This window comes from Chenopodium quinoa, unplaced genomic scaffold, assembly GCF_001683475.1.
Source record: "Chenopodium quinoa cultivar QQ74 unplaced genomic scaffold, ASM168347v1, whole genome shotgun sequence".
NCBI classification, from domain to species: Eukaryota; Viridiplantae; Streptophyta; class Magnoliopsida; order Caryophyllales; family Amaranthaceae; genus Chenopodium; species Chenopodium quinoa.
In genome coordinates, this window is record NW_018744693.1 from 4,123,990 (window position 1) to 4,268,168 (window position 144,179).

Sequence of the window (144,179 nt, forward strand, 5' to 3'; positions counted from 1 at the left end):
ATCCTAAATCATTCTTGTAACGCCGATACCTGCAAAACTAGCGTTAGTTAAACAGATAGAGTTAAGAAACGCGTATCTTGCACCGTCGAGCACACGTCTCTGAAAGTAACCGATTTACCGCCGCTTTACTGTTTTAATGACTTCCTGCTAGCTAGAGAATGACATCCCGCTTAAAAACTGCTACGCTCGTAACTGCTTCCAAATTAGAAGATTGCTTCACCTGAAACAATCCTCCTCCGCTATGATAATATTCCACGTCCAAGGGAATATCATCGAAGATTATTTCTCTCGAAACAATCCTCATCCGCATTGATAATACTCCACGTCCAAGGGAATACTATCGAAGACAACTTCGCCTGAAATTACCTTCAGCTGTTTGTGACAACTCTCCGCAAGCTAGGGAATGCCGTCGAAGATATCCTCGCTTGAAGTCATCCTCATTTGATGCGATAATTTTCCTAAGGAAATTACCGAAGACCTCTATTTGTTGATCTTTAAAAGTTCGCCTGAACTTTTCTTCCGCTATGCCTGTATGTTGGTGCTTCTGCTGCTTTGAACCTATATGTCGGTGCTTTTTGTGAATGAACCATTATGTCGGTGCCTTTTTTGCTTTTGAACCTATATGTTGGTGCTTTTGTTAATGAGCCAATGCTTAGGCGCTTTAAGCTAAGTTAGACGATCTTTCATCAGGTCGATAACTTTACGTAATCAAGCCGATTACTAAAATCATGTCAAATTGCTTAGAGGGGCTAACTGGCGTACCAAGGAACCCAAAAATATGTTGCAGAAAGGTAGAACAACCTCACCAAGCAGCTGGACGTTCTGGTGCCGCTGAAAAGCCATATGCGCCACAAAATTGGCCTTAGCGCCAGGCGTTGAGATTGGCGCCAGGCGCCAAGCCTAATTTTTGACGCCAATGCTTAGGGCTTGGCGCCAGCACGGGGATTTCCTTAAATACCCCTTTCCTCTTCATTTTGCTGCTTGCTCGTCGCGAAACTGCTCGAAAAAACCGCAGAACTTCAATTACTCGCTTCTTGCTCGTTTCTCAACCGAATTCACTCAAATTTGTTGCAAATCAAAGCTCTTTTCATCTACTTTCCCGATCTATGTAAGTTTTCTTCTAACTCACATCAGTTTTTATGAATTTTTGGCATGTTCATTCACGAATTTCATGTAAATTTGAAATTAAAAATGCTGAATTTGCTTTGTTTGTCAAGTTTTATGCCATGAAATTGCTTGATTATATTTATATATTGCCTTAGGAGTAATTTGAGACTTGTTTGGCTCAATTTGGTGAAGAAATGAGCAATTTGCCATTATTGGACCTCCTAAGGTCGTGAAGAACAATGTGACTTGTTCTTGATGTTTTTGCTAGCAATTCTTGTCCAATTTGTCACAATAATCACTATAGTGTTGCAAGAAATTGTGTGATTGCTTGAAAAATGTTGTTATGCTCAATTCGATTTTGTGCTTTGTTTTAGTACTACGTACTCTGTTTTTTTGCAAACATAGTATCATGCGGCTAGGAGAACCTTAGATACTATAGAACCTTAATTTATGATGATTTTTCACAATGTAGTATGGCTAGACAACGAGGTTCGAGTTCACGGTCCCGAAACACCCGACGGGAGCATGAGCCCGTAGAGGATGACGTCACACCTTCTACTTCGCTTGGTCGACTTCTCGAGTGGGATGAGCGGACCCTGTTCTTCGCCCCGTCCACTACATTTCCGAGAGGGTGAAACGGGGCATCACGGTCGGGAGGAGGCGCTATCACGGTTCCAGCTGTGATGGTTTGGGCGATTTGTACAAGATTTACATCGCCAGGGATCGGGAGACGAGACTCCTATGGGAGTCTTGCGGACTGGCTACCCTGTTCGAGACTTCCGAGGCTATGGTCGCCTCCAATGGGGTTCACCATATAGTGCGCGCTTTGGTAGAGTTCTTCTGGGACACCACCAACACTTTCCACTTTCCCTAGGGTGAGATGATGGTCACCCCTACGGACTTCAGTCTCATTACAGGACTAGAGTTCAATTCTGTGCCACTGCAGTTCGACAGTGGGATCGACGTCTTTTCTGCGGAGGTCGAGGAGCTGTTGGGGCCGATCGCTATTCGGGCGCGAGCTGAGGTCGAGACGAATTAGTTTAGTGCTAGGGGAATCGCCACTCAACGCTGGCAACGGCTTTTGATGATGATGCGACCACCCAAGAGCAGCGGGTGCGCATTTTTGCACTGATGTTGTTATCAGGGACATTCTCCCCTGACAAAGGTAGTAAGGCGTTGCTTTATTACCTTCCTACTGTCCGCGATCTTCACCGGATCGGGACTTATGACTGGGCCAGCTTGGCCTACGCTGACTTCGTTCGTGCACTGAGGGACGCGTGTCGGCACTGGTCCTTTAGGACGAATGTTACTTTGTCTGCCTTTTGGAAGGTCGTAGAGGTAAACATTATTCCCTAAAAGTTTAGCTCTACATGTTAGCTAGCATTTACTCACACTTTTTACTCCTTGTAGATCTGGTTCTACGAGCACTTCCCCTCTGCTGCGCCGGCGAGACCATCGCCGCGCAGATTTCCAGTGAGCGCTTCTTGGGGCGGCCGCCATGTGGATATGTCTACTACACATGTCCGGAGCTGGATCATCGCGGTACGGCTTTTTATTATTTATTTGCTTTTTCACGATGCTTTGAGTGCACTCTCGCCTGATTGATGTTCTTTGTAGAGGCCTGAGGTGGTGTACCGGCCGTGGGGCGGCTAGACAGTCCCTGGGTTAGCCGCACAGTATTCTGCTGAGCATCGCTATTTTCTGGGGACTTATGGGGCGATTGTGTACTTAGGAGAGAGGGTTGCTAGACAGCATTCCTCTGATGTCTTCGTTGTTCCTGCTGCTCCACCACGTCACATGTTCGACGATGCGCAATTATTGAGCATGTCCGAGGGAGCTGGCATCCCTTGGCAATCCTACGCGATCCCTGGGACGTGCTGTGCTGAGGAGCTACTGCCATTGTTAGCTCCAGCCCCCGTACCGGCTGAGGATGTGAGGGTAAGATTTTTCAGCTTTTACTTTCCATTAAGTGGCCTCCAAGTAATGTTTTACTGACTTTTTGCTTTATTAGGATGGTGCTGCTGAGTTCGTGCCACCCCGTATGTCTATCCATTACCAGGGGACATATGGGCTGACTGAGGAGATGATTTCTCCGGCTCCCGAGGGCGAGCGCTTCGTGGAGCGGTCGATTCCTCGCCACCAGACTCGAGTAAGCTTGGTTGTTCACAATTTCTTTTATCCATATATCATGCATATTTACTGACTTATTTCTCTGACAGTTTTCGCGCGAGGTGGTTTCGGCGATGGCACGATGTATAGATGCCTTCTGGAGCCAGCTCGTCCAGATGAGGAATGCAGCCACCTGCCATCGGGATGACGTCATTCGAGAGGTAGTCTTTCTTTACATATTTTTTGCATTACCGCTTTGATTTTGCCTTATTTCTGATTTCATTCTTTTTGCAGGGCCAGCCTATTGCTTCTCACACCCGCACGAGACTTAAGGTGCGGAGGGATTCGGCGAGGTCTAGCTCGAGACGTCGTCGTACTACGCCAGGGGGTAGAGGCGGTCGCTCTGAGGCTGCTGTGCTGACGTTACCGAGGGATCGGGATCTTCTTCCGAGGGTGCTCACGCTGCACCGGTAGGAGAGGCTACCTCGGCTTTCAGAGGTGGTGGGATGTACGAGGTAGGCTCATTATCGTAGCAGCCTCCGCGGCCTCAGCCTCGGGTCGATCCTGGGTGGAGTGGACCTACATTGAGTTTTCCTCCTCCTGCGGAGACTGGAGCTGGAGCTGGAGCTGGTGGAGAGGTGACCCCTCGTACGGCGCAATTTAATGATATGATGGGTATACGTCCTCCGGCGCCGTAGTTTGTTCCTGTGTATATTTTATTTTGAATTTGTATAGAACTTAGCCTTAGATTCACTATCTTTAGACATATTTTGTAAATTTATGCTATTATGAGTTTATTTTATTTGCTATTATGATGTGCATGTTTGTGTGTGCAAGAGAAGTGTGACAAACAATTTTGCGCAAAAATTCCGTCATTTTTATTATTGATGGAGGGTATCCGACTCTCTCCCCCAAAAAGAAAAAATAAAAAGGAAAAAAAGTCAACTAAATGCTTGTGTGTATAAAAATTTGGAAAATAAATACAAAAAGAGAATAATAAAACTAACATAATAGCTATATTAATTAACTTAAAAAAGTATAAAAAGGATGTTTAGAAAAAGATAAACGGAGTCGTAAAGTCATTAGCCGACTCGAGTTTAAGATAAAAACGCGATTTAAGCGAGCGCGCCTGATGTGGCAACTTGGCGCCAGCTGGCGCCACGCAATGGCGCGTACCGCCAGGCGCTACACTTGGCGTGTGGCGCCAAAAGCTGGCGGTTGGCGCCAATTACGGAGTCCGATGCTGATTGGCGCTGATTCTGTATTTCACTCTGATTAAAACTTCTCGCAATTTGTGTATAAATAGCCCCCTGCCCAGCCGATTCTTCTCATAATTCCAGCAAGTAAAATAATTCTTTGCCTTAGAAAAAATAATACCATGTCTTTAGTCACCAAAACTTTCACCCAATACACTCATGAATGGTGTCGATCTCTTAATGCTAGAGAAAGAAAAGAATTAGATTTGTTCCACTTAGGGGGAATTTATGGCATCAAAGGGGTAGATCTTGACTTAGATTTCATACATACCACTCTAGAATTTTGGAATGTTGATACTCATTACTTTAGAATAGGGTATGATGAGATTATCCCTTTGCCAGAAGAATTTGGTGCTATTTTACGCTTCCCTGCAATAGACCTCATAGTAATCCCTAGAGTAGATGTATATTATTATAAGGATTTTGAGTGCTTCTTTAATTTAAAAGAAAGGGATTTATCAAAAATAGTAGATGGCAACACAGTTAATTTAAAAGAATTTGCACGCCATTATTTTGATAAACCTCTTTCTGAATCATTTCATATATATAGAAGAAGGGCGTTCTTATTTTGCATGCTTAACCAATTTTTTCTTAGTAGTGGTAAAGATAATGAAGGCCAATCAATTATACCACCGTACTAGAACAAATAAAATCACGGAGGAATCCAATGCCATTGATAGTTGGAGAGACTATGATTGGTCTTGATGAACTGAAAAGGGACCCAAAAGCACCTTTTCGCGGCTCTCCAATTTTATTACAGGTAGAAAAATAATATTTTTAATTACAGAAATCAAAAAATATATTTTTGTATTGTAATAATAATTTATTTGCATTGCAATTTTTTTTTTACAGATGTGGCTAATGGAAAGGCTAGAATTAATTAGCCCTCCGGACAATATTGAGAACTATACTCCCAATTGCTTCGTGAGGAGGAAGAAACGCTTCCCTAAGATTGGGCGCCATGGGTGGAGAAAGGTCTTCGAATCTCGCAATTTTACTATCAAGTGGGTCGTCCCATGGTGGAAAATAGAAAGGATGGTTGGTGTCAACAAGCAACCTTTCTGTCGTCTTCCAAGCTTGTCTCGTGTGACTTATTATTATCCCTGCAGGGTAAAAAGACAATACGGCTTGCTTCAGAATATTCCTTCCGGGGATCTTCGTCCTCCCAATGAGTACCCTGTTTCTCAAGAAGTAGACAGATTTGATGCTTACTGGAGTGCTAGACCTTTATGGGAAGTGATTACCCAAAAGGTTCCTCCTTCTTTGCCAAATGATGTGAAGAAGTGGTTGCTGAAGAAACCTTCGAAGAATTCGAAGAAAGATCAGGGCAAAACTGATGTGAAGAGTCGTCTAGGTGACAGGGTGATTCCTGCCAAGGAAACGCTTAGGTGCAAGAGTTGAATTCAAAACACCTGCAATGCCTAGGAAGAAAGGTGTCACCAAAGATAAAGGGAAAAGGAAAGCTGACACCACAGAGTAAAAGGCTTGGGTGGAAAAGAAACATGGAGTACTAGTTGAAGGAGAGACTATTTATTCTAAGATTGAATGTAGGTCCTCTAAAGGATGCCTACTAGCTAAAGTTATGGTTGAGGAGGAGGAAGCAGACAAAAATTGGAAAAGGGCTAGAAAAGAAAATTAAGATTAGGAGCATTGCTTAACTTTCAAATTATTAGACTTAGTTTATTTTTCATTTAAAGTTAATTTATTTCAGCTTTATTTAAATTCCGCCAATAATGTAATTTTATTTTATTAATGAAATTTCAGCTTTTAATTAAATTATTTACTTTAAATTTATTTTATTAAAGCAATGAAAAACGAAAAAATTAATTTTCTAGAAATTCTTCGAGTACGGAAGTCGAAAATCCTCCCAAAAACATCGAAATTCGCCCAGAATTTATTTTGAAATTGGCGCCACTTATTTGCGATTGGCGCCAGCCATTGAAGTCTGGCGCCAGGCACCAATTTCATCGGCTGGCGCTGATGGTTGTTTGCTGGTGCCAGGTTCTACTCTGCGACGCTGGTCTTTCACCGATCTTCTGTTGAATTTTTAATTAATTCTGGGACACGGGGATGTCGAAAAATAAGGTGGCCGCACCCGTAAAGGGTTGCCTACGTATCCTTTCTTAAGGAATCAGGTCAAACGTAGCTCTCTTGAGTATCCTACTCAAGTAATTATGGGTAGTATTTCTTAAGTTGGTCAAGATTTATCATGTTCGAGAATTCATTGCCATCCATATCAGTTAGTTTTGCTGCACCTCCTGACAGGATTGTTTTAACAATGTAGGGTCCAGACCAATTAGGTACTCATGGCGTATTTCCTGTTGATGTACGGATTGACGTGCGGTAACCCCACAATGCGAAGTGAAGTTTGTCAGGCCAATCCTTATAATTTTCCGTCATTTTCTCGATGATAGTCATTAAATTTTTATTAGCTTCCTCCACTAGTCCATTCTCTTGAGGTCTATAAGGGGAAGAGTGATGATGTTGAATGCCATATTTTTTGTAGCAATTCATCACATTCGGCTTGAAAGTGAGTTCCATTGTAATCAAGGTCTCATTCACCCTCATTATATAAGGTATGCCTTTTCTCCATACTACAATAGCAATTATTGATGTTAAAAATGGTAAACTAACAATAGGGAATATTTCAAGCGTTAATCCCACTAGCTTAAACCCCACTGTGATCACACACTAAAGTACAGTGGCGTCCAAAAGGGAAAAAGATAGAGCAAAAGAGTCGCCAACAAGTTTTAAGAACTTGTAAACCGTTCATAGGATGAAGGTTACACCCCTTAACGATCCAAGAGATCGTCAACTCCATAAGGTCTAGAACCAAATAAGGGTTCGGGGATGAAAGTACAAATCCAACCTAAAAGAGATTGAACCGGCACTAATAATATGCCTCTACTTTATTCTGATCGTATTCATGTGCGCTTTTTGATTAACATGCAATCAATAGGATTAACCCTAAACCTGTTTATCTATGTTGGTTGAATATTAATGCACAAACAAATCTATTATTAGCGATCACTTAAATTATAATCAAATTAACCCTAACAAGATTATTAATTATCTTATTAAGCGTGATTACAAGTATCAATTCCCTTTAAATATGCACTAAAAGGCGTGATCAAGCAATAACAAATGAATATATCAAGCAACATAATAAATAATCAATATCAATCATTAAAATAGTCATAATAATAATCATAAATAAAATAATCATCATCAAAATAATAATAATATTATTCACAATCATAATAAATTATAACAATTATAATCATAATCATGTTCATGTTAATATTAAAGCATAAAAATAGCAAGATCCTAGACATGATACTAACAAGGTTAATAATAAACCCTAGCACGTCACTAAGCAATAAAAATCAAATCTTCAACCCTAACATGATACTAACATGAATAAATATTAAGAAGAACATAGGAGGCATCGCAGGAATCATATTTAATATTAAAGTTACCCTAGACATGATACTAGGAATATCATAATAACAATATAAACATGATGTCTACATCATAATATCAATTTAACCAATTAAAGTACTTACTTTGATGCCTCGTACCTCTTTCTAATAACAAAATACACACGTTAATAACTTCAAGGAAAATAATAAACAACAATTAACTTAAATAATTGAAAGAGAGATTTGGGACCAAACCCTTATAAATTAAACCTTTCACGTCTAGGGCGAAGACAACTTCGAATATGGTTAGCTGTTTCTAAATCTTGTGAATGCAGAATTTTGTATGAAAAAACAAGGTTTGAGAAGAGAGAGATAAGGAGATGAATGAATTAAGAGAGAATTAGAGAATTAAAGATTGCGAATGAAAACTGATTGTTGTTGAGAATTCGTGAGAATTGGTGAATGAAAACGGAGTTTTTAATATGTTATTTATAGAGAAAATCAGCCAAAAAGATAAAATAAACAAAACAGAGTCTGACGCATAAAAAAACAGAGCTGGCGCAAATCCTGGCTAACTGGCGCCAGCCACCAACACCAGCGCCAGGCGCCAATGGCTAGCGCCAAGCCTGGTTCCAAGCGCCAATGCCTGGAGTCAGACGCCAAGCCTGGTTTTAACGCGCTTTCGAAAATCAGACAAGTTTGTCGTACTGGAGGATAAAATGTTATAATTTCCTCGAAAATGCTATTTCATTTTAATTAAAACTCTGAAAAGTCAACAAAAGTCAATTTTTCAATGCTAATTGAATTAGGAATGAAAAGAATCTTCTAGAAGAATCTAGAAGACTAAAACCATTCCTAATTGCATTAGGAATGATAAATCATATTAGGCCCTCCCCTAGATCATTAGGCCGTACATAAAGCATAAATCGGGCCCAATTTAGTAAATTGGCCATAACTTCCTCAATATTCATCGGAATTGGGCTTATAATATATCGTTGGAAAGCTCTTGGCAAGCCCCATCCAACTACACTACTATTGAACCCATATCATGAACCAACCAAACTGGATTGACTGTTTTCTTTAAAATAAGTTTTCAAAAACAGAGAGAAGAAAAAAGAAATTAAAACTATCCGCAACACTAGACTTTCCAATCTTTCGCTTCATTCGATTATGATTCGACGCGAAAGGTACTCATCACCAGGTTTGGTTTTGGGGAGACACAAATGGGTGTCTACAGAAGCCCCCACTTTGACTGAGTTTGGAGAAACGCGAGTTTCGAAAATAAAAGTCAAAGTATCGATAGAGACAGAGAATGATTCAGAACGTTCCTCGATCCTAAATCATTCTTGTAACGCCGATACCTGCAAAACTAGCGTTAGTTAAACAGATAGAGTTAATAACGCGTATCTTGCACCGTCGAGCACACGTCTCTGAAAGTAACCGATTTACCGCCGCTTTACTGTTTTAATGACTTCCTGCTAGCTAGAGAATGACATCCCGCTTAAAAACTGCTACGCCCGTAACTGCTTCCAAATTAGAAGATTGCTTCACCTGAAACGATCCTCCTCCGCTATGATAATATTCCACGTCCAAGGGAATATCATCGAAGATTATTTCTCTCGAAACAATCCTCATCCGCATTGATAATACTCCACGTCCAAGGGAATACTATCGAAGACAACTTTGCCTGAAATTACCTTCAGCTGTTTGTGACAACTCTCCGCAAGCTAGGGAATGCCGTCGAAGATATCCTCGCTTGAAGTCATCCTCATTTGATGCGATAATTTTCCTAAGGAAATTACCGAAGACCTCCATTTGTTGATCCTTAAAAGTTCGCCTGAACTTTGCTTCCGCTATGCCTGTACGTTGGTGCTTCTGCTGCTTTGAACCTATATGTCGGTGCTTTTTGTGAATGAACCATTATGTCGGTGCCTTTTTTGCTTTTGAACCTATATGTTGGTGCTTTTGTTAATGAGCCAATGCTTAAGCGCTTTAAGCTAAGTTAGACGATCTTTCATCAGGTCGATCACTTTACGTAATCAAGCCGATTACTAAAATCATGTCAAATTGCTTAGAGGGGCTAACTGGCATACCAAGGAACCCAAAAATATGTTGCAAAAAGGTAGAACAACCTCACCAAGCAACTGGGCGTTCTAGTGCCGCTGAAAAGCCATCAGCGCCACAAAATTGGCCTTAGCGCCAGGCGTTGAGATTGGCGCTAGGCGCCAAGACTAATTTTTGACGCCAATGCTTAGGGCTTGGCGCCAGCGCGGGGATTTCCTTAAATACCCCTTTCCTCTTCATTTTGCTGCTTGCTCGTCGCGAAACTGCTCAAAAAAACCGCAGAACTTCCATTGCTCGCTTCTTGCTCGTTTCTCAACCAAATTCACTCAAATTCGTTGCAAATAAAAGCTCTTTTCATCTACTTTCCTGATCTATGTAAGTTTTCTTCTAAATCACATCAGTTTTTATGAATTTTTGGCATGTTCATTCACGAATTTCATGTAAATTTGAAATTAAAAATGCTGAATTTGCTTTGTTTGTCAAGTTTTATGCCATGAAATTGCTTGATTATATTTATATATTGCCTTGGGAGTAATTTGAGACTTGTTTGGCTCAATTTGGTGAAGAAATAAGCAATTTGCAATTATTGGACCTCCTAAGGTCGTGAAGAACAATGTGACTTGTTCTGGATGTTTTTGCTAGCAATTCTTGTCCAATTCGTCACAATAATCACTATAGTGTTGCAAGAAATTTTGTGATTGCTTGAAAAATGTTGTTATGCTCAATTCGATTTTATGCTCTGTTTTAGTACTACGTACTCTGTTTTTTTTGCGAACATAGTATCATGCGGCTAAGAGAACCTTAGATACTATAGAACCTTAATTTATGATGATTTTCCACAATGTAGTATGGCTAGACAACGAGGTTCGGGTTCACGGTCCCGAAACACCCGACGGGAGCATGAGCCCGTAGAGGATGACGTCACACCTTCTACTTCGCTTGGTCGACTTCCCGAGTGGGATGAGCGGACCCTGTTCTTCGCCCCGTGCACCACATTTTCGAGAGGGTGAGACGGGGCATCACGGTCGGGAGGAGGCGCTATCACGGTTCCAGCTGTGATGGTTTGGGCGATTTGTACAAGATGTACATCGCCAGGGATCGGGAGACGAGACTCCTATGGGAGTCTTGCGGACTGGCTATCCTGTTCGAGACTTCCGAGGCTATGGTCGCCTCCAATGGGGTTCACCATATAGTGCGCGCTTTGGTAGAGTTCTTCTGGGACACCACCAACACTTTCCACTTTCCCTAGGGTGAGATGATGGTCACCCCTACGGACTTCAGTCTCATTACAGGACTAGAGTTCAATTCTGTGCCACTGCAGTTCGACAGTGGGATCGACGTCTTTTCTGCGGAGGTCGAGGAGCTGTTGGGGCTGATCGCTATTCGGGCGCGAGCTGAGGTCGAGACGAATCAGTTTAGTGCTAGGGGAATTCGCCACTCGACGCTGGCAACGGCTTTTGATGATGATGCGACCACCCGAGAGCAACGGGTGCGCATTTTTGCACTGATGTTGTTATCAGGGACATTCTCCCCTGACAAAGGTAGTAAGGCGTTGCTTTATTACCTTCCTACTGTCCGCGATCTTCACCGGATCGGGACTTATGACTGGGCCAGCATGGCCTACGCTGACTTCGTTCGTGCACTGAGGGACGCGTGTCGGCACCGGTCCTTTGGGACGAATGTTACTTTGTCTGCCTTTTGGAAGGTCGTAGAGGTAAACATTATTCCCTATAAAGTTTAGCTCTACATGTTAGCTAGCATTTACTCACACTTTTTACTCCTTGTAGATCTGGTTCTACGAGCACTTCCCCTCTGCTGCGCCGGCGAGACCATCGCCGCGCAGATTTCCAGTGAGCGCTTCTTGGGGCGGCCGCCATGTGGATATGTCTACTACACATGTCCGGAGCTGGATCATCGCGGTACGGCTTTTTATTATTTATTTGCTTTTTCACGATGCTTTAAGTGCACTCTCGCCTGATTGATGTTCTTTGTAGAGGCCTGAGGTGGTGTACCGGCCGTGGGGCGGCTAGACAGTCCCTGGGTTAGCCGCACAGTATTCTGCTGAGCATCACTATTTTCTGGGGACTTATGGGGCGATTGTGTACTTAGGAGAGAGGGTTGCTAGACAGCATTCCTCTGATGTCTTCGTTGTTCCTGCTGCTCCACCACGTCACATGTTCGACGATGCGCAATTATTGAGCATGTCCGAGGGAGCTGGCATCCCTTGGCAATCCTACGCGATCCTTGGGACGTGCTGTGCTGAGGAGCTACTGCCATTGTTAGCTCCAGCCCCCGTACCAGCTGAGGATGTGAGGGTAAGATTTTTCAGCTTTTACTTTCCATTAAGTGGCCTCCAAGTAATGTTTTACTGACTTTTTGCTTTATTAGGATGGTGCTGCTTAGTTCGTGCCACCCCGTATGTCCATCCATTACCAGGGGACATATGGGCCGACTGAGGAGCTGATTTCTCCGGCTCCCGAGGGCGAGCGCTTCGTGGAGCGGTCGATTCCTCGCCACCAGACTCGAGTAAGCTTGGTTGTTCACAATTTCTTTTGTCCATATATCATGCATATTTACTGACTTATTTCTCTGACAGTTTTCGCGCGAGGTGGTTTCGGCGATGGCACGATGTATAGATGCCTTCCGGAGCCAGCTCGTCCGGATGAGGAATGCAGCCACCTGCCATCGAGACGACGTCATTCGAGAGGTAGTCTTTCTTTACATATTTTTTGCATTACCGCTTTGATTTTGCCTTATTTTTTATTTCATTCTTTTTGCAGGGCCAGCCTATTGCTTCTCACACCCGCACGAGACCTAAGGTGCGGAGGGATCCGGCGAGGTCTAGCTCGAGACGTCGTCGTACTACGTCAGGGGGTAGAGGCGGTCGCTCTGAGGCTGCTCGTGCTGACGTTGCCGAGGGATCGGGATCTTCTTCCGAGGGTGCTCACCCTGCACCGGTATGAGAGGCTACCTCGTCTTTTAGAGGTGGTGGGATGTACAAGGTAGGCTCGTTATCGTAGCAGCCTCCGCGGCCTCAGCCTCGGGTCGATCCTGGGTGGAGTGGACCTACATTGAGTTTTCCTCCTCCTGCGGAGACTGGAGCTGGAGCTGGAGCTGGTGGAGAGGTGACCCCTCGTACGGCGCAATTTAATGATATGATGGGTATACGTCCTCCGGCGCCGTAGTTTGTTCCTGTGTATATTTTATTTTGACTTTGTATAGAACTTTGCCTTAGATTCACTATCTTTAGACATATTTTGTAAATTTATGCTATTATGAGTTTATTTTATTTGCTATTATGATGTGCATGTTTGTGTGTGCAAGAGAAGTGTGACAAACAATTTTGCGCAAAAATTCCGTCATTTTTATTATTGATGGAGGGTATCCGACTCTCTCCCCCAAAAAGAAAAAATAAAAAGGAAAAAAAGTCAACTAAATGCTTGTGTGTATAAAAATTTGGAAAATAAATACAAAAAGAGAATAATAAAATTAACATAATAGCTATATTAATTAACTTAAAAAAGGATAAAAAGGATGTTTAGAAAAAGATAAACGGGGTCGTAAAGTCATTAGCCGACTCGAGTTTAAGATAAAAACGCGATTTAAGCGAGCGCGCCTGATGTGGCAACTTGGCGCCAGCTGGCGCCACGCAATGGCGCGTACCGCCAGGCGCTACACTTGGCGTGTGGCGCCAAAACCTGGCGGCTGGAGCCAATTACGGAGTCCGATGCTGATTGGCGCTGATTCTGTATTTCACTCTGATTAAAACTTCTCGCAATTTGTGTATAAATAGCCCCCTGCCCAGCCGATTCTTCTCATAATTCCAGCAAGTAAAATAATTTTTTGCCTTAGAAAAAATAATACCATGTCTTTAGTCACCAAAACTTTCACCCAATACACTCATGAATGGTGTCGATCTCTTAATGCTAGAGAAAGAAAAGAATTATATTTGTTCCACTTAAGGGGAATTTATGGCATCAAAGGGGTAGATCTTGACTTAGATTTCATACATACCACTCTAGAATTTTGGAATGTTGATACTCATTGCTTTAGAATAGGGTATGATGAGATTAGCCCTTTGCCAGAAGAATTTGGTGCTATTTTAGGCTTCCCTGCAATAGACCTCATAGTAATCCCTACAGTAGATGTATATTATTATAAGGATTTTGAGCGCTTCTTTAATTTAAAAGAAAGGGATTTATCAAAAATAGTAGATGGCAACACAGTTAATTTAAAAGAATTTGCACGCCATTATTTTGATAAACCTCTTTCTGAATCATTTCATATATATAGAAGAAGGGCGTTCTTATTTTGCATGCTTAACCAATTTTTTTCTTAGTAGTGGTAAAGATAATGAAGGCCAATCAATTATACCACCGTACTAGAACAAATAGAATCAGGGAGGAATCCAATGCCATTGATAGTTGGAGAGACTATGATTGGTCTTGATGAACTGAAAAGGGACCCAAAAGCACCTTTTCGCGGCTCTCCAATTTTATTACAGGTATAAAAATAATATTTTTAATTACAGAAATCAAAAAATATATTTTTGTACTGTAATAATAATTTATTTGCATTGCAATTTTTTTTTACAGATGTGGCTAATGGAAAGGCTAGAATTATTTAGCCCTCCAGACGATATTGAGAAGTATACTCCCAATTGCTTCGTGGGGAGGAAGAAACGCTTCCCTAAGATTGGGCGCCATGGGTGGAGAAAGGTCTTCGAATCTCGCAATGTTACTATCAAGTGGGTCGTCCCATGGTGGAAAATAGAAAGGATGGTTGGTGTCAACAAGCAACCTTTCTGTCGTCTTCCAAGCTTGTCTCGTGTGACTTATTATTATCCCTGCAGGGTAAAAAGACAATACGGCTTGCTTCAGAATATTCCTTCCGGGGATCTTCGTCCTCCCAATGAGTACCCTGTTTCTCAAGAAGTAGACAGATTTGATGCTTACTGGAGTGCTAGACCTTTATGGGAAGTGATTACCCAAAAGGTTCCTCCTTCTTTGCCAAATGATGTGAAGAAGTGGTTGCTGAAGAAACCTTCGAAGAATTCGAAGAAAGATCAGGGCAAAACTGATGTGAAGAGTCGTCTAGGTGACAGGGTGATTCCTGCCAAGGAAACGCTTAGGTGCAAGAGTTGAATTCAAAACACCTGCAATGCCTAGGAAGAAAGGTGTCACCAAAGATAAAGGGAAAAGGAAAGCTGACACCACAGAGTAAAAGGCTTGGGTGGAAAAGAAACATGGAGTACTAGTTGAAGGAGAGACTATTTATTCTAAGATTGAATGTAGGTCCTCTAAAGGATGCCTACTAGCTAAAGTTATGGTTGAGGAGGAGGAAGCAGACAAAAATTGGAAAAGGGCTAGAAAAGAAAATTAAGATTAGGAGCATTGCTTAACTTTCAAATTATTAGACTTAGTTTATTTTTCATTTAAAGTTAATTTATTTCAGCTTTATTTAAATTCCGCCAATAATGTAATTTTATTTTATTAATGAAATTTCAGCTTTTAATTAAATTATTTACTTTAAATTTATTTTATTAAAGCAATGAAAAACGAAAAAATTAATTTTCTAGAAATTCTTCGAGTACGGAAGTCGAAAATCCTCCCAAAAACATCGAAATTCGCCCAGAATTTATTTTGAAATTGGCGCCACTTATTTGCGATTGGCGCCAGCCATTGAAGTCTGGCGCCAGGCACCAATTTCATCGGCTGGCGCTGATGGTTGTTTGCTGGTGCCAGGTTCTACTCTGCGACGCTGGTCTTTCACCGATCTTCTATTGAATTTTTAATTAATTCTGGGACACGGGGATGTCGAAAAATAAGGTGGCCGCACCCGTAAAGGGTTGCCTACGTATCCTTTCTTAAGGAATCAGGTCAAACGTAGCTCTCTTGAGTATCCTACTCAAGTAATTATGGGTAGTATTTCTTAAGTTGGTCAAGATTTATCATGTTCGAGAATTCATTGCCATCCATATCAGTTAGTTTTGCTGCACCTCCTGACAGGATTGTTTTAACAATGTAGGGTCCAGACCAATTAGGTACTCATGGCGTATTTCCTGTTGATGTACGGATTGACGTGCGGTAACCCCACAATGTGAAGTGAAGTTTGTCAGGCCAATCCTTATAATTTTCCGTCATTTTCTCGATGATAGTCTTTAAATTTTTATTAGCTTCCTCGACTGCTCCATTCTCTTGAGGTCTATAAGGGGAAGAATGATGATGTTGAATGCCATATTTTTGTAGCAATTCATCACATTCGGCTTGAAAGTGAGTTCCATTGTCACTTACCATTTCATGTGGGACTCTGTATCGACAAATAATATTTCTCTCGATAAAGAGTGCTACATGTTTTGCAGTGAGTTTAGAGTATGATTGCGCTTCGACCCACTTTGTGAAGTAATCAATTGCTACTAGGATATATTCGTGGCCTCCTGTTCCTGGAGGAGTGATTTTGCCTATGATGTCAATTCCCCATGTAGAGGATGGTCATGGCGATGTGTAGGTGTAGAGCAGAGATGGAGGAACATGTTGTAAATTGGCATAAATATGGCACTTAGGGCATCTTTTTACGTATTGATGGCAATCCCTATTCATCGTAGTCCAATAATATCCTTCTCGCATTATCTTTTGGACTAACATTTTGCCATTTATATGTGTTCCACAGATTCCTTCGTGGACTATCCTCATTGCTCTTTGTGCATCCTTCTTTCCTACACATAAGAGAGCTCGACCCTTAGGTATCCTTTTATGTAGCTCGTTGTCTATGAGTACGTATTGGGAAGCCAAAAGCCTTAATGCTCGTTTTGCTCTTTTATCAGTATGAGGAGGGTATTCTCCTTTGGTGACATAATTGAGTATGTCCGTGTACCATGGTTCTTCTTCTTCTTCTTCTTCGCCTTGGACTACTTCGTCGTCTTCTATAACCTGGATGTATGCTGGTTTGTGTCTTTTTTCTATAAATAGAGGCATTTGCTCGATTTCCGTGGGAATCCTAACCATGGAGGCTAATCTTGCCAGGTCATCGGCAAATTGGTTTTCTTCCCTAGGTAGATATGTGTATTTTACCTTCTCTAACTGATCGGTAAGAGTTTCCAAATAGGTTTGGTAAGGGGCTAGGCTTTCGCTCCTTACTTTCCACCTTTTAGATATCTGATGGATGATCAAAGAAGAGTCTCTGAATATCCTTAACTTTTTTACTCCCAATGCCAAAGCTGTTTCAAGGCCTACCACGCATGCTTCATATTCAGCAGCATTGTTGGTAACGTCGAAATCAGGATTTATGGAGATTGGAACATGTTCTTCTTTAGGTGATACTAGTAGTACTCCAACGCCACATCCCTTTTGGTTTGAGGCTCCGTCGAAGTATAAGGTCCAAGTATCATCTTCATTGACCATTAAGTCTTCATCTGGAAATTCATTATCTTGTATTGGCGTCGAGTCTTCTATTGGAAAATCTGCTAGAAAGTCTGACACCACGGATCCTTTGATAGCTTTTTGTGGCATGAACCTTACATTAAACTGGGCTAGATTGACTATCCATCTCGATATGCGTCCATTGAGTGTAGATTTCTCAAATAGATACTTGAGTGGATCTAATCGGGAGACTACAAAGACGGTATGCACCAGCATGTAATGTCTTAACTTGGTTGTGGCCCACACCAAGGCGAGGCACAACTTCTCGAGCGGTGTATAGCGTGCTTCGTATTCGAGCATCTTCTTGCTTAGGTAGTAGATTGCATTTTCTTTGCCTTCTACTTCTTGTGCTAGCATAGCTCCCATTGTCTCTTTGGTAACCGTCAAATATAACCTAAGGGGTATTCCGGGGAGTGCTGGTGCTAATACGAGAGGATTTGCGAGATAGGCTTTGATCTTTTCAAAGGCTTTTTGACACTCGCCATCCCATATTACTGGTACATTCTTCTTGAGTTTTTTGAAAATTGGTTCACATATTGTCGTCAATTTTGATATGAACCTACTTATATATTGCAACCGGCCAATAAATCCTCGAATCTGTTTCTCAATCTTGGGCGGTGGCATTGACATAATTGCTTTGATCTTGGTTGGGTCTACCTCTATTCCTCTAGAGCTTATGACGTAACCCAAAAGCTTGCCTGAGGTGACTCCGAAAGCGCACTTAGATGGATTCAACCTCATATTGTATTTTCTTAGCCTTTCGAAAAATTTCCTTAAGGCTACTTGATGGCCTGTACGGTCTTTTGACTTTACAATCATGTCGTCGACATATACTTCGACTTCTTTATGCATCATGTCATGGAGTAAGGCAGTTGCTGCACGTTGGTAAGTAGCACCCGCGTTTTTCAACCCGAATGGCATTACCGTGTAGCAGTAAGTGCCCCATGGTGTTATAAAAGTTGTTTTCTCCATGTCTTCTTGTGCCATGAGAATCTGGTTGCAACCTGCGTATCCATCCATGAACGAGAGGAGCGCGTGATTTGCCTTGTTATCTACCAGAATATCGATGTGTGGAAAAGGGAAGTCGTACTTTGGACTTGCCTTATTTAGATCTCGATAGTCGACACACATTCTTACCCTTCTGTCTTTCTTCGGAACTGAGACGACGTTGGTGACCCATTCGGGGTATTTGTTTTTGAACTTCTTCTTTTATTTTAAGAGCTACGTCAGGTTTCATTCGACGTAACTTTTGTTTTACGGGTTTCATTCCTGGAATTAGTGGTATAGTGTGTTGAGCTATTTCTCTATTAATGCCTGGCATATCTTCATATGACCAAGCAAATACATCGATAAATTCTTTAAGTAAGTAAACTAAATCGGTTCTTTCTTGTTTATTCAGTGTTAATCCGATTTTAACTTCTCTTTTATGAGTTGAATCATTTGAGATATCAACTGTTTCAGTTTCTTCAATTACCGGTGTTTTCTTTTCGAGTGTTTCCATTGCTTTAATAATTTCTTTGTCTTTTTCATTGTTAGTTAAGCAATGCTCGTCATCTTGGGTTAGAGAAGAACACGAGAAGTAAGGAGAATGAGAAATATTATTATACTCTGAGATCATTACATCAAAGAGTGATATATCCTCAGGGACTGGATCACTAACTATCCTAGGAGAAGAAATAGGAGGGGGAGGTGTTACTACTAAAGACATAGAAGACTTTAGGTGGGAAGACTCTGACTCAGACTCTGACTCAGACGACTCTTCAAACACCGGTCCTTGCCCTGTCGTGATGGATATCTTCCTTCTGCTTGGAGTAGTCACCTTGATAGTCTTGCGCCGCCCTTGTAGTGATCCTACAGCTGGAGTGATTAGCTTCGAGGGATCGAAGCTTTCACTTTGTAGGACTGTTTGAATGAGCGAGGAGTTATCCTCTTTACAAGTTGGCTCATTCTTTTCTTGCCCAAACAGTAATCCCATGACGTTAAAGTCAAAGCATGGGGGTGCTTTCTCCTTGTAGACGGGAGTTGGGATTTCATCAGTGAAGTAGCAATCCAAGAAAATCTCGAATCCCGGTTGTCTTATGCCGTTTACAACAAATGGCTCGAGAAATTCATGGCATGGATAGTCCTCTCCTTCTTTTATAAATTGACCATTAAGCGTAAGAGGGTACTGATCCATTGGGATTGTTTTCTTTTGAATGCGAGCATCTCTACGTGCTTTTAACTTTTCCTGGGCTCGCTTGAGATCTTTTTGAGTCGGTTCGAAACCAAGTCCGAAAGTGTCTAACTTAAGGAGGCCAGGTGACTCCAGCGGTTTTGCCATTCCTTTCTTCTTTCCTAGGGTCATCCCAGGAAAATGTCCTTGTTTCTTCAGCATGGCATTGACAATCATGTTGGAATGGGGGTCATGGCAAAGAGGGGTCCTTTCATCCTCCTGGATTAAGGAGATTTCTTCGTTAAAGCCCCATAAATCTTCATCATCCTCGTCGTGCTCCACATTAATGATTGGATTATCTATGGATTTGATCCTCATAGGCGAAGCATCGATGGTGATTGGAATTCCCCCAACTATAGCTTTTACTTGTTGGTGGAGAGATGAAGGGACGGCCTTTAGATCATGAAGTCAAGGGCGTCCCAACAGCAAATTGAATGAAGCTTTAATGTCTACTACTTGGAAAGTAGTAGCATGTTCTATTGCTCCTGCTGTTACATTTAGGGTAATCTTGTCAAGAGCTTGACGACGAGTGTTGTCGTAGGCCCTTATTCCTTGTGTAGACGGAGTTAAATCTTCGTCCCTTATGCCGAGCATCCTTGCACTTCTAAGTGGACAGACGTTGATGGCCGATCCATTGTCTACAAGAGTCATAGGAACATTCATCCTCTTGCAAACTACTGTGAGTTTTAATGCCTTGTAATGTTTGTCACCTTCTGGGGGTAAATCTTTTTCAGAAAAAGTGATCAAATTAATCGGACTGGGAAGGTCACTTGTGAGGAAGTTGGCTAATCCCTCAGGAGTACTGTCAGAATCTATACCTATTTTGTCCAAGGCATTCATTACAGCCAACCTATGTTCTCGAGATGTTGCCAGAAGTTTCCATACATTCATCTCAACCTTTGTCTTCTTAAACTGCTTAACAATATCGTTGTCTTCAATGATAGGTATGGGAGCTTGTTGTGTGGTTGGCATAGGTTGTGTTGAAACGGGAGGTTGCATTCTCCAGATCTTGTGAGGACGTCTATCGATGAGTCTTCTTCAGCCCAGATGTCATCTGTGGTATATGACACAGAAGGTGGAGGTCCTACTATGTCCTTTAGATAGACATCTTCTTCATCACTGTCCCAAACTCCATTAATGGTCGCATCCTCTTCTTGTTGAACTTGGACTAGTCTCTTTTCATCAATCATTTTCTGAACCAAATCCTTGAATTTGAAACAGTTTTCTATAGTGTGACCCCCTGATTGATGATACTGACAGTAATATCTATCCTTCCTTTTCAACGATTCAAATGGTCTCGGTTCGAGAGGTTTGATCTCGCCACTCTCGAAGAGCATTTCGAACATTTGTACATATGGGATCCCAATTGGAGTGTAGATTCTATTGCTCTTTTTGGGTTTTTCAGTGACTTGTAAGGGAAAATGCTTTGCCTCATAAGTCGTTCTCACTGATGTGAATTCCCTTTTAGGTTCATCTTTCGGAAGTGGTACCTCATCACATTTCTTTTGGGATTCCTTTATAGCCTTGAGAGTTTCACGTAGTAGATGCGATACCTCCATCATAGACAGTGTGAGCAATTGTATATCTTCCTTACTTGCCAGTTCTGGAAGGTTATCCTTGACATCGATTAAGTCTTGGATAGCTTCCTTAAGCTTCCAACAGTTTTCGGTGAGATGGCCCCTACCTTGGTGATACTTGCAGTGTGCATTGGGGTTCCAATTAGCTTACATCTTCTCAACTGGTGGGTCCCCAAATGGTCCAATAGGAGTTATAAGACCTTTTGCATTTAACCGATCAAATGCGGTGTCGTAACTCATGCCAATAGGAGTAAAGTTCCTCCTAAATGGTTCTTCTGTCCTTGATTGTTCATAGCAAGGACTTCTCCTAAATTAAAAGTGTTAACGTTGTTTGAGTGGGCGGTTTTGGAAGAAGAAGAATTGTCGTTTTTCTTTCCTTTCCAACCACTGTTGGAGTTATTGTTGGCAGCTTTTATCTTAGCCAAGTCGTCTTCAATATTGATCCCAATGTTATAAACGGCCTTGAAGGTATGGAGATTATTTTGATTCTTGATATGCTTGGAATATTTTTCTTGAAGATTTTTGATGAACAGCCTCACAGATTCTTTTTCACTTGGCACCTCGATCATCTTAGCTGAGGTTTCTCTCCATTTGTTAAAGAAAGAGGTGAAACCTTCATTCTCTTTCTGCTTGAGGATTTCAAGTTCCCTATGGTCAGTCTCGACTTGAATGTTGCACTTGTATCTATCAACGAAAGCGTTTGCTATGGACTCCCAGGTAGAGGTCTTTTCTTTCTCGAGAGAAAAGAACCATTGTTGGCAAACGGTCTCGAGAGATAGTGAGAACAGAGAAGGGAAAACCTTCTTATCAATACCCTTAATACTCATTATTGTTTCGAGTGCTCTTAAACGAAAGTAAGGGTTGTCAGTTGCTCTGAATTTTGGGATGTCGTTGGCATTGAACTTATGCGGAAGAAGTTCTTTGTCCACCGAGACCCCTTGTGATATAAGCTCTTGAAACTTGTAGTCGCTAGACAACTTGCTTAAACTCTCTTGCATGAGGTCCATCCGTTGTTGCTTCACGGGATCATCGATCTTGAGTGCGAGAAGCTTCAGTGTCTCAGTCACGGTAGCCAGTTGGTTCTTAAGATCATTGACTTCTTCTTGTGTTGCCATTATAGTCTTAGCTTTCCTCTTACGAGCTATGGGTTTTTCGAAAAGTTGGACTTGTACGAAAAGGTTGTCTTTGATTAACCGTCCTTCCTTTCTTGACCAAGCGTTGTAAATTAAACCATTTTGCGTTTTAATTACTTGACTCGAATCAACTTGACTTTACGGTTTATTTTAAGGAGGAAAAGAGGAAAATTGTGCATATTTTTGGCAAAAATAATGTACATATTTTTAGGGAACTAAGTATAGTTTTTTTTTTATTGGAGGATTAGTAACCGACTTACCCCCTTAAAAAAATGACAAAAAAAACGCGCACACTAGACTCTCTTAAACATGGTCAAAGTATGTGTATTGGTGTGTGCGTTGAGTGTAAGTGACATGCTTGAACTCTTGTGTAAGACCATGGGACTTAGTGCCAAAACTCGATCATCAACTCAAATAAGTACTATTGACAGCAAAACTTAACCGAATTAGTTAACAAACTGATTAATTAGACCCTAGGTGATGACTCGGCCAATAATCCAAACTGTCGGCCAAACGACAGGACTGGCGTCGCACTGTGGAGTTTGGCGCCAGACGACAGAGCTGTCGTCAGGCGCTACACTCCATAGTGTGGCGCTACAGATCAAATCTTGGCGCCAATATTGGAGCTTCGATCTGGGACTGTTTTCGGTGTTATTAGTCAATTAGGGAATGCCTAAAGTCGTACTAGGTCAATTCCAATTAAAAAATTAGACTTTATTGACTCAAATTAATTAATTAATTAAGAAAAGTTCTTTAAGTCATTAATTTATTTAATCTCAACACAAGTCAAACAAACGGTTAAGAGAAATCATAACATATATGCACGACAAATAATGCACAATTAGTCAAGTAGGCACAATATGATGCAATGCGTTTGCCACCTAACCATGGCTCTAGTTCTCTAAAGTTCGGGATATGGTTTAGTCAATAGAGGGTCCATGGTTAACTGTCCGGATGCACCGCGCGGAAGCCTAACCGTGAAGGGTTGGCGCGAGTGGATGGGACACCGCGAGTTTAGAAAAACTCACTTCCATGGTTTGGTGAATTCAACATCTCGAAATGTACCCTTTGTTGCACGGAGCGTTCAATCGGGTAGATGGAACATGAATTCCCAGAGGGTTATGTCCATATGTAGAACACATATGGGTTTCAGAAAAGTGAGAAAAAATAATCAATCAGGAAGTAGGATCGAGCAAACAATACGAAAAATCGGCTGAAATTAGAACGCATATTTCTGGCTCGGTATTGGGGGAAATTGGCGCCAGCAAACAGAGACTGGCGCCAGATTTTAACTGTAGCGCCTGGCGCCAATACTGGCGTCCGACGCTACGATTAAAATGGTGGCGCCAAGCTCTGGCCCCTGACGCTACTTCCCACATGCCTCAGCAGCTTTCTGTGCTCGATAAAATTTTCCAGTTTCGCGCGGTGTTATTTCAGCCCTAGTTGTGAAAGACGTTTCTCAAATTTCCTACGTGTAAAATCCTATGTTTTTAAATCATTACGGATGGTCTTTCCAATGAGATATTTTTTATGCATATGACAATAATGTTAATCAAAATTACGCACATGAAATACTTAGAAATTTTCGAGTCTCATCCACTCATTCTAAATCACTGCAAAAACAAATTCTGGAATTAAAATAGAAATCCTCCCCAGTGGAGTCGCCAAAAACTATAGGGAATATTTCAAGCGTTAATCCCACTAGCTTGAACCCCACTGTGATCATACACTAAAGTACGGTGGCGTCCAAAAGGGAAGAAGATAGAGAAAAAGAGTCGCCAACAAGTTTTAGGAACTTGTAAACCGTTCATAGGATGAAGGTTACACCCCTTAACGATCCAAGAGATCGTCAACTCCATAAGGTCTAGAACCAAATAAGGGTTCGGGGATGAAGGTACAAATCCAACCTAAAAGAGATTGAACCTGCCCTAATAATAGGCCTCTACTTTATTCTGATCATATTCATGTGCGCTTTTTTATTAACATGCATTCAATAGGATTAACCCTAAACCTGTTTATCTATGTTGGTTGAATATTAATGCACAAACAAATCTATTATTGGCGATCACTTGAATTATATTCAAATTAACCCTAACAAGATTATTAATTATCTTATTAAGCGTGATTAAAAGTACCAATTCCCTTTAAATATGCAATAAAAGGCGTGATCAAGCAATAACAAATGAATATATCAAGCAACATAATAAATAATCAATATCAATCATTAAAATAGTCATAATAATAATCATAAATAAAATAATCATCATCAAAATAATAATAATATTATTCACAATCATCATAAATTATAACAATTATAATCATAATCATGTTCATGTTAATATTAAAGCATAAAAATAGCAAGATCCTAGGCATGATACAAACAAGGTTAATAATAAACCCTTTTACGTCACTAAGCAATAAAAATCAAATCTTTAACCCTAACATGATACTAACATGAATAAATATTAGGAAGAACATAGGAGGCATCGCAGGAATCATATTTAATATTAAAGTTTCCCTAAACATGATACTAGGAATATCATAATGACAATATAAACATGATGTTTACATCATAATATCAATTAACCAATTAAAGTACTTATTTTGATGCCTCGTACCTCTTTCTAATAACAAAATACACACGTTAGTAACTTCAAGGAAAATAATAAACAACAATTAACTTAAATAATTAAAAGAGAGATTTGGGACCAAACCCTTAGAAATTAAACCTTTCACGTTTAGGGCGAAGGCAACTTCGAATATGGCTAGGTGTTTCTAGATCTTGTGAATGCGGAATTTTGTATGAAAAAACAAGGTTTGAGAAGAGAGAGATGAAGAGATGAATGAATTAAGAGAGAATTAGATAATTAAAGATTGCGAATGAAAACTGATTGTTGGTGAGAATTCGTGAGAATTAGTGAATGAAAACGGAGTTTTTAATACGTTACTTATAGAAAAAAATCAGCCAAAAAGATAAAATAAACAAAACAGAGTCTGACGCATAAAAAAAAGAGCTGGCGCAAACCCTGGCTAACTGGCGCCAGGCACCAACACCAGCGCCAGGCGCCAGGCCTGGTTCCAGGCGCCAATGCCTAGAGTCAGGCGCCAAGCCTGGTTTTAACGCGATTTCGAAAATCAGATAAGTTTGCCGTACTGGAGGATTAAATCATATAATTTCCTCGAAAATGCTATTTGATTTTAATTAAAACTCTGAAAAGTCAACAAAAGTCAATTTATCAATGCTAATTGAATTAGGAATGAAAATAACCTTCTAGAAGAATCTAGAAGACTAAAACCATTCCTAATTGCATTAGGAATGATAAATCATATTAGGCCCTCCCCTAGATCATTGGGCCGTATATAAAGCTTAAACCGGGCTCAGTTTATTAAATTGGCCATAACTTCCTCAATATTCATCGGAATTGGGCTTATAATATATCGTTGGAAAGCTCTTGGCAAGCCCCATCCAACTACACTACTATTGGACCCATATCATGGACCAACCAAACTGGATTGTCTGTTTTCTTTAAAATAAGTTTTCAAAAACAAAGAGAAGAGAAGAAATTAAAACTATCCGCAACACTAGACTTTCCATACTTTCGCTTCATTCGATTATGATTCGACGCAAAAAGTACTCATCACTGGGTTTGGTTTTGGGGAGACACAAATGGGTGTCTACACTAACCCTTTCTGTAGGTGACGACAATGTTACTTTTAATTTAGGGAAGGTTTTGAAATGGCCTATGCTAGAGGAGAATTGTTGCTATATTGATGAAATTGATATAATGGATGATATTTGTGATGATAGTTTGCCACAGGTTCTTGCGAGGGATCCCTTAGAGGAAGTTCTCTGCGGGAATTTATCTAGAGAAAATGCAAGCGTTTGGGGTAATGAGGTACAAGATATTGAAAAGGCTCTTTCATTAAAAGAGTTAAGCCCCAAGGAAACAATGAAGGTAGTAAATTTAGTTCAGGAATCAAAACCTGCAGAGTTCAAGAAACCTGAGCTAAAACCTCTCCCTTCTCATTTAAAATATATTTTTCTTGATGAACAGGAACTATACCCCATGATCATCAGTACTGCACTTACTGACCTACAAACTTCCCAACTTCTAGGGGTTCTCAAAACCCATAAGAAAGTTATTGGGTACAGTATTGATTATCTCAAGGGTATTAGCCCTGACTTTTGTATGCACAGGATACATCTAGAGGACAACTATAAGCCCTACATTCAACCCCAACGAAGATTAAATCCCAACATGCAGGAAGTAGTCAAGAAGGAGGTTATGAAATTACTTGATGCAGGTATTATCTATCCTAATTCTGACTCCAAATGGGTAAGTCCTGTGCAGGTAGTGCCAAAAAAAGGTGGGATAACTGTGATAACAAATGAAAAAAATGAATTAATTCCCACTAGAACTGTAACAAGGTGGCGTATGTGCATTGATTATCGTAGATTAAATATCGCCACTAAAAAGGACCACTTCCCTCTTCCCTTTATAGATCAAATGCTTGAGAGGTTAGCTAATCATAAATTCTTTTGCTATTTGGATGGGTATTCGGGATTTTTCCAAATTCCGATTCACCCTGAAGATCAAGAGAAGACTACTTTTACATGCCCCTATGGCACTTTTTCATATCATAGAACGCCCTTTGGTTTATGTAATGCACCCGCTACCTTTCAACGTTGTATGATGAGCATTTTTTCTGATTTCATAGAGTCTATTATGGATGATTTTAGCGTGTATGGTTCTTCGTTTGATTCATGTTTAATTAATCTCGCTAAAATTTTGAAAAGATGTGAAGAGTGCAATTTAGTTCTAAATTGAGAAAAATGTCACTTCATGGTGACAGAGGGAGTAGTCATAGGTCACATTGTATCTGATAAGGGCATACAAGTCAACAAGGCTAAGATATCAGTGATTGAGCAATTACCTCCCCCAGTTAATGTTAAGGGAGTTAGAAGTTTCTTGGGTCATGCGGGGTTTTATCGCCGTTTTATCAAAGACTTTTCTAAAATTGCTAAACCACTGACTCAGCTTTTGCTCAAGGATGCTCCTTTTATTTTTACTGACGAGTATCTTGAGGCTTTCAACATGATTAAGCAGGCTTTGATATCGGCACCCATCATATGTGCTCCTGATTGGAACCTTCCTTTCGAGATCATGTGTGATGAAAGTGACTTTGCGCTAGAAGTCGTGCTCGGACAGAGAAAGAACAAGGTTTTGCATGCTATTTATTATGCAAGCAAAAGTTTGGATGAAGCCCAAGTCAACTATGCCACTACGGAAAAGGAGTTTCTTGCTGTTATTTATGCTTTAGAAAAATTTAGATCATATCTTGTTGGTTCTAAAGTCATTGTTTTTAATGACCATACAGCATTGAAGTACTTGATAGCTAAGGCGGAATCAAAGACAAGGCTACTCCGATGGGTTCTTTTGCTCCAAGACTTCAACATTGAAATAAAAGATAAAAAGGGAGCAGAGAACGTAGTGGCAGACCACTTGTCACGAATCAGGTATGATGAGGGTAAGGATTCTCTTCCTATAGATGATTCATTCCCTGATGACAACTTGTATGCAGTTGTAGAGCAACACCCTTGGTATGCGGACTTTGCTAATTATTTAGTGGGTGGTACTCTACCTCCTGACTTGTCCTACCAACAAAAAAAGAAATTCCTTTCTGATGTTAAACATTATTTTTGGGATGATCCTTTTTTGTTTCGTGAGTGTGCAGATGGATTATTTCGCAGGTGTGTTCCCGAATGGGAAGTTCATGGCGTTCTTACCAGTTGTCATACTTCACCTTATAGAGGACATCATGGCCCCACTAAAATGGTGGCTAAGATTAATGAGTTATGCTTCTATTGGCCCACTATGTTTAAGGATGCTAACACTTTTGTGCAGGCTTGTGACTCTTGCCAGAGGACTGGCAACATTTCGCGGAGGCATGAGATGCCCCAAACCGGGATTCTTGAAGTCGAAATATTTGATGTTTGGGGTATTGATTATATGGGGCCGTTCCCATCTTCCAATGGGAATTGCTACATACTTATAGTCGTCGATTATGTGTCCAAGTGGGTCGAGGCCATAGCTTCACCAACAAACGATGCCAAGGTAGTCATCAAGCTCTTCAAGAAGATCATATTTCCGAGGTTTGGTGTTCCACGGGCTATTATTAGTGATGGAGGTGCTCACTTCCATGAAAGACAATTGGATAACCTCCTTAAGAAGTATGGTGTATATCATAGAACCGGGCTTAGTTACCACCCTCAAACTAGTGGTCAAGTTGAGGTCTCTAATAGGGAAATCAAGGCGATTCTAGAAAAGGTAGTAGCCAAGTCAAGGAAAGATTGGAGTATGAAGCTTGATGACACACTTTGGGCATACCAAACGGCATTCAAGACACCAATTGGTACTTCTCCTTATAGATTAGTTTATGGTAAGGCATGTCATCTTCCCGTGGAGTTGGAGTACAAAGCTTTTTGGGTGATCAAGGAGCTTAACATGGATTCTAAGGTCGCAGGTAAGAGAAGACTCCTCCAACTCAATGAGTTAGATGAGTTTAGATTGTCGGCATATGGTAATGCGCGAATCTACAAGGAGAAGACCAAGAAGTAGCATGACAAGAGGATCTTACCAAGAGAGTTTGCACCGGGTGATAAGGTTCTTCTCTTCAATTCTAGATTAAAGATTTTCCCAGGAAAGTTGAAGTCTAGGTGGTCCGGTCCCTTCACTGTCACAAGGGTGAACAAATTTAGTTCAGTAGAGTTGGTCAATGACAAGGGTGAAGAGTTTAAGGTAAATGGCCAACGATTGAAAGTGTATCATGAGGGCGCTACTGGTAGAGATTTGGAGGAAACCCTCCTAACTCCACTTCCAACCTAAGCTACAAGGTGGTAAGAAGGTCGTAAGGAACCTAGATAAACCAGCGCTTTGCGGGAGGCAACCCGTATTTCTTGCTTTTTAGACTAGTTTTCCTTTTTCTTTATTTTTATTTTTATTTTAGAGAGGCGAGGAGAGTGAAATTTTACCTTTTATAAGTATTTTTGTACGGGTATAGATTTGAGAGGTAAGGAGACTTAGAAAAATTTGAAGAAGAAAAGAAATCGAAGAAGAAGCTAAGAGAATTCGACTGGGCACGGGCCCGATCGGGCGCGCAACTGGAGTTGGAATTGGAGCTTAATTCGTCTGATCAGGCGAGGCTTGCCCGATCGGGCGCATAACTGGAGTTGGAATTGGAGCTTTATTCGCCCGATCAGGTGAAGCTTGCCCAATCGGGCGCATTTTTGTGGAAAATCAAGTGAAGGAAAAGATATGTCGGGCGAGTAAAAAGGCGAAGCCTATTTTTGGCCGTCCCCTTTTATTCCTTTCCCTTCTTTCTTTCCTCACTTTCTTCTTCTTCCATCTTCTTCATTATTACTTTCTCTCTCTAAAACCTCCATTTTCACACCTTCAAACTCCCTTATTTTCAAGATCTCCTCCAATTCTTCCATCAAAACTCAAATGTTTTTACATATTCCTAATCCTTTCATCTTTCTCTACAATCTACACCAAATTTCTACCACTTTCTCTCAATTTTTCTCAAAACCCTAAGAGAGAGAAAGCTTCAATTCCTACCATTTCTCATCAAAAATGTCTCTCAAAAGATCTAGGACCATAAGGGGGGGGAAAGCTCAAGGCAACAAGCACCTAGGATTGACCCGGAGTTGCAAGTTCCGGGATGGGAGAGGGCGGTCATCACCACCCAAGAGCAAAGACAATGGATGATCAATCTCACGTCAAGGAAGGTAATTCCTACACGCTTTGTTCATCACCCCACCCTTGCTAGATTAGGAATTGATAAACCCGTAGAAAAATTGTTTAAAGGAATTGGCATGAGTGGTTTGTTTAACTTGCATTATGATACTTATGATTATTTGACCTTGGAATTTATTTCTAGTTTTTAAGTCATAAAATCTAATGCTTTGATTACTCATGTTCAATTTAGATTTCTTAATAACGATGTTAGATTGTCTTTGAAATAATTTGGCAAGTTATTTGAGTTAAAATCGGATAGACCAATCGAACCTCCTCAAGACAACATTTTCGTTGTCTATCAATCCCTTACGGGGGATGCCAACTTGAACCTCCAACATGCCAAGGGCACTTGGATACAACATCCTGTGCCAAAGTTTTGGCAACGGTTTGTTGGCCTTACCATCTTTGGGCGGCATGAACCCGCCAATGTTAGGAGGGATGAACTAGAATTGTTAGGGTCATACATGAAACCTAGGAGTGATAAGCTCAAAATTGTCCATAAGATGGCCCAACACTTCCAAAGGGTGTCCAATGCGGCCGAGGCGGGTAGGTCTAAGGTACCCATTTATTTTGGTGGTCTAGTAACTCACATAGCGGTCAAACACCTTAACTTTGTCCCTAATAACGAGCCGGCCCAACACTTATGGACCTAGCCTATTTAGGTGGCCTAAATTGGATAAATGTCATAGGAGGTGAGACTTGGTGGGTGATTTAAAGGGAATCAGGTAGAAGGGACAATGTTTTTACTTTGCCTAACCCGGTTTTGACCAAGTTTGAGAAGGGTATACCTTCTTACACCTTCGATCTAGGAAACCAAGGTGAGGCCCAAGCGTCTCACCAAGCACCACCCTCACCACAACCTCAACTTCACCAACCACCACCCCAACCCTATACATATGACATTCCCACTTCCTCAACCAACTACAACATTGACCCCAACGCCCCTTATGACTTTTCGGCTTTTAGGAGCCAATTGGATAGGATTGAGATGGGGCAAGGGAGAGTCGAGAGTATGGTTAGGGACTTGGACACTAGAGTTGGGTCTCTAGATAGACGGGTGGGGTATGTGGAGAGGAACGTCGGGAGGGGTTTGTACCCAGTGTACGATGATTATGCACATCGGGGGGATATTCCCCCAAATCACTTGTTCCCGATTGGTTTCAATATCCTCAAGGAGGATACACGGACCCAAGTGCCTACGGTACCTATGTGGACTACTCATCGGTCCATGGTTATGGGACCGATGTTCCTTTTGGTGGGCTTGGGGGAATGTGGATCCTAACTACTTTGCAATTGGTTCGGGTTATGGAGGTGGTGGTTCGAGCCATGGAGGAGACGGTTCTATCCATGGAGGGGGCTATTCGAGGATGGACGAGGATGAGGAGTAGGCTACACTCCCAAGTCAATGAGGGCATTGCTTGATTTGGCTTGGGGGGTGATCTTTCGCTTGGTAATTCTCTTCATTTTCTTTTTTTATTTGCTTTCTAGTATAGTTTTTTTTTGCTTTTTAGTGTAGTTTCTATTTTCTTTCCCTTATGAGAAAAATACAAAAAAATTGAAAAATAGAAAAAATCCAAAAATACGTTCCAATGAAATTGTAAATCATGCTTCCCTGTGCCCCTTACTTGAGAAAATTTGTTTTGATTCTTGGTTATTGATAATGAGCATTGTGGATTTGTTGGTCATGATTTGAAGTTTAATTGTTTGGATTCCTAAACACGCGTCAATTTTGCCAACTATTTGTAAATATAGTGCTTGACTAGTTGATTTGGTTAGGAATGTGTGATAGTTTCATAGTTCCTGGTATGTCAATGAATTTGAGTATTGGTTTTCAACTATTAGTAATGTTTACATTAGCTCAATATTATGCACATTGAGGAGGACGAAGGCATTTGTTCTCTTAGGAAGCCTTCAGACGATATTAGATACATTTGTTCCCTTCTTGTTACCCATGTTGTTGCTTGTGCCCTTTTATTGTTTATTTAGCCACATTACAAGCCTATATGAGCCCCATTGGTTACTAGTCCCAAGCTTGGCTTGTGGGAGCTATTAGTTGGTGAGGTGAGGGAGTTGTGGTGTGCACATTATTTGCACAATGTGGGAATAAAAGAAGAGTGATTGTTCTTTGATTTTATGATTGGAAAATATTGATATGTTGTGTTACAAATTTGAAATTTCCAATATGAGTTAAAAAGAAAAAAAAAGAGCAAAAGGAAAATTTTTTAATGTTCAAATGTTCTATTTGAAGGTTGTTCAAGAAAAAAAAAATTCAAGTTTGAAAAGAAAGAAAAAAAAAAGGAATGAGTTCAAAGTTTGTATTTCACTCAAGTTCTACATTATCATATTTTTATGAGTGAAATTTGTAAGTGTTGGGATTGTTTATATTGTTTGGAGTTGTATTTGGTGGATTCTTGTTGGAGTTAGTTATGTTGATGGAGATGTATGATCATCATTTATTTTGATCATGGGTTTAATTAGGATTTGGCTCCCTTAATGCATAGCTTTTCTCTCACATATTCCCAAATTTATCTTACCCTTTACCCTAGCCTTACATTACAAGCTTTAAAGACCTTTCGACCTTTGTGCATAGAGTTGTGTAAATGTGAAAGTGTTGTTTATCAATGCAAGTTATGAGTTGACATATTCCAAGTCGACTATTAGGTTGAGTGTATGTCTTTTTAAACACACGAGTGTGTGAGTTTGGGAGGGCATTGTTCACATTAAAGGGGTTGGGTTGGAGAGCGATCGAGTACATCTTTTACTCGCCACATAAATGAGAGTTGAGTGTGTGAGCACTAGTCTTGAATTCTATATGCTCTTGTGGTTTGCTCTATTTTACAGTTGTTGGGGAGGAAGGGTGATTGGATGAATAAGATTGATTGATGTTAAAGCATGTTTATTAGATTTGCCTTGAATCGTTTGTGCTTGATTTGATTATTGGGGTGAGGCATGTTTTATATGTTCATTGATGAGCTCTTTTCTTAAGGACAAGCAAAGGTTTGGCGTGGGGGAGTTTGATATGTCCATTTTATATAGTAATTTACCCCCGTCCCTTAGTCATAATTAGTAGTGTTTTTGGCTCTTTCGAGCCACTTTTATTACTAATTGGTGTTTTCTAGTGTTTTCGTAGTCTTTGTTGAGTTTTGTAGGAAATTGCGCCTTTGGAGCATTTTCTCGGGTTTTTCATGGAGCGACTACAGAAATTGGAAGAGCACGACCATCTTTAAAGCCCAAGGCCGGTAAGAGTCATCGAGCCGGTGATTAAGGGCTCGGTAATCGGGATACCGAGGTATTTGGACCGATTATTCAAGACCCGAAGAGGAAATCCGGATTGGGCCAAAGAATCAAGCCCAATCGAAGTCCAAGCCTCGAAGAGAAGCAAGGGCCCGATCGGGCAAGCATTAGCTCGATCGGGCGCGGCATGCAACTACTGGTGTGTGGCCTAAGGCGCGCCCGATCGTGTGAGCATTTAGCTCGATCGGGCGTCGCTGCTGAGAAGAGGCGCAAGGAAAAATGCGCGCCCGATCGGGCGCGTGTTTTTCTCAGAGCTGATTAGATTAGTTTTAATTTTTGTTTTGAGGAATGTTTAACTACGAATTATGTACGTAATTTTGGATTATCTTCTTTTTTAGATTTTCTCTCTCTACTTAGGATATTTCTATCTCTTAAATTCTCTCTCAACTTTTGTTCTTAATTACTTTCATTAATCCAGATTTCCTTTGGTAACAATTTCTTCTCCTTTAATTTCAGCTATTTCATTTACTTCTTTGATTATGTTTTGTTTTATTTATTTGATTAGTTTAGTTATGATTATGTCTGAGTAGTTTAATTCTAGGGTTTATGGGGATCCATAATTAATATGAAGGGATAATTTGTTATTATTGATTATTGGTATTACATGATAATTTCTCATTGAATTATTTTAATTCTTTGCAATTAGATTATGAATCGAGCAGATGTAATTTGATTGTGAATGTTTAGAAATATTGAATTGATGAATCGAACAGATGTTAATTTAATATTAAAGGCTATTTTTAATAGGAACTTAGATCTAGTAAATTGCGAGAGCCTGTTAGATCTATGATGATTAATAAATTGCGAGAGCCTGTTAATCATGTTATTTGTGCAATGTTAATTATTAGTTATTATGTTTTATCCCGGAATATTAATTATTGGTGAACCTGTGACCCTAGGCTTTCTTATTCTTGTTTTCTTTCTCCCTAAACTTGTTCTTCGTAGTATAGAATTTATTCCCAAAAACATTGGTTACTTAGATAATTTAGATTATAATAATTAATTAGGAGTAAAAAGACTTGTTTCCCTGTGGAGTTCGACCCTACTTCCCTATCTACTTTAGTTAGAGGATTTAGGTATTTACTTTTGATTAAGGGATACGACTTTACCCTGTCAATTAGGAATGATAAATCCGTATTAGGCCCTCCTCTAGATCATTGGGCCGCATATAAGGCTCAAACCGGGCCCAGTTTAGTAATTTGGCCATAACTTCCTCAATATTCATCGGAATTGGGCTTATAATATATCATTGGAAAGGTCTTTTCAAGCCCCATCCAACTATACTATTAATGGGCCCTTATCATGGACCAACCAAACTGGATTGGCTGTTTTTTTAAAATAGGTTTTCAAAAACAGAGAGAACAGAAAAGAAATTAAAACTATCCGCAACACTAGACTTTCCACACTTTCACTTCATTCGATTATGATTCGGCGTGAAAGGTACTCATCACCGGGTTTTGTTTTGGGGAGACACAAATGGGTGTCTACAGATAATGGGTTTTTTGATCTAAAACAAAGTTACCATAGTCACTTTATTATTAAAAACCAAATAATTGTTCTTATCCCTTAAAGCTAATTTGCTTTACTTTTAAATCATTTTTGTCTACTTTTGAGATATATATTTTGAATAGCTTTAGTATGTTGTTTTACATTTTCCAGAGTGTTTTATATTTTGTAAGATGTGAAAGGAAATGACTTGCATGGTTTTTGTGCTATAACAAAGTTTTCGTAGTCTTTTATCATTTCAAGTTAATTTATTGCTCGTATACTTTACAATTAATTTGATTTACTTTTTAGTTATTTTAATTTACTTTTAATACATCTTGAATCACTTTAAAATATTTTCATATTACTTTTAGAGAACCTATGTAGGAATTGAATCTACACCTCTATGCATCAGCATAGTGCTCTACCATTTCAGCTAATAAAATATATTTTTTATATTCACTTTAGATTCTTTTTTATTTACATTAAACTCTTTTTTCTTTACTTTAAGGGTAATGGTAGAAATGAATTAGGTGAGTGGCTTGGGGTTGGAATGGTTCTAGGGTCAAGTGACATGGACATAAAGACTCTGCTTCAAGATGGCAGCAAACTTCATGCCACAAGCATAAAAATCCAATATTAGGCCTCATGAGGGTTGATCTCAATTCAATCTACATTTAGAAATATCTTGTTTACTTTAACTAATTTCAATCTACTTTTAGAGATATCTTATTTACTTTAACTAATTTCTATATACTTTTATTAGTAAAAGAACTTTAGCTCAATTATACAGGGATTGTGAAATATTATGTCAATCCTCAACTATAAGCTCAATTACTCTCTACTTTCAGAGCAGTAAAAAATATTTAGTTTACTAGAATTAAAAATCTAGCCCAAAAACACTTCACACTCTCCTCTCCCCAATCTTACTGTCAGCTTATCCTACACCACAGCTCTAAAAATAACCTACACCATACCATGACATCAACACACAGCAACCCACAAGCATCTACCCTTCTCTAAACCTTACAAACCCCCAACCATCAATGCCACCGCAACAATCAGAGCAATAACAACAACACATTTGCTAGATGCTAGCCCCCTGTCAAGGCTGTTGTTGCAGTTGCTTCCCTGCCAGCCAAAGGTGCTGCTGCAACTACCGACCTTGCCAAGGGTGCTGCTGCAGCTGCTGCCCTGCATGCCAAGGGTGCTGCTGCAGCTGCTGGCCTTGCCAAGGATTTTTATGATCCCAAAACATCATGCAACAACAAACATCAATTATCCAACACCACAACTAGCAAATATACACTAAACCACCATCAAACCAGCAATATCTGTCAAATATCGATCATCAGATTAATTGAGCAAAGAAGAGACTTACAATCAAGCGATGAACATGCATAAACCGTGAAAAACTCAGATTTCAGCATAGCCTTGCCTTTGCCATTTCAGAACTACTACAATACACCCCATAGTGCCTCCCTTCAAGCTAATAATATTAGCATTTTATCATTCTTTATTAAGCCAACAATAAGGTAATTAAAAGTTGATTGAATACAAAGTTTAGAATACCTACATTTGCACGTCAATATAGCCTTGGTTCTCAATAATCTAGATGTACATGCACATAACATATACCTCAAGCTAGCACAACACATAACAAAATACTCAACTTAATCCCACTTTCTTCCAAGAAATTATTGTACTTTTAAAGTGATTTAATTTACTATTAAACAATTTTAGTTTACTTTTAATGCATTTTAATCACCAAAATTATACAAGTGGCATTCAAAAAAATGAAAAGAAGAAACAAATCAAACAATAGAAGAAAATTGTTTTGTTTAAAGAGAAAATATTCTGTTAAGCAATTTTGACAATTGGCCGCAATGTTACATCCATCCATTTGAGCTGCCAATTCAACCACAATCAATTAATGTTGATTACAAAGAAAACAAATCAAATTAGGCGGGCTCATAATATTCCTGAGAGCATCACTTTCTAGAATTACCTCATTATATCCCAACTTCTTCGCCACCTCAACCCCAAACCTTGTTGTTCTTATCTTCGCCTAAACTCCATCTCACTTTCATATGCTTAATTAACTGCAGCAGCTCATAATATCCCTGTACCCTGTTGAATCTATGATGACCACACCAAACTGAACTATATATACAGTGCTTTATAATCAACTTACTTTTACTTAGTTTCTATCTACATTATAAAGTGATAATATGATTCACTGGGGCATTTTAACAAACAGTTGGTGTGCATTCACTTAATATTTTGCTTAAATTTAGATGAAATTAAACAAAAATTGGTGAAATACAAATACAAATATTAGTGAAAATTCAAAACTAGTAGGTAATCCGGAATTACACTATTAAGAACCCTAAATTGACCCTACTAACAACAAAATACACGAAAAATCACATATAGATAACTATATTGAAACTCGTTGGTTTCAAAAAAAATTAAAACAAAAATTAATGCTTCAATGGAGTATAAAGAGCACGAAAGCTGCTTTAATGGAGAAGAGAATGCTCGAAAAATGCTCTAATGGAGAACTCAAAGCAGTAGCATCAATGGAGGAGAGAGATTGATCGGAGGAGAGAGAAAGTGTAGAGCTAATTGCATGATTCAGAATTCTAAATATTAAATGATCTGAATCGTTTATTTCCTTGTAATATGACGGTTGTGATGAGTTCCTAGTTCCGATTATAGAGCTAGTTCTCATTATAACCTGGTCCTATATATATGTGTGTGTGTGTGTGTGTATATATATATATATATATATATATATATATATATATATATATATATATATATATATATATATATATATATAAAACCATTTTTAAACAAAAGAAAAACTGGAAAACCGTACATACAAGTTAAAACTAATAAAATTTATTTCATATGCATAATTATATGAAGGGAATTTCTAAATTTACAATTCACATATATGTTATACTAATAAATAACTAGTGTTTCCAAACAAACTTGAAGTAGAGAGAGAAATTGAGAGGAAGTTTTGGGAGAAAATTAGAAGAGGATTATTATTATGAGCATTAAGTTACAGCCTAAAGAGAATACAAATATTTATAATCAAATAAAACAAGAAGCTAATAGAGGAAGCTCGAGGAAGATTCCAAGAAGAGCTGTAACTAACTCGCCACATCAGCACTGCTCTAACAAACTCGCCACATCAGCACCACTATAACTCAACACCCCCCCCCCCCAACCTCCTTCAAGAATGTCTGGGAGAAGAAACACCAGTACCAGACCATTCTTGAGAAGAAATGTCATGAACCAACCCAATCTTTGATGCTAGAGTGCGATGTTGATCTAAGCCTAAAGGCTTAGTCATTATATCAGCAAGCTGAAGCACATAAGACACATGCTTGAGCTGCAAAAGACCAGACTGCACATTCTCTCGAACATAGTGAACATCAAGCTTCTGATGTTTCCTTCTTAAATGCTTAGTGCGCTCATGGAAGCAAGGATTTCAGCTATATGTTGTGATGAAACATTATCACAGTGAAGAGTGATAGGAGTAGGAATATCAACATGTAACTTAGCAAATAATCTTTCAAGACAAATAATCTCATCAGTAGTATGACTCATGCTCCTATACTTTGCCTCTATATAACTTTTAGAAATAACTTTTTGCTTTTTAGTTTTCCATGAAACTAAGGAGCTTCCAAGAAAAAACACAGTATACTGTCAAAGACCTACCAGAATCATCACAAGCTCCCTAATCTGAATCACTATATACAGATAACTGAAGAGCAAAATTTGCCGAATAAAAGAGCCCCTGATTAATTGTTCCCTTCAAGTATCTAAGAACATTCAATGCTGCAGTGAAATGTGGAGCCCTCGGTGCTGCTAAGAACTGACTAAGCTGCTGTACAACATAAGAAATATCAGGTCTTGTCATGTTGAGATACAACAATTTTCCAATCAATCTTCTATAAAATTCAGGATCTTCCAACAAATCACCTTCAAAATTACTCAACTTTAAACCTTTAAGAAAAGGAAAGAGAGCAGGTTTGCAGTCCATCATATTTTGATCCCTTAACAAATCCAAAATGTACTTTCTTTGGTTCAATAAGATACCATATTTTGACCTTGATACCTCAATGCCAAAAAAATACTTGAGAGAACCCAAATCCTTTATTATGAAAGCAGAATGCAAGCCTGACTTCAAGTCTGTAATCACACTAGGATCACTACCAGTGACTAATAAGTCATCAACATATGCAACCAAAACTGTGAAAGAACCATTTTTATCCAATGTAAACATTGAATTGTCTTGTTTGGGCTGAATAAAACCCAAACCAATTAAAAACTTGGTCAACTCTTGATTCCAGCACCTTGATGCCTACTTAAGTCCATAAATGGACCTTTTTAACTTGCACACTTCCCCAGGTTTAGCCTTGGTATACCCAAGAGGTGTAGTCTTATAGACTTTTTCCTCTAAGAAGCCATGTAAGAAAGCATTGTTGATGTCCATTTGCTGTATATCTCACTTTCTTACTGCAGCCAAAGCTAAGATAGCCCTTACAGTAGTAAGTTTGGCAACTGGGCTGAAAGTATGTTTATAGTCTTTACCAGAGACCTGTTTATCACCTCTAGCTACCACCCTTCCTTTGCATCTCTCTACCTCCCCATTTGTTTAAATTTGGTTTTATAAACCTACTTATAACTAATGGTCTTCTTATCAGGAGGTAAAGATGTTAACTCCCAAGTTCCACTCTGCTCAAGAGCTTCAAGCTCTTTATCCATAGCTTCAATCCACTCATGATGTTGCTTTGCCTTATTATATGTGGATGGTTCATAGGCAAAAAGAATTAAGGAAAGACTATGCAAATTGGAAGTAGACAAATTTGCAAGAGAAGGTTTTGTATAAACATTGAAAGCAGAAGAAACTGAATCTGAGTCAGAAATAGTTCTATGAACTGGTTTGGTCATGACAAAATCTTTGTATTTAGCTGGTAATTGAACAGGTCTAGAAGAAACTCTAACTTCAGGCACAACAGGTTGTGCAACAGGCTAAATATGAGGAGAAATAGTATCAGAATTGGAATGTTCAATATCTAACTCATTATGAACTGAATGAGGAGAAGATGGAAAAGAAGGAGGAAGAAAAGAACTAGAAGAAGAAGACTCATGAGTAGGAAAAGCAGGAATAGAAGCATCCAAGGTTGGATTAACCAAGGAAGGAACAGATGTAGGAATTCTGAACTGACTGTGAACTATCCTTTAAAGGAAAAGTATTCTCAAAATAGTAAACATCTCTGCTAAGAATCACTTTATGAGAAGAGAGATCATAAAGCTTGTACCCCTTTTGTCTAAATGGATAATCAATGAAAACACACCTAGATGACCTAGGAGCAAACTTATCACCAGTCTTCAAGGCAGGATAGCATAAACACCCAAGCACCCTCAAACTGCTATTTAAGGCCTAGCTGGACTTGAAAATGTATATAAACCTGACTGTCTTGTACCCTAAGCAGCTTATCTTCAAAGCAGTAATCGTATTATTTACATTTCCAGAAATATTATTCAAAGAATCAATAGCAAAAATAGGAGATAAGCTATTGACAGACCTAGCTGGACTTGAAAATGTATATAAACCTGACTGTCTTGTACCCTAAGCAGCAACTCTTTTAGATGCAGGGTCCCGAAATTGACAAGAATCTTGTTCAAAAATGGCAACAAGATGACTGTGATCAAGCAACTTGCCAATAGATAAAAGATTGTGTTTAAAATCTGGAATATAAAACACATTTAGGAGAATAACAGACTCGGTAAGACAGACTGAACCAGTGTGTTTGACTAACTTAACAGTTCCATCAGGTAAAGACACTTTTATTGGATGTTTTAGTTGTTTAAGTGTGGTAAACAATGCCAAATTAGAAGCCATGTGATCAGAAGCACCAGTATCCACTATCCAAGAAGCATGATCAAAATGTTGAACAGATAAACTGGAATGAAAAGCAGAAAATATACCAGCAAAATTCACATAACCATCCAATGAATTGTCTTCTGGTGCACGAGCATGATTCATCTGCATCATCTGAAGCACCTGATTGTAAACAGCAGATGCAAGAACAAGATCAACATTCTGATCACCAGCAGGAGCTTTGCCAAGAATTACAGCAGAAGTATTCTCAGCAACCACATTACTTGCAGAAGAATTAGCAGAATCTGATTTATCCTTATTCCACCACTCCGGAAATCTATAAATCTTAAAGCATTTCTCAATAGGATGCCCTTTCTTCTTACAATTCTGACACCAGACATCAGTCTTAGGCTTCTTGAAATCTTTCCGTCCAGAAAGCACAGGCTTAGGAAAAGTCTTAATAGCAGCCAATGCACTAGTCACAGTAAAAGTCTTAAGCACAGCCAATGCACTATTTGTTGCAAAGTGTAATAGACCTTGTGCACAGGAGGAAGAGGATCAGCACCAAGAAAATTAGTCTTGGTCTGATCATAATCTTTGTTGAGACCAGACAACAATTGCATCAACTTATTGCGTTGATCATTCTCAAAAATTTTCTTGAAAATACCACATGTACAAGACTTTATAGCACCACAAGTGCAGTCAGGAAAACCTCTAAGCATCTGCAACTGATCCCAAACAGCCTTCAATTGACCAAAATATTCAGCAACCGTAGAATTATTCTGCTGAATCGTAGACAAAGTTCGATGCAACTCAATAATGCGAGAGTTATAGTATGACCAAATCGCTCATTCAACTCGGTCCACAATTGAGAAGAAGAATTCACAAACATAAAAGATTCATCAAGAACTTTATCCATGGAATTAAGAAGCCAAGAAATTACCATATAGTCGTTGCAAATCCATTTTTGATAATCAGGTGAAGTAGTAGCAGGCATATGAAGAGATCCATCAACAATTAGAACTTATTTCTTGCAATTAACGTCATCTTCACAGTTCGTCCCCAATTGAGGAAGTTCGAACCATTCAAAATGTGATTCCCAAGAAGCATGTCAGGATGATCACCATTGCTGAGGCAGTAAGGGTCGTTAAATTTGATTCTAGAAGAATTCAAAGGCTGAGAACTATCTGTACCCACCATTAATGGAGGGAAGGAAGAACAGAGAAAATCAATCGAAGAATCAAAGAATTAGGTCAAAATTGAGACCAAAAAAACTCATAATGAAGAATCAACGAAAAGAAATCAATGAAGATAAAGAAGAAGAATCAGAGAGAAAGAATCAAACGGAAGAATGAATTAAAAATCGATTAAAAAATTGATCATAAAACTAGAGATCGTTGTCTAATACCATGATTAAACTTGAAGTAGAGAGAGAAATTGAGAGGAAGTTTTGGGAGAAAATTAGAAGATGATTATTATTATGAGCATCAAGTTATAGCCAAAAGAGAATACAAGTATTTATAATCAAATAAAAGAAGAAGCTAACAGAGGAAGCTCGAGGAAGCTTCCAAAAAGAGCTGTAACTAACTCGCCACATCAGCACCAATATAACTCAACAGTGTCAAAAAAAATAAAATACTAATAAATAACTATATATGCATGGTAGATCGAATTAAAATCAAAGGCTGCAATTTATTAACTAGTAATCATGCCTCAAATTCTTTCTTAGCTCTACCAAACTACATAGACGAACCCTTCCTCCAAAGCTCCACCATTTCCATTACATGGGATAAATGAGAATTTTTTTTTTTCCGTGATTTTGTAGATAAGGGACAACTAGTAATCATGGCTCCCTCAATGTAGATATTTAAGTTTAAGCATTGAAAAAAAAAAACAGAAAGTCAATTAATTCGCCAACACAAATTATTCCATTAAACAATGTGGAAACAAGTCAAAAGCATTTATTAATCTTGGTTTTATTTTTTATTCCACCTAATCTTCCACATAAACTGCCATGTAATAATATTGGTAACCTTGAGGGTTAACGTAACATTTTTCGAGTATTTTATTTAAATTAATTAATTGAGTAAAACTATATATTGATCAACTTATATCATTTAGGCTTTGTTTGGTTCAATATTAGTAAAGGAAAAGAAGAGAAAGGATGGGAAGGGAAAAGAAAGGAAAAGAAGGGAAAGGAAGGTGATTTTATTTTCCAATATTTGGTTGATGTATAGAAAATAAAGGGAAGAGAAAGGAAATTACTTTTATTTTTCTCTTTCTTATCAAATTCCTCCAATTTTGGAAGGAAATGAAAGCCAAAATTTTGTTAAGAGACTTTCCTCCCACTTCTCTTCCTTTCCTTTATTCATTCAACCAAACATGAGAATTTGATTAAAACAATTTCTTTTCTTTTCTTTTTTATCCAAATCCCTTCAACCAAAAAGGCCCTTATAAAGGGTCTGTTCTCATACGTTGAAATTCAGTTCAGTTCAGTTTAGTTCAGTTCAACACAGCTCTGCTCAGTTCATTTCAGTTCAGTTCAGCTCCTAATTTTCTTCTCTTATAAAATATTCATTTCAGTTCAGTTCAGTTCAGCTGAGTTCAGTCAATGAGAACAGGCCCTAAAACACCAAAAACTTTTGCATGCCCCCGGCTTACAATAATTTTATTGTACATCAAACATTTTACGCTTGTGAACAGTAATATTTTTACAAAAATTACCCTTTTTTTTTTTACAAAAGTGACCCTTTTTTTAAAAAAAGTGACTCGTATTTTCATAAAAGTAACCCTTTTTTTTTACAAAATTTACCCTTTTTCTCACAAAAGTAACCCTTTTATTTTCACAAAATTTTATACACGATAGATCTCCATCAGTTATTTGAAGCTAGATTACTAGTCTTCTTCGTTTCACAATTTACAAGTAAAAATGTACTAAAAACGACAAAAGAAACCAATCAAAAATTAAAATCAAAGTTCAACAATAGCAAAATCACATAAATTATATTGATATACTGTAAAGCAATTCAAAAAACATATTGCATGTGGTGGATTTGTACTAATCTTCTTCAATGATCGTTTGGAACTTCATAATCAAAAGAAAAATGCAAAAAAATTAAAACTAGGAATCGAAAAGCAGAGTAAAGCCTAGAAAAATGAGAAATCGAATTTGTAATGGTGAAAATTGAGCCAAAACAAAGAGAAATTGGGAGCAAAAGAGAGTAATTGAGAGCAGAAGAGAGGAAGTTGGGTGAGAACTGAGAAATAAAGAGGAAAGAGAATCAAGAGTGAAATTGAAGAACAAAGGAGATAGAAAGAGGGATAATGAAGAGCAAGAGGAGAGAGAAAAAACAAAATTAAAAGAAAATAAAGGGAGGTAAGAAGGTAACAAATTTCCTACTGCATCATATCATATCATCACAACAAAACTATAGACTATAGGTATTGATTTGAAGGCAGGAGGAAAATGTAGGAGGAGAGAGGAAAAGGTGTTATTGGGCCATAACCATGGCCATTTAATAACTTATTGTAAACCGTCTTTTTTAAAACTTTTCAATGGAGTATCTCGTTTATTATGATAGAGATATACTTTAATTTCGAGTAAATAAAGATAAACTTGTATTTACCCCCAATTCCTCCTTGGAAAAACTAATATGCTATCAATGAAGTGAGCCAATTTGAATTTCTCAATTTTGCTAGGCAGCAACAGTGGTGATGAACAAATTGCAGTAGTGGCAGCATTGCTGCATGTTTCTCAGGTTGAGATTAATCATTTGTCGCAAACTACTCAGTGCTCAAGTCTATGATGAACCATACTTATTGGACTAAGGCAGTCCACAAACTATCCTCTTGCATTCGAACCCAAACATCCAACACCAAAAATGTCATTGATGCTCGAATCATCAAAACGGGTTTTGACCCGAATACAAGCCGCACTAATTTCCAGATTGAAAAACTCATTAAAACAGGTCAACTTTCCAAAGCACACCAACTGTTTGATGAAATGCCTAACAGAAATGTAATCTCTTTGAACACCTTGATTTCAGGGTATGTCAAGTCTGGTGATCTTGTTACTGCAAGACAATTGTTTGATGGAATGTATGCTCGAACTACTGTTACTTGGACCATTTTGATTGGCGGTTATGCTAACCGTGGATACCCTTTGGACGCTTTTAAGCTTTATGTTGATATGTATAGGTCTATGACTATGCTGGATTCTGTTACTTTTGCTACATTGTTGTCGGGTTTCAACAATAATGATTGTATGTACCAAGTGATTCAAGTACATGCTCATGTTTTAAAAATGGGGTTTAGTTCAGCTCGTGCCGTGTGCAATACTTTGTTGGGTTGTTATTGCAAGTGTCATTGCTTGGACTTAGCTTTAAGGCTTTTTAATGAAATGTCAGAAAGAGATTCTGTTACTTACAATGCAATGATTACTGGGTATGCAATTGTGGAGTTAAATGAAGAAGCTGCTGATCTTTTTCTGACAATGCAGAAAATGGGTTTCAGACCTTCTGAGTTCACCTTTACTGCAGTTTTAAGTGCTGCTGTTGGGTTAGGGGACATAATTTTTGGCAAGCAACTTCATGGTTTTGTGGTGAAAACAAATTTTATTTGGAATGTTTTTGTTAGCAATGCTTTGCTTGATTTTTATTCAAAACATGACCATGTAAAGGAAGCTGAGAAACTTTTCCACGAAATGACTGAAATCGATGGTGTTTCGTGCAACATTATCATAACCGGCCATGCAAGGGAAGGGAACTATGAGAGGTCTCTTAAACTTTTCCAGGATTTGCAGGGGACAAAATTTGATAGGAATAATTTTCCCTTTTCTACTATGTTAAGTATTGCAGCTTATACACTTAATTTGGAAATGGGTAGACAAATTCATTCCCAGTGTATTGTGACAACAGCATCATCAGAACTTCAAGTAGGAAATGCACTCTTAGACATGTATGCTAGATGTGGACGGTTTGAGGAGGCTAATCTGATCTTCCAATCTCTCTCACACGAGGACACAGTCCCATGGACAGCAGTGATATCTGCTCTTGTACAAACGGGGTACCATGAAAAAGGGCTTGATGTATTCATCAAAATGCGCAGGGAACATGTCAACCCTGATCAAGCAACTTTTTCCAGTATTTTAAGAGCTACTGCTAGTTTAGCCTCACTCTCGCTTGGAAGACAGCTGCATTCTTTGGTGTATAGGTCAGGATATTTTTCCAATGTGTTTTGTGGAAGTGCATTGCTTGATATGTATTCAAAATGTGGTTCTATGAGAGATGCTATCAACGCTTTCCAAGAGATGACTGAAAGGAATATAGTGTCGTGGAATGCCATGATCTCTGCCTATGCTCAGAATGGAGATGGTTATGGTACCATTGGGTTATTTGAGGAAATGGTTTCAGAGGGTCTTTGCCCAGACCCGGTAAGTTTTCTTAATGTCCTAACTGCTTGTAGCCATTGTGGGCTTGTTGATCAAGGAATAAGGTATTTCAACAGTATCACTAAATTGTACCATATGGAGCCTAGGAGAGAGCATTATGTCACTATGATTGATATCTTATGCCGAAGTGGACGTTTTGGACAAGCAAAGAAACTGATGTCTGAAATGCCCTTCAACCCAGATGAAATTATGCTTTCATCCATTCTGAACTCATGTAGGATCCATAAAAACCAAGAGCTAGCAAAAGAAGTTGCAGAACAGCTATTCAAGATGGAGGTGAGAGATGCCTCTGCTTATGTAAACATGTCAAATATCTACGCGGAAGCTGGTCAGTGGGATAAAGTTGCTGTGGTGAAGAAAGCAATGAGAGAACGAGGACTTAAGAAGCCACCTGCTTATAGCTGGGTGGAAATCAACCACAAGATGCACATTTTCTCAGCAAATGACAAGTCTCATCCGAGATGGGAGGACATCAGAAGGAAAATTGAGTCCTTATCGATGAGAATGGAAGAGGAAGGTTATAGACCAGATACTAGTTGTACCCTTCATAACTGGGATGAAGATACTAGAGCAGAATGTTTAAAATACCATAGTGAACGCATAGCTATAGCATTTGCATTGATCAGCACCCCTGAAGGTTCACCAATATTAGTGATGAAGAATCTAAGGGCTTGTTCCGATTGCCATGCTGCAATCAAGATCATCTCTAAGGTAGTTGGGAGGGAGATTACAGTGAGGGACTCCAGTCGATTCCACCATTTCAAAGATGGGCATTGTTCTTGTGGCGATTATTGGTGATTATTGGTGAGTACAATTAAGTAAAAAAAAATATATATTCAGGTTGAATTTACATTGATTATTGCCTATATTACAATTAAGTCCCTTAAGCCTTGTTCTTATCATCCTAAAAGAAATCAAAGTTAGAAAAAATTAGTTTGATTCACTGCATTCACCAATGATAGTTTTAGATTTGTTGTCATAGAATTCTTGAATTTGGCTATGTTTTATGTTTTCTTGATGCAGGTGGTTTAGAGCTAGAACTTTTCAATAGGTTGTAAGCTGTAATCTTGTCTAAATCTCCAACTATGCTTGCTTAGATGAGATTCTTGATTGTTAGACCTCTGTTTCACTGCCAACAGTGTAATCTTGAATTAGCATATTCTGAGCCCTTCTAAGTGATTGTAAGCTTGAAGACATTAGGTTTCCAACCTATATTATTCTCCCTCGTTGCTCTTTAATAGACAACATATCTATTTTGGTATGTCCCAAAATAATAGGCCACTCATCATATGCACTAATAATTTATGAAATTTCCGATACTTTTCTTACAAAAAAAGAGAATTTGATGCGTTTTATCATAAATCATTTGCTTATTCTCAATAATTGTTGAAATTATTAAGGGCAATTAACTGATATTGTGGTACACCTAGCCAATTTTGTCACAGATGACCTCTAACCACACGTGGTCTATTCAAGGGTGGCAGAGGGAGTATACCTTTTTTTTTTTGGGGGGGGGGGGGGGAGGGAAGGGGAGAGGGGTGCATGGGAATTTGGGCAGCAGAGAATTAAACTTGTGCTTTATCCCGAACTGTTAAAAAAAATATAATAAGGATATCATAGTTTGTCTGTTGCTGGCAAATTACATTTGAGAAGTATATTGAATCGTTTTAGTTATGCACAATTGTAGAGGATTGTAAAGATCTTGAGAAATCGATTTGTTGTTCAGGATATTTTGTTGATGTCTAAGGATAGAAAACACTTCTTTAGCTCAACACTACTGCATTTTGTGGTCAAATATCCTGGTTGACAATGTAACAAGATTAAATGTTATTATTCTCAATTGCCAAATTATTTGTCTCACATAAGGTATGTGGAAAAAACCTTTGAAAATTCTAGTTACTCACTTCTTCGTGTTAGATTTAACGGCTTTTTTCAGACTTCCCTGTGGAGAATAAATACCCCCCCCCCCTCCAAATACTTATGAAAGCTAAGGTTTTCTCCCTTCCTCATTTTTACTTTGGGGTGTTATAGAGCATTTGTCTTCTTTTTCCATTGCTATTGGTGTTGTTAAGATGGTTATCAGTTTATCACTAATACTACTGTTGGGTTTGGCTTTAACTGAGAATGTGTTTCATTTGGAACTAATACTATTACTGACTATGGAGTATTTTTCCCAGTGAATTTGTTAGAATAATGAACTACTCCAATCTGAAATGATTTTTGTTGCAGTATAATGAGTTTCCAAGAAAAAGGAACTATAAGAGTATGGCTATGATGTCTGTGAAGCAAATTTACATTGAGAACAGGTTAAGTCTTTTCTTTTTTGACAACTTGTACATCATGGTTTTGGAAATAATGTCTAATACAGTGTTGAATATTACAGTATCTCAATTTCAGAAGAGAACATTTAGTGGTTCTTCCAGATGGTTAGTTAGGCTGTGCATCAAAAAGGAAAGACAAATTGCAAGATTCTGAACTTCTGAAATGTACACCTTATTTTTATAATTTCTCCATAAGTTTCTCTTGGCCTTTGTTGCAAATAGTTTGGTTCACATGCATGAAACTGGTCTCTTGTTTAAATTGTGTCGGGGGAAATAAGAAATGTTATAATCAATATCATTATAGTGAGCTTCCATCGATATTTGTATGGTGAGCTTCCATTTATCTTTATGGTGAGCTTCTCAATCCTATCTTACCTGTCAAACCTCCATTTCATCTCCATCAATTTAAAAATAATTTGTGCTGGAAATTTTGGTTTTTATTTTTCTTCCAGTGAAGAGATTGACAGTCACGATGCAGTGATTAGTCCTGTTAATGATGTGAATCTAATGTTTGAGATTTTTGTATTTGGATGAGTTGGTTTGGCCATGTGGCTATATGCAGCCAGCAGTTTTACTACCATTATGACCTCCATGCCTCTTGTGTAACTATGTGTATTACTTTTTGTCTTTGACATCTTGTGTTTCTTTTTGGGTGAAAAGGAGAATTAGTTTCGTTTAAGTTGTGGAAGTGATTTTCAAAGTAAATGCTATGTGATGCAATTACCATAATATGAAGAAAATCAATTTATCATTTTTCGAAAATTAGTCTAACGGGTTTAGTTCTCGTGTGTTAATTGGATGGTCAGCAAATGCACATGCTTCTTATCAAATATGAAATTTCAATTTTTTTTTTTTTTTTTTTTTAATTGATAAGCACAATTCCCTTGGATTACATAGAATGAGCCAACATATGGAATATCTCCAAATATTTTTGCTAATTTCTTTTGCCTTCTTGCTTTCTACTCTTTTTTTTTCTTCACCTTAAGAGCTACCTCACTTTTTTATTTTATGGGATTAGTGCAGAAGTATGCCAAATATGTTGGTATGAAGCAGACTTTTCGCCTTGTAGTTAGAGGCATCACTTGTAACATGATCAACGTTCTGAAAGGGGCCTGTAAGTAGTCCATTTTTTGCTTCTTTAATTATTTATGGTGTGTTCTATTTACCTATTTTTCACTTATTTAATTTGATTAAACTTAGCAGAACTTATTTTAATTATAAATTGAACATAGTTAGCCCTAATTTAGGCCTTATTGGAACTTATCTTATCTGAATTATTTTTTCCTGAAAAAAGTAGACAAGGAGAACAGAACTAAGCATTAGTATAATTTTAATTTAACCCGGGGAATTTCAATCGCGCTTATATTCATCACTGTAGGAATTGGGTTCAAGCTTTCCCTAGCCCCTTCTCATCAATGGACTAGTTAAATAGAGTTTGCAGGAAATTGGAAAAAACTTCCATCAGGGTTGGTGTAAAGACCCCTGTACATGATGATTACAGACTACTCTTCTCATCTTTAAAAGAATAATCTAGGCAAGTAACCCTTTACCATTCCAGGCTCACCTATACTTGTACTCCAAATTACATTTTTAGAACTCTAAAGAGGTGTAGGCAACAGGACAGTAGATGTAACCCTCACTGCAAAGATGGAAATAATACAGATATTATATGGCTGTATTAGAAAAAGAAGTCCTCCATCCTTTCCTCCGGTTGGGTGAGAATGGAAATTGCTATATTTCTATTGAGGAGTGGAACATCACACATGACTCTTACCTATTTTTGTTTTCTCACAGCTGAGGAAAGTGTTAATCATAATAAGTGTGACATACAAAGACTTCAATCAGATGATAAAGGCAATGTTACATTCTAAATTTTTAATATGATTATGATACCTACTTTGTCACTTTGATACTATGCTTCTAGAAGTGATTATATATTTGTATTTGGCATGGGTTGTTGATGATTCAGAAAATACAAGTTTATCATAGTGATAAACAAAATTTGTTTACCATTTGATAAACTGGGACAAGCTCGTTGATAATTAGTGTGAAGTTTGAATATGCTTTCCAGGCTAGAGAGAGGGGAAGAGAGTTCAAACCCTAGTAAATATATCATCTAAGCAGAATCTGCATAAATTACATTTAGATTTTTGGAATATATCAGCTAGCTTGATTAGGTTCTGAAGTATCAACTTTATGTTTAGTCTTGCTAACGCAGGAGATTATGTGCTGGGAATGGCCGGAATGCTTATTATGCTTTTCATGTTTCGATCATTTTGATAATTATAGATTTATAGCTTTTTTTGTTTAAGGAAGCAGCTACAAAGAGAGATTTATAGTCATTGAGAATTGAGAATCATTTGAAATTGCTGTATTTTTTGCAGACATTTTGATATTTAACAATCTGGCCTTGGCTCACTGAGCTCTTGACTTCGTATGATCTTTGATTTCTTTCAGAATTCAGGTCAAATCTTAAAAAGATGTATATGCATTTGCTTTGATTTACTGATTGACGTGATTGTTTCATATGTGATTCCTTTAGGATTAGAAAATTTTCGGGGCCAAGGAATGGCATACTATCAACTACTCATGCCCAGGGGTTTAGTGACTCACTTTAGTGTGTTATTCTGGTTAGAAGGAATGTTGTATTATAATTAGCCCTTTGTTTGGTACAGGTGGTGTAAGGGAGGGAGACTGGTCAAATAATCCAAGTCAAGATGCGATCAAGATAGCTTATTCTGCAGCTATATGCGTGAAGGAAGTAGATGGAGTCTGGTCAGAAATTTGTTGGACCGTTCAAAAATTGCAAATTCTGGTGAAAAAGATATTTATTTACTGCTTTTAATGGGCGATCTTTTTCTCTCCAGACATGAGTGACATCAAAATGCTTTCAAACTACAGTAAATGGAGATTTATGCCTTTCGAGACCCTGAGGAAGGAACCACAAGAATGCTACCAGCAGATGAAGGAAGGCTTCTGCTTATTTACGACAAGCTTTGATATCTACAGAATAGTTGATATTTTAGCCTACGAACTCCCTTTCTGAGCCATTTGTGGGTGTTGCTGTATATGATATATAGTATGTCAATGCAGTCCTTGAATGATGTTAGCAGGTTTCTTGTGGTGCATCTGTCACAAAAATTAAGCAACTGGGGAGGCAAATTTTGTTGCAGATTTACTCTTCCGATGGCTGATTGTCCTGTGAATCTGTCCTTGTTACGCGAATTATTATTGTTGCTAATGTATTCCTTTGTGCCTTTTTTATTTTTCTCTAACTTCAGTATTAATGGAGATTGAAATATTAAGGTTGTAACTCAATTGAAAACAGAAAGAAAAACCTAGATCTTATAATTACATCATACAAGATTTATAAATTGATATCCGCAACGCTCTTCCTACAGCAGATATTTTAAGGATTAAGGGTATCCCGGTTGATCCGTCTTGTTCCTTTTGTCTTCAGGCCCCTGAGTCTATAGAGCACTTATTCCTTCACTGCTCTTTTACTCGTCGGATTTGGCTCTGTGGTCCTCTAGGTATTCGGCTTCCACACTCCGATAGCTCCTTTCATCAGTGGTTCAGTTCTTTACTTTTCTCTGTTATAAATTTACAGAATTGGGATGGATTGGATTCTTTATTATCTTTTGCTTGGGCCATTTGGATTCTTCGAAATCACATTCGATTCAGACAAGCGAGTTGCTCCCCTCAGGTAGTTTTTCAAATTGCTCAAGATTGGACTCTTCGGAGCCAGGTTGCTAGGGAGTTCTCTCCCTTAGATAACTCCCCTCCCCCTGGCTTTGGCTCTCAGGAGCGTTCCTTTCATCTTGTAGGAAATGCTAATATTTCTCCTACTGTAACTCTTATTGTGGATGGTGCTTGGGAATCAAAGGATTGTCGAGCAGGAATAGGTTGGTGTTTTTATTCCCTAGACACAGCTAACAGTTTGGGAGGTGCGGCTCGAGCCTGTTTTGCGCTTTCGGCTTTTCAAGCAGAACTTCAGGCTTGTCTTTTTGGTCTTAAGATGGCTCTCCAACGTGGTTATTCTCGTGTCCTTCTTCACACTGACTGTATGTTATCGGTTTCTATTCTGTATCGGCCGTGGAAGGATGTCTCTACTTTTTGGATTCAGCAACAACTTCGGGACATCCTTTCTTCATTTGAAGTTTGTGTCGTTCAGAAGGTTACTAGAGATGATGTTCTCCCTGCTCATCATTTGGCTACCTTAGCTAGGAGACGTCAGATAATTAGTTACTTGTATTAGGTTGTGTTTGTTTTGAGTTGCACTTTGTCAAAAAAAAAAAAAAAAATTGATATCCGCTTCTCAACTCTAGTCTACATAGTCAACAAAACATGTTTTAAGTCTTAATGTGACAATCTGAAACAAATTGTAATGCCAACTTTCTAACTCCGTAAGATTGAAATCTTGTAAATCTCCTCAACAGGACAATTAAAACAAGTCATTAGGTTAACTTTTTAGCCCTTTCAAGTAACTTTTAACCTATTTTATACTCCGTAGTAGTTTTCTTATAGTAATTTTTATTGGACATTACACGATGATTTTAAAAGACAAGTATAAGGGCATGAACATTGATGAGGATTTGTATCCAACTCATTTTTTTTGCTAGCTAAAAGCATAAAACAACTTACATAATTCAATTTTGCACTTAACTTTAAGGTTGTACTTTTAAAATTGTACGGTTAGTGAGCACTGTGCAATCGGAGTCACTATACTGCATGCATTTGTGAACAAAGCCAAAGCAGCTACTCCCCCATCCCTAATTGTTTGCCCTGTGTCCATTTTTTATTTTTTAAGTTTTGGTTGAGTGAATTGATGACAGAGACAAGTAGTATGACTCAAAGTAGTTTTTATTAGTGTAAAGTTGTAGTCTCATAGTCATTTAAGGAACAAACCTTATACTACATGTTTCGTAATAATCGCAACATTTTCCTTTTACATCATTTTTACAATAATTGCAACACTTCCTTATTTGGTAATAATCCACTACTAATATTCTCCTAAAACTCTCTTACCAACCCACTTAGATATTGTTTGGTTAACATGGAAAATTTGTTCCCATAAGAAGTTATATTTCATGGGAAATAATTTCCTTTACCCATTTCCTTAGGAATTGACCTAAGTTTGTTTGGTTGATAATATAGGAACTTAAATTTCCTATGAATTGATTTACGATGTTTTATGATTAGCTTGATTATTTTTTACTACGTATTTAGATTACTCCCTCCGTCCCTTTTTTACATTCCTGTTTGTAAAATTACATGGGAATTAAGGAACTAATAATAAAACAAATAACAATAAAAAAAACACAATGGGAAGTACAAAACATTAAATGATGTCTTTGAATGAAACAAAGATATATTAATATTTAATGATGCCATGTCATCAATCCTTTGCAAAAAAAAAAAAAAAAAAAAAAAAAAAAAAAAAAAAAAAAGTGAAGAAACACTTTTAAGTTCCTTAATCTAGACCTAAGGATTCTGAATTTTTTTAGGAAGAAAATAAAAGTGAGAATAGGACAGTAAGAGTGAGCATTAATTACAAAACAGAAAAGGAGGGGATAATTTGGGATATTTGGGAAAAAAAATACTTACTAAAATAGGAAAGAAGGAATATAATTTTGGAATACCCAAAAAGGAAAGCAGAAATATAAAAAGGGGACGAAGGGAGTAACTAATTTGGATAGAGAAAGAAAGAGACTAAATTATTAGTGCTAACTACTACTCTACTAGAGTGTACCCGTACTAAAGCACGAGATATATTAATCATATCTCTAAATGATTTTATGTTACTATACACTGTAATATTAATTTATTTCTGCATATATGATTATGGGAGTTATTAAATTTGTTTAGTATGAAATTATAAAATATGAAGATGCTATAGAAAGTTATAATAGAAATTGATGTAGTTTTTTTTTAAAATTTTAAAATTAAAAACTAAAAGTGAAGTTGACAGAAATTGAGGATTACTCCCTCCATTTTTAAATACTTGCTCCATTTCTCTTGGATACGCATGCCGATGTTAATCTTTGATCACTAATATCTTTAATTATCAATAAGTATAAATTCTAACAATTGAAAATTAATAATATATTCATTGAGATGATTCCAACAAGTACCCACAAGACTATATTTTTTCTTATGTATAAATCACAAACATTAGACAAAGTAGGACAAATGAATGGTGCAAAAAATAGAAATGGAACAAGTATTTAAAAACGGAGGGAGTAAGAGTTTGAAGTGTTGTGGTCAAAAGTTCAAAAACATGACTATTAAATTATGTAATAGATAATGCGAGTAAAGTTCACAATATTCACGGAAATGTAACCTACCAAGGGGGGCTTGGTAAGTGAATTCTCATGTTATACGAGAATGAAACTTCCCTTGAAAATGACATTTTCCCCAATTTGATAATTTTATGTCAACCAAACAACACACCCATATTTAACGGAAAATTTCCTAAGAAATGGAATTTCTCATGTCTTTTACCGCCGACCAAACATCTTACACTACTTTTTTTATATACATATAAATTATTATTTCTCTCTTCTATGAACAATTAAACACAACTCCATCAACTATACTCCCTCCGTTTCATAATAATCGAAACACTTTCATCGGCACACATGCTGGTCCACAATTTTGATCATTAATACTTGTAATTATATACTTCATCCGTTTCATAATAATTGCAATATTAGGGTTTGCACAAATTTGTAGGAAAATTATCGAGTGTGGACCAAAAGAGTAATTTTACAATATAAAGTATAGTGGAGTAATGGAGATATATTTAATTGTTAATAAGAGAGAAAATAATACGGAGTAAATAAAAATAATGTAAGTGGAGTTGGTAGGAGAGAAAAATAATAAAATAATAATGCGTTCTTATCAAATAAGGAAGTATTGCAATTATTATAAAACGGATGAAAAGACTAGTGTTGTAATTATTATGAAATGATAGAGTATTATTATAAAGTATAAAAACTTAATCTAATAAAAATATTTGTAACTAATCAAAAAGTTTTTTATATGATTCTTTTAAAAAAACGGAGTATTTTACATGATAATATAATTTTTTATATATATATTGATAAAAATTATAGTCAAGTGTTGCATTATTACAAAACCGATAAAGTACTTTTTTTTTTTTTGAAATAAAACTGAAGTACTTTTTTTTTTAAACAAGTCAATTCATTAATAAAAAGCCATTCGGTATCTACAAATGAAATCTAAATTAACAAATACATAAAATTGAATCAAATTAGGTTTTCCTTCATCATAGCTATGATCGTTGAAAAGATCTTGCACTGTGGTACATCTCTCGCACACATCACTGAAATATACAGCCTTTTCGGAGAGTCGGTCTAACGATTTGTTGTAGCCGTAAGGATGATTCTCATCTGATTCGCCTGAACGCATTTGAAAATTTGACAACCGTTACGATCCCGAACAAATCTTTACCAAAGAACTGACAATAGGGCAAAAGATGATTACTTTTTTGATGAACCCTAATACACAAACAAACCCTAAACAAAAACAAACAACTAACTAACGAAAACTAACGACTCCACCATAGGGAGACGGACAAATATCTACACTACTTGTATAGATTTATTAAAATTCAAATTGCAAAACTAAATAAAATTAAAGGAAAAGGGTCGAAAATAGTCCAATTTCCGAAGAAATTAGACTATTTCCGGCCTAAACGGCCAAGATTTTGGAGAAACCCTAGAAGAGAGGAGGAGAGGAGAGGAGATGAAAGGAGAGGAAATAACTGAAGTACTTTATTACTCTTAATTATTACTAGTTTTGTACCCGTGCGATGCCCGGGTTGTTTATTAAATTTAAAGATATATTTTAATCTATATGTCAAGTTTTAAAACATATCATTGATACAAAATTAGTTAGGAATTGATGTGTTTTTGTAACGATTTAAACTAGTAGATATGTAATGACAAATAATAATAATATTGGTGAAAAATATTTTTTAACCCTGTCTAAAATGACTCGTGACCCGACCTGATTGACAGGTTTACACACAATAATAAAATTATATTAGATTGTGTAATATATTATTTTAATTGATTAGAATATATTATAAACCATGGATGTGGTACATTTTGAACTAATTCCTTCGCTCCAAAAAAATATTATGATACAAAAAATAAATTTATATGATAATTTATGAGAGTTATAATCTAATTTTTTTTTGAATAAAATTATAATTCAATTTGTGCATATGAAATATTGGTATTTTATCAAAAATAAAACTCTAAATTAACAATTTTATCCTAAAATTCTATCCAAATTTGATTGAAAATAAAATTCTAAACTACCTATTTTTTATCCTACAAATTGAATTTTATATAACTCTATATATCCTACGTGGCACGACACTTGGCGAAAATTTAGAATGCCAAGTGTCGCTGTCTCGTCGTCTGGATAAAAATTTGGCTTTATATATTAAAGTTTCACTTTATATATTAGTTATATGATATGATAAGACGATTATTTAAAATTCCCCATTAATTTTTCATCCTATAACTTTTTCATCTTACTAGTTGGGCTTAATTAGATATAATTAAGTGTGGTCTTTATTTTTATTCATTTATACTACGTATTATTTAATAAATATATTTCCTAGTATTTTCTTTTATTAACATGATTGGTGTGATTAACGGAGTATGCGGCAATTGTTTGTAAGCTTTTGATTAATATGCTTAAAGCTTGTTGTAATTATTGCTAAGTTTACAAACTAACACTGCTTTAGTTAGCACATGGTGTTGTCATTTTTAATATTGTTTTTTTTTTTTTTTTTGAAGAGATTTAATATTTTGCGGAGTTAGTATTGTTTGGTCTTAAAATCACGAACTAATATTGCTTATCATTACTTAGTAAAGATTATCAGGTGCAATGGTTATTCTCAGATTTTGGTAAATAAACATGTATTGAAAAAAAAAAGACTTTGAAGTTAGGAAAAGAGAGGGGATGAGTTTTTGATGGTGGGGACGAAGAAGGGTGGAATATCCCCTCCCCTTCTCCCACTTCAAAACTCAGTGTAAATTCAATTTTATCTTGATTAAAATAAACACCTCTAAAGGTTGTATTATTACAAAATAATCAAAATATTGTATTATTAGAAAATAATGGACTAAAGGTTGTATTATTTTTAGCAAGTTTTCAGTATACAAATTGAATTGTGTTTACCACAATCTAATAGGGTTATTATAATTGACATTTGCTTAATTATCATATTGACAAAAGTAGCATGCAAACTGCTTTGAAAAAAAATGTATCTTAGACACATCACAAGTCATAGGAATCGCACAGGGCATTATAAAATTAGAAACCTAATCAAGTATTCTTAAAAGGAGTAAAGGTTACTAATCCTACCTAGTTTACAAATTAATTACAAAAACTATTACATATGTCAGAATAAATGGCTGCAAGTTTTGCCTCTGAATCATCAATATATAGCCAGATGTAGCTAAGTTCTAGAGCAGTTAGCTGCATCAACTTTTCTCGTGTCTACTTCTATGCATTCTTGTTCAACCTCAAGTAACATTTTATCATAGTTGTTTTTGGCTTGCCCATTTTATCCCATATCATCTAGATAAAATAGTAAGCATAGAGAACAGAGTTAATCACCGATGATAACAAGATAAAAATAACATCCTAACCTTGAAGAGCTGAAGTGCAATTAGCTTGTATCATACCTGAAGTTCATACAAAAGAGACCCACAAGTAGTTTTCGCTTCTAAAAGAGGATCATTCTGAACGTAATATTAAGAGATTTTTTTTTTAACCACATGTATCAACCTGCACAAAAGTAAAGGAACTCCAATTTAGTAATTGGACCAAAACTAAAGTCTAATATAATGAACCTAGGTGCATAATGTACAAGCACCACAATACTATGATTCAGACACTAAATAGTGCAACCAAACCCAACATTACCTACACAAATTCCCATAAGAGAAACTGCTTCAAAGAGCTCTAAATTTGCTTCAATAAGCTTAAATTACTAAGGCCTGACTACTTAGATAAGTCCTGATTTGCCTAATAATGCAATAAGCCTGCACCATGACACCACAACCAATAAAGTAAAACAAATGTACAATAATATAAATTTGAATCTATAAGAGGAATGTAATTTCGTTGATGTATACAAGAAGCTACTCAAACAATGACATCTTTGACAGAATCTATGAACTAATATCAACTATAATCTATCAATCACTTTCTACTTATATACAGTACCCATCATCATTAGAAATACCCAAGCCAAACCTATCATCACAAATATATATATATATATATATATATATATATATATATATATATATATATATATATATATATATATATATATATATATATATATATATATATATATATATATATATATCAAGCAACATATATATATACTTGTATTAACCAATAAAAATTTACAAAAAATAAATAAATAAATAAATAAATAAAATACTAATTTCAGGTGAGGTAAAACACAAATCTCACAATATTTCTAATCACACTTAATTTAAAAGAAAGAAATATCATTGCTGTAAGCTTGAAAATGAAAAACATGTTAGTGCACAATTGCACATACACTGACAATTGAATATGCAGATTAGTTTAGAGTCTTATTGATAGAAATAAAAATGTCGTGTGACCCTTAGAAAGTTAGAAATCCTTTTAGAACTCTCACTTTCTCTCAGAAATAGCCAGAGTTCTTTGTAAAACTCCCATAGTTTCCCCTATAACCACCTTCCTAACACCCGTCTTAGAAACCAAACTACTCTACATTTTACCACTACCACCGCCTTTCCCTTCTTTCATGCCTACTCAGACATTTTCTGCAACAACCTAGCAGCAGCAGCAACCTTAACCTCAATCTAAGCTTTCCTCTTCTCGTCCGTCTTGGTAGCCTCATTAATCTCATTCGGCCTCCTTGGCTCCTTGCTTTCAAATTACCCATCAAAAATTACTTCAAATCTAAAGGCTCATTACTCTCTCTCGTATTTGTCCCTCTTTCTTGTCTCATATTCTCTTTTTATCCCCCCCCCCAACCTTATTGATTCCTCTTCCTCCCTCCCTATAACTCTATTTTTACGGTTTGAATAATTTCCCCCAACCTTATTGTCCCCTCTTTCTCCCTCCTTAAAACTGTATTTCAGGGTTTGAATGATTTTTCCCAATCTTATTGTCCCCTTTCTCTCCCTCCCTATAACTCTATTTTTACGGTTTGAACGATTTTCCCAAAACCCCACCATTGACCTTCTTTAGTAACTCTTTTGAAGGGTTTTATATTCCTTACCCCAAGCACACTCTTGATATGGTCTCTTAAAAGTGATCTTTTTATCTCTTTCCATCTCCTTTTATAAGCTTGCAAAGTTTATAACATATGAAAGTTCATGCTTGATTCAAGTCATTTGGATAATGCAGATAGCACTTTTGAAATGGCTTTGCAAAATATAGCAGATATCACTTCATATTTACCTCGGAAAGCATATGAAAGTTCATGCTAGATTCAACAGTCATGTGGACAATGCATAAATCCCAACATAATTGCTCAACACTATCGAATGGTGCAAAAACTACTTTGCAAATATTAACATAACATACTACAGTCATTGCCCCAATACTATCAATACCAAACAAAATCACTAATTGATAACTGCATTAATCTTATTTAAATTTATTGATCAGTTAAACGGTAGATGCATAGCAAAAAGTCATCATAGTTCAAGTGTGAATCACATCACATACTTGATATAGTTCTATAATAGATAAGCAATCAGGTTATAAAAAAGCTTCTAAAATGTCACCAACACTGAAGAGTGAAGTCAAACAATGAAAATCATTGACGTTATGTTGTCAAAAGAAAAGTACTCCTTAAAAAATTCGAGCAGTTTTAAAGCACTAGCCTCATTTAAAGTTACCTTAAAAGTCGCATGCACGGAGACATTAAAAAAGAGCCAAAAGGCAACAGGCAAACATCAGATAGATTACCTAAGTTTGGCTCATTTGCCATACAGTTAACACAGTAAAGCCATTAATATTATAGAACATATGAACCCTATGATAGAAATGTTGCTACTTAGAAATAAGACCATTTCAGAGGTCCCGGCTTACAAATAGTGTATAATCAGCCGGTAGCAAGAAGCAGAGAAGCTCATAAAAGTAGTTAGAAACATTTCCATTAAAGTATACTTGTAGACAGATTCAAATCACGTTGATAAACTAAGTGTTACTACTTCCAACTTTATCCATTACACAATTTGAATTAAGACAATACCATCATGTATATGAGCAAGAAAGTCTTGGCATTTTATATCATATACATGACACCATAGACCATATATTGACATCCATTCCCCTTGAGAAAGAGCAAGAATTTTAAACACCAGCATAATATTCTCTTGGAATTTTCATAGCTCCTAAAATTATATGCTTTGACCAAATTGGTTGGACAAATATATACGAAGTATATGTGAATTTAAAAGATATCTTGGATGGATGGACGACATAGATAAGGCATATCAACTGACCTGAACTAAACAAATTTACAGTTGGAGAAATATCGGCGTCAAGATAGGGCTCAAACAACAGCACACATTAATTATTAGTACCATACCTTAACTCAACACAAGAAGTATATCAAAATTGGAAGTGTTTCTACGCTTAAGACAGACAAGTTTCAAGGTAGATTTTACACGGGTTGAGCAAAATGATACTACAGTAGTATGCAACATCTATATCACAGTTGAGCTTAACAATATCAACCAGCTCAAAAACTAAAGATCACAATGCTTAAAAAGAAAAATTATTAGAATTGCAATGATCAAATTCAGACACTCAAATTTCCACACAATTTATGCGAAATTATTATCAATATCGATTCAGAAAAACATGAGTAAAGGGGAAATAGAAAAGCTAACCAAATCGTTGACAACAAGAAGATATGTCTCAAGAGAATTCCAAAAAACAAGAACAGGGACATCTACTTTCTATCAAAATATCACCATCCACCTCATCCTTGACAAATTTGTCTCTAATTAGACTCAACCTTTCTTTTTTTAGAAGTTTTGCAATTTCACCAAGCACTTGGTGAACAAGTATCTTAGCCGCCCTAGCAAAGGTAAGAATCAATAAAAAAAAAAAAAATCAATAGGAACTACACATTATAGCAGCATGATTGGCAATTTGGTAATAAGTAACAACAAATTTGCAAGTTGATCATGGTAAGATATTTAATTTCCAATTGCATTTTACTTAAATATTAGCCAATCTCACTAAGCTCACTCATTTGTACACATGTCAATCAATCAATCAATCAAAGCCTTAATCCCAAAAGTCATTTCCTCAATCACAAGCCAATTTGGTCCAATATCTTATTTTAATTAGCATTTATACCTCATTACAAATTTGTGCTGATTCAATGGCAATGGTCCTTATCATGTTAGATTTTTAGCATTTTGTCAGTTGCAATTACCTACGTTTTTTATACCCTTTTTTATTGTTATTTTTTCCTATCTTTTTTAATTTAAAAGATCATGAAGTAAGTTTAGGAGCACACTAAAGTTTATAGAATAAATATCATTTTTTGAGTAGCAAAGCAAAGGACTACCTCGAATGTTAACCCAAACTTCTAGACTCGTGTGTGTCAAGGATGTACCCAGCTACTCTTGTACACGGATAAAACTGTAACACTCGATATTTAACTTAGAGGAACACATTGATTAGGCTTGATTACTGCAAACAAAATCTCCCTTCCTGCACAATGTATCAAAAATTAACCATAAATAACCAGCTAATTAAAAATTAGTATTTGCTAAAAAAAGAGTTCAATGATGTGATAAGGTAACTATACTTCTCAGGATAAAAAATTGGCTGGTTATCAGGCATTTGAGTATGCACAGAATAGTTTGCATATTCGACCTTGAAAGTTCAATATCGAGAGCTTTTCCAAATGGCTAGTACAGCGGCCAAAGGAGGTGCGTAAAGCATAGCTTACTGTCGAGGAAGGGAAGATCAGAGTTGCTAAAGCTCAGTTGTATCAGGGCCACCAGGGCTAGCTGACAGATTCAAGCAACTTTGCTTAAAGGATTTACATGTTATTTGCATATACCTATCCAAAATCCTACAAATACAACAATCAAATTGATTCAAACTTCAACATTTCACTTATTCATTGACATATATAATTCCCGTTTTGTAAAACAGTACCCCCAACCTCAGCTAAACAAGAGATAATAAAACTAATAGCAAATTTTCACCCAAATTTAAACACAGGTCACTAATTGTCAATACTATTGACTATATAAGCAAGAGATCTGAACTAACTCAAGCATCACTAACTCTCTCCTATTACAAATATAAATTAGTCATAACACACTAAGCTCATATCTGCCTTAGTTATTTGATTAAATTATGTGCTCTTGGAATTATAATATTTCCTCCTTGTCCCTCCTTTACTCACTCGCCTTTCATGGTTATGAGAAAATCTATGAGAAAATCAAAAGGATCCTATTAGAGTTATGTCTCTCTTCCTCGTTTACATTAAAAATGGTCTCTTAAGGTACTTCCCAATTCTCCCTCGGCTCCTCCTAACTCAAGCATCACTAACTCTCTCCTATTACAACTATAAATTAGTCATAAAACACTAAACTCATACCTTCCTTAGTTATTTGTTTAAATTACGTGCTCCTGGAATTATAATATTTCCTCCTTGCCTCTCCTTTACTTACTCGTCTTTCATGGTTATGAGAAAAATCAAAGGATCCTAAAATAGTTATGTCTCTCTTCCTCGTTTACTTTTAAAATGTTCTCTCAAGGTACTCCCCAATTCTCCCTCAGCTCCTCCTACTCTTTTTCTTACCCCCTCTCCCTCTCAATTTCCCATATTAATGGTGGAAAATTTATTTTATTTACAAGTAATACTTGTCTCAAGCCCTTACAAGCTTTTTCTCAAAAACTATTACATGAGCTCTTTCTCGTTGTCACTACACTTCTCATAAGCTACCCTAAACATATCTCTTTCACACCTATAACCAATAGTTGAATAATTAATCTACCATAGAGGAACCCTATCCAATTGTTGTGAATCTAAGAACATACTCGCTCAAGTGAGAATAGATTAATATCCATTTTTTTTATGTAAATCTAAAACTATACTACCACTTCTCATTAAGCACATTTATCAAAAATAAACTCCATATCACTTGCTTCCCTTCCCCCCAACTCTTTCTATCACTCAAGTCTTTTATGGTTTTGCAAAAAAGTCTTCTAATATTGTTTATTGCTTCCTCATACTATAATTGACCTCCTCCAGTGTCCATATCTCTTGCTCCCATATTTCTCTCGCACCATCACCATCACATTTTCCCAATCTCTCTAAACCTAAGAAAGAGCTCAAAACAAATCAGTCACTAAACCTAAGAAAGAGCTCAAAATCAACTTCATCATTCTTACTCCTCATAAATGAGTCTCTGTTATTCAGTTAAATTATCTCCAACAACCTTAAGGTTCGACAAATTCGATGACAAATCGGAGAGAGTAAGAGGTCCACTCTCTCTCCTAAACGTATAGTACTACATTCAAACAACAAAAACCACAACAAACCAACAATAGCACAAACTTTAAATCCGTAAAACACACGCAAAAAAAATTAAAAAAATAATAATAAAAATGATTCAAATTAAACCTGAGATTTCAATGCCAAAACTCAACTTGAGTGAACTGATTATGAAGCCATGGGTCTGAAAACAAAAACCCGATGTATCCTGCTATAAAACCAAAACCCCTTGATCCAACATTTTAAACAAAAGTTATCGCAACTCATGAACTCACCCAATCGGACAAAAAAAAAAATATGAAAAAACTCAAACCCAACATAGTGAAATTGAAAATGTACGATTAAAAAAATATATATAATAATAATAATAATAGCAGGCACTTACCTCAAAGTCGCTTCAATGCATCCATTCACTCATGAATCCATTAATCTAAAATCGGAGCAACCATTTTAGCCCCAAAAAATTCAGAATTATAATTTTTATATACCCAAAAACAAACCAAATTGGGCAAATTCAATAACCATACCTCAGTTTCAATGGAGGAGAGAAAACTCAGATTATGCTTCAATGGAAAAATCAGATTACGAAATGAAATGAAAAATCAATGGAGTACGCATCTTAATGGAGGAGAAAGGAATGAAAGATAGGGAGGAGTGAGAAAAGAAAATGAAATGTAAAAGTAGAATGAGTGGAGATGAGGGAAAAGGGGAAAAAGTAATGAAACCAAATTGCAATGAAATGAACGAATTTCAAGCCAGCAAAATTTCGCCAATTTTGCTCAATTGTACGGTAAAAATCATGGATTTTAGACTCATATCACTATTCCCCAAGGATGTTGACCAATTTTTGAATGTTTCCACTTTTGAATGGGTTAAGATAAATTCGTATCATCATAATTCACAAGTCATAGCCATTATTACTTCATACTTCGTACTCCGTATTAGATTAAACAGTATTCCGTACTCCAATAAGGAGCTCTCTGCAAATAAACCTCAGTAATTCAGCAAAAAAAAAGCTTCAAATTATTCCAATGGAGGACAGTTTCAGAGTTCGTGTTGACAAAACATTTGGTTCTCTCTCCTCTTCTTCTTCTCCTCCTTCTTCATCTTCCCTAACCCTAACTTCCTCTCTTTGGTGTCTCACTGACGATGAAATTCAAAACCGTCAATGGCCTCCACAATCCGACGCTTCCATCCCCACCCAAGAACACCACGAAAACGCCGCTGTTAACGACGCTTTTCTTCCCACCAACGTCGATAAATTCTTCTTCGCGGCAAAGGGTAAATCAGTTTCATCTCACCAAAACCCTAGCTCCAATTTTAACCTTAATGATTTGGGTTGTGGTATGGAGCTCAAAGAGGATCTTACCGAGCTCGATAACAATGGCGGCGAGGGTTCTAGCGAGGTCATGGTGTTGAATCAGTGTAATGAGGATGTGGGTGGTGATGATGATGAATTGGATGTTAGGAATTCTATTGGAAAGGATTGTACCCTTGATTTTGAGGTATTTTCTCTCTCCTTTTCTCATGTGATTGTGTTGCTTCAACTACTTGATATGATTGTATTGGTTCTACAACGTATGACATGATCGATATGATGACTGCTCTGTTTCAATACATAGTCATTAATGTTCTTCGTTAATCGTATAGTTTATATTGGTATTAGTTAATCGTATGGTTTATAATTTTATATTGATAATTAGTTAATTGTATAGTTTATATTGGTAATTAGTTAAACGTATAGTTTACATTGGTAATTAGTTAATTGTATAGTTTATATTGGTATTTGGTCATTAGTTAAGCGTTTAGTTTATATTGAATAGCTGTTGTAAGTCTTGTCAATTACAAGCATGTATTGTGGACTTTCAAAATTTTCATAAGGTCCCCAATTTAAAGTAGTTGTTTTTCTTCTGCTACCAGTATATATAGAGATTTATCCGTGATTTTTGAAATCAGAATTGATGTGAAGACATATAGGTGTTATGCTCTTAGATACCAGCTAGTTGTTTTTTGTTTGATGTATGGTTGCTTTTTTATGTTTCTGAATGAATAGATGTTTTCATTTTAAATATATGACCAAGAACTGTATTGGATTCTATATTGTCTGGAGAATGCAATGGCAGCAGTAATAAAGAGGTCCATTATCAGTATACGCAGTGGCGGACCCAGGATTTTCCGACTGGTGAGTCACAATCGATAATCAAATATGTTAAAAAAAAATTTTTACCAAACAACCAAATAATAGTACTAAAAAATACATCCAAATATTCAAACAGTACAAAATACAACCAAATGTTCATATAATACTACAAAAGACAACTAAATAGTAATGCAAACTTATTAAAATAGTTCTCGACGAGTTTTCATGTTTTGATATCGATTCATGATATCTTCCATGCTAACATTCAAAAACAAATCATTCTCCAAATAAGTAATTAAACAATCATTCAACATTTGATCTCCCATGCTATTTCGTAGTTTGTCTTTCACTTGCTTCATGCCAGAAAATACTCTTTCCACACTTGTCGTTGCGACAGGAAGAAGCAACACCAATTTCAAAAGTAAATAGACCCTATCATGAGTTTCAGACAATCCCGTTTCAACCAATTTGATTGAAAGATCACTAAGACCCTTCAAATTCCAAAACCTTTCATCTCCTCTAACAGAACAAATGTAACTATCAAGTGTATGACCAAAGACTATCAATTCTGAACTTGGAAATTCATTAGGATAGAATTTTGCAAGCTTAATCAATTTTTCCTTATCAAACTTAGAAAAACGATCCACAGGACTCAAACAAGACATACACACAAGTAGTTCTTTAGTTATTTCGGGAAATCGATTTTCAAGTTCTTGCAATTGAAGATCAATGACACCAAAAAAAAACTTCAACTCGAAAATGATGTAGATTGGACACTTGTGGGCATTTACCTCTAAACAACCTCCTCCCGGGAACAACATATTTAGCCTCCATATCTGGAACTGCAATGTCATAGTCACCAATAAAAGAAATTACCTTTTCCATATGAGAATCCCATCCTTCATCTCTCATTTTTTGCAAATTAGTCTTGGTTACATTAACCATGGCCATTGCATTCACAATGTCTTGATCGTGCTTTTGTAAGGCCACATTCAAAGCATTTGTTATCGCAAATATACTAACCATCAAGTGTGCCACGAACACAAAATCAAAGGACATCAGAAGATTTGTAAGTGTTTGAGCTCTATTAGAATCTATTGTATCAGATACTTTTGCAATATCCTCAAGAGAACCAAGGATTACAGGGAATAAATCAAGTACATTCAAGATTGTCTTGAAGTGAGATCCCCAACGAGTATCACAAGGTCTACCTAATCCACGTTCTTGATTTAAACCTGAACCCGTTTCAAGTTCACCTAGAGACAATGCATCCACCACTCTTTGAGCTTGATTTTCACGAAGAAACTCTTTCCTTTTTGGTGAACCCCCCACAAAATTCAAGAGAGGTGCAAGTACATCAACAAATAACCAAGCACAATCTGAATTCTTTTTAGCAAGTGCAACTTGAGTTAATTGAAGTTGGTGAGCAAAGCAGTGGACAAAATAAGCTTCTTTACACTCATTCTCTATAAGAGTCCTAAGGCCATTAATAGAACCTTGCATATTACTTGCCCCATCATAACCCTGACCCCGTACTTGAGAGAAAGACAAAGAATGCTCCATTAATAAGGATTCAATAGCAGTTTTGAGAGTCAAAGAAGCAGTGTTTACAACATGCACAATACCAAGTAAACGCTCACACACTTCTCCCTTTCTATTAACATATCTCAAACAAAGAGCCAATTGTTCCTTGTCAGAAACATCAGCGGACTCATCAGCAAGGATAGAAAATAAACCACCATCAATATCTTCAAGCATTGCTTTAGTGGTCTCTTTTGCACATGCATTTATGATATCTTTTTGGACTTTAGGAGAAGTAAGTTGACAATTACTAGGAGCATTTTTGAAAACAACTTTAGAATATTCAGGATTACCTTTGGAAATAAGGGATAAAAGTGAAAGAAAGTTACCTCTTCTTAAGGAACTTTCTTTTTCATCATGACCACGGAAAGGCAACCCTTGGAGTAAAAGCCATTGGATAGATTCAATTGAAGCTTCAAGTCGCGTCCTATATGCATTTGTACTCTCAGCGGTTTGTTTTGTTAAGGCTTGTGTGATGCTTGAATTTTGTTTCTTGAACAAATCCATAGCTAAAACAGCATTATTATGTGCACTCAAGTGTTTACCGACATGTTTTCTTATTAAATCCGATCGATTCCATGATTTGAAACCATCACTAACAAAAGCATCACCTCCAAAGGCATTTTCATCCTTGAATAGATAACAAGGGAAACAATAGGCAGCATCCTTTTCCACACTATACTCAAGCCAAGTCCAAGTATCAAACCACTTAGCACAAAAGCGACGATTTTTGCCAAAAATAGAAGTTTGAGGAAATGTAAAGTCTTTGGGCTGACAAGGCTTTCTTTGAATGTAAATTCTTCTCACTAAATCTCTATCATCTTTATGAAATTGACTCATTTTTCTCCTCTTTCCTGGATCTTGTGGAAGATTAGCAAATTCATGTTCACTTAATCTTTCTCCAAAGATTGGGGCATTAGGAGAACATTGGCCTTGTTCATTTTGAGGGGAATTTTGAGTTGAATAATGAGATGGAGATGAAAGTTGCTCACTTTGTTGAGGTGGAGTTATAGTTTGTTCATTTTGTGTTGGATGTGGAAGAGAAGTTGGAGTAGGATTTTTTTTAGCAAAGAAGCTAGTAATGTTTTGCATTTCATTTGGAGTATGTTTTCTCTTCATTCTGAAATTTGAATAAATATTGAACTAAATCAAGCAATATTCCCCAGAAAAATTATTTGAATAAATATTCAACTAAATGGTCTAAATCAAGCAATTCATAATGGACACCAGTCAGACAAGGGAGCTAGATCAAACGCAGCCAGATATAAAAAGAATCAAGTAATAGACTCTGTGCATCAAATATATATCTAAAATCAAGGGATCTCATAAGAGACTTTGACCCAAAGATCAACAGAAAAGATATCCAAATTTGACAAGCCAAATACTTTACATAACATGTGTAACAGTGTAAGCACCTTTTAATGGGAAATAAATAATCAAATATCTACATACTTAAGGATGGGAAGCACAATAAGCGGAGTGAATCATTAGATGATTAATTAGCACAATTCTATTCAAAATGACAATCAAATAAAGAAGCAGGAACATTAAAGTATTTGAATACCAAGTTTCATACCCTAATTTGCAGCCAATGACCTGTTTTTCTAAGATATCAAATATTTTTCTAATTATGATTGACTAAAAAAAGAATATTGGATGATGCCTAAAATAATCGAAAACCAATTGAACAAATAAAGACAAAAAAATCGAAAACAAATCAATCAAATAAACCCCAAAACAATCGAAAGCCAATCGACCAAATAAAGTCAAAAAATCGAAAACAAATCGATCAAATAAACCCCAAAATAATCGAAAACCAATCGACCAAATAAAGCCAAAAAATCGAAAACAAATAATGATCAAATAAACCCCAATAAAAACGAAGCGATTTTGCTGAAATACACCCACAAAGATTGAACCAAAAAAATTCGAATACACATTGAACATGTCGAAATTCGAAAACAACAGGAACATATATGCAAAAATCCACGACAATCAAACCCAAAAATTTGAAACTAAATCAAGAGAGAGAAACAAGATCGAACCTGATAAATGTGACGATGGGAAAGTCAATTAGTCATCTTCCACAACCTCGGACGCGAAGTCACGAACAGAAGAATGGAGATGAGGCGATTAACAATGGAGGCGATTAGCCGGAGAAGGCGAAGTCACGACTCACGATTCACGAAGAGAAGAATGGAGGCGATTAGGCGGAGAAGGACTGAAGGAGAAGTCACGATTCACGAAGAGAAGAATGGAGGCGATTAGGCGGAGAAGGAGAAGCCAGAGCACGAAGAGGCTAGGGCTTGAAAGCCTTGAACTCTCCTGTAACTGATTTTAATTTTTTTTTTTTTTTTTTTTTTTTTTTTTTTTTTAAATAACTTAAAAAAATTTTTTGGGCCTGGTGAGTCACTTGACCCACCAGGTCTAAGCCCAAGTCCGCCACTGAGTATACGCATTTGGAGTTTTGTCATATAGAAAATGAATGTACACATAACACATCATGCTCAAGGAACTAGGCTAACGGTCCATGTTAGGTTTCGTTATTTTTGGGTATTCATACTATTGGCAAGATAGGTATCTTTAGGTCTGTATTGAACATTGCTGATCTCTGTATCAATTGAGAAATATTGAATTTTTATTTGGGAATGAGAGCGTTATCATTTATATCTAAGATTGCTAAGGTTATTGTGGATATTGGTCATTTTTCACAGCTTAATTTGAGGATAATGAGATAAGCCTTAAAGTCAATAATTATTTTAGTTTAGAATTCTGTGGAAAGTTTAGCTTGGTTAATATTGCAGCTACATGGCTATGTAGTATGTACTTGTGTGGTGCTCCCTTTGCACTTAATATGTATTTTTGCTTACATTTAGTTTCCAGCATTTGATTTCCTTTGTTTATTACTATACTTATGTTGTACTTGTTTCTTTGGGTTTCATGTCCCTTGATGGTGTTTTAATCTGCTGATATTGATTATATGTGCATTAGTTTACCTAGTTTCATCTTTATGAGATTTTTTTTTTTTTACCCTTCTATCATTAAAAGCGAAGTTTTTACTCATTTATGTTGCTACGTAGTACATAGTATTAGTTTTCTATTGTAAATGATTTGCTTGTTATAATTTGTAAGCTAGTTATCAGTGCCCTAAGTTACTGCATTAATTCTATGATTGAAATCCTTATTTATATTTAGTTTTGGTAAAATGACATATAATATGGTGATAGCTTAGTGGCTACACTTTAGCTTTTAAACTTAAGGTTGTCCGTTCAAAGACTCGATTAATGGAGGAGGGCGCCATGTGGCATGTAGGCTGGTTTAGAAACGTCTTTTAATATATAGTATAGATTTTAATATGCATTCATCAATTTAATTAAAGTTGTAAGTAGTAACAAAAAAAACAAAGTTAAAAAATAAAAAGATGATGACCCCTCTTATAAATTGATGATGTACTCAACTTTAGTATTTTCGTGACATGCTAAAAAAAAAATATATGTAATTTATCAAGATCAGGTAAATAAGTAGTCTGTATTTTCTTTTTCCTAACAAAAAACCAAAAATACGAAGCCACAAAAAGTGGTTTCCATTGTTGTCATCTCTGAAATATTATGATTTCAATATGTTAAATAATTTTGTTTTTGTTTTTTTTATGACATATATATCGTGTCTTAAAAAAATTTTAAAAAAAATGTGATTTTCACAATTATGATAGGTTGCAATTACATAGATTTTAATTAGAGTTGTGTTCGATTATAACTATTAAGGCAATACTCATTGGCTAAACCATACTCCGTCCGTCACAAAATACAAAGCATGTATTCTTTTTTGGGTAAACTAAAATACAAAGCCTATTTCTATTTAAAGGTAGTATTTTTTGATAATATTACCTTCATTTTGATGAGTTGTTATCTTTTTTTTTTTTCACTAATGATGTCTTTTGACATCAGTCCCAACACTTTTATCTTTCCCTCTCTTCAATAACTCCCAAGTACATTTTATTTCTCTCTATCTCTCTTTAACCTCACATGCACATATGTATTCTCAATCACTAATTTTAAATAATCTGCAATCTCCTTATCTATATCTATACTTACTATTTAACAAGACAAACCACAATCATCTATATGACACATGTCATCATAATTCACCTATATGCCACATAACACATCCATTAATATTTCCTTTTTATACTCCCTTTTAAAGTAAAAGATAAAATAAAATGTTATTGAATGCTAAAGTCTTAATGCATTCCTAACTTGCAAATTTGAGTAAGAAAATGGAGTTGTACTCCTCTCTATACCCCTTTTAATATAAAAGTTAAAATAACAAATTATTTAATGTTAAAATATTTCTGTATTTCTAACTTGCAAATTATAAGTAAGAAAATTAAACAAATTATTACAAAAAAAATCATCGACACATACAACACATATAAGCAACACATTTCAAGAAAAATAAAATGAGCTACAACCCGTTCGTTGAACGGGCCAAAAGGCTAGTTTCTCATGAAAAAAAAAACCCAAATAGGCTTTTTATTGGGTGACGGAGGGAGTAGTAAAAAAAAACCTTCATAAAGAGCCTAAATAGCTCTAAATAAAACCTCAAAGTGATATCCATATATACATTCAAAACTTATGTCGAGCCAAGGAAAACAAATAAATTGAGAATATGTTCGTGTAGGTTCAAAGCGTCAAATGTTACAAGGTGTCAAGGCCAACAAGATCAAAACAAGTATATCCTTATTTATATTTTGGTCAAGAAGCAAGAAAACATGCTTTAATGTAAAATTCAAATCTATTAAGATATATATTAATATAGTATATGTACCTTAACAAAATGGACAAAACTAAATAAGTGTACAGCGTAATGCAAATAAGAGTCAAAAATAGAAGAACACCAAATTAAACTTGAATCACAAAATATCAGGAAAATACAAGCTTATCAGTGACATTTTTGTAAATAAATCAACATTTTTTTAATAATTGCTAGCATACACATTACACACTCAATCATATTGATAAAGTATATAAGTAATCATAGAATTCAGATCACACCCTCAATCAGTAGATCTATTTTAAGTATGCCCAAATAAAACATTAAATATATATTAATAGTTTTGAATTTTACGCCAATATTAAAGCAAATCTCTTTGCTTCTTGACCAAAATATAAATAAGGATATACTTGTCCATAGATGTTCAAATAAGTTAAATAAAGTTTAGACAGATAAATTATAATAGAACACCAAATAAAACTTAGATCACAAAATATCGGTTAACAGATTTAAATTTTACCCTAAAATTAAAGCAACTTTTTTTGCTTCTTAACAAAAATATGATATACTTGTCCATATATGTTCAAATAAGTTAAATAAAGTTTGGACAAATAATTAAAATAAATTTAAACCTAAAACTTATAAATATTTTTTCAAATATTATTAAGATAAATATAGTATATTTATCATACACAATGACTCTATTCAATTTTTGATATAAAATATTTTCATTGATTCAACCTGACCGTTCACATCATTTGATGCAAATGATGAACTTCAAATGATGATAAACTTGTATTTTCCCAATATTTTTTCATCTAAGTTTTATTTGGTGTTCTTCTATTTTTTTACTTATTTAAATATCAGGGTAAAATATTTTGTATCAAGAATCAAATAGATTTGGGAAAGAGCATACATATAGTCATAACCCCTAGATCATCATATTCATCAAATGGTGTGAATAGTTTTTGCATCTAACGTTCTTATCTCAATGAAAATATTTAGTATTAAAAATTGAATAAATTCAAGGAAGGGTAGCCTTATAGTGATAGCCCTTAAGTCATCATTTGCATTTAATGTTGTCTCAATGAAAATATTTTGTATGAGCAAAACATAAATAAGCTTATCTTAAATATTTGATATACCAAAATATACATTCATTTAACCTAAGTATATTTTCATTGAGACAACAACATTTAATGCACGACTTTTTCACACTGTTTGATGCAAATGATGACCTAGTTCACATCATTTGATACAAATGATGATAAACTTGTATTTTCTAATATTTTGTTATCTAAGTTTTACTGAGTGTTCTTCTATTTTTTTACTCTTATTTAATCTCAAGGTAAAATATTTTGAATCAAAAATCGAATAGATACGGGGAAGGGCATACCTATAGTCATAGCCCCAAGATCATCATTTTCATCAAATGGTGTGAATATTCGGTGCATTTAACGTTCATGTCTCAATGAAAATATTTTGTATCTAAAATCGAATAAATTCGGGGAAGGACATACCTATAGTCATAGCCCTTAGGTCATCATTTGCGTCAAATGGTGTGGATAGTTCGTGCATTTAATGTTGTCTCAATGGATAATATTTTGTATAAAAAAATATAAATTAACTTATCTTAAATATTTGATATACCAATATATACTCTCTGTTACCATATTAAATGAACCAACTTTTTCATACCATTTGATGCAAATGATGAGCTAGTGATTATGACTAAAGGTCTGCCTTTCCTGAATCTATTCAATAGTTGATACAAAATATTTTCATTGAGATAACAACACTAATTGCACTTATTGTTCACACCATTTGAAGCAAAAGATAAGTTATTGATAACCTTCAAATGATGATATACTTGTATTTTCCCAATATTTTGTGATCTAAGTTTTATTTGGTGTTTTTCTATTTTTGACTTTTATTTGCATTACTCCGTGCATTTATTTAGTTTTTGTCCATTTTGTTAAGGTGCATATACTATAATTAAACATACCTTAATAGATGTGAATTTTACCCCGATGATTGAGTGTGTTTGTCTAAACATTATTTGAACATATTTTGTTCAAATCATTTTTAATTAACTTAATTTAGACATACACACTCAATTGTACTAATAAAGTATATAAGTAACTCTATTTAAAAAAAAAAAAGGTATATAAGTTTTTTTTTTTTTTATGAAATAAGGTATATAAGTAATTAGTCATAGACTTCAACTATCAAATCACACCCTCAATTTGTAAATCTATTTTAAATGTGTATAAAATTACTTATATACTAAAAATCAATAAGATTTTTTTAATGCATTTGACTTTTATTTGACTCAATTATATTTGTTGAATGCATTTGACCTTCATTTGATTAAACTAACTTTTTTTTTTAATCTATTTGACTTCATTTGATGTAGTTGTCTCAATGAAAATATTATGTATCAAAAATTGAATCAAATGAAATATTTTCATTGAGACAACAACATTAGATACATTGACTAATGAAAGTCAAGCTGATTCAAACAAAGCTAATTGAATCAAATGAAAGGCAAATTCATTCAACAAACCTAATTAAATTAAATCAAAGTCAGATGCATTCAACAAAACAAGTATATACTAAATCAAAGTCAAATGCGTATAATAAACTGGAACTTCCTCCAAAATATCCCTAATTAATCAACAATAAAAGCTCGCAACAAAAATTAACAATTGAATAAACACCCAAATTTCCTTTATTGACGATTGATATTGGTGACTCCTCTGTTTTGATTTATATTCAGAAATATTTGTTGTTGTGGTGCTATTTATTGGTAATTAGATAATCGTATAGTTAATATGAATAGCTGTCTCAAATCTTCTCAATATTAATTATATTCTGTTGACTTTCAAAATTTTAGTAAGGTCTCCAATTTAAATTAGTTGTTTTTCTTCTGATTTCAGAATAGAGCTTTATTAGTGGTTTTTGAAATCCAAATTGATGCGAAGACATAGGTTGATATGCTCGTAGATACCAGCTAGTTGCTTTATATTCGATTTAAGGTTGCTTTTGTGTTTTTGAATGAATAGATAGTCTATAAAGTTATTCCATTTTTATTATATGACCAAGAACTGTATTGGATTCTATATTGTCTAGAGAATGCAATGGCGGTCGTTCTGAGAATAGAACAGGCCATAAATGGCTGTTACATTCTGATGAGCTATAAAACTTATAACTGATTATATATTTGAAGGAGGTTCATTACCAGTACTAGCATTTGGTGTTTTGTCATATAGAAAATGAATGTACACATAACACATCATACTCAAGTAACTAGGCTAACGATCCACGTTAGGTTTTGTTATTTTTGGGTTTTCATACTATTGGCAAGATATATCTTTAGATCTGTATTGAACATTGCTGATCTATGTATTAAGTGAGAAATATTGAATTTTTATTTGTGGAATGAGAACTCTATCATTTATATCTAAATTGCTAAAGGTTATTGTGGATATTGGTCATTTTTTTCAGCTTAATTTGAGGATAATGAGATAAGCCTTAAAGTCAATAATGCCTTCAGTTTAGAATTCTGTGGAAAGTTTAGCTTGGTTAATATTGCTGCTACATGGCTATGTACTTGTGTGGTGCTTGCTTTGCACTTAATATAATATTTCTGCTTACATTTAGTTTCCAGCATTTAATTTCCTTTGTTTATTACTTTACTTATGATGTACTTGTTTCCATGGGTTTCAAGTGACTTGATGGTGTTTTAAGCTGCTGAGATTGATTATGTGTGCAATAGTTTTCCTAGTTTCATTTTGATGAGTTATTTTTTTTTGCCCTTTTATCAATAAAAGAAAAGTTCACTCTTTTCTGTTGCTACCTACATATTATACATAGTATTAGTTTTCTCCTGTAAATGATTTGCTTTTTATAATTTGTAAGTATGTAGTAATATTATTTTGGAAATGATAAACAACCTGTGTTACTCAAACTTTGCTGGAAGTGTCAGACACAGGTTTGTGTACCTGTCCAAGTGTCAAACTTGATGATCTTATAAAGTTATATATTGCTGCATGATCATGGTCCAAATCATGTGTCATTAAGCGTCTTACCCGTGTCTCAAATCTCAATGTTGATTATACATGGATTCTTGAATTAACATGGAGAGTTGGAGTTACTTAAAAATTACCGGAGTAATTGAGTAATTGACGAGCTTTGCATATTGCTATATTTTATAATTGACCTTGCACACGTCAATTAAATGCACCCTGTTTGCCGTAGAAGTGTCGTGAATAGTCCACCAAGATAATTTTGTATGTCCTGAGTTATGGTCATGGACAATTTTAGTGGGCTGGCCAAAGTTTGACATCGTTACATTGATGTTTGGCAATTGGTTTATTTTTATTTTTTTACTCATTTGGTAGTGTAATGTGCAAGAATGTAAATGTGTTCATTTACGTGCTTCTCTCATGGCAGCTGATTAAAATCTTTCATGATTGTAGCTTATGTTCTGTAAAGTAATGTATTAAAGTTTCACTATCTTAGTGATTTGATAATGTATAGGATTGCTCTTTTTAACTTTTTCTTTCTTTATTTTTTTAAGGCAATATAGTTTTGAAGATTCTATGTAGTATACTAGTCTGCTTTATTTGTGTCTACTGTGAACCAAATTTTCCCTTTCTTCTGCAAGTACCAAATTTCCCCTTTCTTCTGCAATTTTCATAGTTTTATGTAATGTGGTCTTTATTGATATATTTTGCGTGTGTGTTTGTGTGGTCTTAGATCTTATCTTTGAATTATTTTGTTTCCAGGCTGAAGAGGACGAATACGACAAAGTGGCTGTTGGTAGTGAAAATGTTGGTCAACGACTATACATGTCTGATGTGACTGATTATACATCAAATATTAATTCCTATAATGAGCTCCCTGAAACATTAAAGGAGGCCCCCAGAGACCCACGTGCAAATCACATGGCTGCAAAGCTCAGACTTAAAGAAGATGCGGAAACTGCAAAAAGTTTCAATTCATTGCATGTTTCTGATCAAATGGAGGATGATAATTCTGGTGCCCAGAATAATGTACCTGAAGATGAAAACCTTCCCAAGTCAATCTTGAAGCGAAAAGATGATCAGATGGATTCAAAGGCTGGAAAACGAGTGCGGTTTGAGCCCATCTGCAAAAGAGATGATCACAGTGCATCTGAAGATAGAGATAAAATTGTCATGTCAGAAGGTTCTGATGTATATTACCCTTCGTTCAAAGAATCGTCTTCACAGCTGCATGATTCTTCCTTGGTACCAGATTATGTACGCCATCCTTTGAGATATACCCATTATACATTTGATTCATCAGATGATATGAATGAAGAATGTAATCGTCAAGCCTACACGGACTTCCTTAATATGGTGAAGAAGTCCAAGTCAGAACCTGAAGAAGCTCCTGCTGATCTTGCAAAACCTGTAATATTTAACCCAAAGAAAAAAGATGGTGATGCTTCTCTCAATACTAGCAAAAAGGCTGATCATGCAATGGGAGAACCAGTGCAGAAGAAAAGTGTCCCTCTAATTATTAGTGCAGAGGACACAGAAGATAATGAAGCTGCTGAAATGGAGGTAGATGAGCAAGAAACTCCAGTCTTGAAGGTTGGTAATGGAAAAAGAGCAACTCGTAAATATCGCTCCAAAATTATTGAGGAAACAAATGAGCATGATAGTTAATGTATGGCTAGAAAAGACTGCATGATGGGTTATGTAACTAGTTTAGCTTTAAACATTACACATATCAGGAATAGAATATTCAAATGTGTTATTGTCCTGTATATTATAAGCCTAGAATTAGTGCTTCTGATGTACTCTGCTAGTAACAAAGATCAATGATTCCCTTTACTCTCAAGAGTGTGTCATAATATTACATTCAGTACCAATGCACTCCTACAATATTTTAATCGCCTGCCTAATTAAGTTGGAGCTAGAGCTATGCGAGGAAATTGGAGCAGGAAATTACCAGATTATTACAATATTTTAATACTCTGTATCATAAGAACTTTTGTAAATTAACAAGTAGGTGATTTACTTCCCAAAAAAAATTACCAAACTAGTCAAAAAGTACAAAAAAATGTTTTCAAAAAATGACAACAATTGTCAAAAAAAAAATGAAACTGTTTAAAACTTTACTGATAGATATAGGTAAATACGAAGTAAGTAAAGAAGCAGAAATGGATATTAAATTGTGTAGTAGAATTATATTTTTCACTGCATCAGTTCACAATATTAAAACTAGCATTATTATATTAGGTTACATTGCATTAACCAGTTAAAAACTACATGCATGTGAACTTCAATCAATTTTGTATTTTTCTCAATAAAAACACGATTAAAAGGCTTAATTGCTCTTATGTTACTTGCTCTTATATTTTGGGGGAAGGATCAAGGATTCAAGGAAGAGAACTTGGATTTGTTCTATGTCGGAATTGCACCCAAAGCCTAAATTTGAATAATGATGGACTAAGACTACACACAAGATGTCTCTATGGTGATCAAATAGAATCTGATAAAAAAGTAGGCGAAAAAAAGGGGACCACTCTTTTATTGTGGTCTACATTGTGTCACATAGGATAGCCGATAGCTTAAGGTAATCAAATCAAATTTGATCATCGAGAATTTTCAATGCAACAATAACAACAAAAAACTTCCAACATTCAATGAGGATTGGGGGGGTTTTAAGGATACAAACTAGCTTGTTCACCCTCTATAAAGGGTAGCTAATGTATAGGTTTTAAGCAATTGTCATGCAGTGTTTGAGACTGAGCTTGGCAATATCCTAGACAATAAAATGGGTATATCTACATGAGTAAACTGCATTTGAGAGTTTACGTATGTCTGTAAGTCTGTTACAAGTTTTCAAAAGGCCCTGCTAGGAAATTGATGTTTACCTGATGAATTATTTACAACTATGTCTTTAATAAACCCACATCATAGCCAAAAGAACAATGGCAGCTGATTTTTTACCTTTACATATTCTTATTGTGGCTAACATATATATGCAGAGTTTTATTTTTTATATTATTTCTGCGCTTCTCGGAAAATGCAACTCCATGAGAAACAAATATCAACTGTACAGTTACCTTCATATATCTGAACTCTGAAGAGGTGGGAAAATAGACTACTGAATCTACAAGACTACAAGTAGGGAATGAATATAGCAAGAGGAAACACCGACTGCTGAAAGCAAAAAACTTTGACCATCGCCTTAACTACATTTCTTTCTAATATCAGTTCTAATATATTGTATCTTACAAAAATTTGGCCCCTATACTCTTCTATTTTTAAGCACCACAACCTCAGACAGTATTTCATATCTATAAACTCGAGGCTGGATTCGAGCCCTCAGTTTTCTCATAAGAGCAAAAAGAATACACCTAACTGTTAGCATTCTATACAGCATTCTATCACATTCACAAATTCAAACACTGTCCAGCAGTAACCGACTGACAAAAAACTGGTTGCTGAAGCCAATTAGCAGCTTAAAAAAGTCGCTTGCGACAACCCTCAGCACCACAATAGCAAGCCATCTGCTTTACCTTCCCATCAGGGCCAATGACACTGTCAAGCGCATAGCCATAGTCATATGTAAGCTCCTATCAAGAAACAACAATTGTCAGCAGCTAAAATGGCAAACAAGTACCCACAATGACTGAAAAATCTGAATTAATATAACCAACACTAAAACTTCACGAGTTTGAGCAGCTTCACAAACATATACTTCCTCTATTCTTTAAAAAAATGCATTTGGCTTTCACGCTTCGCAACACACGACTTTGAACATTAGTAACTCTAATTATCTACTAATAAAAATTGTTAAAAGTAGAAACCAATTACTTGTAGAGGTGGTATGTTGTCAGCAGCAAAGAGCATCACCCTAGCCAATTTGATGTCATGATGCGAACTCAACACACATTGTACAAAGAGGTTTGGTTCGCAACTATGATTGATAAACCTGGCTAGATTTCCTGTGACACCAGCATCAATGCAGAACTCCACCATACTATCAACAACCTTCTCCTCAGGTTTCTCATGAGCACTTTCAGCAGGGATAGACACGTCTCGCAATCTCATCTGATGACAAACATTATAACAATGAGAAGAGTATTCAGCTTTAACCAACAAACATACCTAATACTGTATACAGGTTTGGTCAGGTACAGTGACAGACAGACATCAAACAGGTCTCAGTGAAAAGAAGAAAGGAGCTCAACACAACTGTCCACAATGCTAATCATCCATATAAAAATGTTATCAGTACATGTACAGCTACAAATGGGTGCAAGTGTGCAGCCACACTTTCAAAAAAAGAAAAGAAAAAAAATCATCTGATTTCTTGATCATTTGACAAGGAAAGATGAGACTTCAATACAGAATTCATTGAGACTTTTGTGAGATTTTAAATATCTTAAATACTTGAACAATCTAAATCCTCAAAGAGTAATGTCATTCATCCGCCCAGGGAAGGCCAGGAAATACTCATAAATTTAGGTAAGCAGGCAATCTGACAAACAAATGTGGTCTTTCTGCAGTGCCACCAACAGGCAGCCTACTTTAATACCCCAAAGTTCATACAATCCACTTTCATCCACTCTTCCATGGATGGTATTAATGACATGAGGAAAGTGATTAAGTTTAGGGTGAGACAATTAAATTAAACCTCAAAAGATAAAACACATCCTCTAATACCTGTCTCCCATCAAGTCCCTTCATGGTTTGAAGGCAATCTATGTCGAAGATGAAATTGTTTTCCAAAACACTGTCACCCTCATCCGATCTCTTCAGAATTCCGGTATATTCACATATTGGGGCACCAGCTGGTATGTAGTCCCACGACCTCACACCCCAACCCTTCTTTGGCGTACGGAAAACCTGCATAGAATCAAACCAACATTATACCATAACAGAAAAGTAATTTTAGTAAATATATAAATTTTAATTGGAAAAACATTAGCACCTCAAAGCGGTATCTCAAGCCTTTCTGGGAAACACGGTTGATGCAAGAAGGACCACAGCCACACTTTGGGCCACACTCGAACACAACAGCCTTTGCTTCAATGAGCCTAAAAGAAAACAAGCATCGTGTAAGAAATTAGCAGAAGTGTAAACAAGCTCATTTATAACTAAATGAAGAGTTTCAAAAGCTTTCAAACACTACTATCTTTTGATTATTGTTTTACCTGCCACCATCCCTATGAACATATGGGAAGTCTGAACCATTAAGCCGAGCACAAGCACATATATTAGGATTGGTGCAACCATCGATGCAATCACATCCACGAGTAGGGGGAGGAATTTTAACATTATCCGCAACTTGGATAGATTTGAAGTATTTGAAACCTAAAATGTGCCATCTCAATCAAATAGAAGGAAATCGAACACACAATAAACTGCATACTAAATAGCCATAGCATCTCACAGATTAATTGACAATGATAACATAGAATAACAGAATCCTTCTCAATTACATAATTAAAGACACAAATGCTTAAAATTTCTAACAAGGGGTCATTCTAACTTGACATCTTTCAATCTGAGTCACAGGATTTTAGAAGCCAATGAGTTCTTGTAGGATTTAAGGCCTGGCATCCTAAGGCCTTTATTTTAAGATAGTTTTTTTATATGATATGCAACTACTTTCAAAGCTTATTACTGACAAAATGAACAAATAACAGGGGGTGAAAAAGGAGTAACAAAAAGGGAGATGTGGGAGAGGGAGTCAGAAAAATGAGAGAAGAGGGAAAGAAAAGAAGACAACAAGGGAGAGAGGGAGAGGGGTAAGACAAGAATGGATTCCCAAAGTAGCAGGTTCAAATCCATTCTCATTATATCTCATGATTTTGTTCCCAAAAAATCAACACCAACTTAAAATCCATTTCCCTTCAAAAAAAAGAGAGAGATAGAGAGAGAAAACTAAAAGATTCATTTCCATATGGAATGTGATCATAATCAACCAAATCTTCAATTCCTAAATTTCTATTCAATATTAGGAACAAGACAGGTCCGATGTCATTAATCACAAAATCTGACCAAGTTATATCCAACTTCATATACTGAACCTAGGTCAAAATATATTTTCATATCATTAAATACCCTATAATAGCATAAAATTAACTCACCAAAAATAAACTTGGCTAGCCATTCATTATAAACCACAGCTAAAGAACAAAAGTCAAAAAACAGCAAACAAACATGAACGAGTAGGCAAACTCACCAGTAGGTGGTACAGGAGGATCATCAACTAAATTTGTTGCAGGAATAGGAATATTCTCCTGACCTCCAGATATATCCTCACAAACCAACCTAAATTAAACAAGAAAATCAGCATTAATATCATGAAATATAGTCAATATTACCTACAGAAATAGATTAGCATACACTAAGAAACTGTAACACGTACCCTCGAACTTCAGAAACAGAATCAGGAATACGTCCTCGGATAAATTGAACCTGTCACAATAGTTTAAGCAATATAAGAAACAGCATTGAGAAGCATTCACTTGAAAGATTTCAGTTATTATAATAAAATAAATAATTAGGGGATGGCAAGTGAGAATCAAAAACTAAGCCAAAGAATCCACGGGATTCAGCTACACACAGGAGCTCCAACATTACCAAAATTGAGCAGAAAACAATAAACAGGAGGATAAAAGAGCACTAAAAGCACAGAATAACACTATCAAAAAAGGATACCAACTAAAGAGTTTTTCAATCAACTATATGCTCGTACTATCTGAAGCCCATACCAGAAACTAGGCTTTAAAAATATTTCTTTAATGCTTCTACTTATGAAATAAAAACCATTAGGTTAACACAGGCTTGAGGGTACACAAAAATAAAACAGAACGGAGGAATTATGAATGATAACTGTTAGGGAGAGAAGTGTCACAAATAGATTTGGAACACTGAAACTGTTCTACCATATATGCATACATTAAAAAGATGTGCTCAAGATAAATTAAACAAAGATGCAGATCATGTAATAGCAGAACATCTAGTTGAGGCATTTCTGTAAAAAAATAAAAAATAAATTAAAAATTTTAAAAAAAAAATGAAGATATTGCACCCAAAATAAATAGTCAAGGTATGAGCTCTCATTATAAGATCCTAATCAAGAACAAAGCACGGTTGAATTGCACCTGAGCAATCCAGATAAGTTTTTTTCCCACAAGTTCTACAGCTGGAGAAAAAGCAATTTATTCTATAAGGACAAAGATTTATGCTAAACTTCAACATCAATTCTTGAGTTCATGCAGATCATGAGTTCATGACCATTACTGGTTCCCAAACACATCTCAAAATATATTACAAGTCTAAAGAAACAATGAAGACAGATAATGAGGACTTCCAAAAGTCAGAAATTCAGCCTATCAATAAATAAATTAATAGAGAGAAAGAGAACATCATGCCCACATCAACAATCTTGTTAGCAATTTAACATACAAAAATTTGAGAGAAAGCAGAAACCTGGGTGGTAGTCAACTCAGGCTGGCCTTCAAGCCGCTTCAAGCGAAACTTATAAACAGTATAACCAGAGATGCCTTTCTCTGCCCAATAATTCACAACCTGCCCAAAACATTAGTCATTTATATTAAACGCGATGTAGCACAAAAAGGAAAAGGTTCGCAGGATACCACATAAAACCTGTATAATTCCACAGCAAAAATTACTTATTGAAACATTAAACTATCTCGCATTGTTTCATCATTTGCAAGTCACCAACCAAAAATAGAAACCATTCTTGCATGAACCATGATACAAGATCATAACAACATAATAATGTGACTGATTGAATACTGTTCCAATTGAAACATAAGACATCACAAGATAAACTGCATTTATAAAAAGTACTCCCTTTAAACAAAATTAGTTACTCCCTAGTCCCTACGATATAGTGTCTGCATTCTTTTTAGGTGTCCTAGAATGGTGTGCCTATTTCTAATAATTCTATTTTCAATTTACATGTAGTATTACCGTAATACACCTATTTTTACCTTCCCTATATAAATTACCCCTATATTTCCCTAAATTTTCGCGCCACTATCTACTTTTATTATAATTTCCATATAAACTACCTATACACTAAAAGCTTCATCAAATTTACCTTTTTTGTACCTTTTCCCATGAAATATACTCTTACATCTTACTTTTAAAAATTTTACCCTCTATACAACCCTAATTCTGGTGGGAAATGATAAACGAGTACTATATTATGGGACAGAGAGTGTCTTACATAATGGAAAAGAAGTTGAGGCAACTTCTGTTATTGTAATGTCCCCCCAAATACCAACCCTCACTGAAATTATCAGACTAACAGATAATTACCTGATACAAACCATCATATGTGTACACTTTTCCAACATAACTGCTTTTAGAAGAGTGACCACGAACAACTCGCACAGGCAGTCCCTGCTCCATACTATTCTGCAAATAAACAATTATATACATTGTCAACGATACAATTTATTAGAAAATTTATACAACAAAAACAAAGCCTTAGTCTCAAATGATTTAAGGTCGGCTAAAATGAATCATCTTAAGGAACCATTCGTGAAAAGTGAAACACATTAAGTAAATAGATAGGTTAATGAAAGAATTATGCACATTACTACATAATGCCTAATTTGAAACTTTAAAAGAAAAAAGTAGCAGGAATAGGCAATAAATAAACACAGAGGCAATTTAGTAAGAAATGCCATCGAAAGTATCTATGTTTCACTTAAAATTCACAAGAGTAGTAATCAGCGGAAACTATTCAGCAATTCCAGATAAAATTCAACTTAATTTTAGATTAAAAAAAAAAGAAAAAAAAAAAAAAAACAGCAGCAAAGATATCCTGATAGTCATGATGTAACTATTACTCATTCTATTTCTAATCACTGAAAGATAACTTCCTGCAATTACAACCTCTATACATTTCAAAATCTACTCAAATCAGATATGCATACATGAACAATTTATTTACAGAGAGAAGCTAACAAACATATTCAAAAAAGTTCAATCTAGTATCTGTTTTAGCAAACCTTCAGTGCTAGATTGCCGCGCAACATTTTCTGATCTTTATTCTGCTTCTTATCACCTAGTAGATTGTTTCCACCTTGACCTGTGTAGACAATATCCTCTGAATTGTCTAAATCATCCTCATATTGGCCTGAAAGGACAATAGCAACAGCAATAGGAAAGGTATATCTGCTATATTCCTGCAAAATAACAAAAATAGAATTTCAGAAAACAGAACCATTAATAAATTCAGCATCACACTATCTCAAGAAAGAGTACAAAGACTAAAGATGATATGAGCATGTAAGGACCTTTCACGACTTAAGTAAAATACATTATCACAAAATCCCAAGTATTATTATAAAAGCACACCAAAGGTATGAAAATCTAATCTCACAGAAAAGAATGTAAAGTTCTAAAGGACCAAACAACTAAGCATCTCAACTCGCAAGATAAAATTAAGAAAAACAAAATATCAACTAGTAATACTAAAGTACATAGGAGCATGAAAAAAGTATTACTAATCACTTTTACCCTAAAAAAACAAAATTCAGCAGTCAAAGGACAGCGAGTTGATGAAATGACAAAATGCATTACCCCATTGCAATATGAGACGCCCATATAATCTATTCCATTAAGCCAGTGACTGTGGAAACCTACTGCAACCATTTCTGCCCGTGAAAAGAACTGATGGCCAACATCAACACCTGCATCCATGAAACAGCAATGGCATAAATACTACGGAGTACTTTTCATCAGTGAGACTATGTTCATTTGTTCTAGAATTTAGAGTATACTACACCTACCAGGAATAGCCCCAAACTGCTTGATGGGATACAACACTTTACCAGTATCTGACATCTGCCACATTCCATGAGCAAGGATCAAGTAAGACTTGGTTTCCAACATAAACAATTCATATGCAAAATACAGTGAGAGCAAAAGGAATTACATTTACTACACCATAAAATAATATTCCCAGATAAAACAAAGAAATAAAACTCCATAATATCACTGGCACCAACAACTTTTGTAATGGATATGCACAAATGCACAATCAGATGAAAAATTTAAATCTTTAAAAGCATCACCAGTGAGGAACGCACATCAAGACATACAGAAAAGAGTGGCGATTGTTTTAAAATGCTAGTTGTAATGCTGATGATTTACTTTACCAAGCACCAAACTTGGAACATGTGATGAAGAGTAGCACAGTAAAAATTATATTGATAGTTTGGAAGATCATTTAGAACTCTTAATTCTAGTAGCAGGTTTGAGACAAACTGTTTTCAATAGAGGAAGTAGAAAATATTTCTCACGTACTTTATGTTCTCCGCAATCTTCAGTATACCTATTTTGAAACAGTGGCATATCCAGAATCTAAGTTCAGAATATGCACAATTATGTAAACAATAACCCAAAACCGCCGTCATTATCCTGTACTCCATATTTATTCTACATAACTACTACCTTATCAGGTAGTATTTCTACATTTGGATCATTAAACGGAAAGCCAATTATTGCTCATAATTACTTCTTTAAAAGTTGATCTACAAACATAGACGTAGAAACACGTTGAAGAATGAAATAGCAATGGTTGGAAAAAAAAAATATCTAACATTATCATAAATAAGGAAATAAGTAAAGGAAAAGAAGGAGTTGAAGATGGGTTAACTAGATTCGAACTCAAGATTACAATTACAAAAACCCACCATAGGCACCAATCACTCCAGAGACACTCATTTATCAGCAAGCTGCACTCACTTATTTACCCATATTTCCCTTCAACTTGATTTTATATAAGCAACCAGGGTATGTAAGTGCATAGCCTTGGTGTTGGCTGAATCCATTAATGTTTTGAAATGGACATGTATTACTATACAGGATAAGTAGGCATTTTGGGTAGTATGATAACATCAAACTATATTTTCTATTTAAATAGGTAAATACAAAGCTTTTTTCTTATTAAAGTTCTCACATACCTAAGATATTAATTTAAAACTACACATAATTGCTAAACCACAATAAGGAAGCCTTTCAATGCTAAAATCAGCATCGGCAGCAAAATGACAGCTATAAAAATGTTATTTCTCTATAACCCCTATAAAGCCCCAAACTCTGACCAATATACAAACAAGCAGAAACATTGACACGCCTTCCTTTTACTTTACCATTAATATATAATAGCTAGAGAAAGCAATATAGTACTTGTTTTAGTCATGAATAGATTACACAACATCAGGTAATTAAAAAAGGCAACTGTGCTGTAAATAGAAGATAAAAGAAATATTGAGGTAACATAACAACTTTGTCTTTAGCAGCAGTTGTAGAATGATACTTGGAGCAAAAAAAATGAAAATTTTAAACAAAAAGGTACAGTGATTGAACAAAAGAAAACAATTTATCCTACAATTTATCCTACAAAAAGGTACAGTGTCTCTTCAAGTTCTCCGTGCATGATGTAATATTGTAGACATAAAAATCTTGGCCAAAGTTATCCTACAATTTTTTTATAACTCCCTTTGTTCCAAAGTAAATGCCACAATTTCACTTTTGAACAATTTAGATACACCACTTTGACCTGCGTTTGTGCTTTAGACAAAGACTAAATAAAATCATGTGTATAATTGTTAGAATTACAATTTTTATAATTAAAAATATTATTGGAGTAATTGGACAATGTATATTAAAGGTCAACTGCAATTGTGCTGATTGAATCGAGGCATTTATTTCTGAACGGAGGGAGTAATACTGATACTAACTTGGTTCATCTTCCTTTTTCTTTGATCCATCGTGAATGCATTGAAATTCTGCATTAATGGTTCTAGCACCCCTCACCATATAATTAGCATGTACAGGCAGCAATTGCAAATACAATCTTTGCTATGACAATGTGCATACTAGCATGTGCAGAACAAAACCAAGTTACCCTAGAATACCAGACTTGAAAAATGTCCACATAAATTACAATGCCAATACCACACAAAAATCAAGCACATCTTACCTTGGTAATTGCCTTAAGATCTGGACGTTTATGAGGTACTCTTTTGTCCACTACACCCTTCTGAGAACCCAAAAAAAACCATCAAAATCAGAAACATATGTTACAAATTATAATGGAAAAATAAAAATTGAACGTGAAGAAATAATATCAACCTTCTTCTTTTCTGCTTCAAACAGCTTGCATCTATTCTCCTCTTCCTAAAAATCATAAACAACAATAATCACATACTTAACATGTTAAAACATTACCACAATTCTTATTCTCTTGTGCTTGAACGCCTTAATCCCATAAGTGGGGTCGGAAAACAATACCACAACTCACGAAAAAAATACTTAAACATAAAACACACGCACCTGAATAAGATGCAGGTAATAGTTGTTGAAAATTCTAAGAGTCTCCTTGACTTTGTAATGATCACTCTTCTCCACTTCAACCCCATTACCATCCTTTTGAACCTCCTCTAATTTCAACCCTAAATCTATCAACCCATTCCCGGGATCGGTACCGTGACCGATCATACCCCTCATGATCTCCATCTCTGTTCCCTCATTCTCCCTTATCACTGCCGACACCTTCGCCGACTTCCGACCACCATTACTCCGCTGATTCTTCCTCTTCTTCTTCGGACTCACTTCCTCAATTTTCGCCAAAAAATTTTCATTGTACAACACTCGCTTTCCTCGTGTCCTATCACTTTTCCTCCTCCCTTCATCCACCTTCTTCTCTTCCTCCTCCACCTTCTTCTCTATCATCTCTACCTCCATTTCCGCCATTAGAGTAACCTGTGATCAACAACAATTCCAATCAAATTTGAGAAAATATCAACATCATCACAAAATCATCAAAAACTCGCAGTATATGAATCGATTACACAACAATTTCCAGCAACGTCAACAATAATACCACAAAATTCATGCAAAATGCAGTCATCAAAACAACAATATAATCACAAAATGAAAAAAACCAAGAAAAAAAAATCAAAAACTGAAGAACAACATCAGAATCAAACATTCATAAACAGGAAAAATAAAATTAAACGGATTCTTACAAATTGTTGTAATAGCAGGAAAATGATGAGATTCTTAAAAAAAAAATGATTTAGGGTTTGATGAAGAATCGGAGAAAGTTAGGGGGAAAAAAGAGGAGAGAGAAAGGTAGGCGAAGAAGCAGAGGAAGAAAGAGAGAGAAAGAGAGTATGGAAAAGAGTGAAGTAAAGAGAGAGAAGATGAAGAGGCGCGGAATTTTGAAGGAATTGCGAAAATTTGGCAAAACTGAATGTGTCTGAAAAATTGCGCCTTCTTTCTATTTTCTCTCTCTTAAATTTTGGTTTCTCTCTCTAAAAAATGTTAAAATAATGGGTTATATTTGATGGATTGATTTTGTTGGTGATGTAGTGAAGTGGGGAAGGGAAGGTGGAAGAGTGCAGGTGGCAGAAACAGTGTATTTGTTTTTCTCTCTCTAAAATATTTTGTCTTTATTTTTTAAAGATTTTGTCTTTATTATTACTGGTAGTGTAAGAAGAGGAGAGAGAGTGAGGATGTTATTTTATTACAGGGATCGAGGAGAAAGTGGGGTCGGATGGAGTCATGGAGGGATGCTGCTTGGTGTAAAAGCTGCGTTTTTTGAAAATTTCATTTTTTGGGGTTTTCTACTCCAGTTTCCAGTTTTCCACCCACTTCTTTTCATTTTCTTGATTTTTTTTTGTCTTATTTGACTTTTTAAGGTCTTAAAATGAGTCTTTTATACCCGTAAAAATTATACTAGGTTTAATATTAATAAAATATACTCATATAATGAGATGATCCTAACAAAATCTCACTTGAATATATTATATCGCTTACAGATTAACGAAAATTCATGGTCAAAGTTTTAGAAGTTAGACTCATACATTTATAAAGGGGCAAAAAATAAGGGACGGATAGAGAATTATACGTATATTCTCACTTTATTTTTAAAGATTTATATTTTGACCATCATATAATTTTAGTCAATTTAATTGATATTTATATAATACTTTCTTTGTCCTAAATATTTTTCCTGACCAAACCCGAAAAATAGAATTTAATGTCATTACTAATTTTCCGTCATAATTTAATAACTTTGACTATAAATTCTTGTTAATATATAAAATACTACTTCTTCCGTCCCCGAAAGAACGACCCATTTAGCCTATTTTTAGTCCCAAAAAGAATGACTCATTTATTTTTCCCTATATCTATTAAAATCACAAAATTACCAATATATCCTCAAATATTTTTATCATATAGCTCATTCTCCCTATTTTACCCTTGTATTTTTCCAGATCTTTGTGTCATCTCCTCTCTAAATTTCTAAACTTTTTTTTCTCTCCTGCCACTATTAATTTTTCTTGTGTTTTCCCATGAAAAGGTTTTGTGTGATTCCATTTCACAAGAGTCCGGTTTATAACGCACCCCACTCATCACAACGCAACCCTTACGGCCACCACAACCCAGAATCAGCCCCCCTCCCCCACGCCGGCGATGATGCCGCCATCTCTGACATACCCGGCCCACTGCCATCACCCTCCCTCTTCCCCTTAGAACAACACTAAAATTAAAAAAAATTGCGATACAAAATTGAGAAAAGCAAATCAAACTTTGATAACGTTAGCACAACCAGGGTGAAGAACATCGATGACCTGAAATGTAAAAGAATAAAAATAAAAAAGAGCAACGAAAATCAAATTAGAGTTTATGAAATCAAAAATTAACAATTAAAAGAAAAGAAAATGGAAAACCAAGTACTGTAAAATGACGAATTGCTTCCAATTTTTCTTTCTCCCTCTTGTTTCTCTCTCCTTGCTGCTGATTTCCAAATTCAAGGTTCTTGTTCATCGGAATTGCCCATTCACTACTCTTTCAATATTGTTTAATATCTGATATGTATATATATAACTTAACATCTGATACATATAACCTAAAATCTGACAATTATATAACTAATATATAAAGCTAAACTTTTAGTCAGGTCACGAGGCATTGACATTTGTTGTTCTAACTTTTCGCCAAGTGTCGCGTCACGTTGGATAGATTTAAATAGACCTCGTAAGATAAAAAATTAAAGTTAGGTTAGAATTTTAGAATAAATTTGTTTATTTTCGATAAAATACCAATATTTCAAATGTACAAATTCAATTATAATTTTATTAAAAAATTATTAGATTATAATTCTCAAATATTATGAAATAAATTTTTTTTTTATCATAATATTTTTTGGACGAAGGAAGTAGTTCAAAGCGTAAAACATACATTATAATATATTACTAATCGGTTAAAATAATATACTTCACAATCTAGCAAATCATATAAAGATTAAAAATTTATCTTAAAATTCAATAAACACCGGGCATCGCACGGGGCACAAAACTAGTTATCATATAATTTCTAACCATTATAATCTAATATTTGACTGATATATATATAACCTAATTTATGACAATTATAATATAATTTTTTATATTTATAATCTAATATATGACCATTATAATCTAATTTCTGACAATTAAGACCTATAATCTGACAATTATAATCTAATACCTGATAAGTATAATTTAATACCTGACCATTATTATCTAATTTCTGACACTTTTAACCTAATATCTTATATTTATAATCTAATACCTGACTATTATTATCTTATTTCTGATTTTATTTTTTTTTCTGTTTGTATGGCCGGACTCACGTGAGTCCGTTCTACACAATACTTTATCTTTTTCCATACATTTGTACTTGAAAATTATTGTTGACTTGTGTTTTCCCATACATTTGTACTTGCAAATTAAGTTTCTTAATACCCGCAAAATAATCAACCCAAATGGGTCGTTATTTCGGGGACGAAGGGAGTATATAGTCATGTGAGACCATGTTGAATTCGTCTCATTTTAAAGTATCAAGTTTTTTTTTTAATTTTTACTTGTATAGATTTAGAGATATATACTTTAAAAATGCATCTTAGATACCGTATAAAGTCAATTTTGAAAAAATAAAAGAAACGGAAGGAGTAAGTGGAATATTAAAAATTACTCCCTCCGTACCTTAATACGAAACCTCTTTTGGTTTTTGTGCGGGAATTAAGAAAGTTGTAAGTTTTTTTAAAACTAATGCTTAAAAGCACATTTGTGCATGTGGGCTAGAGAAAGATATAGAGAGAAAAAAAAAAGTAATTGGGAATAATTGAAAAGATAGAGAGAGGAAGTGTTGGGAATCGATGTTAAAAGTACAAAAAAGTGAAGGAATAAATATGACAACTCATAAAAAATAGGGTAATTATGTCAAAAAATACAGCCTTTAAATAGAAAAAGGCATTGTATTTTGGTTTACCCAAAAAAGAAAATGAGGCTTTGTATTAAAGGATGGAGGGAGTAGTAAACAAAATAGTGGGCTCAATAATTTAGTGAAAAAAGACGTAAATGGAAAGAATTGATTTTTAAAAAAAGACATAGTAGTGGGTTTGGGTGAAAATCGTAAGCGGAAGTAGAAAAAAAGGAGGGGAGAGGTTGTATAACACTTTTTGAGGGTGCTTAGAAAGGAAAAAAATTATTTCCAAGGCAAATTATTTACTCTGTGCCTGTAATATTTGAGAATATAAATATGTCAAAGTATTTGTTTCAATAAAATATTTGTAATATTTTGTTGCGTATAATATTAGTAGCTAAATATTCCAATTAAAATCTTTCCAACTCCAACTACCAAATATTCTCATCAAAATCTGCAATTAATTATTTTATTCACCATCATAGACTCATCACAATTTGAAATAGTAGAAGCTAGTGGCGGAGCCAGAAATTTCAAATCGGGGGGACAAATAGACATCACATAGTTTGAAAATTGTGTTAGGGGAAATAAATACTCAAACGTATAGATGACACATATAGTTATTAAAGAGTTAAAGTTGTACCACCAAAATATCCAAAATAATTAGTAAAAAAAAAAACTATCATATACTAACTATTGCTTCCAAAATATTTGCTTATGAGTTTAGAAATTTTTAAATTTTCAAACATAAGATAATATAGGTTATCAAATGTATGGGTTCGTTCATGCAAAATTACAAAATCAATTAAAAAGATGTAATTGTTAAGAAATAATAGCATTGTGTTGCTCATAAATAAATTTTTTTTTTAAAAAAAAGAAAAGTGTAAAATGCTACAAAAAGATTCGAGAAGTGTCAGGGTTTGATCACGTGTACATTGGTATGTATAAGACTCTATAAGAGTACCTTGAACCACTGCTCCATCCTAGTTCTTAACATAAATTTTTGCTCACATAAACATTTAAACTAGATTGATTTTCTTAAGTGGGGGGACAGTTGTTCCCCCTTGTACCCCCTAGCTCCGCCTCTGGTAGAAGCATCATTATTGAAATGTTTTAAGTATCAAGTGCCTATACATGAGTCAAATAATTTTTATCCAACTGATATGTCTATATTATATAGTGTTTTACCGATCCCCGTCCCTTGGTCATAGTTAGTAGTGTTTTTGGCTCTTTAGAGCCACTTTTATTACTAATTGGTGTTTTCTAGTGTTTTCGTAGTTTTTGTTGAGTTTTATAGGAAATTGCATCTTATGATCTTTTTCCCGGGATTATTGCGGAACGACGACTATGAGCATTGGAAGGCACGACCGCTTGCATTGGTCACTGTAGGGAATAATTTCAAGCTTTTAATCCCACTAGCTTGAACCCCACTGTGATCATACACTAAAGTACGGTGGCGTCCAAAAGGGAAGAAAATAGAGCAAAAGAGTCGCCAACAAGTTTTTTTAGGAACTTATAAACCGTTCACGAGGTGAAGGTTACACCCCTTAACGATCCAAGAGATCGTCAACTCCATAAGGTCTTAAACCAAATAAGGGTTCGGGGATGAAGGTACAAATCCAACCTAAAAGAGATTGAACCTGCCCTAATAATAGGCCTCTACTTTATTCTGATCGTATTCATGTGCGCTTTCTAATTAACATGCAATCAATAGGATTAACCCTAAACCTGTTTATCTATGTTGGTTGAATTTAATGCACAAATAAATCTATTATTGGCGATCACTAGAAATTATAATCAAATTAACCATAAACAAGATTATTAAATATCTTATTAAGCGTGATTACAAGTACCAATTCCCTTTAAACATGCATAAAAGGTGTGATTAAGCAATAAAAATAAATATCAAGCAACATAATAATAATCAATCATGAATAATAAAATTATAATCATAATAATAATCATCATAGATAAAATAATCATCATCAAAATAATAATAATAATAATATTCATAATCATAAATTATAATAATTATAATCATAATCATGTTCACGTTAATATTAAAGCATAATAATAGCAAGATCCTAGGCATGATACTAACAAGATTAATAACAAACCCTAGCATGTCACTAAACAATAAAAATCAAATCTTTAACCCTAACATGATACTAGCATGAATAAATATTAGGAAGAAAATAGGAAGCATCGCAGGAATCATATTTAATATTAAAATTACCCTAGACATGATACTAGGAATATCATAATAACAATATAAACATGATTTCTACATCATAACAACAATTAAAATCATTTAAAGTACTTACTTTTATGTCTCGTATCTCTTTCTAATAACAAAATAAACGCGTTAGTAACTTCAAGGAAAATAATAAACAAACAATTAAATTAAATAATTGAAATAGAGATTTGGGACCAAACCCTCAGAAATTAAACCTTTCACGTCTAGAGCGAAGGCAACTTCGAATATGGCTAGGCGTATCTAAGTCTTGCGAATGTGGAATTTTGTATTTGAGAAAAGGCTAGTTTAGAAAAAGAGAGAGAGAGAGAATAATCAAGAAAATCTTGATGAGAATTGGTGAATGAAAACGGAGTTTTTACGACGTTATTTATAGAGAAAATCAGCCAAAAAGATAAAATTAACAAAATAGAGCATTGGCGCAATTGAAACAGAGCTGGCGCCAACATTAGGCTATTGGCGCCAGACTCCAATGGCTAGCACTAGGCGCCAATGGCTGGCGCCAAGCGTTGATTTCAGAAATATACGCGTTTTTGTTTTTATCATATCTTTTGATCCGAAAGTCCAAATAAGGCATATAATATGTAGTTGGAAAGCTCTTAAAGTCTACTTTCCAACCCAATTAGAATCAGATTAAAATATTTTGTAGATAAAAAGATATGGCCAAAATAGTGGAAGGGTATCAGTTTTGGATAAAGTTTCATGTCTCATTTATATCTTTTTCTTTATAACTCGGATTTAATATTATAATATATCATTGGAAAGATAATTTCAAGATCTATCCAACCATATAAAATTTGGATAAATATTATGAGGCACGAAAATAAAATCTGAATATATTCCACTTCGTACAAAACAAGGATTCTTAAAAGGAGTAGTTTTATTCAATTTCAAACTCTTTAAAACATAATTATCAATTCTAACTCCATTAGGATTTAAAAGAACCTTCTAGAGTATTCTAAAAGACTATAATCAATCGTAATAGCTTTAGGAATGATAATTAATAATAGGCCCTCCTCTAGATCATTGGGCCGCATATAAAAACCAAATCGGGCCCAGTTTAGTATTTTGGCCATAACTTCTTCATTATTTATCGGAATTGGGCTTATAATATATCGTTGGAAAGGTATTTTCAAACCCCATCCAAATACATTAATATTTGACCTATATCATGGACCAACCAAATTGGATTGGCTGTTTTCTTAAAATAAATTTTCAAAAACAGAGAGAAGAGAAATGAAAATTAAAACTATCCGCAACACTAGACTTTCCACACTTTCACTTCATTCGATTATGATTCGACGTGAAAGGTACTCATCACTGGGTTTGGTTTTGGGGAGATACAAATGGGTGTCTACAGTCACCGAGTATTCAAGATCCAAAGTGGAGATTCGAATTGGGCTAAGAATGAAGCCCGATCCAAGACCAGCCTATAGTCGGGCCTGATCGGGCGAGCGATCGGACGGCTACCCAGAACAAGGGGGTGAATAAAAAGGTGGGACCGATCGGGCGCGAGATTCTGAGGAGTTTTATTGAACGAAGTACTTAGTTTCAATTAGGAGTAATTATGAGTTTTATATAAATACGTTTTAGAATGTTTTGTTTAGGACCTCTTCTCTTAGACTTTCTCTCTCTACTTAGCTTTTAGATTATTTTCTCTCTCTACAACTTTGTTCTCTACTTTGTTCTTAATTCAATTCTTTAATTCCGATTACTTTGGTAACGATTTCTTCTACATTAATCTCAGTTGTTTATTTTATTTCTTTCATCATGACTTATTTAATTGCTTTGTTTAGTTTAGATTTAATTATGTCTGAGTAGTTTTCTTTCTAGGGTTTATGGGTTGGGGATCCATAAATATGAAGGGGTAATTTATTATTGTTGATTATCAATGCTTGATTAATTTCCTACTGATTGATTTAATGCTCTGCAACTAGATTAGCGCCGGTCTTTTATGTATGAGTTTAGCAATATTGATTCGAGATTCGAGAGATGAGAATTGATATTTAGGCTTAGTTTCAATAGGCAGGTTAATTTATAAATGGTTAAGTTGAGATTCGAGAGATTAGATTTAATACCGGCAGATTAATTCTATGATTATAATAAATAGCGAGAGCCCTTTATGATCTGATTAATTGATACATTGATGATAGATTGTTATGTTTTACCCTGGAATATTATTTAATGGTGAACCTATGCCCTAGGTCTATCCCTTGATTTTCCTCCTACTTTTATTCCTTCCCACTTTTACTCCTAGTACTTTAGTTCTCCTTTATAATAACAAATTGGTTACTTAATAATTTAGATTGCTTTAACTAATTAGGAATAGAAAGACCAGTTTCCCTGTGGATTCAACCCTACTTCCTTATCTGCATTAGTTAGAGGATTTAGGAATTACTTTTGATTTGGTGATACGACTTTAGCCTGTCACCAACCCATGATGATGTGCACTATATTCAATTGATCTTATTAATGATGTTGTTTGGGTAGATTAATTGTTTTTCATTTCTTATCATGTAGGTGGTTTTATACACTTTAGTTATCATTGGTTTTAATGATATACTAATCTTTTATTTTAACATTAACATTTGACTAACTACTATTTCGTACAAAGTATATCTTTTCGTGTTGATTATATAAGCAAGGGTTATGGCGTTATGCATATGAATCGTATGATATAAAACTTCTCACACATACGCAAAATTTCTCTGGAGAATGATGACTTGTTATGTTTATCATCTACTATTTTGAAACCTTTGTAATATTTGAGGGTTTTTTGTTTTCAGTTAATTATGTCCCAATGCAATTTTGTATGTATTTTTTTTATATATTTATATTTATATAAATGTTGGACTACTTTTGTAGGTGTTGGAAGTTTTGGTTTATATACCTTACAATTCAAATTTCAATTCATATTTTTGATTGAGTTTTTATACTCCTTAGTATATTGGTTATTAGAATGCATATATATGTGCATACATGTAGTAATTTAGTATACGCTGAGAATCGAAGATGTAAAACATTTGATGATTGGTGTAAATCAGGTAATAATTAAGCTGTTATTGACAGCAAAATATTATTAGAACATAGCAAAGTATTTCATTTAAATTAAATACTTTGATGTATTTATATTCTCAAAGATTACAGACATTATTGGGTAGATAAGTTATAAGTGTAAAACTTTATTAAAAAAAAGGTATAGTATTCCTTTTGTCTTGTAACATTTGCATCACTTTGAGAATAAGAATATTTGCATTAGGCGTAGATAAATATTTTTGTAAATAGGAATAGTTGCATTGGGAGTATGTAAATATTTTTGTAAATAGGAATAGTTGCAATAGGAGCTAGTAGGTAAATATATTTTTTAATTAAGAATAGTTGCATTAGAGTAGGCAAATAATTTTGTAAATAGAATTATTTATATTTAGAGTATGCAAATATTTTAATAAAATAATCGAAACGTAACCATTAAAGGAGAATGCTTAAAATGACAAACGCAACCATCTTTCAGAAAAGGAGGAAATATTACGGGCATGTTCTCATTGACTGAATTCAGCTGAACTGAATTGAACTAAACTGAACTGAGCTGAACTGAATTGAATTGAACTGAACTGAACTGAACTGAACTGAACTGAGCTGAGCTAAGCTGAGCTGAACTGAACTGAACTGAAATGAATATTTTATAAGAGAAGGAAATTAGGAGCTGAACTGAACTGAACTAAACTAAACTGAACTGAACTGAACTAAACTAAACTAAACTGAAACTGAACTGAACTGAACTGAGCTGAACTGAAGTGAACTGAACCGAACTAAATTTTAACGTAAGAGAACAGACCCTACATATTGCTCACTCCACTCCTGAAAGAGTATCACACTTGCCTTTTTAACAATTACATATGTTTCAACTATTTTTACTTTCAAGTTTCAATACAAGTACATAATTAACCAATTTTCCTCCACATACATTATTATATTAATTGTATTCCCCTGCCTTTAATGACAAAAATGTCCATTTATAGAAATCTCTTTACTAAATTAACATTAGCAACCTATGTATTACATTGCATTCATCTATACTATATATTAAAAGGCGTTCCTTTTAAAGGTACGGTGCCACGTGACACTCTTCAAAGTATGTGTGTCTATGTCATAATGTCATGTCATCATCCAACGTGTATGTGCAACGTAAGCTAGCCACTTCATTTAACAAAATAAAATATGCTTTTAACAAGATTCGAATCCATAACCTCCAAATATATATAGGTATAGACACCCATATGTGTCTCCCCAAAACCAAACCCAGTGATGAGTACCTTTCGCGTCGAATCATAATCGAATGAAGCGAAAGTGTGGAAAGTCTAGTGTTGCGGATAGTTTTTAATTTTTTTTCTCTTCTCTCTGTTTTTGAAAACTAATTTTAAGAAAATAGTCAATCTTGTTTGGTTGGTCCATGATATGGGTCCAATAGTAGTGTAGTTGGATGGGGCTTGACAAGAGCGTTCCAACGATATATTATAAGCCCAATTCCAATGAATAATGAGGAAGTTATGGCCAATTTACTAAACTGAGCCCGGTTTGAGCCTTATATGCGGCCCAATGATCTAAAGGAGGTTTATCATTCCTAATGCAATTATGAATGGTTTTAGTCTTCTAGATTCTTCTAGAAGGTTCTTTTCATTCCTAATCCAATTAGCATTGATAAATTGACTTTTGTTGACTTTTCAGAGTTTTAATTAAAATCAAAGAGAATTTTTGAGGAAAAATACGATTTTATCCTCCTGTACGGTAATTTTATCTGATTTTAGGAAAACGCGTAATTTTCCACATCAGCGCCAAACGCCAGCTGTAGCGCCTGGCGCTACGCTTGGCGCCTAGCGCTAGTGTTGGCGCCTTGCGCCAACAGCTAGCGTTGGCGCTGGTTCGATTTTTTGTGCGCCAATGCTCTGTTTTAATAATTTTATCTTTTTGGCTGATTTTCTCTATAAATAACGTATTAAAAACTCCGTTTTGATTCACCTACAACCAGTTTTCAATTCTCTCTCATTCTCTTTAATCATTCACCATCTTTCTTTCTCTCTATACTTTATTCTAAACTAGCTTTTCAAATACAAAATTCCGCATTCACAAGACCTAGAAACACCTAGTCATATTCGAAGTTGCCTTCGCCCTAGACGTGAAAGGTTTAATTTCTGAGGGTTTGGTCCCAAATCTCTCTTTCAATTATTTAATTTAATTGTTGTTTTATTATTTTCCTTGAAGTTACTAACGTGTGTAATTTGTTATTAGAAATAGGTACGAGGCATCAAAGTAAGTACTTTAATGGTTTTATTGATATTATGATGTAGAGATCATGTTTAGGTTGTTATTATGATTCCTAGTATCATGTCTAGGGTATTTTTTAATATCAAGTATGATTAAAAGTACTATGTCTTTTATGTTCTTCCTAATATTTATGATTGTTAGTATCATGTTAGGGTTAAAGCTTTGATTTTTATTGTTTAGTGACATGCTAGGGTTTGTTATTAATCTTGTTAGTATCATGCCTAGGATCTTGCTATTATTATGCTTTAGCGTTGATATGATTATTTTAATTATGGTTTTTAATTATGATTATTATTGATTATTATTTTTATGATTATTATTATGTTGCTTGATATTATTTATTGTTATTGCTTGATCACACCTTTTATGCATGTTTAAAGGGAATTTGGTACTTGTAATCACGCTTATATAAGATAATTAATAATCTTGTTTAGGGTTAATGTGATTATAATTCGAGTGATCGCCAATAATAGTTTTATTTGTGCATTAAATTCAACCAACATAGATAAGCAGGTTTAGGGTTAATCCTAATGATTTCATGTTAATCAGAAAGCGCACATGAATACGATCAGAATAAAGTAGAGGCCTATTATTAGGGCAGGTTCAATCTCTTTTAGGTTGGATTTGTACCTTCATCCCCGAACCCTTATTTGGTTCAAGAACTTATGGAGTTGACGATCTCTTGGATCGTTAAGGGATGTAACCTTCACTTCGTGAACGGTTTACAAGTTCCTAAAACTTGTTGGCGACTCTTTTGCTCTATCTTCTTCCCTTTTGGACGCCACCGTACTTTAGTGTATGATCACAGTGGGGTTCAAGCTAGGGGTTTAACGCTTGAAATTTATACCCTACAATAGGTAATAATTTTACCATCTCAACCAACTATTATTAATGCTTCAAGTTTCACATAATATTACAATATTCTTTTCATTTATTAAGTAAATTAGAGGTAATATAATTCATTTTTTTTCACAAAATTAAAATATAAATACGTATGATGTAAAAAAAAAAGGTGACATCCAAGGCAATGCCCGAACCACTACATACACTAACTACACAAATAGTCCAACATAATTATTAAATTAAAGTAAGAAGTACACAAGTTAGCAACCCGGGGCATCGCCTGGGATACACACTAGTTGTTGGGTATTAAAATAAATATAGTGTTTTGATTGGGTGGTTTGTATTCACATGGATTATGCCAACTAATTAAGCATATGTAATTAAAGTTTAATTCTGATTCTAATTACAATATCATTCTTCAACACTATTGATGCCTCAATAGTTAATACGGGGCAATAATGACAAAATATCATCATTTTTTACCATTTTATTTTCCTTTATACCGTGTAAAACCACCAAATTTGATCTTCTTTTGGGAATAGAAGGAGTAGCATTTATTCATTTTGTAATAGTAAAAAAAAATTGAGTCAAAGTGAGTATATGAAAGTACATAAGTCAAAATGACGCAAATATTTTAAAAGCGAATGAATTATATATATTATACTCCCTCCGATTCGTGACAATCACAACACTTTTCTTTTACGTGCGTCTCATAATAATTGCAATACTTTTCTTTTTAAGTGCATTATTTCTCCTAGGCACATATGCTAATGCAATTGACATGGAATCCTAGGCGAAATATGTTTGTGAGTGTTGAACAAAGAGAGGAAGATAAAAATGCATGTGATGAGGAGAGAGATCAGATAGGGAGAAATGATGATTTAAAAAGAACTAAACAAATGTGATGAGAAGAAAGATATATAAAAAGAAATGCTGATTTAAAAGGAAAGAAAACATTTGTTGCACGTAATGTGTACCAGATATATATATATATATATATATATATATATATGTATATATATATATATATATACTAATGTTGCACATAATATGAAACAGGAAATATTAAATATTAAAGTATCAATTATTGTTAGAGATATGAGATATAATCAACATTGAAAAAAATTCAGTATATATGTTTGATATATTTTCCATATTGATATTATTAGGAGAATAATTTATTTAGGATTATTTATGTTAAGATGTTTTTAGTATATACTACCTCTATTTTTTTAGTTGACACGTTTTGACTTTAGCACTATTCAATACACACTACTCTTTGACCGCATTTTGTGCTTTATATGTAATATAAAATATGAATGATTTAAGTTATGCATTGACAAACGTGACTAAAGAAACGTGTTAACTGAAAAGAAACGAAGGAAGTATATCTTTAGGATTTATGGTTATGAGATTATATTTTTAAGGAAGATTGTTTAACTTTGTATAAATATTCTACCCATTAATGAATATTGATCAACCAATAAACTCTGATATATTCTTTTTATAAAATTGTAAGATAAGGTATTCATATTTTTCTGTAAAATATTTACCTAAAAGTAAAATTTAAATTAGTATTTGTATGACATGAATTTTATAATGAATATTATGATTTTTTTTAAATAATAATAACAATAATTTAATTTATTTTTAATAATAGATGCAATTTTTTTTTATTTTTTTTTTAAAATCTTCAATTTGTACCGAAATAAGATCTACATAAGAAAAAAAAAATTCTTTATAAGACATACCACTATTCGTGAATATGTAGAGTAGATTATTACAAAAATTAAAATATAAGTATGTCTATAAACCATACAATAATAGATTAATAGAAAAATATAAGATATTAACATTGCCATCATCATCCTTATTATTTTATTATTGAAATGGATAAATATTAATGCATAACATATACTTCCTTCGTTCTTTTTTACTTGACCCGCTTTGACTTTTACACTATTCACCATCCCTTCTTTGACCGTGTTTTGTGAATAATATGTAAAGAAAAACATATTTATGTTGATCATTTTGAATTGATCTCAATAAGAACTATCATAATATATAACTTTTATATTTTTTAATTATGGAGAATTAAAGTTATTAATCGTTAAAATTTTGCATTGACAAGCGTGATAAAAGAAACAAGTCAAGTGAAAAAGAACAAAGAAAGTATATCATATAATTAAGTACAAAAAGATAAAATCAATTTTTGCACCTAAATAATAAATAGTTTTTCGCTGGTCATTTAATGGTACAATTAAATTAATTAACCTTACATAGAGGTAGAGACAAAAAAAAAAAAAACAGGAAAAAAGTTTGTGGGAAATCTTTTAATCAGAAAGTAACAAGTGACCCTTCAATACTTTTTTTTTTTTAAATTAATTTTTTTTTTGTTTTTTTCTCTCTCTAGTTTTTAGAGAGAGATAGTTCCCTCTAGGGTTTTCTCTTGAGAGAGTTTTTCCTAGCCTCTTTTGTTAGGGTTTTTCCTTTGTTTTTTCTTTAATCCTTCCCTACTTCGATCTCTTCATCTCCTTCATTCTTGATTTTTATTTGTGAATTTTGTAGTTCTCTTTAGTTTTTAGAGAGAGATAGTCCCCTCTAGGATTTTCCCTTGGGAGGGTTTCCCCTAGCCTCTTTTGTTAGGGTTTTTTCTTTGTTTTTTCTTCAACTCTTCCCTACTTCTCTTCATCTCCTTCATTCTTGATTTTTACTTGTGAATTTTGTAGGGGCTTCCACTGGTTTTTACCGGTGAAAAGCCCTAAAATCTCTTTAATTTCTTTCAATAATTAAAAAGATACCATCCTTAAGATGGTGTTCATGGTAGGGATTTTTAATTATTTGTTTATTGAAGAATGAAGATCAAAAGTTTCGCGATTTCTACCGGAGTTTAGAAGACCACGAAAGTATATTCATCCAAAAAATTATGCATCTGCAGATCTTATGCCGAATCAGAGCGAACTCAAAGATTGTATTGCTTCGGATTAAGTTTTTTTTTAAGGCTAGTATCAATCGATGTTGTTATTTTTAGGGTTTTACATATTTTTTTTGGAATTTTAAATCCTCAAAAATTGATTGTAAGTGCCGTTTTATAAGCAAAATCTTTAATCTTCCAGTCAAAAAAAAAAAAAAAAAAAGCTTGACATACCAAGCCTTCCTAGTTATCCACATATGTTGAGCTATTTCGGTTCGACCTTAATTATGCCACAAATTTAGATAATGTTGTCAACATTAATGAAGGGAAAATGTGTAAACAAATAATTTTTAGGGGTATAAATGTTGTTCTCTTTTCTTAAGAGTTAGTAAACATAGTAAGTAAATAAACATTTTATGGGGGTATAATTGTCCAAACACTATGCATAACAATTATCTCAATATTTTTAAAGGCAGGGATATGAATTCAAGAATATATTGAATTTTCAATTATAATTTATTATAGATCAAATTGAGGACATAATTAATGCTTTACTTGAGCATAAGTAATTAAGAAAATATTTATAAATAATTTTAATCAAACGAACCATTCCAACATAATTTAAGGATGCTTAAGAGGTGCATTTTTATCTTCTATAATTAAAAAAAATATGTTCATCTCCTTTTCATATGTTTCATTATTTAGCATACTTAAATATTTTGAAATTAACGTGTTCACATAACACTAGTTTAAAAGTAAGGTGAGATAAGATAAATCATTATAAAATAAAATTAAAAAGGGATTAGTTCGAGTTAGGGGCTGGGCATGCATAAATGAAAATGATACACAAAACTAGTATGTTTTACTAGTATATTGTACAAGTTATATATTTATTAAGTTTAATCATTGTATTTTTTTTTGAAGGCAAGGTTTAATTATTATATTTATTACACAAGAATATAATCTTTTCAAAATGAAAATTCAAAAGAATAAATCACAATTTTATTTTGTCTTCAATGATAGGAATTAGAATATTTATCAAGATAAAGTTAAACTAAAATGAATATGTATAATAAATTGCATTGCTAGATAAAACTTACCAAATTATATAATATTATTAATTGACAAAATAATAATATTAAGGAAAAATTGCTCCCATTAATCTGAACTTTACCTCGTTCGCCCAAATTAATCCGTACTTTGGATTATTATCTATCACTCCCAACTTTAGGGGTATTAATTTCTATTGCACCCAACAGGTCATCCAACCTGATGTAGCAGTTTATCTAAACACATGTCAACACGTGATAGGTCCAAAAAAATTACAAAAACCTACCAAACCCAGCCCCGACCCTATCCCGGAAAACACCCCTCCCTCTCTCCCACGCACTGCCGGAAAAACGGCGGCCAACCCACCCCCGAAAACCCCTCCTTTGCTGCCGAAATCGACCCCTTTCCCTTTCCCAACCCCCGAAAACCCCTCCCCCGCCGCCAAAATCGGCCCCTTTCCCTTTCCACACCCCCGAAAGCTCATCCCCCGCTGCCGGAATTGGCGCCCAACCCTCCATTCATCAACATTTCCTCCCCCTTCTCTTCCTTTTCCGCCCTCTTCCCCTTCGTTTCCGCCCCTTTCCTCTTCTATTTCCGCCCTCCCTCGCATCCCTGCCCATTTTCGCCCCTTCCCCTCTGATTTCCGGCTGCTGCTTTGGTGGCTGGTGCTCCGGGGAAACGGGGATGGCTGGTAGTGGTGGCTGCAGGTTGGGTGGTTTTGTTTTTGTTTTTTTTTTAAATTTTTATGTTTTGATTTTTTTTTGATTTTTTTTACTTTTGAACCAATCCGGTTGCGACATGTGTGCAACTAATAACAAGTCAGTAAAATTTACCTCTTCAACCAGTTCCAAGTCATTTGGGTGCAATAAAAATTAATACCCCCTAAAGTTGGGAGTGATAGATAACAATCGAAAGCACGGATTGATTTGGGCGGACGAGGCAAAGTTCAGATTAATGGGAGCAATTTTTCCTAATATTAATTGATATGTTACGTTTAAATTTCATAAATCAAATTGAAAATTGTCTATAATTTAGCAATTACAATTAAATAGAATTCCTTCTACCAATGAGCATGAATTCAATAAATATACAGTTATGATAGGTTAAATTTACTTGCCAAAATTCATCAAATAATTGTTTTAATTAATGGAATAAACAGAATTACTTGATAATTGATGTTTCAATTCCATAAATCAAAGGGTTTTGATATACATAGCTCTAAGGGCTATGCATAAAAAACAACAATTTCACAATATTAATGCTCTTTTCCTTATTCCAAAGGAATCTAATATTATTATTGATTTATAAATTGATTCATTTAATGTAGTGTAATTGATAGAATAAATTAATAAATTGTCATCACACTACATTTAATAATGACGTAGTTAAACTTTTATTTTTTTAAAAAACATTAAAGTAGTAAACTGATTTTAAACTCCTGCAAATCTTAAAAATTCTCCATTTCACATCTTCATGTCCCATAAAAATCAAGCATTGTAAATTCTGTAAACACATTTATTCAACCAAGCAATAAACATGAATATAATTAGCCTTTTATTAACAAAACATAGCTTAATTGCTGCCTATTAATTAGAAACATGTCAAACATCTCAAACAAAAGCCATCTAAAACTCAAAAATCATCACCATAGCATATATATTACAGTACTACCCAAAAATATTTCAACCCAAATTGATAAACCTTAAAAAATTCGTCAAAAAATATCGGCCAAATTTCATGATATCATATCATTCATATGACAAAAATATTAAACTTTTGGCAGAAGTTATACGTATTTAATATATAATTTAAGAGTTTTTTTCTCCAACTTTCATTCACAGCACTCCAAATTTCCATTCCTGCAATTCTAGCCCTCCTATTTTTTAATTTTTTTTTTGAAAAAAATAACCAATAACCACCATTGTTAGTTTGTTACTCATAACTACCCGTATCACTTAATTAAAATCTAGCCCTCTATTACAAAAAAAAAACATAATAAAGAGTGTTTTTTTCTCCAACTTTCATTCACAACACTCTAAATTCCCATCCCTGCAATTCTAGCCCTCCTATTTTTTAAATTTTTTTTTTGAAAAAAATAACCAATAACTGTTTTGGGGTTTTTTGTACATACCCGAATGGAGGGTGTGTACGTCCCGCGGGAGACAGATCTGCAATGCAACACTCGAACGGCCCGGTCACCTGCAAAACAACGGACCCCGGGGGGGCCGGAGGTCCGCCTCCGACGATCAAGTCAGTGATCGAAATAATGTATTTTAGAGAGAGAAAGTAGAGAGAAGGGAGATTAATTGTGGGGGGCATTGCCCTTGGAGAGAGAAATTGGATCCCTTGAAACTGATGTAATGATCAGTATTTATAGAGTATTGGGATATGTGCCTCTTAGGTTGTTTGGGGTAAAAATACCCTAATCACATGGCCCAATGGCCTAGTGACACGTGGCATCCAGCCATTGGTCAGCAGGGCTCCAATCTTCTGCTGACACGTGTCCTCTAAACCCTAAAAGGGGAACCATCCCTTCCCCACTATAAATAGTGGAAGGACCCTCATTAATGGGGGCTGGAACATTTGTTGATCACATTGAATACTCCTCAAAAAGAAACACACTTACCCCGAGCAATATTAATTGCGGAATTCTCCCATTACGCGAGAAGTAACTTCCACATTACGTGCATTCTACCTCCCGTATCTTTACTAACTTGATCGTCGGAGGCGGAGCTCCTACCCCCAGGAGTCTTCGTGATTTTGCAGGCACAGGCGTTGAAGGGCATTCTTGGAATCGTAACTCTCCCGCAGGACACATCAAAAAACCCCGAAACATTTGGCGCCGTCTGTGGGGAGAGTACTTCTAAGATGACTTCTGATACTGTGTCACCGAATCAGGGCAAACGGCCTGTGGTCGAGCCTGAGGTCCAGACGGACCATGAAAGTGGCGACGAAATTGAAACATATGTGGCCTCGGATGGGTCCTTCAGAACGAAGCACCCTCGTGCTAAAGATAGAAGAGAACGGGAAATCAGCCAAGCTGCTCCCAACAACCCAGCCGGGCAACCGGCTGGAATTGCCCAAACGGTGGAGGGCTCAGCCCCCGTTACAAGAAACGAACTCATGTCTTTCATGAATAGTTTCAAGGGTGAGATCAAGAGCCTCATCCGGTCAGCTACTCCAAAGAAGGGTCAGCCGGCCAAGAAGCCTTCTGGAAAGAAGGCGGTCAAAGAACGAGTTCCTACCCCTCATCCCAAGCCAAAGGAGGGGGAGGGCTTAAGGTTTGATCCAAGCAGACTCCGTTTTCCTCAAGGGGAGCTGCGAAAGGCCATCCGGCACGTACAGCCGGATGGATCCAAGAAAACATTCTCAGACGCCCGCACATTTCTCCAAGAGAAGCGAGGTCAGGCGTCTGCGTCGGCCTCAACGTCGACCTTCCCGGACAGTTTCCATGACGTCTCACACAGGCGTACGGGAACGAACCTTAGGAGCCAGACGGGCGAAGCTTCTGCCCGGTCTGGACCCAAAGTGATCCAACCTGGCCTATTCGGCGCACCGAATGGGTTGGGTGGATCCCCTTTCATGTCACCAGGTCTTTTCGGTGGGCAAGCGCAGCAGCCGTTCCAACCCACGGACTGGCAGTTGCGCCTGCTAAATTTGGGGGAACAGCCAACGGCGTTCTCACCAGAGATAACCCAGGCGGCACAGCCGCCTAAGATCAAGAATGTTTTGGTGGGGGCCTATGATGGCACCACCAACCCAGAAGACCATCTAATGGCCTACTCTAACCTCATGTACCTCCAGGGGTTAGATGATGCCGTCTGGTGTCGATGCTTCCCGGCTACCCTCAAGGGCATAGCCCAGCGGTGGTTTGGTAACCTACCAGCCGGTTGCATCAACAGCTTTCGAACTTTGGCGTACTTGTTTACGTCAAATTTCTCAATGAATATTCCTGCCAAAAAGACTAGCCTCGACCTAGGGGCAATACAGCAGGGCGACCGGGAGGGCCTCCGGTCGTACGTCAGACGGTTCAATCTGATGAGAATTCAGATTCCAGGACTATCAGACGAAGTGGCCTATACAGACTTCTTTCGAGGTCTGAAGGATGGGTCGACCTTTAAGTTTGACCTCGTCCGGAAGAGGGTTGCCACCCTCCAAGAGGCGTTAATTGAAGCTGAAGCCTATATACAGGCGACGGAGCTTTGTGCTGTCAAGCAGCCGTCAGATTATAAAAAGTCTGACAAAAAAGAGAGCCGGCAACAGCATCAGCCGGCAAGAAAGGAAGAAAGGAGAAAAGGGGTCTGGGCAGCTGACCGATCAGGACAGCCGGCCCAGAAGATCAGGCGGAAGTCAGAACCATATGTCCCCAAATACGAGTTCACAAAAGATTGCTCCACCATCCTCCTGGAAATCAAAGACCGGATGTCTCTCGACAAACCGGCTGAAATGAAAAGCCCCGTGAATAAACGGGACAAGAGCAAGTATTGCCAATACCACGAGGATGTTGGCCACGACACCAATGGCTGCTATAGCCTCAGGCGGCTATTGGACCATCTGGCAGATGAGGGGGCCCTAAAATCCTATCTACCCAAGGCTAGGGGTAATACCTAGGCCAAGAAAGGGCAGGCGGCAAAAACCGGCCCAGTAAACACCGAGACGGATGAAGAGACCATCTTCACCATAGCAGGCGGTTTTGCCGGAGGGGGTCCCACCATCCGGGGCACCAAAGACAACATCAGGAAGCTGGTCAGCTCAGTGGATGAGGGCCAGGCGTCGAAAGACATCTTCCCTGAGGTCCTTATTTCTGAAAAGGACCGGGGCAAGGTCAGGCGGCCTCATGATGACCCCATCGTCATCGAATGCAAGGTTGCCAACCAGAAGGTTGGCCGGATCCTAATAGACACCGGGAGCTCGTCTGACCTAATTAGTTATCAGTGCTTGACCAAGCTCAAGTACACATCCGGTAACATGCACCAGGCTCCTCACCCACTAGTCGGTTTTGGGGGTGGAGTAGTGCATCCGGTCGGAAGCATAGATCTTCCGATCAGGCTGGGTGAAAAGGGGCAAGGACGCCACATGATAGTCAAGTTTTTAGTTGTGGAGGAGCTGTCCGCCTACAACATGATATTTGGCCGTCCTACCCTCAACGCATCTAAGGCTGTCATCATCCCGTCCCTCATGTTGGTCAAATTTCAAAAGGATGATGGTACAGTCGGTGCCTTAAGCGGGGACCAGAAGACGGCAAGAGAGTGCTATCTCTCTGACGTCAAGACAACTGTGGGTGCAGCCGGCCAGGGCGAGCCCATAGATATTGATAACTGCGATCCAGCAGTCCCGGCTCCAAGGGCAGCCGGTATGAAAAGAAAGGCGGACCAACTGGCACCCGTCAAAAAGGAGAAATAGCAATCACTAGCCGGGGAAAGGTCAGATGACCAACGACCTCAGCCGGCTGGTGACTGCCTTGATGTCATCCTAGATGACAGCCGTCCTGAAAGAACAGTCAAGGTCGGGACGGTAGCCTTCGAACGGTTGGGAGAAGGTTTGCTCCAGCTGCTGAAGGAATTCAAAGACATCTTTGCCTTTGAAGTGGAAGAGATGCCAGGCGTCAGCCCGGATCTTGCTGTCCACAAGCTAGCCGTAGACCCCAAAAAGCAGCCGGTTAGGCAGAAAAAGAGGGATCATGGTGGAGAAAGATCTCAAGCGGCAGCGGCTGAGGTCAAAAAGCTGTTGGATGCTGGATTCATTAGGCAATGCTACTACCCGGATTGGGTGGCAAATGTCGTTCTAGTAAAGAAACCGAACGGTACTTGGCGGATGTGTGTGGATTACACAGATCTGAACAAAGCATGCCCAAAAGATAGCTACCCGCTTCCAAAGATTGACAGCCTAGTCGACTCAACAGCCGGCCATGCACTAATGAGCTTTATGGATGCTTATTCCGGCTTCCATCAAATACCTCTCTGGAAGAAAGATCAGGAGAAGACGACTTTTGTCACTGATCAGGGGTTATTCTGCTATACGGTGATGCCGTTTGGGTTGAAGAATGCACCGGCTACATTCCAGCGCATGATAAACACCGTTTTTATCAACCAGATTGGCAGGAATGTAGAGGCGTATATCGATGACATGATAGTCAAATCCAAGCTACAGACGGATCACCTAGCAGACCTGCAAGAAACCTTCACCACACTCAGGCGGCACCGGGTCATGCTTAACCCAAAGAAATGCGTATTTGGTGTTGAGTCTGGGAAGTTTCTCGGATTCTTGATTGACCAAAGAGGCATCGAAGCTAATCCGGACAAAATACAGGCGGTAATTGACATGAAGTCTCCCCGCACTGTAAAAGAACTCCAGAAGTTGACCGGTTGTCTGGCGGCATTGGGGAGGTTCCTCAGCCGGTCAGGTGACAAGTGCCTCTATTTCTTCCAGGCAATCAGGAAGAGGTCAAGGTTTGAATGGGGTGAAGAAGCAGAGGCGGCATTCCAGAGGCTGAAGCAGCACTTTCATTCTTTGCCAAGGCTAGTGAGCCCCCTACCCCGGGAGGTTCTGTACATGTACCTAGCCGTCTCTGATCACGCCCTTAGTGCCGTTCTCCTCGCTGAGAGAGACGGCATTCAGCTGCCGGTGTACTTCATCAGCCATGTCTTAAAAAATGCTGAACTCCGGTACCCCATGATCGATAAATTTGGGTTGGCCTTATTCGTAGCAGTCAAGCGGTTGAAGCCTTACTTTTTGGCACATCCGGTTGTGGTATAAACAGATCAGCCGCTCAAGCGTACGATGACTGCTATAGAGTCATCCGGTAGAATGATCAAGTGGGCTGTTGAAATACAAGGCCTTGAGATAACTTTTGAACCCAGGCGGGCAGTGAAAGGTCAGGCGTTTGCCGACTTTATTGTCGAGATGACTAGGCCGGTGCACCCGGAAAACCCTGATCAGGTCTGGAAGTTATTTGTAGACGGCAGCTCTACGGTGAACGGCTGTGGTGCAGGTGTTATCTGTCATTCCCCGGAAGGGGATAAGTTTGAATATGCACTACGGTTTAAGTTCCAAGCCTCCAACAATGAGGCAGAGTATGAAGCCCTGGTAGCCGGATTGCGCATGTGTAAGGCAGCCGGTGCAAGAAAGGTCGACGCCTGCTCAGATTCACAGCTGATCATTAGCCAATACCTTGGTGACTACGAAGCCACCCATCCGGCTATGATCAAATATTTGCAGGCGGTCAAAGAGGAGGCTGGGTCCTTCGATGAATTTCATCTGCGACAGGTGCCCCTGGTCTGAAAACAATCAGGCGGATGCCCTCTCAAAGTTGGCATCATCAGCCTCTGGTGATGCTCCTAGGACGGTCTTTTGGGAAGTCATTGAAAAACGAAGTATTCAGAATGATCCCATTGGAGTCTTGGACAGAACTGCTACTTGGATGGATCCCATCCGGTCCTTTTTGACGGATGGTACCTTGCCGGATGACCCTTCAGAAGCATCAGCGCTCAAGAAGCGTGCTTCAAGTTTTGTTATGCATCAAGGGGAACTCCTCCGGAAGGGATACCTGCAGCCGTTTTTGAAATGTGTAACCCCGGATAGGGGGAGAGAAGTTTTGGAAGATCTGCACGCGGGGTTTTGTGCCTCGCATATTGGCGGCAGGTCCCTGGCCAGAAGAACCAGACGGCAAGGGTACTTCTGGCCCACTCTTGAAGCGGATGCCATGGATCTAGTAAAGAGATGCGACAAGTGCCAAAAATTCGCTAAGTTGATACATCAACCGGCAACAGAACTCACGTCAATCCATAGTCCGGTTCCGTTTGCTAAATGGGGCATGGACATTTTGGGACCTTATACGCCTGCATCAGGCGGCCGCCGCTACATTCTTGTAGCAGTAGACTACTTCACCAAATGGGTTGAGGCAGAGGCGGTAAAAGGGATTAAAACGAAAGACGTGATTTCTTTCATCTGGAGAAACGTCATCACCCGGTTCGGGGTTCCAATGTCCATGGTTTTCGACAACGGACCGCAGTTCGAAACGCCTGTCCTGAAGACCTGGTTGGGAGACCAAGGAATTTCCCATTGTTTTGCATCCGTTGGCCGTCCTCAGGCAAACGGTCAAGTTGAGGCTTTTAACAAGTTGATCTCAGACGAGATAAAGAAGAAAGTAGAAAGAGCCGGTGGACTATGGGCGGAGGAATTACCTCATGTCCTTTGGGCTATCCGGACAACCGAAAAGGGGGCAACCGGTGAGACCCCATTTCTCATGACATACGGCACTGAAGCAGTTCTTCCCATTGAACATTATGAGCCTACTCTACGCATTATGTTATATGATGAGGAGGCTAACTGGGAAGCCATGCAGTTGGCATTAGACGCTCTTCCAGAGCGAAGGGGGAATGCTGCCTTGCGTCATGAGATCTACCGTCTGCGTATGACTAGAGCCTACAACAAGCGGGTTCGTAAAAGACCTTTGAAAGAAGGAGATTTTGTGCTTCGCAAAATGGAGGCAACCGGTAGGGCCAATGAACAAGGCAAATTAACCCCAAATTGGGAGGGACCCTACCGGATCTTTGAAGAAGTACGAGACGACACTTACCGCCTGGAAACTCCAGACGGAAGAAAGTTGCCTAGAACTTGGAATGTAGATAACCTCAAAAAATACTACTTCTAAGCATTGTACATCTCTTAAAAATTTTCAAATGATTAATGAGAATTACATTCAATTTTGTATACAGCCGCCATGTTTTGTGCCTACCACAAGCGGCACCAGTAACTAATTTTTTCATCCGGTGACACCCATACGGGTGAATTCATCGAAGAGAACATCTCCCATTTGGGTGGTAAATTGTTCTAAGCGATCACACAGGCGGACAAATCCGCCTGACGATCCTACGCACCAAAAAAGGGCAGGCTAGCAACCCCAAACTTGCAGCCGGCTCCCATTTTGGACAAATCCGCCTGACTCTCTAAGAGCAGGCCTAAAATCATCCGGTGACACCCCTACGGGTGAATTCATCGAAGAGAACATCTCCCATTTGGGTGGTAAATTGTTCTAAGCGATCACACAGGCGGTCAAATCCGCCTGACGATCCTTCGTACCAAAAAAGGCAGGCTAGCAACCCCAAACTTGCAGCCGGCTCACTTTTTGGAAGGACAGCCGGTACTCAGTACCGCCGCCTGACTCTCTAAAATCAGGCCTAAACATTTGGTCTAGGCCATATTCATTCAGGGGTATGCTTGCAAAAGCCCAACCGGTGAATGGACATCCTAATCTGGCGTGATTCTTTTGCGAAGTCCCGACCGGTAATTCAGTGTAAACCGACTGGCTCCCGAATCTAATGTTGGCACTTAGTGTATATTCGAGCTATATCATATGGATAGTCACCTGGCTTGCAAAGACCCAGACCGCTATCCAGGGGCAATTACCCAGACGCCATCCGGTTTGGTTTTGGGTCGAAATTTCTTCGCCTAGTTTGCGAAGACCCAGACGGCAGTGTTACCGGTGGGGTCTTCTTGGCAACCCTTGCAAATTTCTTCGCCTAGTTTGCGAAGACTGAGACGGCAGTGTTACCGGTGGGGTCTTCTTGGCAGCCCTTGCAAATTTCTTCGCCTAGTTTGCGAAGACCCAGACGGCAGTGTTACCGGTGGGGTCTTCTTGGAAACCCTTGCAAATTTCTTCGCCTAGTTTGCGAAGACCCAGACGGCAGTGTTACCGGTGGGGTCTTCTTGGCAACCCTTGCAAATTTCTTCGCCTAGTTTGCGAAGACCTAGACGGCAGTGTTACCGGTGGGGTCTTCTTGGCAGCCCTTGCAAATTTCTTCGCCTAGTTTGCGAAGACCCAGACGGCAGTGTTACCGGTGGGGTCTTCTTGGCAACCCTTGCAAATTTCTTCGCCTAGTTTGCGAAGATCCAGACGGCAGTGTTACCGGTGGGGTCTTCTTGGCAACCCTTGCAAATTTCTTCGCCTAGTTTGCGAAGACCCAGACGGCAGTGTTACCGGTGGGGTCTTCTTGGCAGCCCTTGCAAATTTCTTCGCCTAGTTTGCGAAGACCCAGACGGCAGTGTTACCGGTGGGGTCTTCTTGGCAACCCTTGCAAATTTCTTCGCCTAGTTTGCGAAGACTGAGACGGCAGTGTTACCGGTGGGGTCTTCTTGGCAGCCCTTGCAAATTTCTTCGCCTAGTTTGCGAAGACCCAGACGGCAGTGTTACCGGTGGGGTCTTCTTGGCAGCCCTTGCAAATTTCTTCGCCTAGTTTGCGAAGACCCAGACGGCAGTATTACCGGTGGGGTCTTCTTGGCTACCTTTGCAAATTTCTTTGCTGTTTGCGCAGACCCAAGCGGTAGTGTTACCGGCGGGGTTCTTTTGGTTATCCTCGCAGAAATATGTATAAAAAATAACAAGAATTCTAATATTGGAGTGCAGAAACATAAAAAGCATTCAAAAGCCGGCTCAGCCGGTGAAAATGTTTATATTCAAAATAAGAATTATTACAGCTTAGCCCATCTCATCCGGCGCTATTACAAAATAATGCTAGGCTCGCAGGCCGGGAAGTAGTTGCTACTCCAGGCGAACAGTGAGCCGGTCCTATTCCGGTTGGTTCTGGGTTGGATCAGGGTGAGCAGCTGCGTCGGCTTCAGGAACGACTTCTTCCTCTTCAGCAGCCTCCGCCTGCCGTCGCGCAATCTCCTCCCTAACCCAAGCGTCATAGGGTCCGGGCCCCGGCTCATTCGCCTCCTCGGCCAGAATGGCAAGATCAGAATATTTGAAGGCGAGTTCCCAGACGGTGAAGTCCGCCTCCGGGTGGATGAGGGAAAACGCCCGTTGCATCCGGTTTGCACAGTCATGCTCATTCTCTTCAATGAGCCTCTCCTGCTCCGACTCCAAGGTGACCTTGAATTTCTCATTGGCAGCAGCCGCCTCTTTGCGCAGGCGCTCATTCTCTTTGGCAAGGCGGCCATTTTCAGTCTCCGCCTTGCTCAGCCGTTGGAGGGGCTCTGTCTGTTCCTCCAACTTTTTATTGGCATCATCCAGGGACGCCTGCAGTTGGTCAACTTGGTTTTTCAGCTGATCAATCTGCTGTTGGAGGGCTTTGGTCTTCTCCGCCTGTTCCATGCGTATAGATTTAGATTCTAAGCCATGCATGTACAAAGAGTAGTCAGCAACATTATGGGCGTCATCAACAGCCCGTTTGCTTCTCCTTACCTCCTCAGACTTGCGGGTATAAGCTCGTTTGAGCCCCTCTACGCGCAGCATAGCCTGCAAAAATACAGCCGGTTAATACTGCATACTTAAAAATGCACGTCAAGAAAATTACCGCATGGTTGTTGGAGCATACGTCGGCCAGGTCGACCAGCACCCGGTCGGCATTAAAGGAGTTGATCCCAGGGATCGCCTCCTTCTCGTCCCTGGGGACGGCTTTCAGCATGGCCCGGGCATATTGTGCCCCGTCCGGCCAGCGGGGAGAATTATCTGCACCAGAAACAGACGGTGAGAAACTCGCATATGCTCTGCCTATAGATTGCCGGCTGATTGGAGAATCCCCCGGCTGCGATCGAGACTGTGAATAAGACTTGACCCGCATGGGCAGATCAAGCAGTTTAAGGTCGAAGTTACCTTGGCGGCCCGAACGGCGTTCAGAGGGACCGGGTGCGGTCCTCAATGGGATGGCAGAAAGCACATCCGCAGATCCAGGCCCGTCTGGGACCCTTATTGATTTGCCGCCGGTAGTTTGCCGGTCGGCTGTCTTCTGCACCTTGGATGCAGACTCTTGTTGGGTCGGCGGAGGCCTGACCTGTTTTTGAAGGGACCGGGGCATCTGCTTCCCGTCCTGTAAACGAGAAAAATATAAGTTATGGGATAAAAGGATCGACATAAACGAGAAGGATCAGACGGTTATACCTTCTTCGCCGCCTGGGCAGCAAGTTTTTTCTCGAGATTGGCTTTCCGGATGTCGGCAGCCGACCTAGCCGGTGTCTTCTCGGTGGGCAGCATTCTCTTGGCTTCTTCTGCAGAGGAAGGCACACGGTTAGAATAATAAATAAGCAAGGAAATAAAAGCATCCGGTTCGAAAGAAACCGGCTGAGTTCCGAATACATACGTTTTTCAAACATGCTGCTTAGACCACAAGCGGACAAGAAGCATTCGTCCCTAAAAAATTCATGTTTGGGCACCCAGTTTCTAGGTACCCTTACTATCTCTCCGGATGAGAGGGTGTCAGGAACTAACTCAAAAAACTCGGAGTCAAGGATGGTCTCTCTATCATCCTCCGGGACAGGGGGCAGGCAGCACTTGGTCCCCAAGAGTTCTGGTTTCCGGTTGTAGATCCGGAATTCTCTGTTCTCTGCCGTAGTTGGGGCCTTAACCAAGTAGAACCGGTGCTTCCAGTCCGACCATTTGGATGGCTTGTCCAAGGTCATAAGGTATTTGGGCTGGGTGGTCAAGGTATACCAGGCTCTCCAGCCGCCTGGGCTCCTACTCAAGTAATGCATGTGGGCAAACGCCTCCCAGCCGGGGTTGAGGCCCTGCATCTCGCAGGCGGCGATATACCCTAAAATATTTACCCATGAGTTGGGGGTTAATTGCCAGAGACCTAGGCCATACCCCCTAAGTATGGCTCTTATTGTGTCGTGGAGAGGGAAGCGGACTCCGGCCACAAAGGCCGCCCCGTAGCACCCGAACCAAGCGTTCGCGTTCGGTTGTCCATCCTCCCACCATATTGTTCCCAGAGCAGCCGGGACCTTTATTGTATAGTCACCCCCCAGCGGCCGCCGTTTGATAAAATCTGGCAGCGCAGCCCGCATGAGCTCGCGGTCCTTGGAGGAGACGGCGATCATGAGAGGATCGTTCCTATTATCCCAGGAAGGCCTCTCCGCCTCCTCGCTATCCTCAGATTCGGTTAAGTAGCTGCTACTGCTACTTTGAACGTGACCGGCATCAGAGCCGGCTGGGGAGTTGGAGACCTCCTTATCAGAGCCTACCTGCTCTCTGGTCTCCTGGAGGGGAGCACTCTCTTCGTTTAAAATGCTATCACCCGGGGTGCTAGGAGCGCCCCCGGGTGAGCCTCTCTGCTCTACCTCTCCATGCTCTATTTCACTGCCTGAAGCTGGGACCTCAGGCGGCTGCTCATCTGAGCTCCCACTTCTGTAGTTGGGATCTCTGGCAGTAGACCGGATTCTGGCCATTGTGTCCTGCACAGACACAGAGTCGGTCGATATGGGTGTTGAAAAAGGGTTGTCCCAAAGAACAGAGGCGGCAGACCCAGTTCTAGACTCAGCCGTACTAATAAACCGGCTGAGTTCACAGCTAGGTTCCGGGTATGGGTATAAGGGGTCCATCTACTTATGGGACCAATGAACAAAAATGCGAGTAAAAGACTCAAACGGAAATACATGAAAAAGCTAGAAAGAATAGAGACGGTACCTAGAAGAAAATCTGGAAATTCTCTGGGATGCTTGCGAAGACGCAGGCGGTTCAAAATCCGGCTGGGTTTCTCTGATTACCCTCTCGAAAATCTTTGGCTAGCTTGCAACGACCCAGACGGTCTGTAGACCGGTTGCTCTCAACAAATCTCAACTCCGAATGCTCTCAACTCTCAAATTGTCGGCTGCTCTCAAATCTTCAGAAATTTGGCAAAGTTTGTAAATGAGAGCTCGGGGGACATCTTCTCCTATTTATAGAATTTGTCCTGGAAGGTGAAAAGTCGTGACTCTTTGCCTTCTGCTTTTCCATCCTTCAAAAAAAAAAAAAAAAAAAACCTTTCACCGGCGCCACGTGGCACTCTGCCACGTCAGCACCAGTGAGGGGCAAATGTTTGGGGTAAAAATACCCTAATCACATGGCCCAATGGCCTAGTGACACGTGGCATCCAACCATTGGTCAGCAGGGCTCCAATCTTCTGCTGACACGTGTCCTCTAAACCCTAAAAGGGGAACCATCCCTTCCCCACTATAAATAGTGGAAGGACCCTCATTAATGGGGGCTGGAACATTTGTTGATCACATTGAATACTCCTCAAAAAGAAACACACTTACCCCGAGCAATATTAATTGCGAAATTCTCCCATTACGCGAGAAGTAACTTCCACATTACGTGCATTCTACCTCCAGTATCTTTACTAACTTGATCGTCGGAGGCGGAGCTCCTACCCCCAGGAGTCTTCGTGATTTTGTAGGCACAGGCGTCGAAGGGCATTCTTGGAATCGTAACTCTCCCGCAGGACACATCAAAAAAACCCCGAAACATAGGTTATTTAACCTAAGTAGATTGGCTTCCCACCATTTTACGGTTTCTAGGGTTGTGGGCTTAGAGCCCATTTTCACCCTTCTATCATTGAGTGACACGTGTCATGCTCTAATTGGCTCATTGAGCGCTGAGCTTGCGGACACGTGTCGAGGTGGCATTGGTCCACATATATAGGGGGTATTTTTACCCCCAAACATTAGCCCCTCGGAAGGGGTAATTTCTCTTTCAAGAGGAATTACTCCTTTCGAAATCAAGGCTTTATTTTTCGCTTGTTCAAAAGCTCTATGGGCGGCATATGTCTAGTTCAATAAAAGAGGGATTTGATTAACTTGGAAAATTTGATACCTTAAATGGTATGATATTTTCTAAGTTAATCAATCATAATAATGATTGCTGCCTGAACTAGACAGATGACGACTTTTATTTCTTTTAGCCCCACTATGGTGGTCATATGACCTTTGGGAGACTTAGAATATTTTTGAGACGTTTGACATCCCATAAGGCAGGAGGCAAATGGCCGCCTGACTCTTCATGGGGCAGGAAGCAAATGGCCGCCTGAGGGCAGGAGGCTAATGGCCGCCTGACTCTTCACTGGGCATGAGGTAAATGGCCGCCTGGGGGCAGGAGGCAAATGGCCGCCTGACTCTTCACAGGGCAGGAGGCAAAAGGCCGCCTGGGGGCAGGAGGCAAATGGCCGCCTGACTCTTCATGGGGCAGGAAGCAAATGGCCGTCTGGGGGCAAGAGGCAAATGGCCGCCTGACTCTTCATGGGGCAGGAAGCAAATGGCCGCCTAGGGGCAGGAGGCAAATGGTCGCCTGACTCTTCATAGGGCAGGAAGCAAATGGCCGTCTGGGGTGTTTGTAATCCAATTATACTCTCAATGTCCTTCTACCCCATTGGGAGGACTTGTATAATTTCGGGAGGTAATCTAGGTTAGAACTTTGGTCGATCACCGGCTGACGTCTTTTGGACATCCGGTTCCCGAAGACTTGGTCGTTCTTTAGATTACCTAGGTCAGGCGGCTATGAGTTGACCAATGAGGTCGTTCAATTTTTGCCGCTTGCATACGTACGTAAAACAAACGATAGAGTGCTTTCTACGACGATTGCACCCGGAGGGGTGTCGCCGGACGCCATTGTCCATGTTGGGACAGACGATTTTATGAAAAAAGCAACCATCCGGCCATTGGCCCCTGGTCTAGGTTGAGACCGGCTGTATAGCCACTAAGCGGTTTTGTGCCTAGTTTAGTTATCTGGCCATTGGCCGCATGTCACTCGGACGTTGAATTCGCTACTATGTTTCAAACTTAGTTTATTATCCGGCCATTGGCCTCACGTCACTTGGACGTTAGTTTAGCTACTAAGTTTCAAACTTAGTTTATTATCCGGCCATTGGCCTCACGTCACTTGGACGTTGAATTTGCTACTAAGTTCCAAACTTAGTTTATTGAATTAATAAATCAATATTCAATAATAATAATAATAATAGTTATAATGAAAATTCATTATAATTATTATTATAAGGGAATAAATCAGTAATTTATTATACTGTTACCTCAAACATTCAATGCTTGGCGAGGCTTTGATTTGCTTTAAAAGTTTTAAGAATCGGAGCCGGAGATATCACAAGCTCCTTGATGTAGTACCATGCGGCATTTGTCATTTCATGCCGCTTGTCTTGAACTTAATTTGCCGCCTGTGCTAATTCATACAAGCTCAAACACAAGTTCTCAAAGGTTGGTCGGCATTGGCAATCGTTTGATTTTCAGTTGCTCTTCACCTATTTGCAGCTGCTTGAGTAAGCTTTCAAAGGGGTGAGCCTGTATAACAGATATCACAATGGGCTTCAAGCTTTAGCTTACAGACGGGCTTTATGGCAGCCGGGCTTGAGCTCAATGAATCGATGCCACAGCCGGTCTTGATTGATTGTTTTATATATATATATATATATATATATATATATATATATATATATATATATATATATATATATATATATATATATATATATATATATATATATATATATATATATATATATATATATATATCATAATAATGATAAATATGACAGCCATTGCAGTCGGCTTTGAGGTTGAACAAGGCAAACATGGCAGCCGGACTTAATTGCGGCAGGAAACAGCCCCTGCTGCCACCATTGGTTGCTCTAACCGGCTCGGGCTGAATTTGAGTTGGCATATTTGCCGCTTGAATATGTGAGTTAGAGGCTAGCTTCTCTAATCTTGAGACATACTCAGCATATTTGCCGTCTTGCTATATTGTGAGCTGAACACTTGATGTCGTCTAACAACTTTAATTAAAATGCTCAAGAATGACATTTTACTTGAATTGTTGTTCACATGGAGCTCGTAGCTTCCCACAAATGGATATTGGCCGTATGTAATATTAATGTAATAATGGAGTAGCTCGATAGTGCTTGCCATCCGGATAATTTATTACTTGACTAGTGTACATACAGCCGGGATAAATTGATGAGCAAGGATGCCCCTACAGCCGGGATTAATCGATGAGCATTTGAGCCATAGCAACCGGTTAACCGAGGCAGGAAACAGCCCCTGCTACCACCGTTCATAGCTCCGACCGACTGCCACCTTTGATAACAACCACCGGCTGACACTATTGGAGAAAAACTGCCCCATGCCGCCTGCATTAATATTTGCATAACACTAATGCGGCCTGTCAACCAAGTAGTTGTCCAGCCATGATTACATGGTAAACGAGCTTTCGGCATGACACTCGGCACCATGGCCGGATGCCTTACCACCCACAATCGGCTTTTGGGCTGCTTTAAAAGCTTAATAATCGGAGCCGGAGGTGTTACAAGCTCCTTCTGTAGCTCCATGCGGCATTTGTCAATTTATGTCGCTTGCTTTTAATTTAGTTATCCTTTATGCTTACTCATACGGGCTAGGACACAAGTTCTTGAAGGTTAGTCGGCTTGGGGATGTCAAGCAACTGACCTTAAAAAATGAGTTTGATCACTGACTATACAGACGGCTCTTCATGCCGTATGTATATTGCCATAATGAGGAACAACGCAACCGGATTTATTTGGTGAAAAAGGCAGCCATGCATCCGGCTTTGAGGATGAACAAAGCAGCCCGCAATATTCCTTATTTTATTAACAAGGCAGCCACACAGCCGGATTCAATTGGAGAACAAAGTAAAACAACAGCAGCCCCTGCAGCAAGGTGCTTGATTGTGGAACAGAGCAGGCGGTTGGGCCGGCTGACACCATTCACAGTGATCACCGGCTGCCACCATTGATAGCTCTGACCGGCTGTATCACTCAGGCATCCACCTTCTAAGTGCCGCTTGACTCCATTATATAAGTCGACATATTTGCCGCTTATAATGGAGTTAGCTTGGGCCGGCTGGTTGCTTTTATTTGAAAGACATACTCACGTCTCACGAACTAGAGATGACACTCCATTTCTATGAAATAGCGACTTTCGACCTCAAATGCAAATGCTGCATGCGGCTTTTCATATATCTAGATATATGGATATTTGTTTGATAAAGATTAGACATTACAATAATGCCGCATGTATTACTTGCTAGTTGGCCGTTTAAGTATCATGTTGCAACTAAGCTAGCTGCTTAATATTTTGCATGTGATGTGCTTTGGCTTGATCCATCAGTTGAATAAACTAGTGGATTCTAGTAAATGAAGTATGTTATATGTCACGTGCTGACTAATCCCCCTAGTCTTATGCACGCTAGCCTACTAACTTCCCTCCCTCGGATGCTAGTCAAGGCTTAACCCCGGAACGCTTCAAGCAAGAATGTGCAACGAAAGCTAAGGAAAGTTGAGAACACAAGAGGATATAAATATTTTGAATGCTTTGATAGCTTGAGAGAGAGTGTTTACAAGTATTTCTGAGGTGCCTCCAAATGAAGGCCAAGTCCCCTATTTATAGTGTTCTAAGCATGGCCTAGAACCTTCCCTAACCTCCTCAAATGGAGGGTTCTAGATCTAACCCTTTCTAGAGTATTCTATACATTTCTTTAGTACATTCCCTCTATATACAAGGCTCTAGAATTATCTACTTAACTCTAGATTTACAGATGATTCAAGGATGTCCTAGGAGGTTCTAGAAGCTTCCGGATGCATCTCGAGTCTCCTTGAGTATTCTGGAACCTTCCGGACTTCTCCTTCAAAATCTAACACCACCATGGTGTTCATTGGGTCTAAATATGGTGGACCCCCAAATTTGGGCTTAATCGGACTTCATTTGGGTCCCCAAATAGCCCATTATTGTGTTACTGTCACTTGGGTGTTCACTAGGGTGACAGCACAGTAGCAATATAAAGCTCTATAGGGGGAGGGTGTGTCTGGCCTAGCCAGTGTGCACCAAGGGCATTCCCCCTGGCCACGATTGTTGCCTCCCGTCCAATGGCCCTAGTGAGGGGTGGAACGTGTGGGTCGTGACATGCTCCCCCACCCAAGTCTTGACGCCCTCGTCAAGATCCCGACTCGAATGCCTCGATTTTGTCCGCAAATTGCCATAAATCTTCTTCTTTTTCCCATGTGGCCTCGCTGTCCGGGAGACCCTTCCAACGAACGAAGTATTCGTTGTAGCTTGGCACACCTCGACGCCTTATGACTCTCTTTGCCTCGATGCTCTCGATGTCCCTTTCAAATGATGCTACCACGGCCGTAGGTGCCCGTTGTGATTTTCCCCTGGTTTGATCCTCTAGATCGGCATGGTAGGGCTTCAACATGCTAACATGGAACACCGGATGTATTTTCAGCTTGGGAGGTAGCTCAAGCTTATAGGAAACTTTCCCGACCTTCCTAATGATCGGGAATGGCCCTTCATACTTCCGCACTAGCCCCTTATGCACCTTGCGGAAGACTTTGAATTGGTGTGGCAAGAGCTTCACCATGACTAGGTCGCCTTCTTGAAATTCTAATGGGCGCCTGTTTTTGTCGGCCCACTTCTTCATCTTCTTAGCGGCCCTATTCAAGTAAGCCTTGGTGATGTCGAGCTGCTCGTGCCATCCCTTAGCTATTCTGTAGGCAGCGGGACTGCTACCCGTGTAGCCCGATACAACTGCCTGTGGAGTCAAGGGTTGTTGACCCATGACTATCTCAAAGGGGCTTTGCTGGGTTGTCTCGGACCGCTGCAGATTAAAGGAGAATTGGGCAATGTCTAGGAGTTTTGCCCAATCTCGTTGATTGGCACTCACAAAGTGCCTCAAATAGAGCTCCAGCAAAGCGTTCACTCGCTCTGTCTGCCCATCCGTCTGTGGGTGGAAGCTCGTGGAGAAATGTAGACCGGACCCTAGTAGCTTAAAGAGCTCCGTCCAAAATTTGGCGGTGAACCTTGGATCACGGTCGCTGATGATGCTTTTTGGCAAGCCCCAGTACTTGACCACATTCTTGAAGAATAACTTGGCGGCTTGCTCCCCTGTGCAATCCTTATGTGCCGGTATAAAAGTCCCATACTTGGAAAAGCGATCAACTACTACCATGATAGAGCCAAACCCCTCTGACTTGGGCAAGGCAGATATGAAATCCATTGAGACGCTTTCCCATGGCTTCTCTGGTATAGGCAAGGGTTCCAAGAGTCCTGCTGGCATACGTTGCTCTACCTTGTCTTGTTGGCACACAAGACAAGTCTTCACATAGGCCTCTATATCGTCCCGCATGTGAGGCCAGTAGTATACCTCCTCCAAGAGTGCCATTGTCCGCTGTATCCCAGGGTGACCAGCCCATAATGAATCATGACACTCCTTCATGATGTCCCGCCTAAGGTTGTCCCACTTAGGCACATAGGTGCGACGTCCGACGGTGTAGAGTATCCCATCCTCTATCAAGAAGCGTCGGGTCTTTCCCTCGTTAGCCAAGTCCATCAAACTCTTGGCCATAGAATCCTCCTTTAAACCGTCCTTGATTCGATCAAGGAGGGTGCTAGCTATGCTGCTCACGCTAGCAAAGATTGCCTTGCGGCTTAGAGCATCAGCAACTACATTCACCTTCCCTGGCTTGTACTCCATAGCGTAGTCAAAATCAGCTAGGAAGTCTTGCCATCGAGCTTGCTTGGGGCTTAGCTTCTTTTGATTTTGGAAGTAACTTGTTGCAACATTGTCGGTATAGATGGTGAACCGACTCCCAAGCAAATAATGTCTCCAGACACGCAAGCAATGAATGATAGCTGTCATCTCCTTATCATGCACTGGATATCTCCTCTCAGTGTCATTGAGCTTACGTGACTCATAGGCCACTGGATGCCCTTCTTGCATGAGAACTCCTCCGATAGCAAAATCTGAGGCATCAGTGTGTAGCTCGAACGGCTTTGAGTAGTCGGGCAGTGCTAATACGGGCTCTTTGGTTACGGCATCTTTCAGGTCATCAAAGGCCTCTTGACATTTGTCGCTCCAACACCATTGTGCCTTCTTCTTTAGCAAGTCAGTCAATGGCGCTGCCCGTGCTGAGTAGCTCATGATGAACCGCCTGTAGTAGTTGGCGAGCCCAAGGAAAGAACGTAGTTCCGACACGTTCTTGGGCTCCTCCCATTCCCTGATGGCTTGCACCTTGTCATGCTCCATCATTATCTTTCCGGCTCTAATATGGTGTCCCAGGAATGACACCTCCTCCTGTCCGAACGAGCACTTCTCTTGCTTCACATAAAGCTCGTTCTCTCGTAAGACCTGGAACACCTGTCTCAAGTGCTCCACATGATCTTGTAAGTTGTCGCTATACACGACGATATCGTCGAGATAGACGACTACAAATTTATCAAGGAAAGGCCGAAAAATCTTATTCATTAAGGTGCAAAAAGTAGCAGGGGCGTTGGTGAGTCCAAAAGGCATCACCAAGAACTCATAAGAACCATACCTGGTCACGCATGCCGTCTTCGCCTCGTCCCCTTCGGCGATGCGCACCTGCCAATACCCCGATCGCAGGTCCAACTTGGAGAAGTACCGTGCTTTGCCGAGTCGATCGAACAAATCGGCGACTAACGGGATTGGATACTTGTTCTTGACAGTGATCTTGTTGAGAGCCCGATAGTCAATGCACATTTGCAAGCTGCCGTCATGCTTGCGTTGAAATAGGACTGGTGCTCCAAATGGTGCCTTGGAGGGCCTAATGAACCCTGCTTCCAGCAGCTCCTTCAATTGCTTCCTTAATTCCTCGAGCTCTGGTGGGGCCATGCGGTATGGTGCCATGGCTGGAGGCTTGGTCCCTGGCTCCAGCTCAATCTCATGATCCACCTCCCTTCTCGGAGGTAATCTCTTTGGTAGCTCCGGAGGCATCACATCCTTATACTCTGCAAGGACTCCGAAGATTTCTGATGGAACCTCATTCCCATGGGGCTCCTCCTCCTCTACTAGCGCAGCCAAGAAAGTCTCTTGTCCCTTTTTGATCCCCCTGGACACCTGGATTGCTGAGATTGTCTTGGCTTCAACTTCTTCTCGTGTGACAGGAACGGACCATGACCCTTGATCCCTTTTGATCATAATTGACCCGTCCGCTTCAAAAGAAACGGGCCTTACTGTGTCGATGAACTCAAGTCCCAACACCAAAGAGAAGTCGTCCATATGCACGACTGTGAGATTTATGGTGCCACTCCATTGTCCCAGACAAATAGGCACCTTATGCGCCACACCAAGGATAGGAACGGGCGAGGTGTTAACCGTCTTGATCCTCCCCGGTTCCTTGGTGTACTTGATTCCCAACTTCATTGCTTCCTTCTCCGTAATGAAGTTGTGTGAGGCACCACAGTCCACGAGTGCCTTAGAAGCTCTCCCATTCACTAATGTATCAACAAACATAAGTGAGCCCTTCGGGCGAGGTAACGTGCTTACCTGGACCACTTTGGTGCTCTCCTCAGCTTTTGGTGTGGCCCGTACGCTACTAAAGAGGCGCAACGACCCCGTTTGTGCATCGTCCCCCGACGATTCACCGCCCGAAGCTATGATGGCGCTGAGCTTCTGTCTCCCAGGGCAATCCCTTGCCCAGTGCGGCCCTCCGCACAAATAACAGCCCCTGTTGTTGGGCTTGTCAGATGATGAAGAAGACGACGATGATCCCTTTGCCTTGTCCTTTTTCACCGTCTTGTTGCTATTGGTGCTGCTACGATCAGTGGGCTTGGCTCCCCCACCTTTTCCCTTGCTGCCGTTGCTACGCCCTTCCTTCCTTGTGTCCCTGTAATCAACCAAGGACTCTGCAGCTGCGATGGCCTCAGCAAGTGTTTGAACGTTCCTCCTTTCTACCTCTTGTTGAGCCCATCGTTCCAACCCTCCAATAAAATATAAAAGTTGTGCAGGCTCCGGCAAATTATCAATTTCGAGCACGAGGGTTGTAAATTGCTTGATGTACTCCTTGATGGTGCTGCTATGCTTGAGTTCACGCAGCTTCATCATGGAGACCTTGGCTGCGTCATGCGGGCGGAATTGCTTCTTGAAATCTTCCTTGAATTGGTCCCATGTTCGGATGGAACATGAACCATTCTTGATGTCTTGTTCACGCCTTCTCCACCACAGAATGGCATCATCTCCGAGATACATAGTGACAACATTAATCTTGGAGGCATCCTCCTCCAAGTGCACAGCCTCAAAGTATCGCTCTATGCTCCATAGGAAGTTGTCAATTTCCCGAGCATCCCTCTTTCCATGATACTTTGGAGGCTTGGGAATTTCCACCTTAGGACCGACTTGAATGGTGGCGCCCCCAACCATCGTGGTCCTTTTTAGCGATGTGAGTTCCTCCTTGAGGAGCTCATTCTCCTTCTTCAAAGCAAGGAGTTCCCCCGTGAACTCCTCACACATTTTTGCCATCTCGCCCATCATCTTCTCAAAAGCCTGATCAGCGAGTGATTGAGCATCAAGGGATACCTCTTCTAGACGATCGTCTAGTTCCCCTAATTGCCCTTTGAGCGTAATAACTTCATTCTCGACCTTGCCGACAGAATCCGTCATGTCGCAAGCACCAACTTCGGCTTTGGCCGATCTCTCATCAACTTTATTCACTCGCTTCTCAAGCTTTTGGACAGCTTGAATGAGAGCCTCAGGCGCATAGCCTTCGGTTATTTGTGAAGCACTAGCGTCCTTGCCGTCCTTGCTCTTTGCCATTCTTCCTCCTTCGCTCACAACTTGCTAACAAAGCTCAACAGCACTATAGTCCCCCGCGACCGTAGCTGCTCTGATACCACGTTGTCACGTGCTGACTAATCCCCCTAGTCTTATGCACGCTAGCCTACTAACTTCCCTCCCTCGGATGCTAGTCAAGGCTTAACCCCGGAACGCTTCAAGCAAGAATGTGCAACGAAAGCTAAGGAAAGTTGAGAACACAAGAGGATATAAATATTTTGAATGCTTTGATAGCTTGAGAGAGAGTGTTTACAAGTATTTCTGAGGTGCCTCCAAATGAAGGCCAAGTCCCCTATTTATAGTGTTCTAAGCATGGCCTAGAACCTTCCCTAACCTCCTCAAATGGAGGGTTCTAGATCTAACCCTTTCTAGAGTATTCTATACATTTCTTTAGTACATTCCCTCTATATACAAGGCTCTAGAATTATCTACTTAACTCTAGATTTACAGATGACTCAAGGATGTCCTAGGAGGTTCTAGAAGCTTCCGGATGCATCTCGAGTCTCCTTGAGTATTCTGGAACCTTCCGGACTTCTCCTTCAAAATCTAACACCACCATGGTGTTCATTGGGTCTAAATATGGTGGACCCCCAAATTTGGGCTTAATCGGACTTCATTTGGGTCCCCAAATAGCCCATTATTGTGTTACGTCACTTGGGTGTTCACTAGGGTGACAGCACAGTAGCAATATAAAGCTCTATAGGGGGAGGGTGTGTCTGGCCTAGCCAGTGTGCACCAAGGGCATTCCCCCTGGCCACGATTGTTGCCTCCCGTCCAATGGCCCTAGTGAGGGGTGGAACGTGTGGGTCGTGACATATAGCTGTCATTTACTTATAAAGGTGGGAGTAGCTCTTTATTGAGGATGTAATTTGTCAGCTCACTAAAGAAATAAAATAGTGTGGTTGGCCAATTTGTCCGGCTCACTCCTTTATTTTTTATTTTTGTTTTTTACAAAAAATGGATTAGCTCATTCCATTAGTTATCAAAACTAGTGGAATAAATAGATAAAGTAGCAGGCGGCTGCCGTATGTATACATCCGGCTGTGAAGCATGCGGCCGACTCATTAGATTGGTCGGATTAGGGTAGTGGAGTTAGCCAATTTAGCCGTCTCACCCTTAATGTATCATCCCCCAACTTAGATCAAACGGCATTGCCATTTAACCTTCCATTGTGAGAATAAAAAATGCATATCTTAGTCTGACAGGCCTTTTTGGCCGCCTGACTCTCAACATTCAGCCTCATGACGCCTGCTGTACTTGACATCCGGCCTCATGACAATTGCTGCCTCCCGAAGGAGGCTACCCTCTTGAGTCGGTGATCTACTACCGTTGTGCCATTACAAATGTGTCTCCCCACAGACGGCGCCAAATGTTTTGGGGTTTTTTGTACGTACCCGAATGGAGGGTGTGTACGTCCTGCGGGAGACAGATCTGCAATGCAACACTCGAACGGCCTGGTCACCTGCAAAACAACGGACCCTGGGGGGGCCGGAGGTCCGCCTCTGACGATCAAGTCAGTGATCGAAATAATGTATTTTAGAGAGAGAAGGGAGAGTAATTGTGGGGGGCATAGCCCTTGGAGAGAGAAATTGGATCCCTTGAAACTGATGTAATGATCAGTATTTATAGAGTATTGGGATATGTGCCTCTTAGGTTATTTAACCTAAGTAGATTGGCTTCCCACCATTTTACGGTTTCTAGGGTTGTGGGCTTAGAGCCCATTTTCACCCTTCTATCATTGAGTGACACGTGTCATGCTCTAATTGGCTCATTGAGCGCTGAGCTTGCGGACACGTGTCGAGGTGGCATTGGTCCACATATATAGGGGGTATATTTACCCCCAAACAATAACCACCATTGTTAGTTTGTTACTCATAACTACCCGTATCACTCAATTAAAATCTAGCCCTCTATTAAAAAAAACAACAACATAATAAAGAGTGTTTTTTTTCTCCAACTTTCATTCACAGCACTCCAAATTCCCATCCCTGCAATTCTAGCCCTCCTATTTTTTAATTTTTTTTTTTGAAAAAAATAACCAATAACCACCATTGTTAGTTTGTTACTCATAACTACCCGTATCACTCAATTAAAATCTAGCCCTCTATTAAAAATAAATAAATAAATAAATAATAACCACCCTTTAATAACTATCACTTCTACTATTTTTTTTCTCATAATATATATTATACAACATATATCCCGTGCATGAGCACGGGTACACTCTAGTACCTTGAATTGAAGGGGAAACACAAGCAATTGCCGATAAACCATATATCAAATGTTATGCTTTATTGTTTTATACTTGATATATATAGCTGATTATATTTATTTATTTTTTTTGATGGAGTTTTATCATTGGTGAGCTTCAATTTTACATATGGGTCTGATTCCCCCACGAGATCTTTCTTTCATGGAATTTTATCATCGGTGAGCTTCACTATGTATTACATATGGGGCTGATTATATTTCTCAAAGAAGATGAATTATATTAAAAGTCGATGATTGAGTTTTTTTTCTTGGGAAATTGCATTTTTATTGTAATTATTAGGGAAATATAGCAAATTAGCACCAAGACTTTAACTCTATGTTCAAATTACCCCCTTAATTTTTAATTATAGCAAATGGACCCCAAAACTTAACATATCGTGCAACGTACATCTGAGCATCATTATTTAACAATAAATTCATCAAAACATGCTAATTTTTTGTATTAATAATAAGCATTAAGAGTATTATACATGCGTTATATTTCTTACCATTTCAATTAAATGTGAGCAATTGAAGAGATTAATCAAGTATGATGGTTTGCTAAATTCCGTTAATTTTTTCGCCCTTTGTCATATTTCAGTGTCGATAATTTCTATATTTTATAGTATGTATTTAATATGTATGATAATGTATATGCACAATATTTTGGATGTAATTAATTTTTTTTTAACTTTTTTTTTGTCTTTTATTGGAGTATATTTTATGAAATTTATATATTTTAATGTGATTTTGCTCAAATTTGATGAATAGGTTTTGATTGCACAATTATATTAAGTTGTGGGGTTAATTTGCTACAAGTAAAAGTTATGGGGTTACTTTACACCTGCAATAAAAGTGTTGGGGCTAATTTGCTACTACACCCGTAATTATTAGTATAGGTGTGAATAGTATTAATTACGTAGTTGAGTAAATTGATTAATCTGTTATATTATGTGTTTTCTTGAAAACATAAGAGAATAAAATATGTTATTAATGTTTATATATAGCCCTTAGGGCTATGTATAGCATTTGCCTAAATCAAATGATAATATGTCTTCAAAATTAGTAATTACAATTTTAATATTAATCCTTCTACAAATGAACATGAAGTTCATCTAAAATGAACATTTACGATAGATTGAATTTATTAGTCGAAATTCACCAAATAACAATTTTATTCACAAATAAGTAATTTTTAAAATTGGTAATTGATTATCGGGTGTTTCAATTCCAACTATCCAATATTCGAACATAATAATGTAATTGCAATTAAGGTTCTTGTGGTTTGAATAGGAAAAGTTATTTTTTTAAAAAAAATCTAAATTACCTCCAAATAACTAACATGAATCACATAATTCCTATGTTATATAAAAAAAATCAATCATATGATCTTCATAATAATCTAGAATTATAAAAGCACTTAATTTATAATAAATACCATCAAACCCATCACAAATCACCAAATAATAATTAATAAAATGCAGATAAAAAATTATATCGCAAAAAATATAGATAAACCTAGGGTTTGTACTATTTTTCGAAAAATGAACAAATCAACTTACAATTTGATTTTACATCGTTCTATTGGAGAAATTCCTTGCAAATGTATGATTTCATCTTTTATATCAAATATTGCGCTTGATTTATGTAGAAAATTTGAGTTTTCGGTGAATGTTTTTGCAAATTTTGAAGGTTTTGATGAGAGAGAAAATTAAGAGAGAGTATTCTAATTTAAGGAGAGAAAAATTAGCAATTTTTTTTGGGTAGGAAGTTACTATAGCGATTACTGTGTTTCAGTGTGAAAAGTGAATAATGGAGGTATAGGTAGTATTACCTACACTAGTGTGTAGGTGTATATATATATAATTAAAGGTGTTACACCCATTGGTTACAACTTATATGATTTTTGTGCGTAAGGTCGTTAGCAGTAATGAACACAATGTGGTTGTCAAATTGTATTAAGGCAAGATTAGTAGCACAAGATTTTTCACAAAGGCCAAAAATCGATTACACAAAATCTATTTATCAGTTTAGTACTCCGTATCTCATTCAAGATGTATTTTGTTCACCTATTTTCCGCTTATCTGAACCTGCTTATGCATAACAAAATAACTTTTCTTTAATTTATATTATCAGAACTACTCCCTCCGTCCCTTGATTAGATTTCTACTTTTTTCTATTATGTGAGGAATAAATGCTAGAAGTAGGAATCTAATTAAGAGACGGAGGGAGTAGTTTTTACTCAATCCGTTTCATTTTAATCGCAACACTTCAATCGGGAGATATGTCAGTACATAACTTAAGAAAGCCATGGTGTATTATTGGGATTATTACAAAATAAGGCGAAGAAAACCATACCCTATGTGAGTGTTTGTTTAGGGGGATAAAAAGGGAGGGATAAAAATAAAGAATGAGGATAGAAGAAAAGTAGTGTTTGTTTAGAGGGATGAGGATATAAAGAGGGTTGAGGATAGGGATTAAAACACCTCCTTATCCCTCCATTTCTATAACTAGGGGGGGGGGGGGGATGGTATAAGGGGAAGGGATAAGAAATAGGCTAAAAATACCAAATTATCCTTAATGAAATTGAAAGGATAAGGGAAAGGGTAGAAAGTTAGTAAGGGTATTTTTATAATATTACTACTTATCCCTAATTTATTTCCCATACTTACCAAACATGGGATAAGGATTATTTATCCTTGTCCCACCAATCAATTCTCTATCTTTATCCTCCTTCCTTATTCCTCCAACCAAACGCCTCGTAAGGGTGTAACACCCCAATAATTCTCTCTTTAAACTTATGAGGACCCTGAACAATATTCAAGAGAATTACTGGCGTGCTACCGCCACATGTTCAAACGTTAAGGCTTTGTCAGAAAATAGCAGCGGAAAAACTAAATAAATTATATATAAGTTTCAAAACCAATAAACAAAACCAAACTAAATCTTACAACTTGGAACCATTAAGGCCCTTATTCAAAACTCAAACCCGTAGAAATAGTATGAAAGTAAAGTTGAGTTCAAATAACTTTAAAAGTAAATAACAATAAAAAAATAAGAAAAGTAACCAACACTCCACTCAAGATCCCACCATCTAGAAACGGATGCTGCATGTGTAAGAGCCTGTGGTTAATCTGCTCCCCAATATTACAAGTGTAAAAATTGGATCGTCACTGGGTCATTGAAAGGCGAAGACCATGACCAAAGAAAGACACACAAAGAACGCAATCAGCAAAGCTGAGTACATACAAGCTACAAAACATAAAAGAAATCCCTAACATGCTACTAATAATCAATCATCACGCATCATTAGTTTGTGGACTCGACACATGACTCAACTATTTGCATTACTAAGACTCCATTAATTAATAATAGGTAAATCATTATTTTTACTCATTGGATTAAGCAATAGACAAGGTTGTCTAACCCATGCTCCATTTAGAACATCAATAAAAGAAAACCCCATGCGTCCATTAGGAAACATCAATAAAACATCCAACGACCACGGGCGCGACTCCGTGACCGTAGCTAGTATGAGATCTCATCTAACTCCTAGTTTTGAAAAGTATTTAAAATAAGAGACTCATAGATCAGACGGCCTCGAGAAAAGTGCACGGCTAATACCCCGTGTACCCCAACCCCTGATTGTCATTACTCCAGATGTGCACAAATCTAGAGTTTTATTGCTCATCCATCTTGCACTTTACGTGATTTACAAGTTTATACTTGGTGATGACTCAATGCATAACAATACAATCAATCCAATATCAATTCAATCAAGCAAAACAAGTTTCCAATTTCAATTCTTGATTTATTAGTGACAAACAACATTTATTATTTAATCCTTTAAATACCTCGGTGTATAAACACCTTGAGCGCCTGTCAAAAAAAAAAAAAAAAAAAAAACACCTTGAGTGCATAAGGCACCTCACAAACTCAGCCTCGTCATATAAGACTTAAATTCTTCTTTTACTCATCCTGTTTCCATAATCATGAATGAGTAATAAATTAATCATTTCACCCATCTCATACCTTTGCCTCTAAGCGCACCTTGCATAATTAGAGCACAAATAATACTTGCAATATAAAATAGTGCACGTCATACGAAATTCACAATGTATAATGAAACAATTTAACCCTGTCATCCTTATACATGATACTAAGTTCTTGATTTGTCCTTAAACATGCACCTAAAAGCAAGGTTTTCGTAACTTGTACGTACCTTGTGTAAACAATTCGGTTGGCCACTTTAGAACTAGAAGTCGCCTTCTACAAAGTCTTCTCCTAAACCAAACAACGAGAAATAAATCAATACCTAAGCAAATAAATTTACAGCAATGCTAAACTACTTTAAAACCTCTTAAATCATCAAAATAAAGCTTTTTAAATTGTTCCCCTTAGTCAACAGTAATAATATAACATCCCAACTATTAGTTTATATGTTAAAATCATGAAAATATAGCGTATAATAAAAACTTACAGCAAGTTTAACTTACTAACATATGCTGAAAATTTGTTTTATTAATAGTTTTTGCGATTCAAATAATCTACAGTTATCATATTGCATAAATAGTTGTTTAAAACATATAGAAGCATTCTAAAACTTTATTTTTGGCTCAAAACTAAAAAAAATCAGATTATATAAAATCTGGAAAATAATTTAAATTATAAATTTCAAACTTTTGAAGACCTACATTCATAATTCAATAGTTAGAATAGTAATCTAGGGAATATTTCAAGCATTACCCCAAACTTGAACCCCACTGTAATCATACACTAAAGTACGGTGGCGTCCAAAGGGAAAGAAGATAGAGCAAAAGGGTCGCCAACAAGTTTTAGGAACTTTTAAACCATTCACGAGGTGAAGGTTACACCCCTTAACGATCCAGGAGATCGTTAACTCCAATAGGTCTGGAACCATGACTGGTAGTTCGGGGATGAAGGTACAAATCCAACCTAAAAGAGATTGAACCTAACCTAATAATAGGCCTCTACTTTATTCTTCTCGTATTCATGTGCGCTTTCTGACTAACATGCAATCAATAGATTTACCCTAAACCTGTTTATCTATGTTGGTTGAATATTAATGCACAAATAAACTATTATTGGTGATCACTTGAATTATAATCAAATTAACCCTAAACAAGATTATTAATATCTTATTAAACGTGATTACAAACACGATTTCCCTTTAAACATGTATAAAAGGCGTGATCAAGCAATAACAATAAATATAATCAAGCAACATAATAATAATAGATAATCATCATCATCATAATCACGTTAAAGCATAATAAAAATAGCATGATCCTAGGCATGATACTAACAAGATTAATAACAAACCATAGCATGTCACTAAACAATAAAAATCAAAGCTTTACCCCTAACATGATACTAACATGAATATTAGAAAAAAAATAGGAAGCATCGCAGGAATCACAATGGTCATATTTGATATTAGGAATTATAATTGTTACCCTAAACATGATACTAGGAATCATTGTTGTTATTCAAAACATCAAGCATCTTAACATGATATTAGGAATCAAAATAACAACCTAGACATGATTTCTATATCATAATATCAATAAATCAATTAAAGCACTTACTTGGATGCCTCGTATCTCTTTCTAATAACAAAATACACGCGTTAGTAACTTCAAGGAAAATAATAAACAAACAATTAAATTAAATAATTAAAATAAAGAATTAAAGAAAGTTTAGACTAGATTTGGGACCAAACCCTCAGAAATCAAACCTTTCACGTCTACGGCAAAAACAAATTCGAATTTAGCTAGGTGTGTCTAGATCTTGTGAATGCGGAATTTTGTTTGCAAAAAGGGTAGTTTAGAAAAAGAGAGAGAGAATAACTTTTATCTTAGAGAGAGAAGAGAATTAGAGAGTTGTTGAGAAGAATTAATGAGAATTGATGATTGAAAACAGAACTTTAAGAGGCTATATATAGAGAAAATCAGCTGGATATGATAAAAAAGAATCAGAGTTTCGAAAAGAATAAAACACGATCGCAGCGCCAACAATAGGATCTGGCGCCAAACGCTAGACTCTGGCGCCAGACGCTGGATGTGGTGCCAGACGCTGAAATCCAGGTTTCCACGCGTTTTCTTATTTTGATAAAATTTCACCGTAAGAGAGGATAAAATCGTATTTTCCTTAAAAACACTTCTTTTATTCTGATTAAAACTCTAAAAAAGTCAACTAAAGTCAATTTATCAATGCTAATTAAATTAGGATTCAAAAGAACCTTATAGAAAAATCTAGAAGACTATAATCAATTCTAATTGCATTAGGAATGACAAATCAATATTAGGCCCTCCTCTAGATCATTGGGCCGCATATAAATATCAAACCGAGCCCAGTTTAGTAATTTGGCTATAACTTCCTCATTATTCATCGGAATTGGGCTTATAATATATCGTTGGAAAGCTCTTTTCGAACCTGACCCAACTATACTATTATTGGACCTTTGCCATAGACCAAACCAAACTGGATTGACTGTTTTCTTAAAATAGGTTTTCAAAATCAGAGAGAGAAAAGAAATAAAAACTATCCGCAACACTAGACTTTCCCAACTTTCACTTCATTCGATTATGATTCGACGTGAAAGGTACTCATCACTGGGTTTGGTTTTGGGGAGACACAAATGGGTGTCTACAAGTGTATTACATATTAAACCTTAAACTCTCAAATAAACAACATAAAACCCCAATTTCACAAAATATATAATCTGAAAATTAATTTTAAGTATAAAATTGTGGGTTTTGTCATTATGAAATCATAGAATTGATAATTAACTTGCTTAACACGTTTTCAAACCCTAAACCATGAAAAATCGACATTTAAACCCTAAATTATGCATAACATAAATCCGAAATTTTGTATCATAAATTAAACATGCTAAAACCCATAAATTCATAATCTTTTATAAATTATATATAAAATCAAACCATAATAACAATAATTTAGAATTGAAATCAAATAAAAAATTAAAAACTTTAAATCAAAAATAACAAAACAAGAGAAGTGAGGAAAAAGGGAGGAAGAAGGGCGAACTGCAGGCTGTTGGTGGCGCGCTGGGTGGCCGGAGGTGCGTCTGGAGCAACGGCAGCAAAGCTTCAAGGTTTTTTTTTTTTTTTTTTTTTTTTTTTTTTTTTTGTGTGTGTGAAAGAGGAGAAGACAGTATGTGAGGGTTTTTTGTTTTCACGTGAAAAGAAGAGGAAAGAAGTGAGGGTTATTTTATTTGGGTTTTAATTCTCCAATTCTATTAGGAGTAGAATTTGGGTAGTTTGGGCTTGAATGAGAATCAACTTTGGGCCAATATACTTAAGAAAGGGAGTTGTAATTAGACTAAAACTTAATGGTTTAGTAAAATCTTATTACTTTTACATTAAATTACTCATACTTATAAAACTAAGATTAAAATATTTGTATAAATAATAAATAATTATATTAGAAAAATATGGGGGATTACAAAGGGGGTGTTTGGTAAGTGGAAATTGAGGGTGGGATTGAGAGTTTTAATCCCAATATAAAAAATAAGCCTTGTTTGGTTGGTGGGAATGAGAATAAAAAGGGGTTTGGGAATGGGATTATTTATGGGTGAATTCCCACAATTTTATTACCTAGGGAGGGTAGGTAATAAATGGATGGGAATGCAAATAGGGGGAAATGACATTTTTGCCGTTAATAAAAAGAATAAAATAATAATCTTAGTAAGGGTATTTTTGTAAAATTGATATTTATTCCCTATATATTCCCACCCACTATCCAAATAAGGTATTGACATATTTTCATGTATTCCCATCAATTAATTCCCAATCACATTCTCATCTTTTAATCCCTAAACTCCCATTCCCACAATCAAACGCCCCATAAATGAATCACAAGTCGCAATTAGTCACGATTAGGGGTGGTTATTGGGCGGGTCACTGTGGGTCGGTGCGGGTCATTACTGGGTGGGTCAGTTGCGGGTCATGATGAATATTTAGTGAGTCAGGGTCGAGTCAGGGTTAGGGTAAAAATGAAACGGGCCATTACCCACATACTTCTATTTAACTGCTCATGTAAACTGGAAACAAATTAAAAATACTCCCTTGAACATTAATACTCCTTGAAAAGTTGAAACTAATACATTTAAGTGGGAAACATAATACTTAGTATCAAAATTGGAAAAATTTTGAAATCCACAAAGTTCAGATTACATTTTGAACAACCAATGTACTACAAACCAACTAGCACACTACAAAGAGCTATCATGGAAATACAAAGACGGGTGCTATGTAGTTAAATGCGCCCATATTCTCGATGGAGTGTAGACTGTAGAGTTACGATGATGAATCAGTAGTTACGAAGGTAAATGTATAGAGAATTTCTCCTGCAAGATTCATTAAAAGATGTTAGAGATTGTAGAAGACAAGGACATCCAGATCTTCAAGAACCAACAAAAATAAGCTCTGCCAAAAGGTTTATAAGATGCTTATACGACTGTACAAATCAATGTCTAAGGCAACCAACATGGGGACATAATACACACATATTCAAGCTTAATGACAATTCACAGACATAAACAGATCACACAATGTAAGAAATTCCATGTAGGGAACCTGACAAAAATGGACTTGCAAGCATAAATAGCACATATATCCCACATTAACATAAAAAGGGTAGAGGAAGTTTGTAAGCTTTATTTTTCAATTAAGAGGCTCAGAGCCTCAGAGGAACTTGAGGCTAATGTGCAACATGATATTATTGGACAGATTCACTAGTAGAAATATACAAATAGGCAACCCCCTAATGCCACCGGTTCAGGCCAAACCGGTGGCAAAAACCGGCCTAAAAATGGGCGGGTTTTTAAACAAAGAGAAATGGCACTGGTTCAGCTCGTTTGAACCGGTGCCTTTACGAACCGGTCCGTTAAATTATTAAAAAAAAAGCCCCATTTAACTCCCCCAACCCTAATTTTTCTCAGCCCTTTCTCTCTCCTCTCCTCCTCTTTCTCTTTCCTTTCTTCCTCTTTCCTTCTTGCTCACCGATCTCCATCATTTCTTTCTCTTTCTGGATCTCCTCCTCCTTTCTATCACTCGAAGACCACCAACAATTAGAAGACCACAACATGCAACACCGATTTTGATTTTTTTTTTTATCGATTTCTTGGTTTTTTTTTTTTTTTTTTTATAATTATTTTTTGGGTTTTTCGATTTTAATTTTTTTTCAATTTCTAGGTGTTTTCGATTTGTGGGTTTTTTCCAATTTCAATTTATTTCGATTTTGATTGTTTTTTTTGTTTTATTTCTGGTTTTTTATACTTCGATTTTAATAGATTTTTTTTTCGATTTTGATTTTTTTAATTTTGATCTATGGGTTTTTTTTTTCGATTTTGTTTTGTTTTTTTTTTTCTATTTCTGGGTTTTTTTTTTCGATTTCAATTTTGATTGTGTGTTTTTTGATTTTGATTTTGTTTTTCGATTTCAATTTCGATTTCTGGGTTAATTTTCTGTTAAAACAACTGATTATTTTGGGTTAATGCATGCGGTTTTGGGGTTTTTATTATTGTGAGTTTTAGGTTTTTTTCTGTTTTTTTTTTCCCCATTTCAATTCGATTTTAATTGTGTTTTTTTTTTCGATTTTTATTTTTTTCGATTTCTGGGTTTATTTTATTTCGATTTCAATTTTGTTTTTTTTTTCGATTCTGATTTTTTATTTCGATTATCATTTTTGGGTTTTTTTTATCTTCATTTTTTTCCAATTTCTAGGCTTATTTTATTTTCGATTTCAATTTTGTTTTTTTTTTCGATTCTGATATTTTTTTTTTCAATTTTCATTTTTTTTTTCGATTTTCATTTTTGGGTTTTTCGATTTTTGGGGTTTTTTTTTTCCATTTCAATTAAGTTTTTTTTTCGATTTCTGTTTTTTTTTTATTTCAATTCGATTTTAATACATTTGATTTTAATCAATTTTTTTTTGTTTGTGTTAATTGGTGCAGGTTCATTGATTTAGACCTTAAATTGAAGAATCAAGGTGCAAGAATATTGATTTAGATGTGTATGAGTTTTTGTTATTTATATTGTAATTTTTTTTATTTACGAGTATAATGTAATTTTTTTTATTTATATTGTAATTTATTTATTTATTTATATGTTGTAATTGATTGTAATTTATTTATTTATATGTTGTAATTGATTGTAATTTTTTTATATATTGTAAATTTTGGATTATATTGATTGAAATTCGTCGATTATTATTGTGTTGTTCTTATTTATTGTAGTAGATTTAATTGCTATGTGAAAAAAGACAAAACAAAAAGGAAAAGGAAAAAAAAATTAAAATTTTGGGCACTTTTGGCACCGATTAACGGTGCCAAAAACATTGAAAAAATATTTTTGGGCCATTTTTGGCACCGGTTAACCGGTGCCAATAATCATTTTTGCCACTGGTTTGAACCGGTGGCTTTTCAAGCTAGTAATTGGCACCCCCCACATTGGCACCGGTTCAAACCGGTGGCTTTGAGGGGTTTAAAATCGGTGCCAATTTCATTTTTTCACCTAGTGATTACTACTTAATTTGAACCAAAAAGCATAAAAGTGAGTGTTAGTTCCTGGTCTGCAAGGAAATTTCGCGAAACAAGCTCCTAATGAGATTGTACACAGAACTAAAGCTTGATTAATTAGTAGAAAGGGTCTGCATCATCATCCTCCTCTTCTTCAATGATTTCATCTTCAAGTTCACCATCAACCTCTACTTGATTGCTTTCACGATGCCAATCTTGCATACATACTAAAGCTTGAATTGTTTTTGACTTTAATGAACTTCGCGATGCCGAAACAATCTTTCCTCCAATACTAAAATCATACTCCGAAGTTACAGTTTTCACAGGAATAGTCAACAAATCCCGTGCCATTTTAGATACCACTGGATACCTCACAGAACTTTGATGCCAAAACTCCAAAATATCAAGTTGTGAATTTAGATCTAGAGGAACATCATCAAGATACGTCTCAAGTTGAGATTTTTTACCTGAGACCTTGTACTAGTACCGACAAAATGGTCATAATCATCAAAGTAGTTTCTAGCTCCGTAAGTACTAGGAGGAGAAGGAGCAACTATAATAGGTGAACTACTAGCATATTGCAACTTATAGTCCTCAAACATTGACTTCATAGTTCCCAGCACCAAGTTAATTCGTCTTGAGGCCTCTACACTTCCATATAACTTACTAAAACAATATTCCACAAATTTCACTTTGTACCTCAGATCAAGAATGGTAGCACATGACAAGTACAAATTGTAATCCGACCAATACTTGTCAAACTTTTCAAGCATTGGTTTCACCATTTCCTTTAAATAATCACAAGTACCTTTCTCCGCCTCAAGAAAAATGGCGATGCACCATCCATGCACCTTTAAAATGCACATTAGAAGTAGGATAATTCACCGCCGAAACACATACAAGTAACCTCATAAAACAACTCTAAAAAATTGTGAATCACGCTTACTTTATCCCACTCATCCACTAAAGGCATATATGATTGAAATGAAGCATGACTAGATCTCAAGCGAAACAAAACATCTTTGAAGTAAAGAGAAGTGCTAAGCATTTTATACGTGGAATTCCAACGAACATGCATATCAAGGTTCAATTTCCTTTTTACATCAAGGTGAAATATCTTCTTTGCACAATCATAGAATTCTTCACTTCTATGAGAAGATTTGATTATCAACTTTATTAATGAACGAATTTTATTCAAAATTCCACCAATACAAGTCAATCCTTTTTGCACAATAAAATTAATTATATGGGCACAACATCGCACATGAAACAATGTCTCACCACAACTTAACCCTCCTCTAGAAACAAGACGTCTCTTCAAACAAGTTATCATTGCATCATTATAAGTTGCATGATCAACGGTGATAGAGAGTATCCTATCATCTAATTTCCATTGACAAAGAAACATAAAAATCTCATTAGCAATACTTACCCTATCATATGGAGGAGCCAAGGCCCTAAACCTAAGAATTTTTTTTATGGTGTTTCCAAGAATCATCAACAAAGTGAGAAGTGACACAAATGAAATGTTGCCTAGTATGATTTTATTTCTAATTATCGGTTGTTAAACAAATTCTACCCGAAACATTAGACAACAAATCTTTCAATTTATCCCTCTCCAATACATAAGCCTACAACAAATCTCTCTTTGTGGTTGCACGACTAAATGGTATAAACTTAAGGGTAGCTCTTTTCATCATTCTCCTAAATCCTTGTTCTTCAACCATAGTAAATGAATGACCTCCCTCAACAATGAATTTAAGAATCTCTTTTCGAAGTTCATTCATGTCAAAAAAAAAAAATTTCTTCATCACTATCTTCAGCAAATGTGAGTCCTTAAGGCCTATTTGCACACCTCTCTAAATGACGCTTTGAATGAGATGTACCACTATCACAATGTGCAGATAAAATAGAATTACAATGTACACATGTAGCAATTCTCTTACCTTGAACATTCTTCCCTTCAATAAGCTATCTCCAAACTTTATACCTCTTCTTTCTCTTTCGTTGCGGAGTGATGTATTATTATATCCATCATCATGTGCCGTAGAAGTAGTAGTAGTATCATCGTCCATATTAAGGAACACACTGCACAACTGCAAGCTTAGAAAGATTACCAACAATTAATGGGATTTAATTAGCAATTGCAAAAACTCATGTCAACTAAAAATTTCAATTAAAGACGAACATTCGATGTTGTGATTTAATCGCATCATATCCTCCATTCTTGACCATCATCAAAGTAATCAATCAGGTTTCTATTACTCTATTTTTGGTCATCTGGTGTTAAATTATAAAGATTCAATAGCAAAAACCCAAAAACTTATGAACTTGAACTACTTTAATCACAATTTATAGTTCTTAAAACATCAAAACAACCCCGCATTAAGGGAATTTCGTCGAACACGATAGGCATGACATATAACTAGAAATTTACATTACATACAGTAATCTAATTAACAGAAAAAACGCAACATGTTATACGATGAGATAGATAAAGTTAGCACCTTTCAGAATTGAACAACAAGAACAGATAAATCAAATCAAAAATTAAATTAAAAATATGGTAAGTAGATTGAGGAATTTTGACAAACACATGGTGTGCAACTAAATTTACAAAGTATAAAGCTCAAGCAGAGAAATGAAATTTTACAAAGTTTGCAAAACAAAAATTTCAATCTGATTTACAACAAATCCTGCTCGT

General features: G+C 37.1%; 4 protein-coding genes and 1 long non-coding RNA gene across 13 annotated transcripts; 2 read left to right on the top strand and 3 right to left on the bottom strand.

Annotated features, from left to right (window-relative positions):
- Positions 1-43,636: 43,636 nt before the first annotated feature.
- LOC110702624 (putative pentatricopeptide repeat-containing protein At2g01510) lies at positions 43,637-51,926 on the top strand. Of its 2 annotated transcripts, XR_002507504.1 has the most exons (3): positions 43,637-47,034; positions 48,460-49,665; positions 51,227-51,926. XR_002507504.1 is itself a non-coding variant. In XM_021880361.1 (2 exons), the coding sequence occupies exon 1, from the start codon at positions 44,584-44,586 to the stop codon at positions 47,026-47,028; it is 2,445 nt and encodes an 814-aa protein (XP_021736053.1). In that variant the 5' UTR covers positions 43,637-44,583; the 3' UTR covers positions 47,029-47,034; positions 48,460-50,625. The 2 variants fall into 2 exon arrangements, 1 of the variants encoding a protein (XP_021736053.1); XM_021880361.1 differs by lacking the exon at positions 51,227-51,926 and having other exon boundaries at positions 48,460-50,625.
- Positions 51,927-57,879: 5,953 nt separating this feature from the next.
- LOC110702626 lies at positions 57,880-64,811 on the bottom strand. 8 transcript variants are annotated; one of them, XR_002507508.1, is made up of 8 exons: positions 64,671-64,811; positions 64,529-64,573; positions 64,273-64,351; positions 62,440-62,709; positions 62,197-62,342; positions 58,524-58,642; positions 58,283-58,385; positions 57,880-58,175 (listed from the first exon to the last, which is right to left on the bottom strand). It is a non-coding gene; the product is annotated as an uncharacterized LOC110702626 (long non-coding RNA). The 8 variants fall into 8 exon arrangements; XR_002507512.1 differs by lacking the exon at positions 58,524-58,642 and having other exon boundaries at positions 62,440-62,582; XR_002507509.1 differs by lacking the exon at positions 58,524-58,642 and having other exon boundaries at positions 62,440-62,644.
- Positions 64,812-65,154: 343 nt separating this feature from the next.
- On the top strand, positions 65,155-78,532 carry LOC110702625. The gene is made up of 2 exons (XM_021880363.1): positions 65,155-65,648; positions 77,428-78,532. The coding sequence occupies exons 1-2, from the start codon at positions 65,175-65,177 to the stop codon at positions 78,331-78,333; spliced, it is 1,380 nt and encodes a 459-aa protein (XP_021736055.1). The 5' UTR covers positions 65,155-65,174; the 3' UTR covers positions 78,334-78,532.
- A 1,305-nt stretch (positions 78,533-79,837) lies between these two features.
- Positions 79,838-90,320, bottom strand: LOC110702627 (histone-lysine N-methyltransferase, H3 lysine-9 specific SUVH4-like). The gene is made up of 16 exons (XM_021880364.1): positions 89,709-90,320; positions 89,014-89,442; positions 88,813-88,857; positions 88,661-88,720; positions 86,463-86,517; positions 86,254-86,363; positions 85,680-85,856; positions 84,982-85,080; positions 84,124-84,222; positions 83,057-83,106; positions 82,871-82,959; positions 81,837-81,996; positions 81,614-81,719; positions 81,346-81,528; positions 80,494-80,730; positions 79,838-80,252 (listed from the first exon to the last, which is right to left on the bottom strand). Exons 2-16 carry the CDS (start codon positions 89,431-89,433, stop codon positions 80,139-80,141), a joined length of 2,004 nt encoding a protein of 667 aa, XP_021736056.1. The 5' UTR covers positions 89,434-89,442; positions 89,709-90,320; the 3' UTR covers positions 79,838-80,138.
- Positions 90,321-91,271: 951 nt separating this feature from the next.
- LOC110702334 (tropomyosin-like) lies at positions 91,272-116,765 on the bottom strand. Its single transcript, XM_021880038.1, has 4 exons — positions 116,636-116,765; positions 116,503-116,556; positions 116,191-116,403; positions 91,272-91,319 (listed from the first exon to the last, which is right to left on the bottom strand). Exons 1-4 carry the CDS (start codon positions 116,723-116,725, stop codon positions 91,272-91,274), a joined length of 405 nt encoding a protein of 134 aa, XP_021735730.1. The 5' UTR covers positions 116,726-116,765.
- Positions 116,766-144,179: the final 27,414 nt, after the last annotated feature.

Bases quoted from the DNA above. Each gene is read 5' to 3' on its own strand.
- LOC110702624 (XM_021880361.1), top strand. From the start codon at position 44,584: ATGATGAACCATACTTATTGGACTAAGGCAGTCCACAAACTATCCTCT.
- LOC110702625 (XM_021880363.1), top strand. From the start codon at position 65,175: ATGGAGGACAGTTTCAGAGTTCGTGTTGACAAAACATTTGGTTCTCTC. The intron at 65,649-77,427 runs GTATTTTCTCTC...TTTTGTTTCCAG, and splicing joins ATTGTACCCTTGATTTTGAG to GCTGAAGAGGACGAATACGA.
- LOC110702627 (XM_021880364.1), bottom strand. From the start codon at position 89,433: ATGGCGGAAATGGAGGTAGAGATGATAGAGAAGAAGGTGGAGGAGGAA. The intron at 88,858-89,013 runs GTGCGTGTGTTT...TATGATTTTTAG, and splicing joins ATTACCTGCATCTTATTCAG to GAAGAGGAGAATAGATGCAA. The intron at 80,253-80,493 runs GTAATTGGTTTC...GTTTCTTGATAG, and splicing joins ACAACATACCACCTCTACAA to GAGCTTACATATGACTATGG.
- LOC110702334 (XM_021880038.1), bottom strand. From the start codon at position 116,725: ATGCTGAAAGCCGTCCCCAGGGACGAGAAGGAGGCGATCCCTGGGATC. The intron at 116,557-116,635 runs GTATGCTCCAAC...GTATTTTTGCAG, and splicing joins TGCTGGTCGACCTGGCCGAC to GCTATGCTGCGCGTAGAGGG. The intron at 116,404-116,502 runs GTAAGGAGAAGC...CGCATGGAACAG, and splicing joins ATACCCGCAAGTCTGAGGAG to GCGGAGAAGACCAAAGCCCT.